The sequence below is a fragment of the Falco biarmicus genome, chromosome 5 (assembly GCF_023638135.1).
Source record: "Falco biarmicus isolate bFalBia1 chromosome 5, bFalBia1.pri, whole genome shotgun sequence".
NCBI lineage: Eukaryota > Metazoa > Chordata > Aves > Falconiformes > Falconidae > Falco > Falco biarmicus.
In genome coordinates this window covers 61,903,556-62,047,734 of record NC_079292.1, presented here as the reverse complement: position 1 = coordinate 62,047,734, position 144,179 = coordinate 61,903,556, and the positions used below count along the sequence as shown (strand labels likewise).

Genomic DNA, 144,179 nt, shown 5'->3' with positions numbered 1-144,179 from the left:
CTAGTTTGTTTTCCTGGTTTTTTTTTCCAGAAAGAATATTTCAGTTAATTCTTTGCCTACAATTCAAGATGCAAAGTATCAGGACAAGAAAACTAAGGAAACATCCTGGTTTATACAAGCAAAGGGCATCTGATATTTCTTTACTGCCTTACGCACAGATTTATGAAGGCATTTAGAAGACTCCATCCACTAAGAAATTATATCCTGAACACCTTTTCCAGTCTGAACCTTGGAATTCTAAACTTCAAGACCTCCTCTGCACAAGGGGAGTGAAGTGAACATTTCTGTGCGCTTGAGAAAATAAGCCATTCAGGTCAATTAATATCACCACAGAGTATGTTGCTAGCTAGAGTTCTACACACCTTTTTACTGCACAGGCTGTGTTGATACAGTGCATTTGAATTTATACAAGACATCTCTTTGCAAACCATGGCACCTTCAGGAAAACCAGCATTGTATGAATATGACATGCATTAGATAACAGGAACATGGATCTGTGGGCTCATTTCTTAAACCAGAGTTGTTAGTGATGAGATGCTTTGTCAAAGCAATGAAAGAGAGACTTCCTGAGGGAACTGTGCAATTTGGGGAAGTTTAGACCAATCATGAAAGAACTGAGTGCAGGAGGTGGGACTGGGAATTTTCTTACACCCACTTTCTGGACAGAGGCTGCATACAAGTGCTGAATTTCTTTCATGGATAGAGCTTGGTAAGAGCTATGCATTTTGACCAACACAGGCGCTCTATCCTATTTGAGAATTTCCATATATTATTGATTTTCTTTAGTCATTCAGTGACCTCTTGTCTGGGCTGTTATTTCCATTTGGAAAAAAGGGGAACACTACCATCATGTTGCCAGCTAGCCCCTGCAAGGCCCCCAGAAGTCCACTGCGAAACTGTGTCATCTTTCCTACCTAAGTAAACCTATCCAAGGAAAATAACATCAGCCTGACTGACCATGCTTTGGTATTTATGAGAATTAACTATGAGGTGGAAAACTACAGAACCAGAGCAATGGATACAGAAAAAATATTCTTGGAAATCATGCTCTCTGTAACAGTAGTGAAGATTAAAGATCTGCTCAAGTCTGTATCATACGTTAAAATTTTCAAGGATGGGAATGGGGAGGACTGCAGAATGGCTCTGTGGACTCCAGTATCCTGTGTGCAGCATGGAGAGACTGAAACTCAAAAAGGCAAGTAGGAGAGAGTGCCTAAATCAAGCTCTTCTAGAGGGTGATACAGAATAAGAGCAAATCTTTCTTCATTACCTAGAGCAGTAGTCTAAGAACACTAATCTCCAGCACTGACACAATTTAAGTATACCAGAAGTCCATGACAATATTGTTGACCCAATATTATGGCTCCCAGGCAGCCATATACAGAAGCAAATACACTGAATAAGACCCATACTGATAATGGCAGTGGCTGGTGTTGAAAAAAACCCCACTTTTAATGCATTAGACAAGGAGCTCTTATACTACAGTCAAATATTTTTTGTATAATATGCCATGATCTTTAAGCCTCCCTGCCTGGTGTATATATCTTGTACTTAGAAGTCTTCTTTTCCTCTTAGCCAGTACTAACCATGTTTCTGGCAGTAACAGTAATTTCTAGACTATCTGGACCCAACTGGAAATGCAGGCAGCTTTCTGCAGCACCTGGAGCACCAGTAGCACTTTTACCCTATGAATGACCTATGCGAATCTAGTTGAAGTTTTGTCTGAGTTTTGAAACCAGAATTAGACTTGCTCTGTGATGTAGTAGCTATAAAATAACAACAGTGATATTTAAAATAAAAGCCTAGCAACACAGTCAGATGTCAAAAAGGTGTTCAGACTTGCGGTTTCAAAAGAGCAAACTGCTTCCTTGTGCAGCTGAGGTGTTAATGACAATGAACAGGTACTGCAATAATGCAAATAGAGAGGCTTACATTTAGCCAAGAGGTTCATGCTGGAGGAGAGGAAAAATCAGGGGGTTTTGGAATGCAAAGCTACAACTCCCTTGTAAACCACACTGTTTCTCCTAAGCTCTGAACACAAAAGTAAGCCTGGATCCAGCCAAAGTGGCCAGACATGCCCCAAGGAATCCCCAGCTGCCTGGTAGGGGATGGGTGCTTCCAAAGAAAGAGCCAAGGCTGTATGTGCAGGTTGAAATGGCATCTGCTTTATGGCACTGCACCCAGAGTCCACAGGTTGCTATTCTCCTTAAAAATACTTGAAATTTAGTATGGATATTAACTCCAAAATACAGAGACCATTTTTTTGATTAAATAATTCAAAGTGAAATAAGCCCTTCAAATATTTTTTTTTTTTTGCAACTTTGAACAATTTTAATAAATGCAAAATTTTTGCACAGGGTAACTTTGATTTTATAGAACCTGACTATTTGCTTGGGAAACCATCTTGACAGAAAGTTCCTTGTTGGTCTCATAATCAGTTTGCTAATTCACTATTTCAACCGTAAGTCATCACAGAAGGGACCTTTCGAGATCACCTGATCCAACCTTCTGCTCGAGCAGGGTCCACTGAAGCAGGTCGCCCAGCATTGTGTGCAGATGGGGTTTGGGTCTCGCCACAGGCAAAGACTCCACAGCCTCTCTGGGCAGGCCCCGCAACAAAACAAAACAAAGTGCTTTCTTGTGTTCAGATGGAATTTCATGTGATTCAGTTTGTACCCATTGCCTCTAGTCCTGTCACCAGGATCAGCAGGACATCCTGCTGACAGCACCAGCTATCATACAGAAATTATCCCGTATTTCCTTCTGGAAATGTTTAGACTGCTCACACTTAACAGGAGTGTTACTGTTTCCATCTAAAACCAAGTCTCCCTTGGGTACTATTATCAGACAATCTCTTTAAAGAAGGACAACTTCTGGTCCAAACAAGTTTGTATTACTTAAGCCAGCATACCTTAAAAAAGACAAAATACTGAAATGATAAACAGAAACAGATGCAGGTAACATCAGTAAGAACTGTTAGTTGCACCGGCCAGCTGCATGCAGGCTGTCATGCATATGAATTATCTTAATGATCATTTGCTCTCAGCTAGCATTTTCAACAAATAAAAGGTGGAGGGCAGAGCTAGAAAAAGAAGCAGCAGTAAAAAAAGTGTATCTGAGGACAGACAAGCCATTTGTCACGATCAATATCACTGAATAATACTAAGGGGACATAGGGTGTTTCTTAAAATGAGCCTAGATACAGGAAATAGGGATGTTGCAGAGGACAAAGTGAAAATAATCAAAATCAAGGTGTGGAAATATGGAGAAATTTGCAGAAATTACTCCTAGACGATGACAATATTCTCCATGCGGTGCAAAAGAAAGACCTAGGCAGGTACACTGGACAGGGCAGGTACTTGGGAATCTATAGAAGTTGAATTAATCTGGAGGTAGAGACCTGGGTGACACTTTCCACAGTGTGAACTGAAAAAAGCAGCCTATCTTAATGAGACGTAACAGAGAAGCACAGATGGATTTAGATATACCACCAAGGAGAAGATAAAGGGAAGACAAGTTAAAGCCTGAAGATAGGTTTTGGCAGGATATTTTGTTAAACCACTCTAGTCATGGTCAAAAACACTCCTCATAAGAAGGTGTGCTCAGCTCTGGGTCTGAGCGGAAGAGATCTGGCTGTGATAAACCCATGTGCAGGGTAAAAAGTTTCCCTTGAAATTTGGTTTCCTTTTCTCTGGAGGAAAAGGAGCTTCTCTTGTGTTGGTCCTGGTAGCTGCACAGGTTTGAAGGAATCCCTTCCAGCTCAGATTCACTGACCTATAAATATCACCATTTTTTAGACTATCTTCATTTTTTTTTCTGACCCACAGCATTCAAAAGCCATATTCTACGCATGTGATGCAAGACAGCAAATTCTATTGAGATCTCTAAAGATGAGGCAGTAGTAACAGTATACCCTTCATTCCTCTATTAGTTGGATCCTGGGTGAGCAGAGACTCAAAAAAATCCATCTTAGGATACATTAGGATCAAAAACCACTTTATACTGTGTTGTGACCAGTCTCCAGACAGGATAAACTCTCTTCTATCCATCTTCAGTGTTTTCCACTCTTCTGCCAGGCATGGTGCTATTTACAAGCAAACCCAAAGAACAACACATTTCAGGGATATATTTGGCCATTTTACATTTTCATCTATTTTCCAAACAATACCTATGATGTGGATGTTTATGTAGATTAACGGTCTCAATTTTCTCTGTTCCATGACAATTAGATGGTTTATTGTGAACTGACAAATACACTGTATTTGCAATGTGAGTAATCTGAAGTTTCATATTGTCAGTCATTCCCTTGATTTTTTCAATTCATGTGTCAACTCACTGTTTTTGGTGAGAACAGACAAGCCCAATTCACTATTGCTTGTTTGTGTGTGTGTCCACGCATGTGTGTGTGAACATGGATAAGGACTGCAACACTAAGGTTTCAGATGCATCAAAACACTGTTAGGACCCAGTATGTCCCAGAATTCTGTGGATTTATTTGATAGTGTCTCCTGTATTTAAGAGAAGAGAGGTGAAGGTGTAGCCTAGCTGGTCCACAATTCCTCCAAAAGTAATGTCTGAAAGATGTAGGGGCAGAGTTGATACAAGCATGTCTTGTATGTCCTATGTCCCATTTCAATAGCAAATAAAGCATTTAACAAATGCAAATGTCAATAATTCCTCTGAGATTTAGGACCCTACATTTCTAAGCTGCTTTAAATATTTTAGCCACTGGCAGGGGGGGAACAAGAACTAAAGAGATGTCATGGATGCAATGGATGTGACAAGAAGATGAGGGCTGTCTCCTAAGCCAACATTGAGTACCACCTGTCTTCCATTTGCAGAGAAGAAATACAAATGCAGGTGAGCATGTAAGTGAAATTACAATTAGTTGTCCAAATTTTGGCACAAGTTCTGAAGGGCTAGATGGTCATGGCTGTGGATGAAGCCAGGAGCTCTTTTTCGAAGGCCCTTGAGTCACAGCGCTTCAGTTCAAGAGACTGTCATGAGGAGTGAGGGGTGTAGTGATGTCATGTGTACGCTCATTTCATCATGGGGGAAGAGCAAAACCGGAATAGCAAACAAACACTGACCTTTACCAATAAATAGTTTTTTTCCCTTTACGATACATTTTGTTAAAAGCATCTTCTAGACACCTAAACACATAGGTGTTATCTTGTTACTGCAGTCTATTAGCAAGGCTTTTTTTTTTTTTTTTTTTTAATGTTCTGCCTCCCATGGTCACAGACTCAATAACAGTGCCAGTGCTTCATTAACTAACCCTCAGGGTTTTTTATTCTCTAATAAATGATATTATTTGAAAACAGGCTTTCCATTGCATTGATCGATACTAGTGGGAAAAATAACAGTAGCCTCTTAAGAAAGACAAAGTAAAAATAGAAAACATGACTCCACACAGTGCATTTTTCACAAATACAAGTCAATTAATACATTTGCATTTGCAGGATTTGTCTTTTACCCCAGTTTATTTAGGATTTAATTTCAGACAGTCTTTGTCTCTCCATTAACTTGTTTTTCCTACCACTTTTCTCTTCCTTTGTACATCATTCTGCTCTGAAGTTTCCCCCACCTATCCTTTGTCTATTCATTATATGGGCTTTTCTTCTCCCCTGCATTGTCACAAATGTCACAGAAGTAACAAAAGCCTGTTTAATTTTTCTTTCCTATAGGAGAGATGTAACATCATGTAGAAAAATAAGCTGACAGCAAGGGAACCCTTTATTTGAAGGGGAGGTCTTCCTCTTAACTAGCGCTGCCAAAAGGGAAGACAAAAAAGGGAATGGCCACATTTTTCCATGTCTCCTCTTTTGTTCTTGGTACCAGAAATAAACTTTCTTAGTGTCTGATGCCAAAGAGGGCAAGGGCTGTCTTCTTTGCATCTCGCAAGCAAGGATGAAAACAAAGCTTGCAATAAGTATACCTACACTAGTATTTGTCTTCATAAACAGTTGCTTTGTATTTAAAGTCATCATTTTCTAAGGACCGTAGGCTTCTTTTGCTTTTTTCCCTGCCCATGACAATGCCTTGAGCAACTTTCTGTCAGGGTGCCCCATGATTAATAACCCGTCACAAGCAGGCTAAGATAAGTCCTGTGCTTCATTTCTCTGATGATGGAAATGTTTGTAAACATGGCAAAGGAAAAAAAAAAATCACATTGTGCTGTCACAAGTAGTTAGAGAACAGTAAAGTCAAAACCAGAAACACCCAGGAGCCAGGCATGCACCCATGGCAATGGTTTCCTCTGTTCGCTCAGCCAGTTGACAGCAGGAAAAAAAGACTCAAGCTATTTTTCAGTGCTTTTCTTCATGGAGAAATATGAATGTTAATCAGGGGGCTGATAAACAAATCAATAGACAATGTCTATCAGAGCTCTAATTAGCGTACATAACCCAGTATATTCTCTCCTTATAAGAGATGCTGTTACCACATTGTTTTGGGAATCATGCAGCGAGGAGACTCGATAGGTATTTTCAACCTTCTTTCAACCAGAAGGAGCTCTGATTTAACCTCTACCTTTTCTAAAACTTTAGTTTTATCAGCCAGAGCCCTGCCTCTGGAAACACACTGGTTTTGCACCGAGGTCCTCCTGCTCACCGGTGAGCAGTGTGGTATCCGCTGGGGCAGCACCCACAGGAGTGGTGGCAGTGGGCATCCACACTGGCCTCACCTCCCCCGGCTGTGCGTTTCTGCTCCTCACAAGCTGACCCCATCTACCCCAACTTTTGTACCTTTCCACCCTTGTCCTGCTTTTCACTTTCTGTGACAACTGTGCAGGTTTTATCTTCTTTGGGCTCTGACGCTGAGATTTCTTTTTCTGTCTCAGCCTTTCTTTTTTTTCTTGATGTCCTGACTGCAAATCCAACACAATCATGTTTCAGGAACGTGCTGACCCTTTAATATAAACTTTATCTTGGAAAGGGTAGTTTTTGTGGATTGTCAAAGTCTTGCTGTGCTTGTTTGTGATATTTCTGATCTGCTCAGTGATGTGAGGTTTCAACTCTGGGCTGCAGTCAGGACCCAACAATCAGAAAATCAGTTGCCTCCCATGAAGATGGAAGATTTAATCTCAGCTCACTCAAAAATGCTTCATCTTTCTTTTTGGTTTCTGTTACAGATTTAGTGCAACACTCCTCAGCACAGTTTCACACCTAGCCTACTCTGCCAGATTTAACTGAAACTAATAAAAAACACCAGAATATGGAGCTAAGTACTGCCTGCAGAAATAATGCAGCTTTTTCCACAGTCCTCTTTCACAAGCACATATTGTTTGCAAGCCCAAAATGGTGCACCATTTCAGGCTTCCCATACTTCTGGAGAATTCCACCACTGGCAAAGCATTTAATTGCTGTTTGCTTAATCATTTTTAGTCCTGGCACATTGTGGTGTTTGGGGACCTCACTGTGCCTGCAGGAGCTCTGTTTAGTCAGTCTGCCTCCTAATGTTCAGGCACACAATCATTGTAACACCTACTTTTTTCCCAAGAAACTGCATGCTCCAATTACTCCAAAATACCAGAACATCCATATGTTGTCCTCTTACCATAGTGGGCACTCTGAGCTAAAGGCCGTCCTTCCCTACATGCAATTTTTAAAACAGAGAGGGGATTTTCCCTAGGAAACTCCATTATCAACATCAAATTCAAGTCCAGTGGTGGACAGTGAGGCTGTTTCTACCCTGCAGGCAATGGTTGCAGGTCACCACAGAGTTTGCTGCTAACTTCCTACTTCAGGCACTAAAACCACCTGGGCTTCAGCAGCACAAAACACAATGCAAACTCCAAAGTTCACACAGAAGCTAGATAAATGATCATTTCTGGTGTCATACTGAGACCATGCTGCTACACTACATGGCAGTAGTGACCACTGCAGCCAGCTGAGAGGTAGCTCCTCTGTATGTCCATTCACATCGTTTCATCACAGTTTAGCCACACCAAACATCATATAAGCAAGGCTTCTACTTTACCTATTTATTAAATCTCTATTTCCAGCCTTTCAGAAAAAAATATATCTTAAAAGTGTTCTTAAAAAGCTTTTTTAAAATATCATGTTCACTTTTCAGTGGGATTCTGTTACAAATCAGTGTCATTCTTCAATTAAAAGCTGTAGGATAACATGTATACGTCAGGAGATTGTTGAAGCTGATTCAGTTTCAGTGTTTCTTGACTCTTACACATATTTTTCGTAATGTTAATGTTCTCAGCATAATTTGATGTGGCATTTTAAAACAGCTTACACAAAATTAGGAACAGAAGTATAAATCCCAGAGGCAGAGGTGCACTTACCTGAGGACCTATATCTCTGAGACAGTATCATGTACAATTTCTCCAATAAAATTTTATGGGCAAAATGCTGGATGTGAGATAGCACAAAGTAGAAAACCTCCTTTCATCACTGTCACACGTCAGTCTGAGAGCAGGACTCCACAAATCTTTGTTCACAGGGATCACATAATGAGTTGGAGGTCACAAAATCTAGCCTCAAGCCAATATATAGAATCATAGAATCATTTAGGTCAGAAAAGACCCTTAAGATAATAAAGTCCAACCAAAAACCCCACACTGCCAACTCCATCACTAAACCACATCCCTAAGCACCATATGTACATGTCTTTTGAATATCTCCACAGATTGTGACTCAACCACTTCCCTGGGCTGCCTGTTCCAATGCTTGATAACACTTTCAGCCAAGAAATATTTCTTAATATCCAATCTAAACCTTCCCTGGCACAACTTAAGGCCATTTCCTCTTGTCCTATCACTTGTCACTTGGGAAAGTTCTTCTCCCCCATTTCCCTCCTTCACTCTCTTCAGTCCCTCCACCTTCCCCAGTCCTTCCATCTTTCTCAACTGGTGTCCTGTCCTGTCTCTTCTCACCTCTCTATGTCCCTGGGGCCGAGGGCAGCTACCAGACAGCCTGACTCAGCATCACAGCACCTTTGAAAAAGACCTTGCAGATATGCCACCCAGCAGGCAATGGGGAGGCAGCAAGAGCACGAAGGAGGCAACTTCTAGTCTAGAAGCACTCGGCCCCATTTTGCTCCCACTAAAGTTAATCAGGGTTAAACCAGAGGACCGGTGGCTACCATATCAGGCTCCAACACATTCAATTAACAGAAACAATTCCATGTTATGGAAAGATATTTATCTACCCCTGTTTGACATTTAAAGAGGACTCTTCTCTGCTGACTTCATACCAGTCTTCATGTTCCAACACTTTACTTACTGACATGCTACCATGCTACCTTGGGCTCTTCATGTTAGCCAGTGCCACATACATCTACGTGTTCTCAGTTCCCTGTTGCTGGTATACCCAGTTTCATCAGCTCAGGGTATGAATACAAATGTGATATATATTATTTATAGTGCCATCTAATTTTAAGCCGTATCAGACTTTAGAGTAAGGGCCATATTCTACACTCGGTAGGGCCTACCCAGTCCCAGTGTCCACAGGGTGGTATGCAAGTGAGGACAGAAGTGAGGATACATTTCCCTAACCATACTAAAACTCAAAAAATCACCCAAGCTAAGCCAGCCTTGTTTTACACTCAGATTGCAAGCAATAAATTATCTTGTTTTCAAAAAGTTGCTCTTGACAAGAATAAACATAGTCAGGTGGGCTTTAGTAACAGCGCAATGTTCTGTTAAGTTAGGTACTCATGACAAGGTATAGAGCACTTCTGAAATCATTTTTCAGTTAGATGGGTCTTTCTTATGAAAAGTATAATCACAGTGTTTGCAACCAGTAAGATCTGTAGTTCACCTTAAAAATTCATCTTTTCATGTATGTTAATTACTGAAAAGCCAAGAATAGAAATATGTCTAACAATGTTTTGCTAATGACCTAGAACTATGTTTTTTCTTTAATTTTTCCATCTCTAATTCTAAATTCTGCATGAAATGGGCATGCAGATGGTTCTATACACCTTAAAAAAAAAAAAACAACAAAAAAAACCCACCACAACAAACAACTGAAGATATTTGAAATAACTCAGTTCTAGTCAGCTTCTCTGGATGACAGTATGGAAAACAAACATGTTTCTTCTAAACAATGGACTACCACACTTATATCTAATCCTGCTCTTGTCTGCGCTAACATAAATCAGGACAATAACTAAAGCCAATAGGATGTCATGGGGTCAAACCTGTTAGAAATCTGAATGAAGACCACACACTTTTCATCCTTTAGAAACACTCACAGCATTTTGCTGTTGCTTCTTCTAACTAGGCTTCGTTTTCTGGTTTTTACATGCCAACATAAGACTAACACAGATATTCATAGATTTTAATTGAAATGAAACAAAAGTAAATACAATTAAATGCTTCTCTCCAAGGGTAAGTCAGACAAGTTAAAAACTTTCTGATGCAACTTCCTCTAAAGATATACAGGACTATTAAATAGTAGTTCTGATGTAGCTTTCAAATTGAAAATAGCTATTATAAAAAATCCCAATCTGGTTATTTTTCACTGCATGATGAGCCTAGAGAGCTTTCTCAGCTTGACCAAGGCATCAGGGGAACAGTTCCTTCAGTTTCTGACAAGGAAAACAAGATAGTCATTGACTCAAGGGAAGGGACACCATCTAAAAGCTCACAGGATTCCATAAATCAATGGTGATTTGGATCTGGGGTGATCCAAAGGAGAAGAGTGATTCCAGTAATAATTCATCCTCCAGATAGGCAACAGAATCACAAGACAGGGAAAGCAGCTCTCCATCTGCACTCATTGACATCTAAGAATCACTGGATAATATTCTATTTAGGGTCATAAAGTGATGCATTAATACTACATAATGAAATATATTTCACATATTGTAACATATGCTTTGTTGCAGTGGCATTTTCTGCGCTGCCCCCCGCCCCCCCTTTTCTTTTTTCCCTCTATACTTTGCCCTTTGATGTCTAAATGCAGGTGAAACATGCAGTTGTGGTTCAATGTGTTTCCCAGTTTCATTCAAACTGCCATGGAGAACTTACTTACATTTTTTCCTTGTTACATTTTCTGAGTTTTTTCTAATTAGTTTTATGCTTTGTTTCAAATTTTCTTCCTTTTGTTTTAAAATCAGAGCTCACATCTTACTCTGTGGCACACGTTTCTTCTGCAGCCTCAGATGCAAATTTATCACCCTTCAACTGCTTGTAGTTCACTTTAAACAGTAGCTTTGTCCTCTTTGGTTTGAGATAAAAATCCTTAAAACCAAAGGCTACTAGTTAGAAGAGCCTACATTTGAAGTGCCTTGAAGTCTTGAGTTTTCCTTTCATTTCTGTGGGCCTCAGATCAGCCTGCACAGTCTTCTTTGTTCATTTATAACCACAAAGAACAGATTCCCTTTCATTTTTCAGAGCTGTAGACACTCAGATAAAAAAGATAATTTTTTTTCATAAGTGATGTTGCGGAGCTACAGTTATTTAATGATGTTATAAACTAAAGACTCCTTACGTGTCTCCTTTTAGACTGCAGCTAAGGACCTGAGCAGGACTAGCCTACACACAGAGACCAGGCTGGCCTAGCTAAGCTGAACCCACAGCTGCAGAAGACCCAGACTCATTAGAGCATGTCAGCAGAACGAAGCCAAGCACGAGCCTGAGGTGGCTTGCCAAAGCCAGTGGGGTAAACTGGGAGCCGGGCTTGGCCCCACACGCCTGTGTTGGAATCTGAGCTGTCACCGCCACATGGAGCTGGGATTGACTTATTAAGGGTTTGACGAGAGGCACTTGGTATTCTGCGAGGAAGGCAGCCTTTGCGTGTGCGTTGGGAATGAAGGAGTTATGGCGTTTCTATGGGTCCTGCGAGCCTTTTATTTCATTCAGCTCTCCACCGCTGCACAGCATGAACTGACTGAGCCCCAGAAGAGGTTAACGAGCACAACAGCCATCATTTGTGAGGAGTGGGAAAGAGCCATGTGCTGCACCAGCTTCTTTTCAAGGCTCCTGATTTTTTTTGTCTTCACACTGGCACAAGGGCAAGCACCCAGCATAGCTTGTCCTGAGGAGCTTGGCAGCAGTCTCCTCTCCTGGCAAATGTGATGAAGCCAAATAAAGTAATCTGTGCACTGGCTATTTCTTCGCTTGGGTGACTTTTAAGTTGCAGAAAAAAAAAGGAGCAGGGGGGAATAAGACTTTTGGATTTGGGGCGCTGTTACCATTCGTACCATAAGCATCCTGCATGGGACAAACTAACTGAAATTGTCCATTGAAATCCCACCTATTAAGGAGAAATTATTTTTTGAGACGGTTCCCTCTATCCCCATCTTCATCCTCTCTTTTCTGAAGCCATCATTGCATAGATTTATTCTTTTCAGCCCTCACATTAGCAGATGTGAATGAGGGAATCTGACTGAGCCTGTCAAGGCAAAGAAAGCCATGAAAGAAGAGAAAGAAGAAACATTACACAACTACAATGGCAGCATCAATAGAAATATGCTGGCATGAAAACAATTAATGCAATCAGTGCTCTAAGTTCACGGCTTACCCCGAAACCAAGCAGCTCCTGGAAGCATGAAGCTCATCTCAGCATAGGGAAAAACTCTGTGTCACCAAGGAAAGCACAAGTAAAAAGGCTTGGCTTTGCTGTGCGTACAAAGCTGCTCAGGGAAGGCTTTAGCAAGTGACTTCTCTGCCTTAAGATGCTGCAGTGCGATGGCTGCCACATGCTGGAGCCCTGCTCGGGGACCTGAAGGCAGTCGGAGTAATGTACCACAAGGCTTTCCTTCACCGATGTGTGTGAACCCTCACAAGTGTGCCACGGCTTGTGAGAGACAGTCTAAGCAGCTTTCCTCTCCTCTGCCCATCTGAGGATCCAAACTCTTCCCCTTCCCAATGGAACAAAAAGCCAAAACCCTGAAAAGGTTTGCAAACCAATAGCCCTGGGGAGAGAAGCAAGGGGAAGGTCAGCTGAAATGTTTTATTTTGATAATCTTAAGTTCTCCAAAGCAGAAAAATAAGTTTTCATCTAGAAAATGTTGAAATAGGCTGTTTCAAGAATTTGTCCTTTCCTGAAAACAGGCTTTGTTGTAACTAAATATCTTCTCACAGGAAAGAAGAAAGAACATTTTCTGGAGGTATCTAACCAGCTCCATTACAGGTACACCAACCTATGACTGCCTTCAGGTGTCCCTCATAGCACTTACGAGTCTCACAGGACTAGTAGTACAACATTTGCATGGCAAAAGTGCCAGTTTCCCACAGCTCATACCACATGGTAGCAGAAGCAATAATTGGACCAATAAAGTGAAGTATTACAGAGCATGCAACTCCTTACTAGCCTACATGGCAGCAGTTCTGAAACAGGAATACAATTCATTACCTAATTTGGATAGTTTTGCCTTCCAGGATTAATAGAAAAAAGACAAAGGAAGACAAGGGAGACAAGTGGAAATTTTCCCCTCTGAGGTGTTCATGAAATAGGAAGAGAGACCTTCTGCTGATGTCAGTGATCAGACGTGTGACTACCTAAATCACTCAGCATCTCCTGGGCCTGGAGGGCAGAGATCAGGCATGCTGGGGAAGGAGTTGCTAAGGCTCCCTCTGAGCACTACCAAAGACTTCGCCCACCCAGCTCCTCTGTTTCCAGGAGCACCCTGAGAGGGCAATGAATTTTACCCATTGAGGCAACCTGATTTAGTGTCTTCTCCACAGCCCCAAATTTAGGGGCTTTCTTCAACCTGCTGCACAGTTACAGCAGCACTTTGACACAATTGTCACTAGATCTCCCATCTGGTATGGACATGTGTCTAATAGCTCATGAGGGCATCCAACAAACATAGCTAGTCCCTGCTCCCTTTGCTCGTGTCAGGATTTACTTTTAAAATAATTTTGCAATCTGAATTACAGGCTGAATAGATTAAAATACATTTTTTAATATTTTTTTATTTGTTATTTACAAAGGACTACTTTTTCTTTTCTAAAATCATATTTACATATATTATGCAACAGATTCATAACTGTCTCCCCGCATTGAACAATCTCATTTGCATCTTGTTTCCTTTTAATGCAGCAATAAAAGAATGGCATACATATTGTGGTTCTATGCACAACTTATCGCCTTGTATAAATAGAAATGAACCCTGAACATGCAAAGGAGATTCAGCAGGGTCTTTTTCCTTTCTTTCTTTTTTTTAAAATCACCTCTTTCCTTTGTAGTTATAAATAAGGTTTCTTTTCTTCCTTTTGTGAAGTCTAGGGTAGCTATCAGTCACTGTTGTAGGTCACAAACTTGTTACACACTGTGGTGATAAATCACTGTCAGGAGGTAGCTACTGTAGAAACAGGGCTCTGTCCCAAATCAATGCAGCAACACATACAAGTGGACCTGCAGTATCCCATTTCACCTGAAAATCCTCAAACAGGTTTTTTTTTCCAGAAGATCCCCAGCAAGCCTTTTCTCCTTTCCATTTTCCAAGGGAGACGCATGTTTCCATTGACCTCAGTAGGAGTCCGGGTGCCCCATGGCAGCCACTGTCAGAGCACTGAGTTGGGAGACCTTTGGGGACTTTGCTGATTTGCCATTCCAGGTCTGGCCCAAGAAACAACTAGTGAACCAGAAGGATAGGGAAGGAGGAAGCAGGAGGGGTGGTAGGTGATACCAAAAATCTGGCCCTAAAGAGAAAGGGCTGAACAATAGTTTTACTGTTACAGAAAATAAAGTGAGTTTAGAGCCAGTTCAAACATACAGCACTATCAAAAAACTCAGCTTGTTAGGAGAAGGGTTGCTGAATGCCAAAAAATAAGCCAGGTATCAAGTGTCCTACATCAACTTTCAAATTGAAGTCCGAGCCTCAGATTTCGTACGCTATGGAATTAGTTTACATCTCAAACTTTTATTTCAAAATGACAAAACTATGTATACATTATCCAGTTACCTTATTGCTTCGCGTCATATGCAGTCCCTAAGGCAGTACTTAAGCTATCCAAAGGACCATATTTTCTCCACTCCTTTTTGTTCAAAATAGAGTAGACAACATAAACAAGATGTTATAAGCCCACTATGCTAATTAGATTATTATTAGAACATGCAACTTCTAACTATTTGACAAAAAAGCAGGGAAAATGAGGAGAGCAGGAGCAAGCGGCGGTGTTTGCCAGCTCCCTATTATGACAGGGTGTAAATAGAGGTTAGGCTCATGCCTCCGTCTGTGAGGAGGTCACATCAAACCGCTTTCACCCCACAGGCAAGGTGAAAACAAGACCACACAGACAAAGAGGAATTGAGCTTCAGCTGGCATGACTGGAACCAATGCCAGTCAAAGAGTTCATTGAACAGTTCAATCATTTATCTTGACAGGATATGATTCTTTTCAAGCTCCTTCTAGTACTCAGGCACAGCCAGCTCCTTAAATACTGACACAGTATTTAATAGCTCTAATGATCCAAATGAATATTTAGCCTAGAAAATTAACTTTTGATAACAGTGGCTGATATACCCTCTTATGGCATACTGTGTTTATTAAATGTTACGGTAATTTATCACTGGGGAAAACAGAATGTTAGCTTTTATGGACAGACCCCAGTACTTCTTTTTAAACCAAAGTTTAGAGAGGGATTTACAGTGGTCCGTGCCACACAGGTTGCCAGAGTATGAATTTGTCATCCTTAATGCCAAAACACATACCTCTGCCACTCGAGAGGAAGCAGTAATGCTGCTGGACCTCCCATTCGGCAAGGTGTAAACCATGTTTTATACATTCATCCTGCTTGGTCTGGGTTCCAAACCTGTAACCATCAGAGAATTTTCACATTCTCATGAATCTCAATGTGTATTGGTATCTCCACACAGGAAAATCAGAATTTTAATAAAGAAGATTTAACCAAGGCTGAAATTAGACAGTAGCAGGTCCCGGTTTTCTTGTAGCTTTGGTCTGGCTGAGGAATTTTCAGGTTTCACAAGAGTCTTGCTGCAAAAGGGGCCATATAGGGATAAAAGCATGTTAAGTTTGCAATAGGATTTCTTCCCGGATCCATCCTGTGCTGCATCACAGCACTGTGCAGCTTTCTGTGTTTTACCATTGATTTTAAGGGGAATGGATCCAACACTAATTATTTTTTTGGTCCCACCTACAACATCTCTAGGCCAACTGGACACAAAGCCAACAACTTGTTCTCCCTTTTTAAGCAGCTTTGGATGAATCTCTCCTTTTCTTACAACTAACTGGTCTTTTTCTAGCTGTTCTTGAATGGATTTTGGAAATACCTCCTTAAATCACAAATCACAGGGTTTTTTCCCTGCTTCTGAAAATGTTGCAATTACATTCAGGGGTAATTTCTCTACTATCTTCTGCCACAAAAGCACTTTTTGAGCTGCAATGAATACAGTATTAAACCTACCTGATAGATTCATTTTTGGCATCATTAACATATCTGATAACAACACAAAATCAGATTATTTAAGTAAAGTGTGCCATCTTGTCCAGTCATAATTCAAACGCGCACCTAAGCCCAAATCTCCAAAAGGGCTAATTCCCCAAAGTGCAACTTGGGCAGAAATTAAGTACCAGTCCTCACAATCCACCCTAAACTCTCAGGCAGAGCACCAAGTCCCACTCATAACTACTAGTACAACTATAGCATCTGCTTTTAAAAGTTATTTAATATCTTCACTCAGTGCTTGGAGAATCCGGCTCACACCAATAGGCTGTTATCGGGACTATCTGCCCCAACTATAAAAGATATGCAATATTTTACTCTTCTGAAATTGTCTAGCTATACTTTTTTTCTACATTACTGCTTTTATTATAGAGGTACTAGCTAGTATTTGTGTCTATAGCTACCTCTTGGTTTTGTGCAATTAAACTGCTTAGCTTCATTAACCTCTTACAGAAAACCAGATTTTCCAGGAGCTTCATTTTAATACTAACACATTGACATTAGTGCATTGTGACAATTTTTAATACCAATAAGAGTTAAATTTATGTTATTGTCTTCTTGTTCATGTCAGAATTCATAATTGCCAGTGTTCATAATAGAAACAGACAAAGTATTTGAACTGATATTTTGGACCAACAGCATCAATATGAAAGTTTTCATGAAAAAGCTTAATTATGCTTTATATTACTAAAACAAAAAAAAATATTTCATTAAAAATGTTCTGTTTCCTATAGATTTTACATAGCATTTAGAAAAGGAAGTGCTTTCCACCAAACAATTACAGTGATAACCCCTTTAGGAACAGTTTTTCGGCACAGCATAATGCCCTGTCCCAGGGTTGGTGACACATCTTGCAGTGAAAAGATGATGGAAACATAACCAGAGAGAGATCAAATCCCCCATCTCCTGAATGACTGCTCTAACAACTAAGTTGTTTAAGAGAAGACAAGTGGTACCAGCAACACCCCTGGCATGTGCAAATGAAAATATGTATGGCACCCGTGAACCATGTACATCATGAACTTGGCACAGCCCATGCTGCCCACACTGCATTGCACTATAGGTGGGGAAGAGTTGTCGTACTCTGGTGTCAGACATGGGCTACAATATCATTAACACCAAAAATTAATAACACAACACGTACACTAATAAGGACCTGGCAAGTATTTATGAAGAACAGAGAACTGTTCACTTCTCTATCAGGTTACTCAAGCCAGTTAAGTGCAACCAGTTCATAAAAGGATGCTTCACCCCTTTTCAGGCTTTGCTCTGCTCCTGCCAGGCTGGCAGTTTTTCCTGGCACCCACAGCCCAAGAGAGCAAGGGGATCCCCAGGCCTCAGGACAAAATGTGGGTGCATGCAGGAACGGAGGTGTCCAGGCATGTGTGGTGCTGCTGGGGCTCTCACTGTTTCTGCTGCATAAAAAGCAGGGCAAAGAGGCACCCAAATGCTTTGTGATCCCAGGCATCCATGTCTTCAGCTGCGCTCAGCTGAGTTTTTAATTGATATGGCCATACAGCCAAGCACTTCCTAAGCTTTAACTCAGCAAAGAGAACAAACCCCAAAACCCCTCTGAATTCAGCAATAACTATAGAATGAGAGAGATTTCTGAATACTTCTGTAAAGGACTCTGCATGGGCAAGAGTCTCAGAGACAAAACATCTCGGTGCCTTTACCACATGGAAGGCAATTCCACAAAAGCAATCTGTAGCACTTGCTGACAAATAATAATTTAGGAAATAGAGAATAAAATACACCCTCACCAAGGGATTTTCATGGTGTTATTAAGTTTGAGAGACAAGTTCAAGTGGCTTAAATAATAAAAAGAAGAAAATACAACTTCCACAACACTATGTCTCAAAGCACACTTCCTTGTACGTAATATATAGGGCAGCCTCACTCCAAATACTCTTGAGATTTTCTATTTCATGTTCTGCAGATGATGTTTGTAGCTCTGTGCAGGTAACTAATTTCCAACCAAATACGTTACACCAGGGGCAGCATGAGGTTATAGCAACAAGGCAGTCAAAAAACAAATTTTTCAAAGACTGCCCAAAATAATACTGTAATTCTATCTATTGTGCAACCTATGCTTTCAAAGGATAGAGCAATATGCTGCTTACTAGACAGACTTTTCCTAAAAGCCAATCTAATATAGTTTAGATATTCATACCCACCTTTAAGCAAAAATAATAAATATTTCACTTAACAATATCACTACCATATTATTCTTAGTTCTGCATGAGTCCCAAATAAACAAACACTTTTAATTCCCTACCTGAGAGGGTAAAAATAAGTGGGTGTATAAGTCTACACCAACACCTTGCTTTTGGATAAAGAAATGATAGATGAAATATGAAGTTTTTATGGCAAGATGATGACACATCTGAGCACCTTTGCCAAGAAACTGAGATAATAGATTTTCTTATGCAGCACTTGCAAGAATAGGAATGGATGAATAAAGATTTGTGAATTCTTTTAGACAGACAGACAGTCTGTTCTTCCAAGGAGTGTAGATTCCCAACTCCATCAGAGCTATACCCATTTATATGACCTAGCCATTTAGGTCCCAGAATGTAACAGTCCTTTACAAAAGCCTCTGAAAGAAATCAAGCAATTATGGAATAAAATTCCTCAAATGGATTATTAACTGACTGAAACATGGGAAACAAAGGGAAGGAATGGATTGTTAATTTTTCACATTAGAGAGAAAATATTGGCCAGGAAGTAAGATGCATGACTATGCTGAAAGCACAAGTGAAAATGGAATTAATAAAGAGGCAACAAAATATATCACATTACAAAAATATTTGGAGAGGTCAATTGTAAGGCAAATTGAGTCAAGGGCTGCAAGAGCATTTCACAGCAAGTCCAGGGGGGACAAGCAGCAAATTAAATCCTGCATTAATACACACACACACAATAAAATAACCATGACCCAAGGATAGTCTTTAAATCAGTAGAACTCCATAAAAAGATCTGAGAGCTTTGTTGCTCCCTCTCTGAAACATCATCTCAATGTTCAAGAGTTGACAGAAAAACATATAAAATGCTAAGAATTTTAAGGAGAATTGAGAATGAAACAGAAAAAATACTGTTATAAAGCAACAGAAATCTATGAGGCACAAACATCTTGAATGCTGTAGGCAGCTTGGCTCAGCCCATTTCCAAAACAGAGGTGAACTAGAAAAAGCTTTAGCTCAGAGCAGGGCAAAACTCAGGTCAGAGGTCCAGAAAGACTCCTATATGAGGAGAAACTAGATAAACTACAACCCTTGTACCTGGAAAAGAAATAAGCAGGGCAGAGGGTGGAGGGATATGACACAATTCCACAAAGAGTCACAAAAAGAGAATTAGCTATTTCTCACACCCCAGCACAAAGGGACATGCAAGCACAGTATCTGACGGGAGGTTTGAGATAAAAAAGATGGGCTTTTTCTCACAGCGTACAACTACATTGTGGGAGTCACTGCCACAAGGTGGTACGGAGGCAGAAGAAGGAATATAAACCGGGTAAAAATAGCTGGTTACAGGTGGAATCCTGAAGAAGTACTTTAAAAACGTTATTCTATATTTGTCCTTTTCTTATACTCTTTTGCTGGACACCCAGTACTGGGCACTGTCAGCAAGAGGATACCAGACTAAATGGGCCTTTGATTTTATGTGGTATTGTTGCTATGCTCTTGCATTTTCACATACATTAAGGGTTAAATTCAGAATAATGTCTGTGCTAGGGAGTTTTGCCAAGAATACAAATTTTGGCATTTTACCTCTTAAGCACTGTGACAGGAATTGGTTAAATCCAACTTTGTAACTGACACAGTGGTTAAAACCTTCACTCAGTCCTCGGCGCTGCTGTCCTTGGGTGCAAGACTGTCATCAGCACAATTTCTCTTCCCCTTAGTCTTTGGTCCTGAGGAATAACACTAACTGAAGAATTCACCCTCGCTGTTCTACCATATCTCCTCATGTTACTTATCAATCTGGATACTTTGCTCAATAATAGCATAGAAGTTTTAATGTGATAGATTCATCCATGGAAAAAGGTTGTGTTGCATTGATCCTGAATATACAGTAGTACATCCAAGTGCAACCTATAGCTGCTTTACTATTCCATTCTTGCGGAAATCATATTTCAAACAGCTCAAACACTGAGAACATATAAAGGCAAATCACATACAGGGAACATGAAAATTTAAGGTTGATAATATACATCACTTTGTGGTAAGAATTTCCAGAAAAATCTTTTACAACCAGACTCAGATGCTATTTACACACCTAAATAATTATTAGGGGGTTTTCAAAGGAGCTCAGTGCTCAATGTGCTGAAATCTTTTGAAAACCTGGTCATAATAGTCACAATGGGAACTGTGCTCTTTTGAAAACTAGTCACAGCTGAAAGTGCCAAGCCAGCAAGAGCCGGAGCTCAGACAGAGAACTTGCATCGTAACATCTCTTGAAATACTCAGCGGTGGATGATGGGAATAGGTGAGTATCTACTCTACCCTCTGATCGCAGCCTGCATCAGATGAACAACCAGTTGTGATTTTTCCATTATATTGATTTCCCAACAGGAAACCTGGCTTCCAAAAAAAAACTTTCCTGAGAGAAAATATTGATTTTGAGGCATCAGTTTGATTTTCCCTCAGAACATTGTTTCCATGCTCTGCAGCTCCCACTTCCTCCAGGCAGCCTGCGCTTCCCAACTTGTGGATCCACAGAAGCCGAACTAGTCAGTAAGAAGGAAATCTGTGCCTTAAAACTTGTGATTCCATACAATTTGGCCTAATGGGGACTTGAAAAGGAGATATCTGTGGCTGTCCTAGGCTCAACACTCTGTAGTCCCATAAGCTCTGCAGCTCTTCGTGCTTTCAGGTTCCTAGTTCCTTGGAGTCCTTATGCCCCATAGGGTGTGGTTTAGTGGTCTAGGACTGCTTTAGGTGACTCGTGGCATCCCATGTGGCTGCCAGGTGCTACTCCAGAAAGCCACAGCACTCACTAGCCCTGAACATCCAAAGGCATCTAAAGAGGCACAGGATGCCTGTGTTTAGGCACCTGAATTGCTCCAAGCCTTTCTGCACCTCGGCAGAGTTTGAGACAAGCTACATCTCTGAGGAGCCCAGTGTGCCAAGCAGATGCTTTACCCAGCAAGCGAGGCAGAAAAAGGTAAACATTTTCTTTTTTTCTGCAATAAAATTTCTTCAACTCAATAAGAATACTCATATCCTAGGCTGGAACAAAACGAAGTTATTCAAAACAAAAATATTTTCTACAAGAAAGAAGAGTTCGCCTCTTTCACAGATTCTAGGTAAATGCTGCCCAGGAAGTCTGTGAAACAAAGTTTTGTGCCTTGTTCCTCCCAACTACAAACTTCTAAGACATGCGAAGACTTACCTACCTACAATTAGACAATAAGAAAACAAGAAGTCGCGCTAGCAGAAAAGACTAAAAGGGTTTTTAACCTGTTAATTACAAAGAAATACTTTTCGTTTTTAAATGTAATTCTTGTAAACATTCTCTGATTGTAGAATTACAATAAAAGGAAATTTTTTAGTTTCCCATTTACTCTCTCTATACGCTTCATAATACCTCTATTCAATTTGTCTCTTTTTAGTCTTCTGTCTAGTCCACACAGGTGTTCACCACTTTTTATTTTTCTAATAATTGCCATGTTCATTCTCCAGATCCTTCCAAGACCTTCTATAGCCTTCATGGAATGGGATGATCAGAACTGGACAATACAGTCAGAAGAAGGCTGAAGAGAATTTTTGTCATTAAAATATTCAGGCCACATCTTTATCTATTTAGTCTTCTCCTAGGAAGGAGAGGTGTTTTCCCTTCAAGAGGTCTAACCAGAAGCTAACATTTAGTTCACCTTAGCATATTAATCCTATTGAACAAGGTGATGAGGTTCATGAGCTTATGCCATAGCGTCCTTCCACGATAATGTTATTTCCCCAATTGATACCTGAAGTTTTTACATAATTTCACATCTGCAGGTCAAAAATTTAAAACAAACAAAAAAAGCTGAAGTTTGAATTGCATCATCCTACAGTGTTATTCCTTATCCCTAAATACCTGCACCCAGCCAGTCAGCGTTTGCCATGTATGTACACTTACACGGTATAACTCATTGGGACTGCAGGGACTTCCAGACTTTGGCTGGTCTAATGTTGTTGATGATGCAAAGAGAGGATGCTAAAGAGGATGTGAATGTGGAATAGTCTGTCTTGACACTGCTATAATATCGCTTATGTTAAATGATATTAAAATATATTCTGTGGTCACAGAGATGAAGATATAGTGCTGGGTGAGGGTCCTGCAAGACTATCTGACAAGATAGGGCCAACTGCAAAGACAAGTGATGTTACCATGGGCAGAGTTAACACGGATCCTTATTAAGAGTTTCACACCATCAGACCTTGTTTCTGTTGCTTATAAGCCCAGTGAATTTTAAATAATTACATTGAAGCTCCACTTACAGGTGGTTTTGGTCTTTTTTATGTTAATATAAGTTACTTGATTACATCTCCAAAAGCTTAAAAGAAAAAACTCACATTTCCATTTTTAAAATTTGAAAACAAGTCAGGCACTCAAAATTTAGAAAGTTCCTAATTTATAACCCTTACATAACCTTGTTTTTCCTCTCTTCAGGTGAATACTTCATCTAATTGATAAACTAAATAATGCTCTTGGGGAAAGCATTTAATTCTGGACTCTTCATGCTTCTAAATAATTGACTTCTCCATCAAAACTTTCAAAACTACAGTTATTTTTTTAAAAATTAGACATATTCAAAACTTACCTACTTATGTAGATGAGGACTTGGCACTGTTCTTCACAAGTGCCTTCTGTACAGAGCCTTGCTATACATACGTGAGCCTTTGAAGAGATTTTTCTGCATGTATGCTCAGCCTAATCTCATTGCCAGTAATAGTGACTTCACATTTTTATGCTTATTTGGACTTTCCAGTGCGTTTAACACAAAATGCAGTCTTTTTACCGTACTTTTGGTATAATTGGAAAGAATCCCTGATTTTTTATTTCATCATAGTAAGAAAACAGTAAACTTTCTAACAACATCTAGCCTTCAACAGAAAAGGCACAGATTCTTTTAGAGGGAACTTCAGTAGATGCTCCTGTGTCTTTGAACTCACTCACACTTTTTATTCATAGTGCACGTACAACTCAGTGGGAGCCAGGGAAAGGGAATAGTTCGACAGCTGCTCAGTTTTGAGGTGCAGCATATGTTTAAGCAGGTATCTGGATGTATCCCCTACCCTACATACTCTCTGCAGCTAGAGGAAGGCTTCCAAACTTCTCTGTTACAGAAAAACCACCCACCTTTTTAATATTGACATAATCTCATTGTTATATATTTAATTTCTGTATTTGACATACTTATTTTATATACTTATTAATACCCATATACTCTCAGGCTGTTTTGAGGAAGGTGGTACACCTCAGTCTTAGGAAATCGTTACACCTCCACCCTGTAAACGTGATCACACTGTCACAAGCCGACGTGTCCCCCCGGGGAGCGGTGGGGTGACCCGCGCAGGGAGTCGCCTCCCGCACGGCTCTCGCAGGGGGCCTGGGGACCGAGAAGCCCCTTGCAGGTGCCGCTGCCTGCGGGCCCGGGGCTGGGGACTGGGGACGGGGGGCTGTTGAGGCCGTGCCTTGGGCTCTGCTGCCCTCCGGTGGTCCCGCGGGGAGGGTCCGGCCTGGGGGGCGGGAGGGTGTTCCGGGAAGGGCGCTCTCCCCCGGGTCACCTGTCCCCAACCCCCCGCTCCGAGCCCGCTGCAGAACAACCGCAGGACAGGGCAAGCCGGACCCCTGGGATGCCAGGTAGAAAGCCCACCCTCGCCTCCCCCCTCCCCAGCAGGCTGCGGCAGGAAAGATTTAAGAAAAACCCAAGAAATGCGTGCGCGGAACTGAAGAGGGATGGAGGGTGCTGGTGGAGAAACTGCGGTTTATTCTTCAGCGTCAACTTGCGCTGGAGCCACCCTCGCCCCAGGCGTCACTTTGGGAGGTGCTGACACACACCCATAGCAAAAGGCAGAAAGGAGAGAAGATACAGCCAAGGCAGAAGGTAGAGCAGCTTGTCCGTGTCTATAAGCAATAGAACCAAAAACGCAGGCTGGGCATCCTTATCCCAAGCCCAGCTTTATTTCTTAGGGCAGTGGTTTGCAACCTTTGCCGGCCTGCAGCCAGCTAACACCCCAGCAGCACGGCACTTGGCTCTTGCCAGCCATATCAGATGTCCCCGTGGGGAATTTGTTGCCCTTGGGTCACAACTTAGGGATTACCATGCTGCACACTCACACTGGGTTACCCATCTAGCACAGCCCACAGCAGATCCCTGTAGCCTGATGTAAACCACAGCAAATTTACATATCATAAGGAGGAAGGCAACGAAAGGTAACATTGTGTTATTCTATTTGTGGAAATTACGCCAGCTTGTCTCCTGCATGTTTTTCTTTCTCAGACAAACACCATCTCAAAAGATGACTTTTCAATTGGCTGAAATCAATTCGCTATAGCTATAAACATGCACATTTGGGCAATGTTATAAAGGCTGCATTTAAAAGGAAGAAAAAAAAACCGAGCAAAAGTTGATTGCTTCACATCATTATTGGCAATTCAGTTCTATTACTAGTAAACTGTTAACTATATTAAGCAAACTTTCTTTGACTCTGACTAGTCAAAACAAAAGCATTGCTATGAAAGTATACAAGCTCTAAGTAGGCCAAAATTACAGCGAACTCTCTGCATTGTCCAAAGCAAGGAAGGAAGTTGGTAGCTAATAACAACACAGTAATAACACAGCCTCTGCTGCTTCCCATGACTCCACAAGCTCCCTTACCTTATGGTGTCTAGGGTTTCCAAACATCTCCAGCCCTACCACAGCCAGCTGCTAACATCTGAAACACTTGTGCTGCTCTCTTTCCTGCTCCTCTACCATGGGGTTGGAGGAATCAACGTAACATTTACAGCACCAGAAATCCATGCTCAACATCCCTCTGTCCGTCCCTAATTCTGGAATCTCAGGGTTTTCCTGGTATTTTGGCCTGATGCACTGCAACATTAACAGAACTGCAGAAATACAAGACACATACAAACAGCTGCAGTCTCCTTCCTGCCTGGATGTTTATAAACTGCAAAAAAGGTTGGCCTGAGAATTGCCACCAAGATCCATTTGAGCCACCTTCTCATCTTGTGAGACCATTGTCTGCTCCTAGTTTCCAATATCCTTTGATCGCATCTTAAAGCTGAAGCTTCTTACATGCTGACATTACACAAACAGGCAGATGTTAATTCAAACTACAGGTTTATTTTGGTGTATTTATCCAGCAGCTTCTAACTGTAATTCATTTTATTCCAAATCTGTGCAAGGAATATGTGTCTTATTTATACTCCATTAAATATGAGCTTTAACGATTCTGAAGAGTGTTATATCACCAGGAAGAGCCACAGTGCTCAAAAAAGTCAAGATTCTGTACCAGGGCAGTACCTTCTGCGTTTATCATGCTGTTAGCTGGCAGCAACGTGGGACCAGAGTCTATACATGGATCGAGAGCTACAATGCAGGACATGCAGAGCAGAGACAGGGACACAAAGATGGCTTTAAAATCCCTGTATGCCTCCTGCACTTCCAGGTCTGGGTTACCAAGTCCTTCCCTTCACCTCCATGGGATTGCTGCTGAGGACTCCCCATGTAGCTTCATTGCCCTGTACATCTTGGCCTGAATGTCTCACAGCTGAACATGGAGAATGCTTCCCACAAATCAGAGGGTTATTTCTAAGTCCCATATCCTGCTAGACCTACAAAGCGTGGAGCCTTCCTCATGGCTTGATCATGACTTTCGTTTTTTTAAGCAATGTGTTACTATAGCATGAAAGGGTAGCAGAAGTACCTGTGAGCAGCCCCTGATTTTGTGGTCATTCCCTTTAGAGCATGGTGCTGATTGTAAGTTCAGCCTTACAGCTTCCCCACATAGCACCCCCTTAAAATTTGTAGTAAATAACATTGTCCAAGTTAGTGCCACGTATGCTACGCTCCTCGTGTCTCGCTAGCAAAGCCCTCTCCGCCACAGCCTAAGCTAGAATGCCTTTTGTTTACAATTTCACCAGCTGAAAGACCCTTTTGAGAACAAAAAAAAAAGAAAAAAAAAAAAAGAGGGGAAAGAAAGAAAGCTGAAGAGGCCACTATGAGGATCTAATCTATGGCTAAGACCACCCCTTGACTGGCAGTCTGTATTGCCATCAGCTGTATGCATCATGAACGCATTCGAGTTTAGATCAGCTGTCTGTGCCTTCTCCCTCATTAACATTGATAAAAGCGATGGCCTCTGCCGGGCGCGCGGCATTCCTCAGCATACCAGCTGCAGCTCTATCTTAATGCATCCTGTGGGCTTGGAGAATTAATTAGTTCTGATAGTCACCATGTTTCAAAATGATGGCTGTCATAACCCCGCAGATAAAATTACACACCCCTAGAATTTTCCACATTGCCCATTCAGACTCTCCATAGGCCACCGTTGGCTTCCTCAGATGTATGGCACTGGAAAGATTTAACTTGCCAAACCTTTTTTTTAAATCTCTTTGTTACATTCCAATTAAGTCTGTGTTAATCAAAGGCAGTATTTCCCAAATATCCCCCCCTCCCCGCCCTCCTTTCCACAGGCCTCCTCCTAGGCAACTTGATGGTTTGTGCCCCCCTTCCTCCCGCCTACAATTAGCATTCAGACGTTTCTCTTGGCAGAGTCAAAGCCTCCCTCCCCCTAGGAAGCTTTCTTCTTCTGAGCACATTTTATCTTTTCCTACCCCTCTGCAAGGTGCTTTAGCCAGTTTCTAAACAAAGAGCGAAGTGACTTTTCTCAGACATGTGGAGCTTCAAACTGTATTCAAACACCCCTGTGACAGTTTTCCTGCTGTCACTGGCTCTAAAACAAAAGCCACATACAGTAGAAAAACAGTAATTCATTTATTTTCTGCTGCTTACTTTCAAATGATCAAGTAAAAATACCGAATTTAGCTCAAGACTGCCCTCACCCTTGACATTCTTTAAGACCTCACTAATGAGGCTGCTCCCTTGGGAGAGGAGATGAGCTGCACGTAGGGTGGGATGTACAGAAAAGCAGTACCAGCTTTTATTACACAGCACTCATGAGTATTTGGGCTGCAATGAGTGCTCTGCTTCAAAATGCTCATATTTCTTTTTTATTTCTTCCTCTAAAATGATGGTTTTATCATATGATGGTGAAATGGCTGAGCTTTGTATGAGCCTCTGAGAGCTCATCATATGCAGTTCAGCCATCCCTGTTAAGAGAGCTTCACATTCAGAAAGTTCAGGGCAATGATATACAATGTGAGTCATGTAGACAACAGTTAATTAGATTTTTTCTCTAATGCAAAAAATTATGTGGTTAACAAAACAGTGTAGAGGAAAGTGAGTGCTGCAGCCATCCTGTCTGTATCTCCACTGGTTTTTATTCACTTCTAAACTGCCCTCATGCACCAGAGGCCTGACTCTGAGAAAGAACATCTAGCTCATTGTGACACTGAAATGAGTTGTAGCACAAAACGTTGTTTTCAAAAACACCTACATAAATGAACCACTGCATTTTCTCTGGTTGGTTGACATTTTCAGCACAGAAATAGAAGCAGCAGTTTAGAGAGAGGCAGTAGGTGGATGAAGAAAATAAAAAGGCAACAAGCTCACATCTACTTAAAGTTGGAGCATCCAGTCCATGAATGCAATAGCAGAGCAGGCATAGAAGGAAGGCAGCGATACACACAAGTGTATGCCACAGCACATGGTATTTGCAGTATTACAGCACACAAAATGACTCTTACTAATCTTTTTGCCCACACTGCTTGCAATCTCAAAGTTTACAGAGGTACAAGGATGACTTGCAGCTAACACAGAGATCATCCAAGTGGCCGGGATATCCCCATGGAGGCTTGACTGGGCTCCTCCGTGTCAAATTGATCCCATCTTGCCCACGGTCACTGTCACTCCCACATTGCTTGCTGTCACTTCCCTCACACGTATCAACTTTATTTACAAAAAGGGGACCAACCCCACAGACACATTTGTATTTTTGGTATTTGTCGTCTAAGGCTTCCAAAATTTTCACCTTCTTGTAGGAACGAAAGAGGTCCAAGACCTCTCCACCACTCCAGCTGGACACAGAATGAAGCACAGCACAAAGTTAAAATAATATATCCTGCTAAAGCCAGAAAAAAAGTAAGAGTAGGAAAATGCAAGAGCACGAAGGTCTCAGCTGAGCTGTATAAGCAGCAAGATAACAAGAATGTGATACCCTGCCACCGTGACCCTGGAGGAGAACGGCCCCAGAGATACACAGGCTGGATGGCCAGGACAGGATACAAACACGTCAAGGGCAGGAGCCAAACGTTGGCACAGACGTGGCAATGCACAAGGTAGCACACTGACAAGTGAAACGCCCACTGGGGATCCTAGAGGTGTGTGGACCCCTCAGCACTCTGTGGCCCGGCACCACCAAGAAGAGGGGAGGAAGGACACAGGTCCCAGCCTGCAGGGACCACCACCTTCACAATTCTAAAAGCACAGGGCAAAACCTGGCAGACAGCGTGTCCTGCCCGTGCCAACAGCGTGCCAGCACCCAACACCCCCACGGACAACAGCGCTAGAGCCAGCAGCTGCCTGGTACCTCAGACACTGGCCAGGCCATCCAGGCAGCCTCCTCCCAAGCAAGGTGCTACACCAGCTCCCTGGCTGGCTGGTGGGTACACTGCCACACTGCACAGGCTGCTTCAAGCACTGGGGTGCCACCTCCCCACCCCTCAAGTCCTCGGGGAGCCATGTCCTATGTGTCTGCTGATGTATCAGCCTGTACTTCTGCCCAGAGTGGGGCAGGAGCTGGACAGACAGAGTCATAGTTAGAGCCTGGCACTATATTTAACCCTCAAACAAGGGGTCTGATCCCCATCACCAACATGAGGAAAGGGTGGCTGTTCCTCCAGAGCAGGGAAAGCAGCCGTCACAGCAGCTAGCAGGGAGGTGGTGCTTCCACATGAAGGGAGAGGAAGGAAAGGGAAAAAGGGTTTACTTCACACAAATGCCTATACGGGAGGTAAGAGCAGATAACAAGAGAGCTGATGTGTGTTGCTTGTTATCTCAATCTACAGGACAGGAAAGGGACGTGCTTGATTTACAGCTCCTTTCATCACTGTGCTGTCTGAAGGGGCAACAGGCAAGAAACCCAGCTGACCTCGAGCTGCTGCAGGAGTTGTCGGCTCCTGCCATCACACACACAGGGACCAGGCAAACACGTTATGCCCAGGCAGCACAGACCCTGCCCAGACAGTGACCCTGCCCACACTCCAATAAGGCACACCTGCAGAAGAGGGAGGATAAGTTTTACTCCCAAACATTCTGCAGAGAACAGGATGCGTCCATGGGCTATCATCACACAGAAGAAAAGATCCTCCAGGACTCTGCTCTTTTGGAGAAAAGTCTGAGCCATTCCTTCTGCCAGGCCAGATCATCCGTTGTAAGCAAAACTGAAGTAACATGAAAGGTCTTGACCTCAGAAAAGAGAAACGGCACTTCTCAGGGCCATACATACCGTCAGCACATACATCACAACCCCTGGCTCTATCTGCTCTGCATAAACAAGAAGTTATTTACTTTTCTTGTCCTATAGCAGAAAGGAACAGGATCTGATGAGCACGCAGGAAACATCTTGCCCTGCCAAATCCTACTAGCAATTTTGCAGTACTTAGTTAATCCGTACAACAAAAGCAGACAAGTTTGTGTATTATACGTGTATCACCACTGAGTTCTTTAGGAAAAAAACATGGAGTTCAAGATAACAGGCTACAACTGCATCAAACATTACATTTGTGGTCTAAAGGTGGATGCAGCATCTAGCCATGACTGCAGGTAAGAATTTGGGAGAAAGCACTACATTTGCAGCTGCTGTGGACTCTTCAAAAACTTAAGCTAGCTTCAAAGCACAACTTTGTATTAAGGCACCCTTATGGAGTGCCTTCAGGTGACTGAAAAATGATAACATCAGGGTGACAAAGCAAAGCTGGCAAACTGGAGGCAGCTAAATTATTAGGTATTTCAGACATGAGAGAGGCTGCTTTCACAAGACTGACCAGAGCAGCACTACAAAAGAGCTGAACAACTCTGAGAAGAAAGAGAAACAGTTTTGCTTTTGTCAAATCAAGACGTCTGTCTACTCATCCCTTCTAATCATATGCAGTAACATAGCTGAGTTAATTTTCCTCTGCTTAGCTCCAAGAAATCAGCCAAAACCATTTAATAAAAATAGCAAAAAAATTTTTTAGAAAAACCACCTTCTTATCCAGCTCACCAAAGCTGGAGGATGTTCTTTTGGCCTCCTCAAATAGTCAGTAGTATTTCTCCCAGAATCACATTCAGGAGACCCACCGTTATGTTATTAGGGCTGATAAGCCAACTTCCAGAGATCCTTTGCTCTGCCTTAGATCCGTTGAACAAGCATAACAATGACAAGCACAGCAGTTACTCCAGTCCCCTATCCATGCCCACCTAAAAGAAGAAAACATCTTCTGTCATACTAGTTCAGTGCCCTTGGTTTTGTACTGTCAACAAGCTTCAGAGAGAGGGATAAATGAACAGAGCCCTGTCAGGATATCCTGTCATTCAGTTAGGAAAGGTTTATTCAGCTTTGCAGTGAAAACTTTCAGCAAAATAACCTGCGTTTTGGAATTTTTCCTGCCCACAGGCAAGCTTCACATGCTGTATCTTCCACTCATTTTCCTTCAGGAAGACAAGAGTCCTGTTAAACTATTTGCCTAAGAATGCAGAAGAAATAGCAGCTCTAACAAAAGACCATTTTACGTCAGAATTTTAGTTCTCATGTCTGGAGGGCTTTGAAGGACAAAAATCAACTTCTTCACAATGGAAATAAATTCAGTTGTTTTATTCTTCTTGGGCTTTTTGGCTGCAGTGAAACTGTGTTTAACATCACAGGTCCCAGATGAGGTAAGAAGCAGCTTTTTATTTAAGTAATGAATTATTATATGTCTGTATTACAATATAGGGGTGGGGTTGTTTCACTGTTAGAGAGAGAACTGTTATCAGATACTGTCTCTTATAGAAGAAAAATCCACCTTAACAGTCACTGATGCATACGACACTGAATTATAAACTAAGAGCTCTGCAATTCTGTCATCTGAAATAACAGAAATGTATGTTTACTCCACATGAGAATTTAGTTCAAAGGATATGTCATAAGTGAAAAGTCTCTAAAAATGGCAAATGTGGCAAAAGACTGTAGCTGACACGTTTGTCAAAAACAATAGAAAACAGAATTTCTGCTAAGTCAGAAGATAAAAGCAGAATTTTTTCCATAGTGAAAATTATCCATTCCACTAACCGCAAGGAGGAAAAGGTATTTCAGATAGATAGGGGGAAAATTCTAAGGGATTAAGCTAATGGAAGTAATTGCATAAAGCCATAAATTTAAGTAAAAGGTTTGTAGACTTTTGGGGAAGTGGTGCATTTGTCACGTACAAATCCTGTGGATCTGTGGAATTTCACAAAATCTGTTTTCACCACCCTTGTAGAGAGGCAGAAAGTGTTGGGGTACATATCTGAACCAGGAGTTCAACAGCGAGACATTCACTCATCTAAACTGTCTCACAGCATGAGGCTTTAAATTACTGTGTTCTGGAGAACAAATACTTGTAGAAAAGGAAACAAAAGGACAGGGAGAAATTGTGGTGATGGGGTGGAAAGGGGAAGCCACTCAGGGGTTTTGTGGATTTTTTTGGTTGGGTGGGTTTTTTAAATGCTAAAATACTTTGAAAAGTACAAACAAGTGCTGGGAAATGCATTAAATGTACTCTGTCTCTAAAAAAAGAGCCACTAACAAATCACCTTTCTTCCATTTTCCCTACCAACAAAAAGGGAAAAGGAGGAAATGGGAGAAAGTGGAAATAACCCCACCATTCCAAAATAAATAGTGTTTTATAGCTGGTAGTAAGGAAAGGGTATAACTTATTTTCATTTTACCTTTTTGAAATCTCTTTGAATTTTCTCATTCCAAAAATGTAATTTTGTGGGGTGCCTTTTCGAGGACAACTTCTGCAATGAGATAATTTCAGCCACTCCTACCAACAGCTTTTTCACTTCTGAACCTGAATATCCTGCAAGTCCAGCCATTTGTCTGGCCTCAGGCTCTTAATGGCTTACACCGAGCACCTGCGAGGGGCACGAGTTGGTTCAGTAACATACTTCTCTAAAGGCTCAAAAAAATCAGCCAGCGCTCTGAGTTTATGATTCTTCCACATTAACAGTACTGATTTGACTCAGCAGTAATGCTCCAAGGATTAAAGGTGCCTGGCCTGTGTGCATTTGTGCTTTGTTGGTTCTTGCTCTGGTGCTCTCATTAAGGATGGGACATTGAGGTGGCTGCGCTGGTGCTGAACAACAGGGGTTTGAAAGGCTTGAAGCATTCAACCCCCCTCGTGTTGGTGCCTCGTGAGGTCGTTTTGGATGGGAAGCGAGGTGCAGAGATGCTCTAGTTTAAATGCTCTGCTGAGAGGGCAGGGAGGATGCTCAAGTCCTCCCAGCATGGCACTGCTCACCGATTTGGCCAGTGTCTGATCGAGCTATGTCCACATTATACCCACATCTGGAATAAGGTCTCAGTTTTATTTCAAAGATGCTTGAAATGCATCTATGCAACAGTAAGAGGCTTTACTAACCAAATACTTTAATGTTATCTAGATCAGATTTCAACAGTACATTTATAACGACTAAAATTTGACAACTAAATAGATGTTGCAATGAACTTATAACTGGGTGATGACTGTCAAGTGGAATCCCTCAGAACTCATGAAACTTAATCTCCTTATCAGTGTCTGTGTTACATCCCCACAATGTTCACTACTGAAACGTGCTGCTGTCACAAACACTGAAGGAAGGATAACTAACACGGGGAGAAACCGCTGGGGTGAGGGTTTCATCCAGGACTACTAGGCTGTAGCACATACAGAAATCCTGCACAAGGTGCCAGTGTACCCACCCAGGCCAACCACGAGCTTCTGCAAAAAGGCTGCAGCATCCCACACATGCCCAGAAGGTCCAGTACTACCTGGACGGCACAGGGCTGCATTTGCACATATCTTGTTTGGGAATCCCTGGACAGAAATACTGGAGGATTTCCATTAAGCAACACTGCCATGGGGTCCATCCTTGGAAGTGGTGGCTTGGAACACGCCCTGCATAGCAAATGACCTGAAGCTCCTGCAGCGATGCTGCTGCACAAATGGTTAACAGTCAATCTGCCAAGGCAGGGGACAAAGACGACCTTGCAGGGGGAGCATGCAGGTCCCATTCATGCCCACAGGAATTGCCCAGACTGGGTCTGACACTCCCTATCCAGGTGGGCTATTGGCAAACTGGGCAGGCTCAGGAAGAGAGCTGGGGGGTGACTCAAGGATTGGGAAAGAGGAGTTACAGCAAGGGATTCAAGAAATTATATTTATTTAGGTGCACCATAAAAATGTACTTTGATCTCAGACTCTAAGTATTCATAGGAAGGGAGTAGTACACTGTAACAGAATAGATTTCTACCTGTCACACAACTACAGAAAAGCAACAACTGGAGACTGAAGCAAAACCATCACAGACAAATCATAACAGAAGTAACACACCATGGTTTGTTTCTCCACAACTGACTATTTCCAAATTCAATGAATACTTCCTAAAAGGTCTTCTTGTTCAAACTAAATTTGATACAAGAAGCTCCATTATCCTGTATTGTGCTCCTCTGGTATAATTGTCCTTCTGGCTTTATGATCTGGGAAATTACTTAAAATATCCACAGACAACTATTAACATAATATTTTGAAATGGATGATGCTGCTAGAAGTGGCCCTTACATACACACATGCACGCAGGCACACACACAGTGGACAGGCACAGTTTTTCAAGATAAATGTTAAGCATTTCCTCACGTTGCCCTGGTAATGATTCAGACATTGCCTTAATTGACTACTCGACTGCTTAATTGAAATCCCATTTAGAGAGTTAATTTCAGCTCTATTGTGTCAGATAGGAAGTTTCTCGTGGTCGATATTGCTTGAGTGAGTTAAGACCACCTAAATGGGTTCATACTTAGAGGTAAATGGTTATCTTAGAATAGAAAATGGAGCACTTCACAGTACTTCCTCTCCAATAATTATTTCATTTATTACTTTTTGTTGGTCTTTAAGATTATATTTTGCATTAGATTATTTCTCGCCATTTGTGGATTATGAACTCACTTCTACGAATACTCACCAGGAAGTAAGAAGATGAAGCCAATGTTAGACGGAATTCATCAAAGACTGTTTCCTTTAAAATAGGTTGACTGTTTTACTAATAGGAAACAGATACTGGTTTGGTACATAGACATTTTCAAATCTATGATTTCTGTAACGACAAAATACTGTTGTCACAATACCCCTTTGCCACCTTCTCAAGTATTTTGTCAGATTTTCATTCTTGAAACTGGGACCTCCACAGCAAGGGGAGTGAGCCCTTGGAGGCTAGAGGGCTATGGACAGGTTTCCCAAGCTGGGCTGGTTCCTTCTGTGGCTTACTCTAGATCCAAAAAGAGGAGGCTGATCTTCTCAGATCTCAAATCTCAAATCTACCAGATCTGACTGCAAAGCTAGGTGTCATTCTTTTAAACCAATTTGGAAATACTGTCTGTAGTCTTTTAATTCACTGTGGTGGTGCTGATAATATGAAACAGCTTTTGAGAGGAACAAAGGCTTGTGCTGTGCTCTGTGTGCAAAGAGCCACAAGCAACTTCCTCCTCACCTTGCATTTAGTTTTGCCATTGAATGGAGAAGGCATTTGCCAGCACTTGTCTTTCTCCATCCTGCTCTGGGTTTGCACGGTAACTTCAGAACTGATGCGCTGTAGGCTGATGCTGTCTCAGTAACTGGACTTTTAAGTCTGCTGAACTTAGTATTTATTGATAAAGCATTCTTAGGAGAAATAAGACACTCAGAATGGTTTATCCTGCAGTGGTTGGACATACGTTGTGCAGACAAGACTACTGCAAAGTCCTAATATGTGGTCTATTACCTAGTTCGGCTCCAGAGCAGGGAGCTCCTGCTGAAATGCATAGAGCTTATGGCTGTGAGTGAGAACAAAGCAGAATTACATTTGACATTTTTCAGCAGTACCACTGCAGGCAGAGTTAAAGCAACTCAGAGAAGTTTTTCCTTCTTTTTAATTAATCTTCTCATATTACAGATGAAGAAGCAATGTGACCAAAAGCTTCTCATACGAATGAAAACTCAATGTGTACCTTGCTCTTTAAACCTCGAAACCCAGTGCCCTGCTGGTTACACCAAAATCACCAACGGAACTGGGATACCAGACTGCAGGTATCTCTTCTGTCAGAGCTTTTCTGCATGAATGTTGTTCTCCATGAATTAGAAGATGTTAGTTCATGTTACAAATGCTGTATTCTATGCTATTTCCTTAAGGAACATTTACTGTTGGCTTCATTAGCTCCAGAACTCAAGCTTCACTCAGAGTACCTCAAGCCTAACATTAATCAGCAAATGGTATAAGAGGAAAATGAACATTGCTATCAATGGCCTGTCAGATGTTCTTTTAATTGATACCATAAAATCACTTCCTTGTTCATTCTGAATAATTGATATGAATTATATATAAATATTATACAATAAATATATATTATCATATAAACTATATTTAAACATAGTTTATATCATATATTCTCATATAAATAACATTTTTTAAATTGCCACATTGGGGAGGGGTGGGGGTTGAAGGGCAGGAAGATATATATCAAAACAAATCTGAAATCTTGCCTTTCAGGTTAAAAAAAAAAAAAAGAAAAGCAGTATTTTAGGGAAAATGTAACTATTTTGAGCTTACTTAGCATTTAAAGAACCTTGATATTAAATAATTTTTAAAATACTATTTCAAATCAAAAGTAAGCAAAAACTGCTGTGATTAGGTTGCAGAAATAAAAAAAAAAGATAAATATACTATGCAAATGAAACAGCTGCAAGGATTTTTGTAGACTCTGATGTTCAATGTATGTTTAAATGAAGAAAAAAAGGCAGATCAACGCAACTAAGCTTCAAGTACTTTGGTCTGACACTGAAAGGAGGAGAGGAGGTTAAGAATTTCATTTTTCCCCATAGGAGACTTTTAAGTACTTTACAGCAGCTCCAACTTCTTTTCCTCAGGTATTATCTAGAAATGAAAACGCACACACTCTCTTTCCTGGGATGTCGGCATCATTGTACGAAGGAATTTGAACAACCTGAGTGCTGCCAGGGACACTGGGGCCCAGACTGCATGCGTAAGCTTTTTTTTTTTTTTTTTAAAAAATAGAATCTGAGTTGAAGCAAAGCAGTGATTTATCTTCTTTTCAGAAACTATTCCTGTGAGAACTTTGGTCCTCAGAGCTTATTAGAGGAGTAGTAATAACAAGCAGTTTTCAGCTAAAACTTAGAGGATTTGGAGAAACACATATTCCAAGCCTAATCTAACAAGAAAAATTCATAGAAAAATTCAAAAGACTCAGGGAAATCCCTTGGTTTTGAGATTTTTAGAACAAATCATTTCATTCAATGCCTCCAAAATGATTTTTCATTTAGGAGTATCTTCACAAGGGATTTTTAAAACTGAGATTTTAAAACTGCAAGTTTAAATGTTTCATTTTATGTCAAAAAAACCCTCAACTGCATCCAAATCATTCACAGATCTCTTCTTTAATTCTTTTTTTTTTTTTTTTTTTTTTGGATGCAGGGAGGGTCTTTTCTTTCAGCTCAACTTGGAACAGTTTTTCCCTCCAAGTTTTCTGAACTGCCCACGTATGCTGAAGGCCATCATGAAGCAGGGGTAATCAGAAGTGCCTCTCCTCCCACTGCCCCTTCCTCAGGAAAAGCCTTTCAGCATCCCCACAAGTGCATCACCCCACAGGCTACTGAGAGGGGCACCAAGACCTGCAGAGGAAGTTTTTCCCTGCCCAGACAGAGAATTTCCTTCTTTAGTTAATGGGGTCAAGGTCTGGTTCAATGTCCATGAAGTCCTTTTGTCCACAAAATAGATTAAAAAAAAAAATAATTTTAGCCCAAGCTATGATTTGAATTCCAGCCATTTATCTACTAAAGCAAAATAGCCAAATCCCAGCTTCAAGCTGCTTCTGTAGAAAAGACAGGCAAATAGCTGAGTATGTAGCATGTGGTCATGTCTTCTTCTGAAGATAACTACTTGTGTGGTGATTTACCGTCTTCCTACCAAATGCAGTCTAAGTGCCTGGTACGAGGAAGGTAACTCTACATGTGATCATCACCCCATTTCAGGGTGCTCTGGGCGCCACGCAAGGGGCATTGGTGTTTCCAGAGAGGGGCAGAGCTCTCTGCCCCTGAGCCAGAGCCCTGCCTGCACCACCCCGGGCAGGAGGCTGCAGAGGCAAGGAAGCCCTCTTTTCCTTTGAACAAACTTCCTGGTCCCAAAAAGCAAATAATCAAGGTCTCAGCATTGTTTCTGCTGTCATTTGGAGGAGGAAAATAGCTCTTTGCATTATCACAGTCTCTCCAAGAACATACGACGTGCCTTGAAATGTTTGGAGGAAAGCCAGTCCTTCCTGAGGCCAGAGAAAAATCCCTGACTAGGGGTTTAATTCACATTTAGCATCTGACGGTAATGACAAAACTGGCTTTTAAATAGCACTCTGACTTCCTCAACAGATAGCTCATTCTGAAACACACAGTGCTAATGAAAGATGTTTTGTCCCATTCCCTCCCCACAAAGTGCCCCAAGCCAACCAGCCACAGAGGAATCCCTTTGGTAAAAAGTGTAAAGGAAAAAGGGAAAGGTATGGTGGGGGAAAGGTCCAGGGGGAAAAAGCACAGCCTTTTAACACTGCCAGTATCATCCAGCCACAGATACCACTGCTAGGGGAGCTCAGATGTCCCATATGTGTAACAGATGAGCTTCAGCAGGAGCCTAGCTCAGGTTCCCACTCTGGGCAAATATTTCCATGGCTCCAAAGCAAAGCCTGGGGACCAACTGAATGGTGCATGGTATGAGCAACTGAGTAAAAAACACTGTAAGAATAAAGGAAAAAAGGAGGAAAAAAAAAAGGCCAAGAGGAAAGATAATAAATTTAATTCTATCAAATTATATGCTCCAAACTACATCTCTACAAGTTCTACCCACCACTTCAGCCTGCAGGGAGACAGATGAAAAGAAATAATCCCAGAGGCTGCATTTGAAAACACTTGGGAATTAAACTAAATTAAACTATGAGGCAAAAAATCTAGTAGATTTAAGCTCTTTTGGCCTAGATATAAAGATGTGGCCTTCATACTCTGATGGTTGTAAGAGCTAAGCAGAAGCATCTCTTCCTTACTACTTTTTGGAAAACGTCCTCAAGAAAAGCAAAGGTCTCACTTCTCCCCAGTACCAGGGTGGCAGCAGGGGGCTGTGCCACTGTCACTCCAGTGTCGCGGCACTGCCTCCTGCAGCCCCACCAGCCAGGGGGAAGTGCTTTATCTGCCTGACCAAACTCATACAATATGGTAATTTGCTAAACTTCGGATAAAGCTGTCCCTTGGTGCTGGTATCAAAACAAGAGGCAACAGTAGTGAAGACAAGGGGAAGTGTAATGAATGCCAACTGCAAAAAAACCTGTTTCATCAGCAATTTTAAAGTATCCTGTCCTAGAAATTATACCATAAACTCTGAGGTTTTGCTTTCTTTGCACATCAATTAAAACATCATTGCAGGTAAAATTGTTTCAATTCAGATCACGCATTAAACAGTTTGCATCTGTGTCAGTGCTAAAGATGAAATTTACTTATCACATGGTAGCCAGAAAACAAGATTAACTAAAAGTCACTTTTTAAAGATTAAAGTATTTATTACTTTACCTCATTTCTGCTTATTCCATCTCAATTCTTAATAAGTATTTTTATTTCAACATGCATGAGACAAACTGCACTAAAATTTTCAGCTTTAAATATATTGTTTTTTCACGAGAAGTTTACTCAGATCCAGGGGACCTCACAGACTCATCATTAAGGAATAAAATAAGAAATACTAAAAGATTGGTATAAAGCCAAAGTCATCACTAAAATTAGGTGTATACATATACACACCGATTTATCTGCTCATCACTGTCCAAAACAAACTCATTTTCATGAAAACCGCCACATCACTTAAACGCTTTAAATCAGGATTAAGTTACTCAGTGGGAGCATAAATCCAGTGATGCTTATTTCCACTCACACAGAACAGAGACTCTTTATAAGCAATAAATCTACCAGTAAGGCACAGCAGAGAACCTATGAGGGCAGTAGGAGTTTGACACATTTAGATAACAACCTGCATCAGGATTATGGTACCTAACCAGAACTCCAATTGCGGGAAGGAAGGGCTTATAAAAGGGAGTTAAATCATTTCCACAGAGAGGCTGACAACTATAAAAAATGAGGATATCCCTACTAGTGAAAAAAACTGAAAGAACAATCTGACTAAAAATTACTGTAACATGCATTTCCTATAGGTGACCTTTCAGTAAAAATTTGAATATTGAAAAATTTTGGCCAAAAATTAAACTATTCTGATTCAGAAATATGTACCTTATCCTCTCCTGCTGGCTAGGGTTTGGGGTCAGATCCTGTCTCACCTGATATATCACTGCCTGTAGTCATGGTTTTAGCACCAGAAGATCTAACAAGCATAGTACATCTTCAGCACAGCAGTTTTACTAGTGACCACAGCCCACTGGACAGAAGTGGGTTATGGGATACCCAAATTTCAATTTCCAAGATCGTTTGAATCACGTATCATAGTCTTATGGGAGGTAGCAGGGAAAAGGAAAAACTTTCCACATAAAGCAAATACAATTTGTGGGGAAAAGAAAAAGGCTTATTTAAACTCTAACTTAGCATCAAATATAATTCTAACAGAAAATTTTCAATCAATCAGAGCTGTATTAACACAGAGAAGCAGCAGTCAGGCAAACTCCACCTGTATCAAAAAAGCTGACCGTTTAGAGTGGCTGCAGATAGAGGGGGATCAACGGGGACAAAATCAATGTGGTACTAGAAAAAAAACTATTTTTGGTGCAATCCTTTGATTACCATCACTAGCTTAAGTTCCCAGACTAGAGAGGGTGATGCTCTCTCTGCTGAAGCTGAGATTCTAGTGAAGAGAAGAGATTCAGACAGCTGCAAAACAGCAGCCATCACTCGAGGTCCCTGCCTGGCCCTAAACCCTGCAGCCTCTGCGGTTGTCACCCGCAATGTGCAAGGGAAGCGTAAGGGTCAGAGCAAGCTGGCTGGTGAGTTAAACACTGTCATTTCCAGCATGTCCAGGAGGAGCTGCGTCACCATGCAACAGGAGAGGACATTGCTCCCAGGGTATAAATGGGGATGGAACATGCACTTGTCAGGTATGTCCTTTCTTTTAAGCGAAAAAATGCAGCAATAGCATGTAAGCTTTGCTAAGAAATAATGCGCATTCCACTGTGTAGATACATTAAAGGAAAGCATTTCAGAAAGAGCAGAGGTGATCTGCTTGGAGTTAATTTTTTGCTTGGATCACACTAATCTTCACACTATTATTTCTACAGATTTGAGCATGTTCGGGTTAAATTATTAAAAAGTTCTTCCATCTTGCCTTCCTGAAACAGGTGTTTTGAGTTCCTCTAATTTTTGGAGTGTGCTATTACCTATGGCTTTTTGCCCTAATTAGAAAGCACTTATACTTGGGACTATAGTCTCAACACAATGTTCCTTTGCATATGTGTTTATGCAGTGCTTCATAACTTCAGTCAAAAAGATTTAAAAAAAAAACCAAACAACTTGATTTTTTTCTGCTTCCCCCTCTACTGGTTAATCTTTCCATTACATCAAAAGCACACCTCCTGGGGACACATGAAAAAGAGACAGTGAGAAGTAGTCAGAAAATCCAACCTAACAATTGTAAGAATGATTTGGGCGTTAGGCTTGATTATGGTTCTTTATTGTGAACCTGATATTCACAACATCTGATTTGAAGTGTAAGATCTAAAAATTATTTTTTAAAAAGGCAGAGAGAGGGGAAAGAAAATCATTCAAAAGACATCTTCTAGATTGAAGTAGTTATTTCTGATTTGCTGATTGAGCCTTTTGTGTTCTTTTGGCACCTAAGGATGCTGTTTTCAGGCTGCTAAGCATATATCTATCTGTATAGAGGTAAATGAGAAACTTAAGGTTTTATCTCTGTTCTGTAATTCACAGAAAGGGTTTGGTGGGACAGCCTGTGAAAAATGTGCTGAAGACAATTTATTTGGTCCTCACTGCGCATCAGGTAAGTTTGAGCTTTCTTTATTGAAGTGGGGAAAAGAAGGTGAGTGAAAGCTGTGCTCAGACACTAAGAAATCACAGTGAAATGGGTAAAGGGTCTAAGGGTTTCTCATCAAGAGCTGCTGTCTGCTTCAGGGAACACAATGGGAAAAGAAAATAGGCAGCTACTCATTCATGGTGGGGCTGGATTCAAGTCAGGACCATACAAACCCTCTCAGTGTAGCGCTACAAAAATATCTTAATCTGGTCTTGAATACCTTTGTCAAATAAATTGGGGATTAGAATCATCTGTGTGTTCCTGCAGCTCTGCCTCCCTGTTAACAGATTTGTATAATATCTTTCAGTTCTGCCTGTTTCTTAAAGTTTTCTAGTATTTTATTTACCTTCCTGACCTCCACTGAACATTAAACTGACAAATTGGAAATCTGCCTGAAAAAATAATATTAAGAAATATCTCCTTCTTTAGTGGTAATATTTGTTTATCTCTAAGTAAAACTCTTTTTGTTCCCTCAAGATCTACATAAAGTTACTTCTAAAAAGAGTCATGAATGGCCTCAATTTAAATAGTCTGTATTGGTCTTTCTACACTAATCCTACACCGTAGCAGTCTCAAAAGCCCTTTTTCCAGCTGTCCACTGGATGCCAGTGTTGATACACAGAAATATAACTGAGTCAACATTTTCATGAAAATAGGGCACTTGAATGAATTCAATATCCTAAATGTAATTATTTTCCAAGAAGCTACCAGAGGACTCAACTGCATATTAATTTAAGCAATATTTTACACATCAGCTTTCTGATATTCGAGCTTCTCCAAGTTTTCTAAGCATCTATAAATACCGTGCATTTGTGACTAACTGTTTTTCAGCAATATCTTAGCCATTCCTGGTTTTTATATTAGGACTATTAACAGAGGTAAAATGCTACTAATTAATTAGTGTAATTGATTTCCATGAACACAGAATACATTTGTAAAGGGAAAAGGATACACCACATCACCACAGCTTAAACATGAAGTCAACAATACAACTCTGTACATCTTAAAGGCCTTTCCAAGCATAACTGTAAAGGGCCTTTTTAAACAGTATAATTATCATAATTGAAACAGTTATAACTATGAAGCTTTTTAAGTATACTTAAGGCTTAAAAAAACACTTATAAAAGGATCTCATAGTTGCTTGGGCTCTGAATACAGCATCTTGTGTGCATATTGTGACAAGGTTTATAACCAGAAATGACAGAATATAGGAACAGGACCAGAACAAAGCCTGAGACCTACACTATGATTAATTATCCTTTCAACCAAATAAATTCTGTTTAGTGGGGGAAAAAGGTTACAAAACTCATCTCTTCTGGAGGTGTTTGAGACAAACAGAATTAAAGCAAAAATTAGCAATTTGTTAACAGTTATAAAAATGGTCTGTTACGTGTTATATGCAATTTTGGCTCAAGACTGCATGTCAGATTTTACAAGTTTTATGGCATTGGCAACTAGTCAGTTTGGTGTTTATAGTGTGTGTCCTGAAGATTTTCAGATAGTATTAACAGCCTGCAGAAATCAGTATGTTATTTCCTGATGTATGCAACTGTGAGTATTGATCTTCTTATTAGTGGAAACCTATAAATTCAGGAACTCAGATCAAAGCTTGGTTTGGCCGGAGCTGTTGGCCAGGACACCATTTGCTATGGGTAACCACTAACAACGTCTTTCCAAACACCATTATTCTTCAGTAAATCCAATCCCTTTCTCCATACAGTTTGCAACTGCGTTCATGGAGTATGTGACAGTGGAATTACAGGGGATGGAAGATGCACTTGCCTGTCTGGATACAAAGGGCTCAGCTGTGATCAGCGTAAGTAGACTTTTTTCTATATAAGATATATTCAACAGCTCTGATACAGTTAGAATTGGTAGGACAAATGTCAAATTAGTCTCAGGTTAGTGACAGTTAGTCTCAAGTTAGTCACTCTAGGGAGTCAAACATAACACTGAACCTCAAGCCCTGCATGTGAGCTCCCATAACTATCATCACCTCTTCAGTTGCCAGAAAAATGATGACAGCAATAGGATTGATGGTCCCTAGATCAGGCATACTTTGAACCAGTATACTGCAGAACGCAATGCCTCTTGCCACAGTGCACAGACACAGCTTAACCTGTCACACTCTGTCCCTCAGCAATAGCTGAATGTGAGGCCTTGCAGTGTCCTGCGAACTCCAGATGTACTGCCTCAGGCGAGGATGGAGGACAGCTGCAGTGCACATGTCTGCCCAACTACCATGGGGATGGTACACAATGTGAACGTGAGTAATTTTCATGTCCACGGAGATCTTTGTATATAACATCATTAGCATTACACAGTTCAGATATTGAGTGCGCTTTTGAACCAGATCTCACCATCTAATTGTTCTTGGGTTCATATTCCAAAGCGGCCTCACGCACAAACTAGATTCCTTCAGGATGAGACTAAACCCTAAAATGTGCTTCAAAAGCACATCGGTCCAATGCTAACAAGCTTCAGTCCATGCAATCAGACTAGTAAACCCTCTTGAAATACATAGTGTGGATACTGGGTCATCAGTGCTTACAAATCCATTCCTATCATGATCCTCTACTTGCTAAAGGTCAAACTCATAGTTTGCTTCCACAAAAATCAACAGCAGCAACCAAGGGCTTATATTTATTGAATATCTATCATGTGGCGGCTCAGCTTCATCACTAAGCATAAACTCTACAGACAAGTAAAGCTCATTTCAGCTTTCCTGGTTTTCATAAAACAAAGGTAGTATCGCTCCAGCTAGAGGTAAAAATCTACCTAAAAGTTGTCTTTATGGACTCCTTAACTTGCCATTGAATGCTCAAATTAACTGTATTACAAGAGTCCAGATTTTCTTTCCCGTAGTTACACTATGTCTTACTGCACCAGCTCTTCTTCTAGACCAATTGCAATGAAGAAAATGGTTGTATCTGATGCTGAAAGCACTATTTAGCAAATGTTGGCTTGGATCAGGCCACAAATAAAATACTTCTTATCCTGTCTGGGAATATTTACATTCAGTCCTCTTGGTCCTAACTACAGTGCCGTCCTCTCTGAATAGGCTTGAACACCATTCAAAAGCAAGACATCAGACAGTCACTCCTCAGGGAATGTGATGTTCTTCTAGTAGGCAGAGTAGACAAGTGAGATACAAAGAAATTGCAGCAACTAGGAGGATGCATGGATGTTGGTGCTCTGTCCCAGAGCCTTTAGATACTAGGGTCACCTGTGGCTTAAGCCAGTGACTTTTATATTTGACTGTCTGGGAAGCAGAGGACAAGCAGCTCCAGGCACAGCTAAGCACATAAGTGAAAGTAGCAGTGGCTGCCCCAGACTCAGCTTGGAGGCGGCATTGCTTATGGTCAGTTTGAGCATGTGAATATGTGTGCATGCATGATTCCACACTGCAACAGAAAAGGCGGCTTGGAAGAGCAAAGCTGAGCATTGCCAATTCTCTCAGTCCCAGCTGAGGGGGAAGAAAAGGGGGAAGAAAAGGGGGAAGAGAGGGGAAGAAAAGGGGGAAGAGAGGGGAAGACTGTGAGCAGCACCACCTTCTAGGTGAGTCTAGGGCCTGCCACCTTCTAGCTACATGTGCTTGACCATAACCTAAACTGTACACAAAGGTGTGAAAAGATGCTCTCCAATCACCACTGGATTTTGAACAACAGTATCCCAGCCTTGAAAAAAATTGCTTATGAAAATAACTAGTGAGCTTCCAGTTCAGTCCTGAAACTACAGCAGTGTGGAAGACTTGACTAAAGTACTTGCTGGCCAGTTTTCCACATAGCTGAATGGATGACATTATATTGTTTAATTACCGGAAAGAAAACAGTGAAGGCCTATTGTATTGAGAAATATTTTCCAACTGATCTAACTCATGTTTAAAGCTTGTACAGACCTCGTATCACGTTCCTGACCTTCTCTAGTTAAAATCCACCAGAGAACAAGGAAATAGTTGTGATCTTTTAATGAGCACATTACATGTTTTAATCTGTTTATAATTCAACTTGCCAGGTTAAGAGATCATTTCTGTTCAAAAGCAAACAGCTGGTTGCTATGTTAGCATAAACAGATTCCTCCCTTCTGCCTTCATGCCTCCACGATACTTTGGACTTGGCTGTTATGAGAAGTTTAGTCTACCCAGGCTTTGTTTGGCATGGAGGTGCTCTGGCAAATCCTTGTCTTCAATTTGAGTACTGCAGGCAACAATTCATTTACTTCACTTCTTTTTTTCACAAGCTATCAACCCATGCTCCCAAAAGGTCTGCAGTCCTAATGCCAACTGTGTTTACCTTGGACCAAATCGGCACAAATGTACCTGTCAAGATGGTTACAGAGGAGATGGTCAAGTCTGCTTACCTGTAGACCCTTGCCAGGCAATATATGGGAATTGCCCTGCACAGTCCACCATTTGCATCTACGACGGTCCAGGAAAGGTTAGTGTTATATGACATTTCTTACATCCACTACCTAAGAAATAATGGTTTCTGTCCAAAAAGAAGCCATGAGTGTATTGGGAACAAGGGAGACCAAGCTCAGCTCCTAGTTTTGACATAAACCCTGCCATTGACCTGGAGTAAGCCCCTTTACCTCCCTTCTCAATGTATGTATACCATGCTTCCCACTCTGAAAATGGGAATGGCAATAGTGTTCTTCTTCCTAGAATATTTTGACTCAGATTTGCCTCCCCAAAATCAAGGCACTGAAACAAAGCTTCTCCCAGTTAAATTTTGTCTCTCTGACCACAGGGGGCTTTATGGGACTGGTAGGTCCTTACACAGGTACCAGATACGTGCCTAAAGTTATTGTATTTAGGAAAGAAGTAATCTGTGTCTTTGAGGACAACTGATAAAAGGCACTGTATAAAGGCCGCATATTATTCATGCTGTTGGGAACCGGCTCAGATTTCTGTGTGTAAAACTCCCACCATCAAGAAAGGGAGACTTCAGAGGACTATGCCTTATTTGTCTAGACACCCTGAAGAGCCAAAAAGGGACTCAGTCATCCAGAGTCATCCTGCAGTTCATGGTCATATAAGTTTCTTCTCTCAGGGGTGTCTCAGTGAGCTGCATGTGGCCAGCACACACAGGCTGGTGTGTACAACAGCAGTGCTATACACCTCATTCATTTATAGTATGTTTTGGTACTCATTCTGGGAGGTAGAGAGGGCTGTAGGAACAGAGGTAAAAAAATTGACCTACCCACAGTGATTTTAAATGTTCTCTGGTTACAGCAGTGAATGTACCGGGCTTTATCTGAAGGAAATTTACCTGAGAGTCCATAGTTTTCTGGAGTGGATAAAACCTAGAAGGCAGTTGTATAAATATGGATAATCTTTACCTTGCACCTAACCTACCAGGTGATTAACTAAGGCTCAGTGTCTTTAAAGCCTAGTTCCAGAAAGTATGCTGAAATCCACAATCCGTGCATGTCTAATTTTTCTCTACCCTCTCCCATCCTGATTTAGTCCCACTGTGAATGCAAGGAGCATTATACAAACTTTGTACCTGGGAAAGGATGCAGCATGATGGACATCTGTGAAACAAACAACACCTGCCATAAAAAAGCTAAATGCTCGACAGTTGCACCAGGACGGATTACGTGAGTCTTTTTGCTTGTTGAAGCTTACACTCAGTCTCTCCCTCCTCTCCCTTGTAAACAGGCTGCTAAAAGAACTTGAGTGGATGAACACATCCTGAAGTTATCATTAAGGGTTTCTTTATCAAGGACAAATCCCAAGATTTAATGGGGTCAGGGTCAGGCAATTAGCATAGTGATTGATTTCATCAGACCAATTGCTAATACCTATTAAGTTTTATTTTCGTAGCACTCAGAGGTCATTTCTACACTTGTAAATAAAAAGAACCAAGACCTCTTTTCTGTTTCTCAGGGCAAGCAGCATCGTCTGGCTCACAGCTAAAGCCTCCTCTTCTTCCTAAACAGAGTAACTGCCTCTTGGCAGCAGTCCCTGGCACACACTATACCTTTAACTGTGCCTGGGTACTGCCTGGGAAAACGCTGCATGATGTGGGACAGAAACATGCCAGGCAGCATGCTAAAAATTAATCAGCATTAATTATCATGGGATGGTGCTGGAACCCTGGCTCTTTTTAGTATAGTATTGCAGATACAACTAGGGAATCTGAACCCCACGTTGTAAAAGCAAAACCGACCTCGGCAGATTCCTCAAAGCCTCGAGACAAGCAGATGGAAAAATGCAAAACCTCTGGCAGAGTTTCTTTTCCTGTACAGAAATTTGCTACACAGATGTTAGGAGGAAGGTCCATTTTAACACTAAACTTAAGAAAGCTATCTAAACCAAAGAATGTGGACAACAGGTTTCTATAGCCCAGTGATGGCTAGTACTGGGTTTAAAGAGATGTCCCTGAAATGCTAGTTTTCAGGAGCTGAGAGTTTGAATGTGAAAGACAAAACAGGCCATTAGCTGTACGCTGGGAACAAATTATTTATCTTATAGATCTATAGACAGAGGCATTCACTCAGGACAGTATTCTTATTGCCAGTTCTCGCTTCATCATGCAGCTTTCTCTTACAGTGTAATATCAACATCACTTTTGTGTAAGCTATTGTGCATTTCAAAGAGTGTAGTGTACTACTTCATGTGCACTTAGTATATACTTACACTCTACTTAGTATAGTATAGTACTACACTGCATAACACGAGCTGAAAACCTAAAATAAAATTCCACATTGCATCAGGACCCTTCTTTCCTAATTTGTCACCGGTTCACTGTTGCAACTCAAATTTCAACAGCTGGGGAAGTTTTGAGAATTTTAGAATGGTTAAATTAAGAATTTATGAATGGGGAGAGAAACAAGCAATCCAAATGCTTTGCACTTTGTTCATTCAATGACCTTTAATGTCAAAAACAAAAACAGAAGAAAGGAGTGGGATTCAAATCAAACCAAGACTATCTATTTGGCAAAAAATCAAAACTATGCTGAATAGTTTCCAACTAAAGAAAATCTATTTATGAAAAAGGAACTTTTCAAAGAAAAACACTGATCGGTAAATGTGGGCACAGTGAATTGTTTCTGGTAAATGACAGACACTTACTGTATTTTGGCTGCATCCCAGATTTTAAAAATATTTTGGAGAGCTTGTTTTGGTAGGGGTTTTTTTACTTGTTTTAAAACACAAAGGTGTAACAGAGGCCACAAAACTGTGTCGCTTCCTTTATTTTGTTTTTGGTCTTGTTTTTTACTAAAGATGCTGTTGTGCTGTTAGGTTCCCCCATATGGTCGCTTCTACTTTCTCCATAATCAAATTATTTCTACAGGAATAACTCTCTCATACAGACAGAGATTTAGAAAAGACAAACATTTAGTTTGTGAACATAACACAGCAACCTCCTGGAAAATCAAGATTGTCTCTGTTATCTGTTCCCATATAGATCTTTCTTGAGTGAGTGCTAACACTTCTTTTTTTTTTTTCCTTTTTTTGCTTCAGCACAGTAATTACGTTCAGCCTTACCCAGAAGCTACAAAGCTTCAACTGGTGCAGAATTACACAGCAAATTAGACCATAACCTCACTGATTTCCAAGCAGACCTGGCCTTCCCCCAGCTAAACTTGATTATTTTCTTTTTTAATCCCACTTTTATTTTGACTCTGACTAGTTTTCGATGTAGAAATTAGTAGCTTCCTAAACCAAAAATCTATTATACAAGTTTCAGGTAAAATGGAGACAGAAAACTAAGCTCCCCTCTTGCAGAGCGATACAATTCTCTTCCCCCTCCTGAGTCAGCTGAAGTAGTGACAATTCCCATCTTTTTGAGTTCCGCCTAACTGTCCATGCAGCGTATAGTGAAAACACCAAACAACTAAGTTTAAGTAGTCCAGTAAGGTTTGCCGTAAAGTTGTTCCTCTTACAGACACCCAGCCTGCACAGCATGCAGTGCATTCAAAGCAAAACCTGTAGAGCCATGTGCAGTATGAGCTGCAAACCAGATACTCCAGACAAAGCTGAGACAAAACTGATCTAGTCAGTCACCCAGTTGGTCCTTCCTGAGTCTGGCCGCACAGAATAAATAACTTCATCAGAAGGGGTGAGGGGACAGACAGGCTGAAGTGTTCAATCCCATGCAATAGGTACTAATCTGTAGATGCTAAATGGTTTCCTTTGGCAGTCAAATCCAAACTGTGTTACTGGACACCCACTCAGTTTAAGCAATATTGTCCTCAGAAAAGAAGTTTCAAATTATGTAAGTTCTTCTGCAGTTCACTGTGCCCCTGAAAACGATAGCCAAAAAAATTGCTATGTTTAGCCACCTGCTTCTTTATGACCATTTGCTGAAAAAGAGAGAAGAGGTTTATTTTGAAACATTGACCTGATTTGTGCAGTATTTTAAGGGTAGCTCCTTTTTTCTGCTATACTATTTCTAGTATATATAGATATATATACACCATATATTTCTACTATACTATACTGCTCCTTTTCAGCCTCAGTTTTCTTCTTTTCTGCTCAGAAGTGAAGGTGGCTATGTGCATTAATACTGCAATATTTACTTCATCAGAAGAAAGGGTCAGTTCCCAAGGAGGAGCTGCTCCATTCTCCCAGCCCTAACCCCTTCATCTGTGCTCCACAGTCATACCATCTGCCCAAGAGATCTGCTTACAAACAAGAGCACTCACCATCGGAATTACATCCTAAAAATTTAAGATGCTTTTAGACTGCTGTGTTCACCCAGGACCGGAAGGAGTCAAACTTGAGCCTCTCGGCCAATATCCCACCACCCCTCTGAGTCCCTGTGCAGCCCCCAGACTGCAGGGGCTGTGGGGATTTTCAAATGACATTGCTATCACCAGAGAAACAGCTATGGTAGACACCCTACATGGGAAACAGGAGATGATTTGGCATCAGGTTGATGCTACCGTGGGGCGTGAGTAAAGATGTGTGTTTGTAACAACCAGCACATGAAAACAATTAGGTCATCTTTTTGGTGTGTGGAGTAATGTTCCTCCTCTAATGATGCCTCTTTTAGAAAAAGTATCCAGAGATGAATCACTGTGGATAGGGTTTACAGGAATACTGAACATGCTGGAGACTTAATTAGCGAAGGCACTATTAAAAGCCAATGTTTGACAACACATACCATAGCCTCCTAAATATAGTTAGGGTTTCTTTCTATGCATGCTACAAGTTCACAAGAGCCTGCTTTAATTTTAGCACTGAAGATAAGTAAAGGACTGAGCTGACACCTTCAGCCAGTCTTCCAAGCGCAGATGGGCCCTAACGTTGAGGCAGGTTTGAAGAATCCAGACGGTTTAGGAAGTACTAACCACCTCTCCCAGTAGACAGTCAGGCTGACACAAGGTCAAGGCACACACAAGTCCTAGCTGCTCTCTGAAACACATGACCATTTGTACCCATCAGTACCTAACAGCACACATGGTCAATCACATTGATGACCAACAATTCCTTCCCCACCCCTCTCATGACACTGAGGTCTTTCATGGCCATAAGATTCCCTCAGTCATAAAACAGAAAATGTCAGACTGACACTTGTGGTGGTTCTTCCATAAACTGTCTTCAGATTTTGCCTCGACTGCAACACACTAGTGCAAATGCAGCCCATCCCAAGGCAGGGAGGACACTGAGCCCATCTTGAGGCATTGCCTGTCCCTCCTATGGGCACCATGACCCGAGTCTGCTTTGGACATATGTAGGACTGGGTCAGCTGTGTATCACTGACACCTCTCACAGGCTGGAGTCCCCAGGAGACAGCCAGGGTTTTACAGATGAGATGCTATTTCCAGTAGGGGCAGCACCAGCATAGAGCATACACCTGAAAACACATGAGATGTCTTGTTTCAGCAGCTTCAGAAGAAAAGATAATGTTAAATTACGGATATCATTGCCCAGAATGGTTGTATTACTTAAAGGGCAGGGTAACAAACCACCACTTTGCTTTGTTGAAAGGACTGACATGTCTGCCCGCCTTTTTCTACCAGTCCCATACAGCTTTGCAAGGACTGATGAGCTGCTATGATCCCCTTCGTACATAGCCACCGTTAATCCTGCCAGGTCCCATGTAGTGAGTGGGGGGCTTCACACAACTTCCTCCCTGCCTCAGGGGCTGCACCCCACACATTTATGCCATAGCCTCTCCTTGCCCACAGGCAGGCAGGTTCAGTGGCTTTCTGGGCTCCAGCAACAACTTTTGGGGACCAGAGGCTGCACTGCAGCCAGGGGCATTCCATAGCCCCCATTCAGAAAGGTCCTGCAAGACAGACACTGGTGCCTCCTGTCCCACTCCTGTCCCAGCTGGCAGAAGGACATCACATCAGGCAAGCAGCCACAAGGCTGCCCTACACACTGGCACACTTCACAGCATGCAGAAGCAAAGATTAAACTAAAATACATCGATGCTTCCTGAAAATGCCTTCAGAGAAGCAATAGGTAACACCTGATGCAGGTTTTAGCAAAAGCCTCAACGACACCACAGGACATCAATGCACAATGACAATCCCTTCACAGGTGCACGTGCCAGAGGGGATCCGTGGGAAACGGGTTTGTGTGCTATGGAAATGTCATGGAGCGCCTCCGAGACCTGAACTCAGAAGTGGGAGGACGATGGCAAGGCAAGCTGACGTCTGCCTTATTGCTCATAGGTAAGTGACCACACACAAGCAGAGTCAGCTCCTGCTGGGTGGGTTGATCTTGCCCTGTCTTCCCCCAGCACTCCCTGCTATACAGGAGGGTGCTGCTAATGGCATGACACAGCCCACGCTACTCACTGCAGACTCCCTCTGACCACCTAAAGTTGCCTTTGCTCAGCATGCTGTGCAGTCTGCAAGAATTTCCAAGTAGTAGTGCTAAACATGGTCCCAGAACCCCTCACACATCACCTAGTATCACCACTGGGTTTTGCCCCATAGTGGAGTGAGGGGGATCATCCCATTTCTTCTTCCTCCCTGCCCCTGTCGAATTGGATAATTGAGATTTGATCTAGCATGATGCACGTTAGTCCACCAAAAACATCAGGATTCCCAGCTGAGTCTCTCCCCTAGACCCCAGCCATCAGCAGTGGCATTGCTTTCACCAGCAAAGAGGAGAGAGGCAAGGGGCAGAGACTGAACCCTTTCATGGTCTCCATCACCCTCAGAACACCCCACCAGAACACTTCAGCCATAGCCTCAGCCATAGCTGGGTGGTCTCCACATTTCCAAACTCTCTGCAGACATCAGATGGAGCCCCTGTTAAGGGCCCACAGCTTCCAGCCTTTCACAATTATTGCAACCGCCTTGTGAAGAGAATAGCATAACTGTCTTCGACACCTTCTGTTGCATGGCCACAGATTTGAGCTATGAACACACACTGTTAGAATCCAGCTGGATCTTTGAGTTAAATTTGTAAATATGAAAAATTTTCTCCTGATTAATGTAATTTGCTTGGTACTTTTCATTAAGTCCAGAAATTAAAACAAAGATCCTGAATTCCTGACCAGAAAGGAACCAAGGACAAAATCTGGCAGTGTCCATCACATTCAGCACTGAAGACCAAAATCCATTGCCTCAGCACTGAGAGCTCGATTGCAATTTTGCTGTGTATTTCTCCTTATGTATCTGAAAAGTGCCTGACTTGCTGAACACCACCATTTCTTAACACAATCCAGACTTAATTTTTTCATTAAGTTTTGGACATAAATATGCCATTTGATTTACTAGCCAGAAGCTACAAAGACACATTAACCACACAGGTTATCTTACAGTACATTCACTTTGTGTTAATGTCTTTCAAAAGCCAAGAATATACAGCAGAATAGTCCACATTGTATTGTAAGACAGCATTATTAATTTTGAGATATATTCTTTGGTGCAACATACCTATAATGACTGTAAAGATTTTTTCAGCTCTTATTTTAAACCTCTGGAAAAAGAGCTGAATATTAGAAATATCTAATGCCTTCAGCTGCAGAATCAGTGGTCTCATACTGCTATCTTGGAAATAGAAATACCATCTGGGTAGCAAATGAACTTTAATTAACCTTCAGTGCATCAGTTTTTACTACCAGCTATGTGTTCACTGGTATTTGCACTACCAGCAGGTTTCCAACAGCATATCCCTCACCCCATGAAGACCAAACTGATTTAAAGCAGAAGGCCATCTTCCCATAAAGACACATCTCCAAAGAAATATTGGTTTCATGTCCATCGCCCTGGTCTGCATACCAACAGAATCCGGGCTGCCAGGAGCATTCTGAACATTTTGCCTCACTGTGCCAAATATGCAGCAGCACCTGGATTTCACCTCCCATCTGCCTCTCATCTTTTAATGACCTGGACTTTAGAATCTTAAATTAACATTTAATAATCACAGATAGTATTCTTGCTTAGTCTGTCCTTCCATATCTCTCACACAGTGCCTTTCTCCAATGAGCTTTTCGATAGGCATTTAAACTTTTTTTTGCTCCCCTCTTCTTATAAGAAAATATCTACGAATGGCCACTGAGTACCCTGGGACCATTTACTGTACTTGTACCGACAAATAAGGGACTGAAAGGTACAAATGTAAGTAAACAATAGAATGGGTTTTACATTGATGGGGGTTTAGCTCCTTCAGAAATGTCATCTCTGTTAAAAGTGTTTTGATTCAGCAGATTCAGAAGAACTCTTTGCTGTAGCGTGTTTCTGGATACACTTAAATCTAGGGGCCAGAGACTGTCTTTTTCCTACTTGAAAGAAAAGCAAAATAATTTTGTGAGTCAGGGTAGAACAGAGTCATGCTTCAAAGTAAGTTTTGGATTGGGTTACATGGATATACTCAAGGGTTTTTCACTTGGTTGAGACAAGGACCGAACTAAGATCTGAATTTTCAGCAGGGAAGCCAACAGGTCACCTTTTACATAAGGGTGATAAAAAAAGCAATGGGTTTAGTTTTTTTAAGGGGGGGGGTGGGGGTGGCGGGGGGCTGGTATGTAAGCAGTCACTGAAGCCAGGACAACTCTGGAGGCACCTATTTCTCACACAGGGACATAAGGGTATAATCTAACCTGAACTGAAGCCAAGAGAGGCCTCCACTTGGTTCAGACCCTATCACCCCACTTCAGAGGAAAATATGTAATTTCAGAATTTAACAGCTAGAGCGGGAAAAAAGCATTCACCATGAGATTATGAGATTTAATTTTTTTTTTAGATGAGGCCTGCATTGAAATAAATCTCTGTTGTTCTGCTCTTCTAGATAAAGGATCTTCTGAATAATAAACAGAAAGCACAGTACTTTGTGAAACTCCATGTAATTGCTGGTCAACTGAATACCAGTACCTTGAATAACACTGATGTAATATATACCTTGACTGGCAAGTCAGCAGAGATATCAAAGGGAGAAAAGGTAAGAGGTCTTCCAGCCCACCTCAGCAAGAATACCACTCTCTAGTCACTCAACAAGGTGCGAAAGGTCTTTCTGCAGCAAGACATCAGGTTGCGGAGAGCTGCTGGATTATGAAAACCCACAGCTGTAGTCATGTGTTACGAGAAGTTCAACTGAAACTTGAAACCTCACCAGCATCAAAGTTCTCACTAAAATCAGTGAAAACAAAAATTACCTTTAGATATGCATCACCACTGAGTGGTCTAACACAGACTGCTCTTAAAATGTTTGCTGAAATTAACTCATCTTAAATCTGCAAGCACGACTAACAGAGCTGGGGAGGGGTGGCCATTAAGAGAGTCTAGGTGAATTAACAGGGGGGTGGGGAGGGAAAAGCCCAGAGCTTATGCTGGAAACTTGTGTGTACCGCTCACAGAGCGAGCACTGACTGCACTGCAGGTCCCACCTCTCACAGAGCATCAGCATCCTTCGAATGATGCAGCAAATAGGTTTCTTCAGCATAAATAAAATGCAATTGGCAATTTATCATGAAAAATATGAATTTCATCACTAGCCAGTTTATTTGATGTCAATAAACATCGGGGCAGTCTGATCCCACAGTTTAAAACATTTGTTCTCTACAGCTGATATACTAGATTTTGTAATCTAGAATTACTGTTGTTGGTCCACTAAATGTCTCTTAAAGACTCAGACCTATCTGAAGGCTGAAATCAAGTACTTCTCATGTTTTGCAGTAGAACAGTGGCATCTGGGAGATCTATTTTTATTTCTTTAATGAGTACGCGCTCCATGTGTAACAGGAAAATATCATTGCTGTCTGAGGCCTGTTAGCTTCCTGCAGGCTTCAGTACAGTGCAGGATCAGCAACATTTTGTTGTTTTAAATATAGATATAATATAAGGAAATGGGTTGTAGTCCCATAAGATTACAGGAGTTGGCCATTTGAGTACAATCACATTTTAAATCATTTCCTAGCTGACTTTTATTACTAGCAGTCATCAGAGCCCTTTCAGGTACTCTGTTCTCCCCACAGGGCCTGTCCCTGCTTCTCCTCTGAACTTTGCTGTCCTGGAACAAAATAACATGGTCCTGATCCAAAGTCAAAGGAATTTTTACCATTTCCTTGATAAACATTGGAAGCAACCACAACCTTTAGCCTCCCCAGACCTAAACAGCCCAGGTGCTGGCCATGGAAGGAGGTGTTAGACTTTCAACATGCATACTCCCTCTATCGCCATACCATAATAAAAAGCTCACAATGCATTGCCTGGCTTCTTTCAGGATAATCAATTAAGAATTAGAATCCAAGGAGGAAGGAGGAAAGGAAAACTTTTGCAGGGAAATATTATTGCTTCCAATGGGATTTTGCACATTATTGACAAATCCATGGACAACGTGGAACCAACATTTGAAAGCAGAAAAGAGGTGAGCCATAAGCTATACACATGCAATGTCAGACTTCTTTTAAAAAAAATAGTTTCGCATTAATTGAATGCAAAGAACGACTAACAGCAGGTAGACTTTCAAAGTCTACCAAGCCATTGTACGTCAATTCAGAGAAGCAACATTCAAAGTGAAAGGTAATGACAGTTCCCACAGCAAAGACGATCGCTCTTCTGCCAGGCTGGTCCATGGAGGATTTGGTTGTACTCGCTGCCTCTGGGTGGTTCCTTGGGAAACTGGCAGTAATGATCAGTGCATCTCACTGAATTCCACAACAACATACTAAAAGGAGGGACATCTGGACAAGTATTATCAGGCAAGACCTGTATTCAAAGCAACAATCCTTCCCCTTAAAAGGCTAAAATTATAAATACTGGTAATTTCAGGTGCTTTGGGTTTTTTGGTGCCCTGCTTAGTTTATTTTCTTAAGAGTTCAGTTCTTTGTATGGTGTTCTTTCAAATATTCTGTTTCTCTGCCCTTGCTCATTGGGAACGAAGAGAAAACAACCCATTCCTCATTACACATACTGTATGTTCTATGACTACACAGTGTTTCAGGACAATGATGAAGTTTACCTATAAGCCAGCATAGCACCAGGACAAGAGCACTACCATCACAGCCACTTCCAAGCACCACCAGCCACCCAAACAATAAGGAAGACCAAATGCATAGAATCTGTAATAACTGAAACTCATACAGTAATTAAAAAAAATGTCTTACGAGAATTGGTATTTATTCCATGTTCCCAACTAAAATAAATTTTACTTCCATCTTATTTCAGGAAACCATAATGTCAGTACTTCAAGATAATGGAAGATACAGCCAGTTTACATCTTTGATAGAGGTAAAGATCCAGAAAAACAATTCCATAAGGCTGCTTTCAGATGTTCTTCAATACTAATATGTAATTTCACTTTTATTCTTACACCAAAACAGAAAACTGGCCTGGGAATGGATTTACAGCAGGACAACAGGCCTTACACAGTCTTTGTTCCAAGTAATGAGGCTTTGAGTAACATGAAAGCTGAGGCTCTGGATTACCTGCTTTCTGCAGAGGTATAGTCTTTCTATAATGTGTATCCTTCTCAGATAGTAGATATATATGTAGATATATAGCAGGTGTATACACATATTTTCCAGTGTTCGTCTAAGCTAAGTTCCTGCGATTGAGGTTTAAGCCATCTCTAACAGTTAAAGATTAAGACGACACCTAGAAAGGAACAGGATTTTGGGTCTCCCATTGTATAAAGCAATGACAATCCTCCACACCAGGCCCCCACTCCCCTGCTCTTAGCCAGACCACACAGCCTGGACAGCCCCATGGCAAAGCACCAAACCCTCTCCTGGAAGGTGTCACCCTTGGTGGGACCAGACCACACAGCCTGGACAGCCACATAGCCAAGCCCCAAATCCTCTCCTGGAAGGTGTCACCCTTGGTGGGAACAGCCAAGGGGAGCAGATGCTGCAGGGGCCCCGCTGGCTGGGACACACTGCTGGTGAGGTCCCAGGAGACACATGTTGGCATCCTGTACCCTGGATGCCTCCTGCCTCTCCCAACACACACACACAAGTTATAAAAGGCCCGTGCTGAAATAAAGTGATGTAGGGGTGAGGACACAGATTTGCAGGGTGCATGCCACAAGCTGAGCACCACCACTGACCCAGATGTTTCTGGTGCACCAGCCGGTGATGCCATTCTCATCCCCATGTCCTTTCAGCAGGCCAGGTTGGGTTTATGTGACTCATTTGGAGCTAAAACGGCCTCTCTTCTGCTCTGGCAGGGTTCATGGAAGTTGCTGGAGCTGGTCCGATACCACATTGTCTCCAACACTGAGGTAAGCATGGCTGCTTTCCTGACCTAGAGTGTCAGAGCATTTGCAAATCTTTTGCTACTCTGAAGGCAGAGGTTTTCCAAGAACAACCACCACCCTGTGCTGCACAAGAATGCAAAGGACAAATTTGCCTCTGCCCTTACTAAGTGTAGTCACGTAAAGGTCACTAACAGAGAACACGAACCTTTCACCTCAGTGTCACTAATCGAAATAAAACCTTGCTAAGAGGCACTGGGTAGCCCTTGAATCATGGCAAAATAAAAGTGCATGGTGTCACACTACTTTGTTACATGCAATTAACTATTCACTTTAAAATATACCTTTTGGTGATGGGGACTTAGCCCAAGGGAGGGGTGGGTGGGGGAATTATATATACAGTCACCCTGAACATGAGACCCACTGCCATAGACTGCTGTGGAACAAGAACCACTGTCAGGGGGTACTGTCAGTTTGGCAGGGCTGCAGGAATGAGTAGCAGGAAAAGTGCTTTTTGCTATCAAAATCAAGCGCTCTCTAACCCTATTCTACTAAGATTAGTCTTCTTTTTATCAGAGAGAGGTGATTTTGTCATCCTCTAAGTAAGCCCCCTGTTCTTCCCTCCTTTTTCTGCTGGAAACAAAGAGCAGAACCCAGCAACACCAGCTGCTACTAAGGCTAGAGGAGACTCAAGCTCATCGCCACCCCAGCCCCTGCTGTGGGGAAGGAAGGAAGCCTTCGCATCCTTAGCAAAAGGGCCTGCTCAGAACATCCAAGGCGGAGGTCACCCCCAGCACAGAGCAGTGTCACAGGGAGCAGAGGCATGAGATCCACGTGTCCCTTCATGGGATATCAGCACTGCCGTTCCTATAATGGTCTAAGGATGCAAACAGGGCTATTTTCAGGGAGAGGTGATAACTTTACTTAGATTGAGTGCTATAATTAGGAGAAAAATTAATATTCTTTTTGGCAACAAGCTCTTCACATGCAACAACCAGGAAGCTCAGTAAAAATTTAATCATCTGACTTTGGTACACAGGCAGGTTAGTCAATGCGAGGCTGCCCACTTAGCGAATAGGGTCATTGGCTCATCCTAAAAAGAAAGGCAGTCTTGTTTGTGAAATCCATCTGGATTTGAAAAGTATAATGATATTACAGTTCTTTCAATTGATTTATATTCATTTCAGCTAGATATTGCCAGCCTCATCTCGATAGAGCACATCAGAAGCATGGCGAAGCAGTTCATTTACTTTAACAGGACCAGCACTGTAAGTCAAAGGCGGCTTTCACCTGTAAACAGCTCTCCCTGATCCAAACAGCTGTTTGCAGGCAGGGGGAGCAAAAAAGGAGTGGGTACATTACCAGAGGAATTGCTTGCTATAACGAGGCAGAAATTTTCAACTTGCCATTCCTACCCACTGTTAGAAATTAGTATTATAAAGGACAAGAACAAGTGATTGGTATATAAGGACAGCCTGCAGTTTCTTTTTTCTTAATAGCCTCAGTCCAGGAATGATCCTCATCTATGCTCTGCCTAGTTTAAAAAAAAAAAAAAACCAAAAAAAAAACCCCAATGTAAAATGTTTTCAATCCTTCTGTTATATATTTCTATTATAAACACAGTGCACACATAGGTAATTATTTATTTTCTTTCATATTGCAGTCTCTGATTCTGATGAACCTAGCGAACACATTTAAAGGTGTTAATTTGTCAGTACTTTTGTGAAAGCAAACTCATCTGTTATGTTAACTCCCTTCTGTTCTGGAGAAGAGATGCACCTATGAAAATATTTGTAAAGGCAGAGCAGTTGCAGAACTAAATGCAGAAAAATTTTTTTTCTTTTTTTCCTCCTGTGAATTTAGACAGATCCCAGATTTTCTCTTGCTTCCCCCACCTTTGCCAGAGAGAGGACCAAAGCATGATTATGCCCACAGAAATCAGTGCCTGAAGTCATCAGTAGTCTTCTCATTTTGTCCAGTTTTTTATCACCAGTTCCACAGGCTAACGATGCAGATCAAGAGGAAAACTTTAGATACCACTGTTGTAGAGCAATATCCACAAAAATGTACAACATGTGTGCTTCTTGCACAAAACAAGTGTAATAAAAAATAGATAGCCAACTTTTAAAAAGTATGACTAGAAATTCTTGAAATGAATTATCCAAAATTAAGAAGCTATGGCAATTTTATTATTAATAATAATTTATTGCTTCATAGGGACAAGTCTTGGTGAGTGGAGAAGAAATGGAAGAAACAGATATTGTTGCAAAAAATGGTCGCATTCATACCCTTGCAGGAGTTCTTATCCCACCCACAATCATTCCAATTCTACCACATCGGTGTGATGAGACAAGAAGTCAAGTTGCAATGGTAAGAGAATCACCACAAATCAATAGCAATTAACTGCTCCATACAAGGCACTCTAGCTTCCTCTTTACTACTTTCTCTGATGTCCGTAAAAAAAGGGGATATTTTTTTGAAATTAATATATCAGTGACATACAGCCACCCAGCTAGCAGTACTGCATGGATACAAATAATTTGCAAGCACATCCTATGCCACTCTAATGCATCTAATTCTTGCAGTAGCCCTTTTAAATACATTGCCCCTCTAGTCAAACTTTTTCTTTCAGTTCCTGAATCTCATCTGTGAATACAGGTACCTGGTAAGCAATGCCAAGTTCCCAGGGAAACTACTCTGGATCAGTACTTCCATTTCTACTTAATGTGCACGGGAAGGAGCAAGCAAATTAAAATTTTAACATAATAATTGATTTTGATATTAATACACTAGAAATATGTTATTTTCAGAAGCCGCAGCTTCCCATAGCCCTGTTTTCTTCCAGTTTTGTGCAAATTAGGAATTACAAAGGTTTCATACCTTGAAGGGTGGATTTCAACATAGCTTATTCAGTTTAGTAACACAGAACAGGCCTTTCCACTTGGTAGCATTCAGATACTATTTCTGGTAAGAACACAAAGTATCAGACCAAGCTTTTGGTTTGCAGTAAGCGTGGCTCCACGGAGCTGTTACTGGACCGTGTTCAAGCATGTATCCGGGCCAGTAACAGTTCTGTTGCAGTAATGCAAAACATTTACTATTTTAACTTAGAACAGTCCAGAAGTACAGCCCTGAAAGAGGTTCCCAGCAGAGCTGGACAGCATTGAAATTTAATGAAGGAAACACAAGAGCTGGCAGTAAAGAACTATTACCTCTGACAGTAACTACAAAGTGTTATATGTGCAACACAATCATAAACCAGGTAGAGGGCTGAGCAGCAATCTCCAAAACAAAAAGCAATCAACACTCAGAACACTTCAATAATCTGAATTCCTTACCAGGAGCCTACCTACAATCTATGTCTGACATCAATCAATCCTAAAGCAACACTGAGAAAAATTATTTCAAGACAAAGCAAACAGTGTCTGTCACAAAAATAATTCCCCAAACTGAAGTTAGGCACTTTTGTCAGCTTTGAAAACTTCACACATAGTTTAAAATATAATTTAATATCCAAGGCTTTAAGCAGAGCACTGCTACCAAGGAGAACACCAAAACTGAGTAATGGCATTGCTGCTCTTACCTGTCATTTTGCATCTTCATTACTCTCAGAAAACAGGAATAATGCCACCTCCTAAATATTACTTGCAGTACCAGTTAAAAGAGACAAACCTTACAGGAGCTGGCAGGTGCACACACCGTTTTGCTTACACACACACATCTGTGTAACCATACCCGAATGCTGAAAGCTGTACCCAAGCCTCACTGAACGACAGCAGTGCTTACTCAGAATTGTCACAAAAAGCACATGAGGGGCAACAAGTCCCCAGAACCTGCTGGATGCGTGGGCTGTGGCCAGCTTTGATGACCTCTGACAAGAAGTGCTCTGAGCACTGAAGCAGTAGCTGTCTCCAGCTGCCTGCTCCACCTCTCTCAGAGGTCATCACTCCCATTGCAGATGACATACAGGAGTATGCGTCTGTGCTTTAGTTACCTCACTGCAGACAGTATCTTACTCTACCGCTGAAAATGGGCAGATCTGACCTTGTGTGGAAATGCAGATGCTTTTATCTGCCCCCACCCTGTGCCATGGCAGAGGGAAGAGAGAGGGCTCTCATCCTCAGGAAAAGGAGGGAGCAGGTAGACATCAATGGCTGACACCATCCCAGGTGGAGAAAGGGAGCAAGCAGGGAGAACAACACCCACAGAGGGAAATGTTTTCCACAGCAATCAGCCAGATTTTTAAGTTCTAAAGAAGAAAAGAGGCACTTGCAGGGATTTGCAGAAACACGAAGACAGGTAAGAGCCTAAGTCTGCTTCAGCCACGACTGCACAGCTTATCAAAGAGCTTTTATAATGCCCAAATGTATTTGCCAAAATACACCCAACACACAGACCTTTAGAACATAGTAGTGGCATTGGTACCTCAAGTATTTGATGCCCAAACACTTTTGTAAGTCTGGTCCTTTATTCCTTTAAGTGTTGTTCAACATGAAAAACTACTAAATCCAAACCAGTACCTGATTCTTTCCCCACAGCTCTGGTAATAAATCTATGGGGAAAATGCTGTAATTCAGGTTCATGGTCACTTGTCCAATGACTATGACAGACAGTGAAGTAATACATTGGATGCCAGCTGTACGATTTATTCTGATTTGATTGAAGCACAAGACATTAGCCGTCATGAGCAACATGGATTTGTCAAACTCCGTATCTACGGTCTGAAAGGCTCAACCTCTCTGAACATGTTGAGCTTGTCGAGAACTCACCTTTAAAACTACCACTGGAGTTTATATCTCCTCAGTGCTGCAATTGTCACTCTGTCACCACCACATGGTCATAAATTAGCTAGTGGGGAAAGGTTACCAAAAGGTGAAGGCATAAAGATAGCTATATGCCACTGGATCATAGTGGAGTACAAAATCTATGACATGAAGCAAAGAATATTTTTCTTTTCACTACCTATACACAAGAAAAATTTCTGTTCACACTGTCTATATATGAGACTCAACTCATCTGTATTCTTCCTAGGAAGAAATAAAAAATTCTCATAGAAGTTAAGTGTGCAGACTGCACTAGACCCTTAGACAATATTAGTTAATATATTATACTGGACTGAGCAAAGGATGCCAATGTATTCGTGCCATGTTTATCTTCTGTTTAGGAAACTTCTAGTTCTTTAAAAGAAGGGAGTGGAGGAAAGAAAAAAGAAGATAAAAAGGGGAAGTTGGAAATGAACAACACCGCAAAGATCAGAGCCAGCAGATATAGCCCTGGTGCTGATGTTCCGTTCCAGGCCCGTGCTGTAACAGTTAAAAGACACAGAACACATGTATTTAAAACTTACAGGGTATATCACCCATAAGTATGCATCTCAGTAGTTGGTATAAAGCCTTTTCAAATGACTGTTCTTACTGCTTCCATCTAGGGTGTCTGTGCGAGTTGTTTATTGTGTGAATTGGCTCCCTGTCCACAGGATTCAAAGCCCATCTTAACGGGTGTTTCCTGACAGATTCCCCAGCTGCACAAAACACAGAGAGAGAAAGGGTCCCCACATGTTAATTACTACTCTCCCAATGCAGTGAGCAAAAGAACCAGACATGAATACAGGAAACTGCATAAAAATGCGGATATAGATTGTACTTTAGTCTCTTTTTGGCAATGATTGAATCATCAGGTAATTTAAGCATTATTTTGTTCGCTGTTGCAAGATCCCTTGTTGACTTCCTAGAAGGTCTGACTTTTTTCTTAGGTAAAAAAAAAAGGTCTGTTTAGGATAGGCTTAGGCAGGAGAGGTGAGGAATGAGAATTACTGCAATTATGCTTTGAGAGTTAGTAAACCAAAAATGGAGGAGGGATACATTTAAAATAGACCTTATGTTTGTTAAAAATTACTTTTTGATTAAGCGTCCTTCCAGAAGTAACTGTCTGCAGAAGTAGCTTTAGAAAGGATTGAAAATCTTCCACTTGCTTTGCATCCGAGAGATGCAAATCTGGCTGCATGTTTCTCTGCATACAAAACTCGAGCCTAGCTGCCACAGGAATTTTATTGCCTCATTGTAAAAATTGACTGGTATTTAGTCCTATACACCATATTCAGTAATAACCTAAATGCCACTGTTCAGTAATAATGAAAATAAAGTACGCATTGTTAAAAAGTACATAGCTTAATACCTTTTTGCAATACAACACCATAGTAAGGTGCTTCCTGTTCTCCAGTTAAATGATGTTGCGATATAAGACTGTATCACAGAACTCTAGGTTGCTTTGAAATACTAATGCTTCCAATTTGTGCATGTTCCAGTCTTTCTTAAAATGGAGATGCATTATTGAAGGCCTAGCTTTTCAACGAACTGGCTGTGCTAGAGCCTGCAATATAACAATAAACATATAGAGTTATGGTTCCTTAAGGTGAAATGTATAGAAAAGTTTTCAAAAATATTGTCTTTTGTGTTGTGAACTTTCATTTTTGGAGAGAAGAGGTGTTTTGGAGATGTCCACGTAATTTCCATACCTTTCCACAGGGGTCTGGGCTGAGAGGAGCTACTGTAAAACTTAGAGCAAAACAGCCAAATTCCAGTGAGAGTTTCTTAGCTGCCACACGTTACTGACAGAAACACTCTCATACCCTGTAATGCAGGAGTTTTCACGTAAAGCTCCAAGCCCAGGTGCTGTTGTTGTCCCATACAGCTTCACACAAAAAGAACAGGACATCTTGGTCCTCCCTGGTCCCAGCTGCTCCTGTCCCAGGACTTCATATGGTACAGGGTAACAATGAATGGGAAATGCTCCAGAGAACTGTGCTCCACTTCATCTGCTTGGCAAGCCCAGTCCTTGCAGAAGTCATTAGCCCCTGGGAAGTACTTCCACCTTTCTGGCTTCTAAATAGGCTTCTGCACTTCACGACGACCATTAAGGAACAAGCAGCAAAGTCTATGAATCCCTGAGCTTTGGGAGCCTTTTGCTAATTCCTCTTTCCCTCGAATCACACATGTAAATGTGGGGTTTTTCTAATACTTTCTGTGCTCTTGATAAGTAAATGGATCAAGCAGTCAATTCATGAATAAAACGAAAGATGCAGCCAAGAAAACATTTAGGGCTGTGAGTGGCTAATCCCACACTGGTGCAGAGGGGAAGGAGGCAGACCAAAGCAGCACGCCTAGCTTTCACAGGGTCGCCCTGGGGTAAAATATATCTTTGAGTTCCTCATTTCAGACAAAAAGGAGACTGCAAACTGCACCACGCTCCCGCTGGCAGGGTGAAGGTGCATGCAGTGCAGGCAGACACAGGCAGGCACGTTCCTAAGTGGTGACAGGACAGGGATTTCTAACATTAATGAGTCTGATAAGAGCAAGGGAAGGATGTGGTGGTCTGGGCATCCCCTTCCTGGGCTGCCAGCAGCCCTCCTGGTTTGACCCAGGCCATTGCAGAGGTGGCTCTGGCTCAGCACAGACCTTTTAAGGGGCAGCTACCCACAGGCCTTTGCCAGAGGGCCAAAACACAATGGAGAGTTGTCTTTAGTGTGCTGTCTCCGCACTAAGGCACTGGAAAAGAGGATATTTGCTTTATTTCACAGGAACCAAGATGCTGCAAAGGCTTCTTTGGCCCTGACTGCCGTCCGTGTCCAGGAGGTTTCTCCAAACCCTGCTCAGGAAACGGACAGGTAAGCAGAGCATCCAGCAGCACCCTGCACTCCCATGGGGGCAGGGACAGGCTGTGTCCCAAAAGTCCCTGAAGCACTTCTGCACAACAGGAATTCTGAGCTCCACAGGAGCTGCACCCTCCATTTATGCCCAGTGGTGGCTGTGAATTTCGGGATCAATTATACAGAAGAAAGAAAATGAATCTGTGTCCTCTTGGATCTCCAAACTGCAGGTTTCTGTGGTTCTAACACACAGCACGCAGGCAAGGCTGGGGCTGGGTGACCCACTTTGACGCTTTTACTTTGCACAGCACAGGGTGATGTCCCAGCTCACTATTTTCACTTTAAAATTGCAAAGGAAGGTAGAATACAGAGCAGCAAAGTATGAACAGAAGGAAAGTTTTTGCTTTGAAACACCTTTTTCGTCAAAGTTGAGGTTCTTCCTAGTAGTCTACCACAGTCACTATACAGACAGGCAGATAGTCTCTTCTCTGGAGGAAGGATAAAGATTTATTTTAAGAAATCACCTTTCTTCTGTATCACAGTGCATGGATGGCCTGGATGGAAATGGAACCTGCGTTTGTGCTGAGGCATTTCAAGGCTCATGCTGTCAATTTTGCTCAGACCCTGGCAAATATGGACCTCAGTGCAACAAAGGTAAGTACAGCCCTACTTCCTCAGCCTAAGAGCACAGGCTATTTCTGTTGGTAACATTAAGGTAGGAGTTAACTGTTCTCTAAACAGTCTCTGTGGTGGACGAGCGAGATGTCTCTGGGGTACTTTTATTTCTTATTTCAAAGGGATAAATCTAAGCCCAGAGTCAGTGTAAATCTTCTCACTGACTTAATTGGGCTTTCTGCAGGGGCCATAGCTTACTTTACACTAATTTATTGTTCTTTTCATTTCTGTCTCCCTCACATAAGTAACTGAAAAGAAAGCCTTTGCTATTCCGTTCCCATCTGGTATTGCCCGCAACAGATCAGATTCTGCCTGCAATGACAAGTATATGTAATCTAAGAACAACTAGATCTATAAACAGATTGAGTTTAGGGCTACTTACTAATTATCGTTACTGAATAATTTCAATTTAATAGCTTATAGTTCTAGCAGACATCTTCTATATACTGACAGGTTAAATCCTGCTATGTAAAACCATATTACATTGAAGAGTCTACAGAATGTACAACTTCAAATATAGATACAAAATAATTTCTAGTCTTTTTTGCTATGAAACAACCTGTCATTCATGAAACATAGCTCACTTGAAGGTTCAGAGACAAAAAAAAAACAAGAGAGAAATTCCATAAGAAAAGGTAGTATTGCCTAAGTTCCAGTCCCGGCAAAGCAGGACACGTTGGCTTAACTAGTCACCACTGGCACTTCTTGGGATTGCAGGTGGCTTACCTACTATGTCCTTTGGGCACACTGCTCTGCCTCCCAGCACAAAGTGCTGGTAGGTCTGTGCTGCTGCTCTGTGTACTATTAGCCCAGCACTGTACAATTTATAAGATTGTGGACTAGGTACTATATCATGATATAGTTCCATATCACTGAAAATATGTCAGAAGTTGTGCAATGAAATAACTTCAGTCTTAATACCCTAAGACGTAGTATTTTGCTCCTACTTCTCTGAAGTACTTTGACATTCATGGATAGTTAAATGCACTATAAAGATACAGTAGATTTTTAAATACTTTCCCATAAAGCTCACCTAAAGAGACATGGATATGATAAATAAACAGTAAGTCCTCCAACAAACTGAGACTAAGAATACAAAAGTTTAGATTCTAGAAAAAAAAGGAGAACCTAATTAATAAGAAATGCTGTGTAAAGATAGATGCCTTTTACCACTATGGAATTGCACACTGTAATTTATGTCTGGTAGAATGCCTCTGCATTTATGGGACGTGCGATAGCAGAATAGACAGCGATGGGATCTGTCTTCCTGGGTCATGCAGAAGTGGATACACAGGGAAACTCTGCGATAAGCAGATTGTTCCCTGCGAGCCCTCCCTACAGCTCTGCCATGCACATGCAGACTGTCAGCTTAGTGATGGTGCAGTGAGGTAAGTCAGTAACTTGCATCTAATTAATATTAACTATGCTGCAACTCTTTCCCATTTGCTTAATCAAAACAGCGCCTTGTAACAGCACACATCAGCCACTGAAATACTGCTATGCAGCAAACAAGCATAAACAAGCACCGCATTGACCTTGAGTTGCAAGATAGTAATTAAGAGTTCTCAATGCCCTACCCTGTACCTTACTTTTAACACCAGTAAGATAGATGCATACTGATCTGACCGTTGTTCAGAAGACTGCCCTCCTACCAACACCTACAAATGCTCTTAGGAACCTCTTATTTCTAACCATCCCTTAGTGAATTAGGAGTTTGAGCCTTGCTGAAAAACAATGAAATTCTCAAGCAGCCTGGGGATAGATAGCTCACTCCGGTTAGCTCAAGTAAGATTTGCATACCATAACACTGTAGACTGTAGCACAGGCTCTCCAGTCAGTCATGACAAGACTGGTCACAAAACTCTGTTACTACTACAGATGCCTTGCACTTGCCTCATGCTCACCTTCACACGCAGCAAGTTTGCCTCTTGCTGCAGTGTATTCATAACGAGTCACCACAGAAAGCAGGATGGGGGATGCTGCGTAAATTGAGCGCTTAAGAAATTCCCTCCAATATAGGCTAATCTTGTGGGAATAAGCTAGGGAAGCAGGGGAGCTCATTGTCTTGCATACATTTCAGGGAGAGAGCTATCTTCTGTGTCATGAAAGAAAGAGCAACCCCAGCTCATAATTAATTTAGAGCTGTTAGCTCACCTTTGCAAAGATCACATCAGTGCAGAATTCATTTCACTCCCCACCTCATACATAGAGAATGGATCCCTGATTTGACTTAATTAACCTGGTCAATATTTTGGGGAGAAAACATAATGAATGCACCTGCGCTATTTGCATCATGAATCCAAGGTTATCAATTTTAAGCTGCCTATAAATAACATGTTATAGAGGAAAACAATTGCTTCACTTTACAGCTGTCCTATGATGTTTAATGCCTGCCTCCCTCCTCCTCTTGTCTTTGTAGCTGTGTTTGCAAACCTGGCTATGAGGGAGATGGCATGAGCTGCAGCAAAGTTGATCCTTGTGCTGCTTTAAAGCCGGGTGGCTGCAATATCAATGTAAGTACATGCTTTTCCCACAGAGCCTGGCACCACAGAAAAGTAGGCAGTAAGGAAGGTTTGGCCAGAAACCTTTGCAGAAGGAAGAGTCACAATTTTCACTGCAGTTTCAAGCTCGCTCCACAGATAGCAGCATCGCTATTGCTTAGACAAACTGCTTAGACAAGCCTTACACCTAAAGCCCAGATGCCATTTAACTGCCCTGAACGAGTACCTCTGCATCCCTCCCAGGCCGAGTGCATTCAGACGGGTCCAGGAGAGCACACATGCATTTGCCAGGCAGGATGGACAGGTGATGGAAGGGAGTGCTCAGCCATCAACAACTGCCTGCTGCCCACCACAGCAGGGTGCCACGAAAATGCCACCTGCATATACGTTGGGCCGGGTCAGGTACGTCCTCCCACATTTATTGCCACCTTAGGCACTAGCCCTCAGATTTTGCTCTGCTGATGCTTCCTGTCCTGTTGTCTTCCCCAAATTCTCTTCTCCCTCTCAGCCACAAGGTTATTTCCCCATGGTGCTCTCCACCCAAAGCAGTCTCCTTCAGTTCCTATCCTAGTGCTCCCTCCCTCCTACGTGGTAGTGTCCTGGCAGCAAATACTTTTCAGTAAGTACGTTGGTAGATGTCAGGTATAAAAGGTCTTCTGGAGATATTAATCAGTGTCATTCCACTGAAGTCAATGGAGTTACACAGAAACAGAGACTAAATCACCACATCTAGAATCTGCACACTATTTTAATCATTTTAATGAATTGTTGTGTTTTACTGAAATGACAGAATGACTGCAAGTGTAAGGATGGATTTCGGGGGAATGGAATTGAATGCACACCCATAAACTCATGCCTGGAACAAAATGGAAAATGCCATCATCTGGTGAGTAATTAATCATTCCCTGAACCAAGTATTCAGATACATATCACATCTTGCCTCCTGTGCACATCCTAGAATTTCCCTGCCATTTCAAGCCTGCAATTTCTGTTTGAGTTGGAACAAAGCTTTCCAAGCAGCTCCACAAGCACCAAAAATGCTGTGAACCGCGCCTGTCAGTATGGTACATGCACTGAGGACTGACTGCAAGGACTGCTCCCAGTTCTGCCTGTATAGAAGGACTGTCTCAAACCTGGAATAAATAAATGCTGCTTTTCTACCAGCAATTACAATTTGGATGCACTAGCCTGTTAGGATGTTTATCCAGCTCACATCTATCAGCTGTATCAGTAGCTCCATGTGTCCAGCAGACCTGCAGGCTCTACTGCACTCTGCAGAGCCTGCAAGAGCCACACCAGCCTCAGGCAGGACACAGGGACAGAGCTGAAGTGAAGAGCATTGAGAAGCAGAAGATGGATCTGCCATAGCTGGGTGAAGAAACAGGGCCCAGTTTATGGAGGGAGGAACTAAGAAAGGGTGGAGCAAGGGTTTAGATTCCTATAGACTTAGTGCATGGTGAGCAGGTGAGGGAGTTAGTGCCCCTCACCTGGTGGAGTTTGTCCTGTAGGGGCATGAGGATGTCCATGAAAGTTCTTATGAAGATTCTTTGTTAAGTTTATGTTTGTGTATGAATGAGTTCCAGGAAGAGGCTTTACAGACCATCCTTGCTCTTGAACGGTCTCCTGATCTTCTCTCTTTCTGGTTCAAAGGCAACTTGTCAGTTTGAGTCTTCTCATGGCTGGGAGTGTGTGTGCCCAAAAGGCTACAAAGGAGACGGTAGAATATGCTATGGAAATGCCGCAGATGTAAGTAAGATGGTCATCTTTGAGCACAGGACCTACAGCCCAGTTCTCACACTGGATCTTAACCAGAGAGATAGCAAAGCCATTATAAACAGAAAAATACGATGCCCATCAGCGCTATCTGCAGGGTTTTAGCTGGAGACACTTGCCAGGTATAGAAATGATCTGGTGTGTCTAGAAACAGAGCTTGAAAAGGGGCCTAAAGTATCCAAGCACATTACTTTCTTAATGTAAATTGAAAAATGCCAGCCCCAGAGGCCTAACCTGCAGAAGTGCTAAGCCCTCACCTCCCAGCTGGGAGCAGTGAGCACCCAGCTCTTCTGAAGTTCTGCCTTGAGGTCTATCTCAGTGGAAACAGTCAATTTATCGTGTTAACACAAACCATGCCGACCGCCAGGAAAATAAAACCAAAACAAGTAAATTGGTGAAATAAATCTGCATTTAACAGCATAGGAAAAATGAAAGCATCAGCTGTCCCAGCCACTGGCAATAATCTTACATGGTTCTTAGCACTATCTGCCATCCTTGCTCATACCATCATCTATCTCTGCTCTAAGCACTGTGGCAGAATAAAGGCTCTCCACTTGCTGGATGATGCATAAGTTGCTGTACAAATACCAACAAAAACGACATACCTTCTTTCAATTAATGCTGCATGGAGTTAAGAAAAAGTTTAGGTTTAGATTCCCAGAAAACTAACACTTAGTCCAGGATCAGTACACATTGTGTACAGAGGTCAGGTACACTTAATACACCTAATAGGTGGCCTGATTTTTGAAAGAGTTGGTAACTCACCATTCCCGTTACCAGAAAGTATCAGTACTAGAAAAACATGAGTATCTTCCCTTTTCACAAATACTGAAAACCTCCTCCCCCATGGCACATCAGCCAGGCCAGGCACCACAAGCTACAGCAAGGGTACTTTAGCACAACTAATTATATCTTACATATTCATTGCTCTGTCTCTCTCTTTCTAATCAGGAGTTATCTACCCTGTCAGAAGCAGCTGCATTTAACCAATGGGTTAATGTAAGTACACTTCACGGTTGTTTTTTTTAGTACGTTCAGTTTGCAGAAATACACAAGCCTTGTAACCTTTAGAAATGGGGACCTCACAGCAATATTCCCATCACAGAGCAGAGGCCCTAGCACTGGAGAGGCATCAGAGTGCCTCTCCCACCAGTCATGGCAGGGATGATCATCTAGTTCCCTACTTCTGCTCAAAAACCAAATTCTGATCCCAAATTCATGCAAGTAAGGAAGCTCCACAAGCAGAAGAGCTAATTACAAGCCCATTCTCTGAAGCAGGGGGCTACATAAACCATGACTGCATCCATACATAAGTACATTGTAGTCCAGGTGACCAGCAGCAGGGTACAAGCAGACCCTGAATATACCCCCAGGTGGGCTCCTTCCAACTTCTCTCATGCAATATAACTACAATTAAGTGGAGAGGGAAGCCAATGCTTTACCCTCCCCATTTTCACTGTGCCCCATGGCAGGAAAATGCAACTGTATGGCTGGTCAGTGTGCTGCTGCCACAGCAAGCGAGGGGGGAAAAAAATCTCAGTCTGTGCAGGCTTGACTGAGGTGCAGGAAATCAAGGAAGAGATTAGCTTGTTTGGCTCTAGATTATGGAAGAAACACTAATTTTGATTTTTAAAAAAAGCCCCAAAGTTCTAGATAGATTGACTGTCACAATCTACTTTTTATTTTCACATGCTGTCATCTATGGCCAGGGCAGCAGTAACATTAGAGGTCCTACCCCACTGTGGCTGGCACTGTACGAATAAAGATCAAAACCAGTTTCTCCCACAAAGACCTTAAAACATAAATATAGGAAGTGTACAGCAAACACGTGGCAAACAGAAAGGAACAGTAATATGGTAATGAATAGCATGAGAAGCAGAAGTCACAGCATAGTAGCTGCTTTCACGCTTTTCAAGGTTAGATGGCTTGGGGCTCATTAAAGCATGCAATTGCAACAGGGACCTCAGGGAGCCGCTTAAAAGAGAGCCCGATATGGCTAATTTAAATCAATTACCTGCCTGGCCCTGGGCTCAGATTGCAGCACTGGACACTGTATAGAGAAACTAACAAAGTTAAAGAAATGAGCACAAATAAGAAAGGCCGTTCACCTGCTAATGTGCTCTTTAGATAATGAAGGAGGGGGGAAAAATCAGGGTACGGATTCCGTAAAATCTATTGAAACAGGGATGTGGAAATTTCTGCTACACTTTAAAGAAGTGGTATCCCTTAAACTAAATAATGGTAACTACAAACATGAGCAAAATAGAGAGGTATATCCATCTATGGGGGTTTTAACTTCATAACTTGAGCAGGAATGTGATGTTTACCACTTTTCATGACTAAATATTTTTCTTGCTGCTCAGGAAGGATGAGAAGGGGAAGTCTGATGCTATTTATATATTTAAATACTTGTAAGGTGACAGTGATGATGGCTAAGAAAGATTATCTTAACAGAGACAAAATTCCCAGCTATTTAAGGGAACCAATTATTCTTCTTGACTTAAAACCCACTATGGTCATTGAAGGACTATCCAAAACAAGCCAGCTTCCAGGCAGCATACCAGCTGCGAAAAGGTAGAACCCAAGGTCATATTGCTCCCTCAAGTTTTGTGGTATCAAAAATGGCAAGTTGTGGAACCTGTGAAAAGTTTGCAGAACCCCATCTTCAGCAAGATGACATTCAAATCTTTAGCTCTCCTTTTTCTACCCCACAAACAAATCCACACAACTGGAAAAATCCTCTCCAGTGGAGTGGAGGTTCTCTCCATCCTCAAGGCAGATACAAACATATGGAAGATGAGTCAGTCCATGCACACTACAGAGCCCACATCACCCTTCTAAAATTAGAGCCATCAGCAGCAAGCTCCGATGCAGTGCTACTGGGCACCAATATCCCTTAGGCATCTTGAAAAATTCCAACCATGTTAAATGGTCTTATTCCAAATGGGAACATTGTGTCACGTGGGTTTCATATTTCATGGTTCATAATCTTTCTATCTATTAAATAGCGTGGAGTGCTCTGTAAGAGCAGGTTACTTGAAATTATCAGTAAACCACTAGTATTTATCACCACGATTATTCTTTTTTTTAACATTCAAGTGCATAAAATAGAATCCACGAGACAGACTAGTGTTTGTGGGAGGCAGCTTACGTGTTTCATAATAAAAAACAATTCTGACCTAAACGTTGCTTCTGCCTTTTAAATGCTGGCAATCTATTCTGTAAAAAAATAGACATTCATTTACCATTTTTGTACAGCTCTAAGTACCTTTGTTCAAGTCATTGCTCAGTATAATAGTTTTTCCTCTCCTGGCTGGTCACAAAGCACGTCACATACTCCACCTTGCTTAAAAGTCACCAGCTGCTATTTATAGATCATCCTTAGGATGAAATATTTTACCCTCTTTACCTTCATCTAGGAGGCTGAGATAAACTCAGTGCTGTCCACCACCTCAAACCTAACTGTCCTCGTGCCTTCTCTGCAAGCAATTGAAAACATGGATGAAGATGAGAAAGCCTTTTGGATGTCAAAGAGTAACATCCCAACTCTATTGAAGTACGTTAATGGTTTGGGGGGTTGGGTTTTTTAATGAATTGCTTTTTATGCCAAGCAAGCCTTCAGTTTGAAGCCACTAGAGCAAGACAGCTATTATAGTTTTAATGGAGGGACACAGGATTCTCCTTCTAGTTACAGTGGTATAAATCTCTGTAACAACTCCACTGAAAACAAAGGTATTATTTGGTTTACGTCAGAAATGTTTAAAGGCCAAACTGAGATCAGAACATAGCTGAACTAGGTGTTGTACAAACATTTCCTGCTTCAAACCACAGGTTTAGACACTAAGCATATGTATCATTTAAAAAAAAAAAAAAAAGAAAATACAAAACATTCAAATCCAGTTAATTTCCTTTAGGTATCACGTACTGACAGGAGCTTACAGCTTTGCTGATTTCCAGAATTTATCATCCTCTGACATGCTGCCAACATCTCTACAAAGCAACTTCCTACACTTGGCTAAAGAAAATGGGGTGAGATAACCACTGTGGTATCATATACCAAACCCTGACCATCGCTGCCACTGATTTCTTGTATTATGAAACCACACAGATGTTATGTCCCTGTATTTTAAAAAAGTGTTATAAAATTAAAGGAATAGATCAATTATACTGGGCCCTATGGGAGAAACATTACCTTGATTTTCTCCACCACTTTACCTAGCTGAAATTTGTCCACAATACTCTTTATTTCGAATGTCCCAGTAGCTGCTGCAAATGCTGGACGGTCTTGTAGTAAGTGGAAGCACAGTCCTTACCTGGAACAGCGTGTGTGAACTGATTTAAGACAAAGAGCATCAAGGAAACCCAGTAATTTATCTTAGGGAGCTGGGAGGGTAGAGGGAAGCAGTGACACTGCACACATGTCCACATGGGCAACCTGACAGTCCCAAACCATCCGAAAGTATTCTTACGGGTAAATAACCACAACTGACAGGCCTTCCTCCCCAGCCTTTTGATTTAGTGCTCCACGTTCTGAGGAGGTTTTTCTGGAAATACATATGGTGTATTTAAGCACTTCATCCCCGTTAAGAAAGGGAAAAGTTCTCCCCACTTCCATGCCCCGAGGGAAAAATCATGAATGGGGTCTTTCAAGGCTGCACAGAGATGGGAGGGTGTGAATCGGCACAGGAGCCCCTACCCCAAGGAACCACCCCAGTGCAAGCAACCCCACAGCTTTGCCAGTCAGCGTTCAGGGAACAGCACAGAGTCCCAAAGTCACCCCTCTGGCGCATGGTTCCCCGAGGGTAACCCAGCCTCGGGAGCAGGCTGGCATGAGCAGAGCTGTGGTGGAGCCCCAGGCAAGCATTTGGGAAGGTGTGGAAATCCACAGCACAAACCACTGGGAAAATGCCACCACTGTGATGCGAAAGCAAACCCTCTCTCCTCTCCTCTCCCTCTTTCAGAGCCTCACCCTCGAGGGTGCTCACATCGTGGCTGGTGACATCGCATCCACAAACGGGATCATACACGTTATTGATAAGGTATAGAGCTGCATAAGGAGGATTTGCTTCTCTGCACCACAAGCAGTGTTAAATAATTAATAGCTCCTGGAAAAAAGCATTTGCACAGAACAGCATTTCGTCCTGCATCTGATCCTTGCAGGTGCAGCCACAACATGTGCACGTGTGCTGACGTGGGATATGTGCTCCCTTTTCAGGTTCTGACCCCGCTCCACAGCTCTGTCATGCCAAGGCTGCTGGCCCGCCTGGAGCAAATGCCAGATTACTCCATTTTCAGGGGCTACATTGTTGTAAGCTTTCACATCATTTTAATAACAGAAGCAGTTCTCTGCTTTGCTTGCATTTGGACTGGTATCAGACTATCGGTTGTCATTCTAATTTGGTTTTGTGTGTTTCACAACAGCAATATGGCCTGGCAAATGAAATCGAAGTTGCAAACACATACACAGTCTTTGCCCCAGATAATGATGCCATAGAAAATTACCTAAGGAATAAAAAGTCTGCTACTCTGGTACGTATTATTCACAAGACTTGTCTTAACAACTCAGTATCCCACCTCAGTTTCAAGTGAATGGATTGAGAGGACACAGAAATAGGAAGAAGGATTTATTTTCCAGAAATCCAGTAAGTTTAGTTTTGTTTTTAACACCAGAGGAGGTAAGGATGGATAGATCCACCTATGTTTTCCTGGCTTGCTGGAAGAGCCTAGCTATTTGTTCTGGGGTTTACCATTCTCTAGATTAAAACCATGCAGATTACATCCAAGACATTTCATCAGTAGACTTTTTTGTTTAGATGTTTTTTTGCAAAGAAGATCAGTACAGGAATGACCAGGAATAACACTGAAATGAGTTTCCTAGGTGAACAAATCCAGTCCCCTGTAATCACCGGTAACCTCATCATTAATAATGCCACAAAGTATTCTGACTCTTTCCTAAAACTATCCAGATGCTTACCCTGTCACTGCTGCAGGAACGCGACTGCCCAGCCACTTTCTGCAGACCGTTGCTAACCCCAGTTTACAAGCACCATTGGCTAGCCCCAGGGCTCAGAAAAATTTCTGACATTTTCCAGATTAGAAAAATTTCCTTGGGCAAGCCCCACTGATGTTGCCCACTCCCAGGACCCCCATGTCAGGCTCATGCCTGATCTGGCCACCAGCTCCTCCCACTGACATGGACATGTCCATCCCACCTCCCCTGCCAACACCAAACCCCGTGCCCAGAACTAGTTTACAATATTTTGACAGCACACCTCTGGCCAATTTATATCCCTTTATTCTTACGCCAGGAATATGCTTTAGCTGAAACAACTTTCTCCCTCTGGCATTTATGCCATGACATATTTACAAGGCCAAACAGCCTTCTCAATCCTGTTGGTCTCCTCCTAAGGTAAGTTATCTGTTTCCTGCACATCATCTCAGTGCCTTTCAAACTGGAGCAAATACGAAGAAACAGCTTTATCAAACGTGTATCAAGAGCCACACCTTTCAGAGCAAGCTTTGCCCATGACATGCTAAATGACATTAATTCTCCCCTGCCTTTTCCATAAATATTTACCCTGATGCACTCTGTCCCTACTTTCATGGTCTCCATTTACAGCCAGGAAGCTGAGGGACACAAGGTTCAAACGACTCATCCCAAAACATGTACCACCAAGCAGCAGACCCACAGCAAAAGTCCTACTTGCTGCCTCACCAGAAAAATTCATGTATGATCAAGCTACCTCTACTTAAATGACTTCTGAATGCTGTTTTAATTGTTTCATGATACAACATCACCACTTCCACATCACTGAAAGAAACATTTATAACAAACTGAGACATCAGGCCTGTTTGATTTGGGTTACACACACACTTGAATCCTTTTCATTTCCAGTGCTTATCAATGTTTCGTCTGTTGTTCCTCCATCCTCCCAGCCTTGGCTAGTGTGGCAATCTGACAAAGGAACGCAGAAAACAACCATAAGGTTAAGCCTGCCTAAGCCTTATCCTCTTGATGAGACACCTTGGGAGAACCCTGCCATAGAGGGACCAGCTCGGCACGGGGAAGAGACCGCACTTCTTGGCCTTGATGAAGCACAGGTTTGTTCTCACTCTGCAGGTGATTAAAGACAGAAATGAAGATGGATGAGAGTTGACTTTTCTCCCAAAGCATCCAAGCCAGGAGGATTAAATACAGTTGGACACCAGTGGAGATTAATTAGCCCTACTTTAGTTCCCACCTTCTTGCCTGCAAATATTTCTTCGTCAAATCTGTGGAAATCAAAACAGAATACATCCCAGCGTAAGAGATGTAAAGATCACTGTTTCACCCTATGAGCAAAGCCAGACATCACAATCTTGCAAACGGGGGTTGCTTCATGTTTTCACGTGTTTTGAAGAAGCAGAACAGCGAGGAGCAGTACAAACATTCAGAACAAGGAGACAGCAGGCAACAGAATTTCCCACAAGCACTTTTTATTGCAAAGACACAGAGCTGTAGCAGCGCTATAATCTGTTGGCTAGGCAGCTCCTAAACCCTCCAAATGCTGCAGCTTCTCTCACATCTACAAATCTCTCACCAACACATCCTACTTCTGCTTCCTCCTCCAAGTCAGGGAGAGCTCTGGGAGTCCTTCGCTTTGGAACAAGATGCAGAAGTATCAGGAAGCCCTCACAAGATTTTAATGTACAGAGAATAATTTCACCACATCCATGAAAAATGAATGCACTCTAGCAAAGAGGCATAGAAAACTTCACAATTAACAGGTGTGGCTCTAACATTTTATTGACTGAAGATGACCTTAAAGATTGAAAATAAAACCCAACTATAAATTACTGTAAATGTTCATCTGTAAGTGATGTAGGGATTCCCAAAGGAAAAAGGCATGGGTATGGAGAAGATTATAAAAGCACTCATGAATATGCAGCTTCTGATGTCAAATGAAATCATGAAGTTCAGAGTCCTAAAAAGTCATCTGACTAACTTTTGCCTGAATGTCAGCCAACCCTATACACAGAAAGAGATGCTACCAGGCTCAAGCAAACCTTGGTCCCACCAGTTCAATAGGCTTTCACCCCCCATGGTCAACAGAAGTTTCATTATGACAGGAATGCAGGCTTTCCACAGTAGGAAAAATGAAACAGCCTGCCAGCTGGAAAAGCTTCTCCTTAAATTCAGACAACCTATGTTTGACTTACACCCTCTGGGAAAAGCTTTCCCTAATAACTTTTCATGCTTCGTTACGAAACTCTGAAATTGTGTGTTTGCAGGGTGAAGACCAAATACGCTATCATGTTGTGCTGGATGAGAAGCTCCTGAAGAACAACCTCCACAATGGCATGCACAGGGAGACCATGCTAGGGTTCTCCTACCAGGTCGGGTTCTTCCTCCACAACGGCCAGGTACTGCTGTCTGCACTTCCTTGGAGAAACAGCTTTCCTGCTTTTTACAAATCCAGCTTCAACTTCAAATTAACGTGCAGTCAAAAGAAGCTGTGCATCCCCCATCCACCCACATCTGTGTCCTAATAGCACAAAAGTTGTTATTCAAATGCAATGCCTGTCTCAGACCTGCTTAATTCAAAGTCACCCTTGAGGGGATCTTTGATTGAATTTGATTTCAGTTGTGCTGTTCACTTTTAGCATAGCCTTTTAGAAGCTACCGTGGTGGGCATCTGCCTTTAGCAGATACAAGCCTGCATTGCAAAGCAGTCATTAACCTGACTTCCAAGAGCTATTAGAAACCTGCCTTCAATTATAAAAGATTAATTCCATTTTCAGTGGATTTACTCCACTTTCAATCTGAAGAGCTCAAAGCACTGGGCAACAAATATGAATTGCCATTCAGCACCACTCATGGGAAAATCAAGCACAGCAAGTTTAGGTGACAGACCTGGTTCTGTGGCCCAGCCAGGAGGGGAACTTGGTCCTCCTCCTTCTTCTCCATCCCAGAGCTCCCTCTGGGCACAGGCAAAGGGAGACAGAAAGCTTCTCACCAGACCAGGTTCGGCCCTGCTGTTTGCTCTGCCCACAGCAGAGCCTCAGAAAAGCATCTGCTCGTGGGGCTGTTGCTGGTGAGGGCACGATGGGAGTGTGGGGTAGCAGTGGGATGACAAAAGTCCTCCTTGAAGGACAGCTTCTGGGAGGGCTTCCCTGAAGCCCCTCATCTTCCAGAAACAGCAAACCCAGCTCTTGGCTTGCTTTAGGCTCCTCCTTCAAACCCTTTACACCCCACAGTGGAAAAGGCTGTTCTGCCAAATCCTGTTGCTGAGATACTTCAACAGGCTGCAAGTCATCTCAGGCCCTCCAGTGAAGCTCTTAAATGCAGCAACTGGGATGTGAGCAAGTGCTCGAAGTTAACTACGTTTATCAATTTTCCTGAAGTGAGACTTTTACATCGCTCCTTCTTTCACCTGCTACAGCTCTAGTTACCATCTAGCCACCAAACAGCCCTGCTGCATTCTAACTGGTTGCATTTCTTTTGCAGCTATTCATAAACGATGCACCTATAAGCTATACAAATGTTGCAACAGACATAGGAATTATTCATGGATTGGGAAAAGTCCTGGATATCCAGAAGAACAGATGTGACATCAATGATACCGTAATCATTGTAAGTGGTTCTGTTTGTATAGATGCTTAAAGGCCCATCAGAGAGATCTATAGTCAAAGACAGCTCAACTGTACAGGATATGTGACACAGTATTTTCCAGTAAAGAATACATGCATTTTCCACAAAAGGTTTAGCATCTATTAAGGCAGCTTTGATCCTGCAATCGGTATACTGACAGCCTGGATTAAATATAATCAGAGAATCACAAGAATAAGCAATTCCTGAGTTTTAGTTTTCAGAAAATAATAATAATTATAATTATTATAATACATCTTCTTAGCCAAGCCACTTGTTGATAAAGTAAACAATGGGCAAAAATTGAAAATAAAGTATCTTTAATAAGGAAAAAGATTTCATTCCAAGTATAATTACCACTGCACATACACATGAATTCCTTGTATCCTCTGACTAAAGCATTCTCCCTTTTTTGTTCCTTTTACATATGAAATACAAATGGGTTTACATTCCTTTAAAGAATAGGCTGTGATTTCCTCAAACTGGCAGAGAAAGGTTTCCTTTGTCTTTTCTCATGAGCAAGTCAAGCAGGACACCAAACAGGCAGCTTACCTCCTTTTTTATGGAGCATGCAATGAACTAGACAAGGAAGAAAAAATGAGACTTGTGCTTCAGTTAAAGCAAATTTTACAGGCATGAACTTCTGCAGCTTAATTCCTTTCATTGGGATACAGGCCCATATTTGATTATATCTCACTCAAGGCTTTTCCCCAGCTTTGCCCTGTCAGGTTCTTTGCGCATAGTCCTTTGTTTTCCCATGGAAAATTATTTTCCTTGCTGTGTTCAAATGCAGCAACATACCTAAACATTCATTTAAGCCTTGCTAGAAGTAAGGATATACTTAGCTAAACAGGAATAACATTAAACATTGCATACTAGGTGCAGCATGTATCTCAACTTTTTTTTGCAGAAACTGACCTCATGTGTGCAAATGATTTACATGCACAAATAGCACAGGACATACACCCGAGTTTTCCATTTCCAAGCTGCCCTTGTGCCACAGGCAGCCTGTGTCCAAACTCAGGATTTGCCTCTTGCTGTGCTTTAGGTGGAGAGGCCTTTGGGAAGCATTGCTTTAGATTAGAAGAACAAAGAGAAATACCTAAAGGAGCTTTCCTTCTCTTTCCCCATGGCAGAAGGCTTCCGTGCACGGGGTGTCCCTACAGAGCCACTGGTGGGGATGTTCTTCTTACTGAGCAGTGCAGCTACCTCACCACCTTTACCAAAGGTGTTATCCTGACTAGGCACCCTGAGGGCTATGTTTAGAAATGTAGCTGGAAATTATGCATTTTCTATTAAACAACCTGCCTGCAGCTCTATACAGTCTGTTAACCACCTCCCATTTGTGTTGCTTAAGGAAAAGTGCAGAATTTGTTCACAGCCATCAAGTTGTCCCCCAGGAACAAAAGAAATAGTAAGTATTTTATTATTAACATTGTTTATTATCTTTTTTAATCATTACATGCATTCAATCCTAGTTTTAATATAATGGCCTCAGGTTCAGCTAAAGTTACTGTAGCTACTTCAGCCCGCTACATACATTGCTTATAGTCAACAGACTCAATGCACCCTGAGAGCAAGGCAGCAGAATCAAAGGCAGCTTAAAGACAGTTTTATCTTGAAAGACCAGTTTCTAGCGTGCGTTGGGACAACCGAAGACTCCTCAAATTGCAAAGGTTACCCCTACCATGCAAAATTGAGGGAGCCAAACATGGTCTTGGAGTATGCTTGCTGCAGGAGGAATTACAGAAGCAGCTCTGAGCCCTTCAAATCAGGGATGGACAGAAGGACAAATGCAACCTGTCCCTGGCAAGATGCTGCGAGTTACGGTCACAAGGAGACTTGGAGGCTATAGAGACTTCAGACGCCCAGGTCCAACATATGAGAACTGCAGATATTTAGCAGATCCCTGTCAGTCATGGTATGACCTAGAGTTCCTTGGCATCTAAATTTCTCTGGGAAAGCCCCTCTGTTTCGGTTATATAAGTATATTTTCCTTTATTATTTTTAATTACTTATGCTAGTGGTAGGATTACAAAGCATATCAAGTCCCATCCACCCCATTAAAGTAACTGACTGGCAAGGTCAAACTGAAGAACGTTTCATGGTAAAACCAAAAAACATTAACTTTTCCTTTACAATGAACAGCTGGATGGATGCTTATCTCAACCTCCTAATGAGTGTACAATGAAACCCGCAAATCTTCAGCAATCTATCCCAGCTGTGTCCCGACCTGGAAGATAATGTTTCACAGCAGCTGTTCTTGCAGAACTTTGGCACTCAGTTTTCCAAGAAGAATTGGAAAGAGCAAGAAATGTGTCAGAAAAAATAAAAAAGTTTGTCAAACTTCAGGGGGAAAAAAAAATGTGTTCAATTCTGAGAAAAGCTAGTATTAGACACATCTTTAAAATGCCACAGGGCACTGAGTTAAATTGATCATACTTCCACTAGAAAAAATCATTTAGCTAATGCAATTTTATTTCTACAAGTGTTTCCTTCATTTTCGTTGCGAACGTGTGAGTCAGTGCACAGCATGCATAAAGTTAATGTCCCATTTTTTAAAACATTTAAAAGTAGCTGATCAATATTACTTAGAAGTGCAGCTGTTTCTCCAATTTCTGTTCAGGCAGGGGAGAAGAAATACTGCGTCCTCTCAGAAAACATCAGAATGTACACCATCCAGATCGGCTGCCAGCCAAAGTGCGCCAAAACCGTCATTGTGAGTACACCACTTTTGCTGCGGTAAAAGCCAGGAACCCCCACCCCTTAACTTCACCCTCCTCCTAATACCCACTAACGTACACAACACTTCAAGGAAGTCCCTGACAATATATTTATTGACCTTTTTTCTGGATGAAGCAGAGAATGGAAGGTTAAAGGCTGCTGATGGCTGCAGCATGGGAAGGGCTGGGAGCCGATGTGGTGCAGAGGGAGCGCAGGGAAGGGTAACCTTATGCTTGTCCCTAGCAACCCCATCCACTTTTCCCTGGGGTGATGGAGGCCACCTGGGTCCTACCAAGGACTTGGGGTGGCAGACTGAGCCCCGGCACAGTAAGACCGGAGACCAGCAGAGCTGAAGTGCTGCTAAAAATCCAGATCTCCAGTTCAGCCTCCACCCAGAGACGATACCCGGCAGCCCCGTCCTTGCTGCCACGCTTCTCTACCCTGGCCCTGACCCTCAAGCATGGCATTTCTGGGTTTCCAGACAAGGGAGTGCTGCGCGGGTTTCTTCGGACAGCAGTGCCAGCCCTGCCCAGGGAAGGCAGGGAACGCATGCTTCGGAAACGGCGTCTGCCTGGACGGCATCAACGGCACGGGCACCTGCGAGTGCGGAGATGGGTTTGTCGGTACAGCATGCGAGAGCTGCGTCGAAGGCAAATACGGCCGCAACTGTGATCAAGGTACTGAGCATCCCCAAACCACACAGGCACCTTCGCTAGCCTTGTCAAGATGTCAAAACCTTGCCCCTAGATCTTCTAGCCATGTCCATTCTGTATCCTGGAAAGGTACCTCACTTTCAGGGGAATAGGCCAGTCTCAAAAACATCATTAACCCCTTTTCTTTCCCCAGTATGGTATTTTCTCTCTACTCCCTCTTTTGGAGACAGCGCTTCCTACTCCGGCATGCTACAGACTTAGAACAACATGCAGCAAGAATAATCCTCTTCAGCACTTCTTTTTCACCAGCACTTTCCCATTAAAACACAGTTTCAGTCCCTGTATTTGGGAATAGGGTAAAGATAAGCACATTCTGAATTCAGATTTATTCTCTAGTCAGAAGCCAATAGGCACAAACTAAAGCATTTCTTGAAATAGCCTAGAACAGAAGGTGCCATCAGCAGAAGACGTCTGGGTTATCCCTTGTGCCCTTCGTATCCCTCACTGTCCTGCCATGCACACTGCTACCTTACCCCAGTACAGTGGTTTTCTCCTGTCTCTCCCCGCAGCATGCACTTGTGTCCACGGGAGATGCAGCAGCGGGATTGATGGGGACGGCTCCTGTGAATGCGACGTTGGCTGGAGAGGGGTGACGTGTGAGACTGGTGAGTGCCCCCTCCTTTTTCTGGGGTGAGAAGGGAGCATTTCAGGAAATGCCAGAACTACAGTTACAATCAGATGCCAGAGCACTACCAGATAATGCAGCCGCTTCCCACATGCAGTGAAATACAGGTGACTTTCCTGTGCTATGGCAATTAATTACTGTATTAATAGAGAGCCAGCCAAAATACTGCTCATGAGACTTAAATGCCTTACTTAGCTAATTCTCTACCTATGTCACACTGTAATTGTCCCAAAAGAACATCCCATTTGCCAAGGCTATATGTTTTGCAGAGCAGAGTCACCTAGCATATTTTGATCCTCAGCTCAAAAGCCTCTCAAATGCTCCAAGTTGGTTTAGCTACACAACACTGGATACTAAATTACGTTCTTACTAATACCATAAAATTAATTAGCAAATAAAGAATTTTATGTTTAATACAGCTCCTACATCCAATAAAATTGAATTTTATTTAGACAAAATTAAAATGTATTAAATAACTCTTTCAGAACTATAGGTGCAATAGTATAAAATAAAAAATAGTATGAACATGTTAATAATAGCATTCAGTATCAGTTTTAAATTTGCTTTGGGAAAAAAACGGGAATGAAATTAACTTCATGGTTAGAAATTCTATAATTGCTATAACTGATCACATTTCAGTTCCTTTAGAAAACCTACACTTACATAATTAAACTAATAACATGCAAAACTCACTGGACTAAATACAGGTAAATAACAGCAGGTGAAATAAATTCAGTTTCAGCACATCACCAGGAAAATAAGTGGTACCCACCGATCTATACAGATGCAGTCTCTAAAAAGGCTAAAGGCACAGTTGTCTGGTGCAGAACCCATACCAGACTCCAGCTGTGCATGATGGTGACAAAAGATTGGGAAAGTAGAAGAATGTTGATCCAGAAGGTTCTGATCCCCGTTTCTTTTTTTCTTTTTTTTTTTTTTTTCCTCTTGCAGAAATCAAAGAGGACGCATGTAACACCTCATGCCATACCAGTGCTAAGTAAGTATGAAATCCACTTATTTGGAGGAGAGGGGAGAAAAAGGGATCGCTTGCAAGGCAGAAAGAACAGTCCATCTTAGTCTTTTTGAAGATTTCTCAGCAGCATAGATAATACTCATGTTTTCCATCACAGAGATAAAGAACAATGTTAATATAACATACTCTGTGATGAGACCAAAAGTTCAAAATGTGCATGTTAAAAGCAGAAAGAAATGGGATTGGGGGGGGGAAGAAAAGAAAAAGAAAAGAAGAAAAAAAAAAAAAGTGAGACACCCTACCATACAGTATACAAAGAAATGGAGCCTGCAGCACTAAAGCAAACAGGAGGCCAGGGCAAGACAGATCACAAAGCCGGGTTTCTGAGGTGGGCTTTATCTGCTCCTCCTGTTTGCTCTATCCACCACCACACACAGGACTGAGAAATGCCATCAACACTAGGGACTTCACTAGAGGGCAAAAAAAAAAAAAAATAAAGCTCTCAGCAGCCCGGCACCCATACTGGGGCAGTAACTAGTTTTCAAAGGAGCAAGTGGTCTTCATTGAGCTATTTACTGAAGTGCACCTGCCCCCCATCATTGATGAAACAGCAAGATTTACATTACCCCAAGACATTAAAGAAACAAGGAAAGGTAGCTGGAAAGACTCCACATTTTCAGTCACAGCTCTTCTCCGGGAGCAGAGAAACCAGAGGGGCAGATGTAGATCCCACAGGGTAGAGAACCCTGTGTATTTGTGAACTGCAGTTCACAGCAGCAATATTTTACCAGGCGTTTTTGGCAAAACTCCACCCTCAAATTTGCTCAGGGGGATCCCAAACATGCTGGCATCAAGACTGTGCTTCTGACAGGAGAAGCAAACTGTTCTTCTCTTAAGCCTCATTCATCCGCTGCTGTACCCCTGTAGGTACACGGATAGGTGCAGGCATGGCAGGAGTGCCGGGGCAGGACAGGACTGTGCTGGCTGTGTTGTGAAGCTGTCCCTGGGTGACACCAGGGAGCAATCCCTGTACTACACAGAGCTCATAAGGCAGTAAACCCACGCTTGCATACAGAAGGCCAAACCGTTCAAAAACACAGAACTTGAACCCAGAGGGCTCAGACACCTGGCTCCCACCCCTGCACATCAGTTCTGCTGCATCCCTCCATAAATTGTGGGCACACAAAAATTTCTGTGTTCTATTTGGGTGAGCGGGCATGCAGCTTCTGGAGTTCTGCAAGAGAAACTAAGATGCCTGATGACCGAAGCGTGCATTTTTAATACTTAAAATAATGCATCCAAGATGAATTTGGAAAGCTTGGTCCAACTAGGTTTATTTTTATGGTTGTAACCACATCATGCTGTGTGGTTAAATGCCTTGTTATTTCTATGCGACATTACCCTCAGAATAATGCACAAAAACAAGGGCTGTACAGAAGACCTAACTACTTTTTTTCATTTCTGTTCTTCTTTACATGCCATCTCCCTCCTTTTACTTCTTTAGCTGCCTTCTCCTATCAAATGGCACTGCCTATTGCAAGTGTGCAGCTGGGTTTGAGGGGAATGGCACGTTCTGCACAGGCAAGTGAACTTTTTTCTTCCCTTTTGAAAAAAAAAAAAAAAAAGAAACCAAAAAAAACCAACTAATATGGTTGAAGCACTCTGTGGTCACGCTGGAGCTGGTGAGAGATGAGCACTTCCCTAGACATACCTAAAATCCAGGAACTGCTGCCAGTTTGCTCAAAATAAGTAAGAACCCAACAGGTGTGGACCCATAGCAAACAAAGGGCTCAAAATCCCCAAGCTGAGAGGCATTGTGCTAGGGGAGACCAGAGAAAAGGGAACACGCCGTGCACAACCCAGGCTCTGTTGTTTGCACAGTAATGAAACCCGGATTATGACTTTTACTCCTTTTCCCAACAAAGGCCAGCAAAGACAGGCCAATTCAGGATACAATAACACCTCCAGCTATTGGAAGCTGTATAGCCCTACAATTTCCTCAGCTTTCTGAACTTGCACAGATTTCTGGGGAGGTAAAATCAGTTTCTTCAGACCAGAGAGATCAGAGAGACCCTCGGAAAGGGGCAGTTGCAGCTTGTCCTAGGTGTCCCTCCAAGAGTCTGGCATATCCAGACTTATGAAATAGACTGTTTCTGGCTACAGTAATTGTAATTAATTTTACAGTTGCTTTACTTAATCCTTAACTGATTAAAGTAAGGCTTCTGGGAACAGAAGCATATTTGTCTACTCACAATGGCTGGCAAGGTCCTAGTCCAAGATTTTAGCACTCTTACTCTGGCTGCTTTCATTTTCTCTTTTGGCACAAATCAATCAAATTCATTTTACTCTACTGCTGGGAAATTCCCCGTGTGCAGGAAGAGCTGGGTGACACAGCTCACACATAGTGGCTCTGAACTCACACTTATTCCCCTGTAGAGGATTCCTGGGGGAAACTAGTCACAGGACAAGTCATGTCCCCAGTCTGGCTGTTACAGCTGCTGAAACAGCAATTTGAGGTCATTTGAGACAAAACCTAAAGCAACGTCTGGGCTGATTTGATTCACACTGAAGATCAGAAAAGGCTCTGTCCCTGCTCTCAGGGTAGCCCAAGCAAACTCGATTTGCAAGCCTCTGACTCATCCAGAGTTGGAGAAATGGCACAAGCATCCAGCTGAGTAACAACCAGGACTTTTTGTCACAGGAGAGCCAGGTGGTATTACACTCTAGACCTTCTGCAAGAGAAGGCGTATGATCTGTGTGCAGAAAAAGGCAAGCTAAGGTAAAGCTCCAAATAGCCATTTAGAGAAGAATGTGAAGGTCCCTTTTCTGGTGCTTGGTTGGAACAGGGAGAATCAGAAGATGGGAAGTTATTGAAAGTCAGTCCTGGATGAATTCTTATGTTCTAGAGTAGAAGCATCTTCTCAGGTTTCCCTCTTGTAATCAGATGTATTAAATATCTGGCACTAATGAAGTTTACGGCCTCTTAAATCAGAAAGATTCTATGTTCAGAAAATGTTAGCAAATCCTTTTAAAACACAGAGACAGCTTAACCTAAAAAGTGAAAAGCCATTTAAGCACGCTGGTTTAATCTGGGCTGTTGTCACTGTTCAGCTATTGATGCTTGCAAGACCAGCAACGGTGGCTGTTCTGCCAAGGCAGAATGCAGAAGAACAACACCTGGCAACAGAGTGTGCATCTGCAATGCTGGCTACACCGGGGATGGAATAGTCTGCATCGGTAAGCATGTGCAATGTCTCATGTATCACAGAGGAAATTACAGGAGTGAGTTTTCCTGTAGATGGAAGATCCCTCTTCCGCAATGACGCAGAAGTGCAGTTTCCTGATACTATAGACCCTGATGCCAGAGGCATCTGTACCAGCTACGTGGTTGATACTACTTGGCAAACCATGCAGCTACAGCAGCGTGGTGTGACACCAAAGCTTACTAAAGATCTACCTCTCGACAAGGATAGCCCCATCTTCAGCAGCTTGATACACTCACACTCCTCTGATCATTGCAAACTTTTAAGACTTTTGGACATTGATGTGCCATGCCTCCCTAGGTATGGTTTTAGAAGTGCTGGTGGCAGTTTTAGCCTTTACCAAAGACAACTATGAGACCTAGACTAAAGTATTAAGTAGCTAAGGGAATGAGTTCCATTGATTCGCAGTTGGCATACATCTGCATTCCTAGTATGCTTTACTTAAAATTCTCCCTTCTTGGGTTTCCAGAAGCCCCTTTTTATTATAATGTTTCTGTTTTACAAAGAAATCAACCCTTGTCTGGAGAACAACGGTGGATGCGATAGAAATGCAGAATGCACACAGACTGGGCCAAATCAAGTGAGTACTTTTTCAGTGCAGAAAAATAAGACTGGCCAAGTGTTTAGAGTTGCGTAAAGAAACATTTCCCCATCTCAGCTTTATTTTTAAATGGAAAAGTGGATTTCATAACAGAAATTCTGAAAAAGTATATGCTTCCCTCAAAAAGGTATTTGAAGGGGAATATGGACAAAAATGAAAAAGTTAATTTCAGTAAAAGAGATCCAAAACTGCAGAGGAAAGCAGTGTTTTGCTATTTCAAGTGGTTGATTTTCTCCTTTGGGAGGCTTTGATGTGTAAACATGTCAGTTTGAAAGTATTGCCAGATAGTGTTTCTTTTATTGTTATAGAAACTGTCCATGGAAAAAATCTGTTACAGACTAGCCCTTCTCCCAGCATAGCTCAAATGTATTCACAAGGAAACAAAACGTCCTGAGTCATAGCCCTCCTACAGGGCTTACAGCGCATCGGCATCCATGCGCTCCTCTGCTGCTCAGCACCTCCAGTGCAGAAGCACCGCATACTCTCTAAGGAGAAAGAAGCATGAAAGGACAAGGGGGGCAAAGGAGAAGCAAATTGGCCAGGGCAATGAAGCAGCACAGATTAGTGTTTCTATTTTTCTAACAGTTTCAGAAGAAGCTGAACTCCCTGGTTGAAGCACTTCTTACCATCCCCTTATAGTTTCATATTAGCTATTGGGAGCACTGTAATCCTGCAACTGCACAACAGTTTTTCTTCAGGAACAACACAGGAAACAGAGCAGGAGTCAGAGGCCACCTCCTGCCTTCCAGATGTCCAGGGACAGGAGGGGCAATAACCCCATCAGCCCTTTTTGCCAGTATTGATCAATTAACTCTTTGCCTTGACTCATTTGCAAGTCAGTACATTTCTGGGGGGAGCACAGAGCCACTTACCTCTTTTCCCATCCCTCCAGACAAGACAGATGATGGCTATTTTCTTCCATGCACCCTCACTGGGGATAGAACTAGTAGCTACGACATGATTATTTATCCTTCCTTACCCACTTCCTCACCCATCGGAGCAATAAGAACCTCCACTACAAAATCTCAGCGCTGCAGAGGGAAACTTACAGGACAGAAATGTGTCTGCTTTCTGTAGGGCTTTCAATCATCCAGGTACATAAAAAACTGCTATTACACTGCCTAACAGTTTTATTTCTGCTGCAGAAATCTCCTTGAATTTTCAGTCTCCTACCTATTAAATGTGAATTCTAAATTGAGAAACATTAAGCAGTGAATTGGAGAGGAAGATAAGTCATTTCCTTGCAAGCATGTTAATTTTTCATCTTTGTGATAACTGCAAGTGCAAAACAGAGTAATTGTGACCAAAGTGTCAAGTATATTACTGCAAGTGCAAAACAGAGTAATTGTGACCAAAGTGTCAAGTATATTACTGCTGCATGGGAATCTGTCAGTAAAATCAGGACACAATTCCAAGCATGTTTTGGAGATATGTTTCATAAAAAAAAAAAAAAACCCAAAACATAAAAAAAAACCAAAAAAACCAGGAGAAAGGAAGAGAAGAGCAGGGTCACCAACATATGCAAATAAAATGGTGGAAACAAATCAGGTGTTTAGCCTGCTTTGCTAGCAAAATGAACATGTGCAGATATCAAAGGGGTCACTTCAAATGACCAGCACAGCAGAGGAGAGGTGAGAGATGGATAGATAGGGAAAGAGCAGAGAGAGCCTCTTGGAATTCCCCAGTCATTCCCCAGTCTCGCTCTATGGTTGCTCATGCTAGCTAAAAAACTGCTGCAGGAGACAAGATGTACTTTTAGCTTAATAAACTGTATACCACATCACTATGAAATAATCTGGAAAATACATAAATTAAATATAACTGTGCTGAAAAAAAATCAAACATCTTTCCATGCATTAATGTTTTCTGGGTTTGCTTTGTAGGCAGTATGCAATTGCTTGAAGGGATACTCTGGAGATGGTAAAAAATGCACATACATTAGTCTGTGCTCACAAGTAAGTATCTGTTTAAGGTCTTGTTATAATCATTATACTTTTGGGGGTTTTAGGCATTCAAAACTAAGTCAGATATGCCCAGAATCAACTCCTGTTAACTTAGCTAGCTTTTAAATATGTTTCAATTAGTACATGTTTTAGTGCTGTCACTGTTTTAGAAACTTAAGTATGCAATAAGGGTTTTTCCTGGACCACAGCCTGGACATGACATAAGTGAGAGCCTGGACTCATCACTGAGTCTTAAAAAACCCACTTGAGATCTAGAGAAACCGACGCTAGTCTGTAGTGGTAAAATGTAAATCATATCTTCTGAGCAAATCTTTTGTCACTGCTAGAGTTCATACAAAAAGCCACTGTCTGAATTTGTGTTTGGGACACAGAGGGCTTACCAGTATTTCAATTACTATTAAAAAATAATAAAAAACACAGTTTCTAGGTAAGACAACTTAAGAGCTTAGTTCAAATGACAAGAAAGAGAAGAGTGATCTACTGCATATTACTGTAATGACCAAAAAACCAAAAAAAAATCCTATAGTTCAGGTTGTCGATGCTCAGGGTCCACTTCTAGCTCTTCTAGGAGCCAGGTGATTGGGAACAAAAGATAATAGTCTATGGTAGATCAAAACACCTGTTTATTTTTCACATTCTTCTGTCATTAAGCCCTCTGGTGTGATTTGGGACCTTACCTGTGCAGTTTGAACAAGAGAAATGATCAAGTGTCAGCATACACATCCCCTTCTCAGTCAGAAATTTTTCTAGCCTAATCAGACTATCAACCCTCACATTGCTGGGTCATTACACCACTGAAATCCATGTTGGGACAAAGTTACTCAGGAGCCTGGGCATCCCTGGAGTAGATGTTTCCAGCAAAGGCCCCAGCCTACAGGCTCACCTATGGCAGAGCTCCCACAGAGCAAAGAGCAGAGCCTCACAGACTCTACAGCCACACGTAGGCTGCATCCCAAACACACCCCTGCAAGATGCATCATACAGGACAGCAACACCTAAAGCTGCAGCAGAGGCAGGTTAGTGAACAGTGAAACAGAGGAGATGGGTGGGAGGATGAAAACCTATCACCTTTTCTTGATGGAGAGGTTAAAAAAACCCAAAACAACTAAAACCGAACTAAAACTCATTCTTCATGTAAACTATTTCCTTCCACAACACACAACCCAGGACTTCCCGTGGCATTCCTCATTCTGTCCCTCACTTATCACTGCAGGCCAAGAATTAGCCACATCTCTGGTGTGTGAGCTAGGTGATGCAAAACTAGCCACATATTTGCAATCAGCAAATGGTTCTCTGCACCAGCCACATTGCTCTGCTTCCTGGCAAGCAGCAGCAGGGACACAGCCACCCTCCTGTGTGCATGAGTCCTTTCTGCTTCATGCACAGTGACAATAACTCTCACCTTTCCAGCCTGGCCTGTCAACAGACTTTCTCTAAGCTTGAATGATTGCAGACATGAAAGAGCAAGGGCAAAACCAGAAGCTGGAGGAAGGGGAGCTCAAAGCTATGAGCCACTGCTTCCCATAATTTTGTATGCTTTTGCTTTTTTCTGTGCCTTGTTCCAGCAGTTCTGCTTCCACTTTGACTAATTATGCCAGGCTAATTATATATAAAAAAATAAAAAAAATAGTCTTGAGAAGTGTAAATGTCAGGACAGAGGCTAATCGAGATTCACAGTAGCCAAACATCTGGGCAGCAAAGCTTCACAAGAAGTCATGATAAAGCTAAGATTGCCAACAGTCCACCAAAAGTAGCCAAATAAATAGCAAGTGCACCGCAACCCACCACTTACAGCCAGGGCTCCCTGTGGTCTGTCAAGGCAGGCCCCGCTGGTAGCTCCCAAAGGAGCTGTGGTCCCACTCATGGCCCATGGGAAAGAACCCCCGAGATGACCAGCAACAGAAAGGACACCATGAAACAAGCACAGGGAAAGAAAACAAGACCACTTCTTAGTTTTTCCAGGTTTGCCCTCAAATCCAGGATAGAAACTTATTTGCAAACTGAGGTGCTAAATGAGGAGCACCCACCTGTGTCTGAGTAGAGCTCTGAATCCCAGCACACTGCTCCTGGATGAGGAACACCTCCCCTTAGGGAGCTTCCTGGAGGCAGGCAGCTGGGCGAGGTACATCTGCTGCTCCAAGCCTAATGTTGTGCTGGTGGTAGGCTCAGGGGCAGATAGGAGATGTTTTAGGGGAAAGCACATGTGGTAGGTCACCATTCCAGCTGGCCTGGGCCATCAGACAGACAAAGAACAATAGACAGTCCTTTGCTGGCACCACAGAAGTGATTCACAGCTGTAACTAGTTCCCTTCCTTCAGTTTCAGTCAATGCTGCTTCAGCGGAGCAGCGAAGACTTATCACTAGAGTCTAGAGTGAAACTTGCATGGAAATATTTTGGATCCTTATAGCACCATGAACAGAAAATATAAGGAGAGAATCAAAACTACATCCTCTGCATAAAAGGAGAATTATTTCTTAGATACCTTAAATGTTCTTTAGTGTTTGCAAGAAAGTATATATCGTCAGGAGTTCCAGTAAGATGTGGTTTGAAAAAGCTGTTGGGATGAAGTCTTTCTAAGCTATATCCATGGGAAAAAAGTGATGAACTAGAAATGGTTTGTACACCTAGCAATGAAGAAATTAAATATTCTAAATGTTGATCTTACAAGAATAATGGAGGCTGCAGTGAATTTGCCATCTGTAATGACACCGAGCTGACAGAAAGGACCTGCACCTGCAAACATAACTACATTGGGGATGGATTTAAGTGCCGGGGAAATATCTTCCAGGTAAAGTGCTGCATGTGTTTGCTGTCGCTTATTTTTGTTCAGATAGTTATTTAATATAGTGATCATGTCTTGAAAAATGCCAGGCAGGTTTTTTGGACAAATTGGTAAGTCTACCTCAAGATCTGAAGTAATCCCAATCCAAGAAACCAGGAACAGGAATAGGATGCCACAAGATAACCTTACCTGCCTTCAAAAAAACCCAAACCAAACAAAAATCCCCCATCACTCAACTGATAGACAATCATTACTGCAGTGCTAGGGAGTTAATACTGGTATTTTTAGGTTTCAAAGCAGCCTGTTCTTTGATAAAGCAATGCAAGAATAGAACAGAAGCAATGCAGATGGGCAGCATTTATTCCAAACCAAGAATTCCCTACCTTGTCTGAGTGCTGCATTTGTTTGCACTCCACCGATATTGGCCTCACATTTGCAGCACCATTACAAAGTCTTGTTCTTGATTGCAGGAACTTCTTAGAGACTCCAACACATCTAGGTTTTATTTCCACTTAGAGGTAAGAAAAGGTTAAGTGGGTTGATCTGGGGTGGAGGGGGGGGGGGGTCCCCTCTTTTTTTTTTTTTCTTTTTTCTTTTTTTTCCTCAAGGACATAGTGGGACAAGAAGCATCTGGCATGTACCAACAACCATCAACTTAATTGGGACTGAATTTAGATTACCTGTCACTAATACTGGAGACACTAATTTAAACTATTAACTGCCATTAAAACCTCCAGAGTATTAATGATCACGTCCAAGATCCCAGGGAAATGTAGGGCCTCCAGACAAGGCATAAAACTGAGGCGCTCACCCATTCAGTCCGAGATCTGCCCACACACCTCACATGAAGCCGGATGTGAGCAAATACCACTCTTCTGCTAGCCTTGATGCATTTCCAAACTGTGATGCTGTTTTCAGTCGCCTCTCTGAAGCACTGCGGGATGCTGTGTGTGTTGCTAGATGGCCAGTGCGCGCCACCGGTTCCCACCACCTTTTTGGAGACTGGCGATAGTAATTCTCAGCTTACCGCGAGCCTCAGGACAGCACGAATCTGTACACTGGTTTGCTAGTTCAAAGACTCCTATTCTAGCTTCCATTCTGCTACATGGTAGGTGGATGGCTTCCTCTCGCTTGAGCAGAGCTCTCTTCTTATTTCAGTTTGTCCATGGTCACTGCAAAGTGCCAGCAATACCCAGGGTCCATTTGTACCTCTAATAGTAACTAATGTACTCATAGACACAAGCAACCACGTAACAGCTAAATACCTGTACAAACACATGCATATTATCCACTCTTGCCTTTCTAGAGATGAAAGTTTGTTCATCCTCACTAGCCCAGGAGGGAATAGCCCTCCCCATCTCCCTATGCTTAACGTTTGTTGCAAGCTTTCCCTCTTCTCTTCATTACTGCAGAAGAAACCGAGATTTGGCTACAAGCTGAGAAGAGAGAAAAATCTCCCGGTTCATACCTGTAGGCAGAGGTGACAGACAGGGCTAGGAAGAAACCTCTACACCATACAAGAGGGTTTCTCTCACCCTTGCACTGCACGGAAGGGAACCCAATGCACCGCAGCGACAGGGCTGCAAGCGCCACCACCCCACACAGCAGGGCTGTCCCCACTGCTGGGTGGCAGACATTAACAACTAATTGCTGCTTTGTCCTCTTAAATTTGGCAGGCCTTGTCTATCAGAGATATTGCAGGCCCTGGGCCCTTCACACTGTTCGTACCTCGCACGGACGTACTAAACAGTGACCCACGAGTAAGTAAGAAGGGCAGAAGTTCTTGGTAAGCTGACCGTGAGGTTTGGGATTCAGTTGCCTTGGTCAACTGCTTCTCAACTCCTCCTCTTTCTGCTGCAGGTCAAGGACTGGATTGCCAAAGGAATGATGGCTCAGGTCCTCCGGTACCATATGGTGGGTTGTGCCAGTCTATTGTACAACGACCTGACGGCGATCACCAACATCACCTCTCTCCAGGGGGACCCAATACACATCAGCTACTCCCAGGTAACAGAGCATGAGGCAGCAGGGGACAGAATAATAACACAGTCTGCTCTCATTCAGCTTCTTTTAAAAGCTGAATGGTTCCCACACCTCCTCCAATGCACAAAAAGAAATAAATAGCATTAAAAGAAGGTTGCCCGTTCAGCTGAACGGCATTTATCTACTATGCCAGGAGTGGAGTTGTACAGCCCTTGCTTTGACATACTGTTTTCTGCTCAGACTGGTTTCATGAGCATGATGAGAGTTTGGAAAAGCAAAGAACAACTTACTAAAACTGAAGCTACTGTTCGCTGCAAAGAAAGGGTGATCCAGGCTCACCATGTCAAGGAAATTTGGCATCCGCCTCACCCTCCCACAAGGTTCCACAGGAAAAGTGTTTTTGTTGCCTTTCCAGAACTCACTGATCTTGAACAACAAAGCTGAAATTCTACTCAGAGATGCTGTGGGCACAAATGGTGTGATCCATGTCATAAATCAAATTCTGGTCCCATCACATATGCAGGATTTCCCACTTAAGAAGGTATGTGCAGCTCATTGCCTTTCTCAGCCCAGGGGCTTTTCCACAGTTACTCTTAGATATATAAATTATGAAAGTCACAAAAAAAAAAGTGATACTAAAAAGACCTTATACAAACAACATGTGACACTGCATAACAATATAACATATTATATATGCATATATATGCATAATATAACATAATAATGTTATATTTAAAGTTCATTCAGGAATTACAATTATAGTAAAAACAGCATAAGAGGACTTCTGCACAGGGCTTTTACAGTGGCTTTGATTTCATAACAAGAAGTGACTTTCAGGGGAAAGCAAGCTAATATCTGCTTTTTAAATACCCATGTAATGTATTTATTAGATAAATTACTGAAATTCTTTTCTTTGTAGGAAAGCCTTAAAATGGTTGCAGCCAAACACGGATACATACTGTTTAGCAGTTTGCTAGAGGTAAGAACACAAGAGACAGCAGCCATTGGGCAAAGGATTTAAACCCTTTTTTGAAAGACGAAAGCACAGACATGGCACACAGCATCACTGGCAGAATGGTGTTCAGTGGAGCCAAAGGGCTCGCAACACAGTACCCAACAGCCCTGGTCACCGCGTGGTCCCTCTCCCAGAGGTGGGAGGATGTCAAGCAGACTCACAGCCACCTTTCCTCTCACCACTCAGCGCCATCCTACTGTATATCATATTACATGGCCAAGGTTTAACCCAAGTATGACTTTTTGAGCCCAAAGCTGGGCCATCAGCCTGGGTTTCAGTGGGAAGCCCTAGGTGATAAAGAACTACTGAGAATTCAGTCACACAGCTCAGCTTGGGCAACTCAAGTCAGGCACCTGGTTTTTGAAGTCATGGTATTTTCAGGCCGGTGGCCGGGCAGCCCACAGGCCACTGCATCCCAGTTACACCACACATCCACCCCGTGAGGCCAACATCATTTTAGATGGAGCATTAATCTTCCACTGCAATTTTTGGTACGTTACAGAAAAACAACCTGCTTGGGCTGATCAACGATCCTATTCACAAACCTGTCACGCTCTTCTGGCCGACAGATGCAGCCATCCGTGGGCTGCCACAGGAGCAGCAGGACTTCCTCTTCAAGAAGTCCAACACTGACAAACTGGTGCAGTACCTCAAATTCCACATTGTCCGTGATGCTGCGGTAAGCCCTCACTTTTTAGGAGCATTGCCATGTCCAAGGCACACAAGCCCAGACATGTGCATCTCCCGTTTCCTTCCCAGGTGCTAGCCTATGAGCTCCCCCGCTCCACCTCATTGAAGACTCTGCAAGGCTCCAACCTCAGCGTTAGCTGTGGGGATAACAGAGAGATTGTAAGTGTTCACTCTGCCAGCACACATACCCCTTGCCCTAGCTACGAGATCCACTCGTGCAGACCCCAGAAAGGGTCACTGGCACCAAAACTCAGCCAGTTTTCACCAGTCCATGCCAACAGCCACAAAAGCAGGGAAGCCAGCCCAACAAATTCAGCAAACTAGATGGTTTGCAGGACTATGGAGCTGTCATTTTCTCTGTTGTAAGATGCTATTTGTTCAAAACAGCTCTCAGTTACTTCAAACCTGAAATACCAGCACATTTTAACTTCTCCTGCAATGAAATACACAATGGAAAACCGTTAAGATGAACCTGGATTTGGCAGAAGCCTCAGGAACACAGCACCTGCTTGCAAACTCTGGTTTGTGAGAACTTAGAAGCTAAGATTGCAGGCATGCACACAGCCTGTTAAGCCAGAACAATGGCACATTTTCCTTTGCAAATATATCAGGTCATACCTGGAGAGCATCTGCCTCTGAAAACATGACTAAGCCTAAATGTGCATAAGGTAAACCTGTGGACATAGGGCTGGCATACTCTGTCCCTCGCAGGAAAAAGGTCTGCCCATCTGCAAGGTTATAGCATTCAGCTATAGCAAGAGAGCTCCCCAAACTGGATTTCAGCCCCACAGCCGTCAACATTACTTACAGGATAGTTTGACACACCATATTGCACCAAGAGCATTCCTACAGGGGGAGGATTGTGCCCAGCTCCCATTCCAGCCCTGGATTCAGCCTGGCCCCAAGGAAGAGCGGCTCATGACTTGTCATAAACACCTCTCCCCATCCCATCCCTTAGGGCGCCCTTTTCCTGAACGACAGACAGTGCAAGATAGTGGAGCGGCAGCTGGAGTTTGACGGGGGCATCGCCTACGGCATCAACTGCCTGCTGACAGACCCCAGCCTGGGGGGACGCTGTGACAGCTTTTTCACTGTGGATTTCATGGTCAGTCTCCTTTTTCATTCCCCCACCCTGACAAAGACACAGCCCGAGGGCCAAACCCTGCTCTCACGGAGTCCAGGGCAACACTTACAGCAGCTTTAGCACTATTGAGATTGAGTCTCACCACTTCAAGCTGGCTTCATCTGCCGCCCTGGGCAGAGCTAAGGTTAAGACGCACAGCACAACACCCGAAAGACATGCAGCAGACACCCTGAATCCACTCTAAGCAACACATGGGATAAGCAGTTTCAGTTAGACCAGCTCAGCCAGCCCTGCCCTGTTTGCAGTGAGAACAGTACCTTACAAATGCAAGCATAAATCTGAGCAAGGACAGATCTTCCTATCGTGCTTTTAAATTAGTACAAATTCACACTATGAATTTGGTCATACAGATTGCATTTGCGCAGCTCCCAGTTACAAAGGAACAGTGTTGTTGTCCCAGTGGCACAGGGTATTAAGGACACAAGACAGAGAACTGCATGGTCTGGTAGCCAGGCTCTCAGTCTCTCACATCTCTCGCTTTCACAGAAAAATCCTTTAACAGGCCTGAACAAGCACTGGTAGTGCAGAAGAAGTTTCTCCATTAACTTTGAAGGGTCCTACAAACAGGAGGCTTTGGAACTCATTTTGAAGTGGTTTCAAGACTAAATGTACTTCAGGTTTTTTCAGATATATGAAAAAATTACCTAGAAGTAAAAAAAACCTTCATGTAGTCTGTCTAAAAAAAGGTTATTGGAATTTATATTTCAATTATAAAACCAACACTTATGTGTATCCCATCTGCTCAAGTTACCTTTTGTTTCATGATTTTATTAAATGAAATTAAATAGAAATAATTTCCTTAGATCTGGTCAGCACTTCCCGAGAAGTAACCATTTCCCTCTACTTCAAATTAGACGTCCAGATCTGATGTAGCCCATGTCAATATTCATTTGAAGAATATTCACAATCTCTTCCCTGCTTGTTTAAATCCAGAGCAAAGTTTCTTCGTCCAGAACTTGTATTCTGGTATCAAAACTATTTTCTTGCATTTCGTGGCACTAAATAATGTAACTAATCGTCTCTTCTTTCCCCCAAGTTTTTTATAATCTTTTTCAAGTGTCATAAGCCTACACTTTTCTCTGTTCATACTTGCTGCTCTCATAAAACAGACCTTTTGTACATGTTAAATAGCCTTTTGTTGCCATTGTTTTAATATACTTTTTTTTCTTTTCCATTTTGTACAACAGGGGCATTGTGTTAGCTGTTTCAGTAATTCTAAATGCCCGCCGGGGACAAAACCAAAGGTAATGTATTAAAATCTTGCATTTAAGCCATCTAACCTGCTCTTTGTACTCCACACAAGCAAACTAGAATAAGCTGCTTTGAAAAAATGTAGAGAGAACCCTCAACAGTGAAAACACACAGGTGATGCTATAAAGGACAAAGCTGACGCTGGGCATCGTGGCAGGGGATGTTTGTTGGGCTCGCACAGCAATCCACTGTAGTGAGTGCTTCGGCTGGCGTTGGAGCAGCCCCTCCATCCTCATTAACGGTGCTTGGCAAGTCAGGAATCAAAGAGAAGGTGGGGGCCTCACACTTGCACTCTTCGTTTTGTGTACGTCACATTTTGATTCGATGTACATCGGAGACTGTGATTCAATGGGGGAAAAACCCAAACCTCCACATAGCACTCATCTCCCTGTGTTTTCCTCCCTCTCTGTGCTGGCACATGCAATGTCCAGGAAGGGATCCACTGGTGCACGTACGAGTCCTACGGGCTGCGGAGGGGCGGCTGTCGTAGGAACTGCTCTGTGGTCATCCACACGGCCAAGTGCTGCAAGGGCTACTTTGGGCCAGACTGCCAAGGTAGGACCACCCCCCTCCCCACCACCAGCCCATGGCCACCCAAGCATGCTGCGTAGGGCCCAGCTGGCTGAACTGGGAGAGCTGGGAAAGGGGGCATCAGGAGACACCAGCTGCAGGACAGGGGAACTCGGCTGCAAAAGCTGAAGTACACAGAAAGTGTTACTGCTTTTACTCTCCAAATAATCTCTTTTTCACATTTATAGCAAGTTTTAAACTCGGTGCTAGCAGCAAACTAGGTGAATGTTATAGAGGGTAAAGACTGCCCTGCTATCACCAAGCCTAGCAAGTCAATCCATCACCAGCTAAAAGTCCTTTCAACACAGGCATCAGGTTCACACCAGTGATACCAGGACACACCAGAGACACAGCATGTGGTTCCGCAGCCACTTGCAAGTGCACATACCTGCAGAATGAGCTCAGAAATGGTAGCTCTGAACAGCTGTGAGACAGCTTAAGCAGCTTTATCTCCAGCTGTTTGTTAGCAGACACTAACAAACTGTGTGTTCCTTCACCTGCCAGCCCCACGGGGAACAGGACTGAGGCTCTCACCAGGGCAGGGTCAGGATCTATGCTGGCAGACAGGTCCAGGAGGGACATGTACCCCTGCCAGCTTGCACAGACACATGCAGGTTGCATGCAATTTTGGCCAGCCCAGCCTGAGCCACCCTTTGGGCTCACCCCGGCAGCATGCAGGCGCATGGAGATGCACAAGCAAGGCTGGGCTTGGGCAGGGGCTGGGCAGTGCCGTTCACTGACGGGTCCGAATGAGCAAGCAGCCAGGTAACAGCACTCACAAGCCAGGGCTGGAAGGGTCCGCGACACCTTTCTGAGAGGAGCTGTAACAGCGTATCAAGGAATTTGGAGCCCAAAGCTTGCAGTCACAAGGGTCACAGCTGCTTTTACATGTCCCAGCAGGGATGCACTTACAGGCATTTCTGAGTTCAAGGATTTTCATAGAAAAATAAATAATAAACCATGACAATAAATAAAGATGCTCTTGAGCTAAAAAGCCACTTTTTTTTCTCTTTAAACCTTTCAGCTTGCCCAGGGGGGGCAGAGACCCCATGCAATAACCACGGCTCCTGCGATGATGGGTACACTGGGACAGGAGAGTGCCACTGCAACAGCGGCTTCAACGGGACTTCGTGTGAGCTGTGTTTGCCAGGCAGATATGGCTCCAGCTGCAGGCGTATGTTTGTTTCCTTTCCATACTGATGCCTATGTCAAGCCTAAACTATTTTGTCAGCATTGAGGTTTTAAGTAAACCAAGAAATACTTCCCACTTGCAACACCAGTATTCCTCCTTGGTGCCTCCTCACACAGAGGGACAGCAGAAGGTCTCAGAAGGGAGGAGAAGGCAGGGGGCAGAGGCTTACATAGCTTTCTCTGCAGGGCTCCTCCTAGTCTTATATGGTACATAAGTAACAGGGAACAGAGGCAGAGCCTCCGTCAACAAGTGTTTTTGGCTACAGCATAGCTTTCTCCCCTATCTCCATAAATTTTAAGACAACATTTTAGCAATGTGGTTCCTCAAGGACTGCAGGAAGACAAGGCCGTGCACTACTGCAGAAAAGAAAAAGGATGCTAAGATGAAGACAGCTTGTGAAAAGGGACAGCAGCCAAGAATCTGCTCACATAATCCACTTCACTGTAGTTTTAAATAGCAACTAGGCAGAAGCAGGATCAATATCACCCTTTAAACCTAAATGTTTTCCCAACTTAAAGCCTTCAGATGGGAAGCTACAACGTTAACCCTTCCATCCTAACTGTGTGCAGCTGTAGCGCCCATGAGGCACATGATGAGGGATTATAGGCTAGGTACCCTTGGAGTGTAGGCAAAACAAGCCTAGACATCAATGCTCAGGATTACACCTACGTACAATTTATCCATTTCATAGCACACCATAGCATAAACTGTGTCAGCTGCTAGTTTGAAACCCACATCATGGTATCTAACAGGAAAATAGTTTAACAGTCCCTTCTTTTTGATGTATGTCAGCCAAAAATTAGATAACAAGGTTAAATGAAATAAAGCCATCAGGTGAAGCTCCTTTTCACCAGGACAGGTTTTCACAGAACCAGTTCCACCAATCCCACATCATTTTCCTCTTTAAACAGCAATATTTCAGGAGTAGAGACAGAGTAAGAAAGGATACTACCTCATTACATTAAAAACAGAAAGCCATCGATAATTCCTTAGAAAGAACTAATCATGAAACTCATTGCATGGTCCAGAGGCGGGGGAATCACACACAGATTAAATCAGACCCTCATGCCTCAGCTTGCAGGGCACAATATGTAACACCCCATATATAAAATGAATCCTGAAGGTTTTAACCATAAAAATACCTAAAAGCTTAAAAAAAAAACATTACAGATAACTTACCCATGTTTTACAGCAAAGCTCAGCTCACTAACCTCTTATGTGGCTTCCTTACTCAGATCTTCTTCCACACACCCTACTTGTCCCTGGCTTCCCCACACCTAGCAGCTGCTGCACATTAGGACAGGATCAGGCTGGGTCTTCAGCTCAGCCATTAACCCCTTCCTGCCACAGTCCTTTGTGAAGTTTGCTACTCTACCACAATGCAGATCAATACTCATTTTCATTTTCAGAGACACATTGAACTAATGCCAGTTATAAAATCATAGGACCACAGGATAATTGAGGCTGGAAGGGGCTTCAGGATGTGCCTAGTGCAACCCCCTGCTCAAAGCAGGGTCAGCCCTGAGCTCAAACCGGGTTATTCAGGATTTATCCTGCCAGGGCTTGCACATCTCCAAGGATGGAGGCTGCCCAACCACTTTAGACAGTCTGGTCATCTGCTTGGCTGGCCTCATGGTGAAACCCCATGTGGTTAGACTTATTTAAAATATTGCTGGGTAATACTGTGTCTAAACTGATGGTCTAGGTGATGTTTCAGTAGAGAAAGATTTTCCCCTTCCCCAAGAGCAGCTCTGTAAGTGATCCTTTTGCATTCCTTTTGCAGCCTGTGAGTGCAAGACCAATGGGCAGTGTGATGAAGGATATTCGGGAACGGGACGATGTTTCTGTGAAACAGGATGGACTGGCCGGCTGTGTGAAACCAAGCTAGGTCTCTGCCTCCTCTCACTGCACTCTGTCACTTGGAGCCATGGGTTGAAAGCACTTGCAAGCCAACAGGGGGGTTGCATAGAGAAGAAAGAGAAAGGGTTAATAACACCAGAAACCCTCAAAGGATACTAAAGGACTTTGCTCTGGACTGAGAACAAGTCCCATTACACACCTCCTCCATCTCCTCCTTCGTGAAATGGGGACATGAGTGCCTACCTCCCCTGTGGAGGGGCTTCGGGCTATGTGAGGGAAGATGTCATGCAAGAGTTAAGCAGTCAACAAAATATTCTCACAGGTTTTCCAGATAGCAAGACTGATACGAGGGCTTTTCTTTCTGCACAAAACAAGGGCGTTGCAATATAAATAGCACCTTCATCCCAGCTGTTCTGCCTTCCCCACAGCTCTGCCACCCGCGTGTTCCCCGAGCTGCTCCGCCAACGCTGTCTGCACTGAGAACAACACGTGTCAGTGCAAGCCATTTTACAACGGGGATGGGATCATGTGCACAGGTGGGTTCCCCCTCCCCCCACAGCCTGCCACCAGAAAGCAGGTTGTCGCCTCTTGCGCATGCACACGCATGCAGCTTCTGTCCCATATGAAACGCTGGCTATCAAACCGAAACGCTTCCACAGAGCAGCAAAAGAAACAACTTTAGGATATGTACGGATCAGGTGCTTTGAAGCCAGTGGCTGACTTCACCAGGCTTCACAGAGCAGGAGTAGCAGCAAGAAAGGCGCTTCTGTTCAGCAGCTGGTTTGGAGGCAGCAGGGTTTTAAGCAAGGTTTCCCTGACAGGATTTTCTTTGATGATCTTAGGCAAGGCAGTTCCCTGGAGCACCCCTGCAGAAACATTCTTTCTCAGCCAGGTCTCTTGTGTCCTCCAAAGTCACCCTGGCCAGAAGCCTGCAGGGTGGTGCCCTATCTCTTAAATTAAAGGCATCCTGACAAGGGCTTTAAAGCCCTAAAGGATAGCCTCCACACAAGGTCAGGAATGCCTCAGGAAACTGAAACAGGTTTTTGTCCCAAACAAATTTTCTAGCATTTTTAGCGTGCCTTAACGTAGAGGAATTATAGAGGACTGTATGAAAAGGTTATTTGTAAAAAGTTTGTGATGATTGGTAAAAACATGAGGTATGACATGTTAAAAAGAAAAAAAAAAAAAGGAGGGGAATTGTAGAGGAATGAAGCTGGGTTAATTAATATTGATAACATACAGCTGTGGGCTGGCTTCAGGGGCGGAGGGTTGGCTGATGTAGACAAGGTGCAGCTGTTGCTGGTTCTGTTAAGGGGTTGGGCAGCCAACGACAAGAGAGCAGCCGAGGGAGAAGCAGAGAGAAGAGTAAGTGAGGGTGTCCTAGATGAGGAGAGACTAGGAGAAGGCAGCAGAGGGACTGGCATGAAGACTATGCTGGTATGTGACGGTAAAAGATCTTGTTGCAGCTGGTAGTTTGGAGAGTGCTGTGACAATTGGAGTAAGTACCGAGTCGGATGGAGGGGGAGCAGTGTGGTCTGGCCTCTGGAGGAAGGAGATACAGCACAGACAGTAGAATATGACCAACGGTAAAGCCTTATTGCAGCCTACTTGTTTGATTGTGCTGCAACACCTTGAAAACACTGGAGATTGTTTGTCCCTCTATGAAGAACATCCTCTGTAAGAGCAGACTTTACTCACCTGTTTTCTTTTCCCCGTACAGCTGCAGACCTTTGCAAACAAAACAATGGGGGGTGCCACAAGGCAGCCGAATGCACGCAACTTGAGGTGAAAGTCTTCTGTAGCTGCCAGAAAGGATACAAAGGAGATGGCTTTACATGCCTTCCAATAAATCCTTGTGCTGATGGGTTCAACGGAGGCTGCCACGAGCATGCCATTTGCACTGTCGTAGGACCCGTAAGTTGAATGATTTCAGTCACCAGCAGGGAAGTCCAAGGTATTTCTTCCTGGTGCCAGCAAAAGTCTTTTCTCTGGCTGGATCACATTCCATGCCTCTCAAAGTCCCAGTTTTACAAAACAATCTTTACATAGCTCTAGCCTTCATTCCACATCAGTTTGGTATCCTGAGGGGTGACAGTTTGACATCTGTTCTCTAGGGAAAGGGGTACTACAGCAGGTGGGATATCTTACACCTGTAGTTTTTCTGTCCCTTTCTTAGCTCTCCCTGAGTGGATATCCATATTTGCAAGAGGAGTTTGTTGGACCAAAACTAAACATATTTTGGTCACTAAACCTAGGGACAGCTGGGAGAATAGTGTCACTTGTTGGTTGGCCAGACTCGGCTTAAAAAGCTCTGCAGCCACGTAATACAAAATCCTTGGCCCACACGATCTAGCATTTGTCCTAGTGCTTTCAGGATCACCTGTCTGTTCCATTTTGGTGGCTTGCCTGATGTGTCTTCCAGGGGCTATCCAGAAAAGCCTTGCTGCTAATTTGTTCCAGCTACCAACCATCACAATCCCTGGATGTCACCAGCTCCAGCTGGGTTTACAGTTCTCATTTTATTACTATCAGTGGGCTGTTAAATTCTTTTCATGCTTCCATGCTCAGTCATTTAAATATAATTTTGATAAGTTTGCCATCCATTTTTGTTAATTAAGTGTCATATAATTCTCCAGTGCATGTTATTAGCTTTGTGGATGGAATTATGCTTTGGTATTAATTCAGCAAAGCACCCAAGTGCATGTGTAAATGTTTTGCTTAGAGGAATAAATGTCAGTGCCAGTTTGTGGTCTGTTGAATCACAGTTGTCAGTAGCAACTTTCCTGTTTGTGCGTTCCTGGCTATATCAACCAAAATTTTTCCAATAGTTCAGAATGTTGCTCAAAATACCACTTTTATGTCAGCTAAGTACTCGGCCTGGCCTTTTTTATTCTCTTTCTGACCAGGACAAACGCAAGTGCGAATGTAAAAATAACTACATTGGTGATGGGCTGAACTGCTCAGTGATGCAGCTCCCTCTCGACCGCTGCTTGCAAGACAACGGGCAGTGCCACCCCGACGCTGACTGCGCCGATCTCCACTTCCAAGGTGAGGATGGCACACCCATGCACGCCATGGGACAGGGACATCCTCATCCCTGTGCCGCTGCGCTGAAGCCAGTGGCCAGGATCCCTGTCTGTAAGCTCACTCAGTCTTCTACCTATGTCCCCTCGAAACAAGGAAACAAGAAGATTAAAGTTAGACCGTGTGCTTACATGCTTTGCAACACCAGACTTGTGAAGCAACAGATGAGGGCATTCCAGGTGGGAATGTTACCCCTAAGGGATCAATCTGTCCTAACTATCTTTCATAAAATTCATGAGTTTTTGTACGGCACAGTTGACTCTGCATCCAGACATGGAAACCTCTTCAAGAAGAGCTGGCTCTTCTCTCTCTTTGCAGATACCACGGTTGGGGTTTTCCACTTACGGTCCCCACAAGGACAGTACAAAATGAGTTATGAGAAGGCAAAGGAGGCCTGTGCCAACGAGTCAGCCACCATCGCTACGTATAACCAGCTGCTGTATGCGCAGAAGGTGAGGCAGCTTCACGGTGGGAGGAGATCCCCAGAGCTGGCCTAGCCGCGGCGTAAATGGGGAGGGAGGAGCAAGGGGGCTGCTCTGTGCTAATAAGGTTCCTTTTCCTTCCTTTCCTCCCCCATGACACAGGGTATATTTCGCTGGGAACAGTTTTCAGACTGTATTTGTTTCATGCCTGCTCATACAGCACTGAAAACAGTGGCCGAGTTCTTGTTTCCAGTAATAGTGGCATGAGATGGTAGAGTCAGACTTAGAGTGTTTCAATGGGGGTTTTACTTATTAGCACTTCTTAAAGAAATGTAAACTTCTGAATTATAGATATATATATATTTTAGTGTAAGGTTCCAGGAATCTTTTCCCTAAATGTTGTTAAGTTAGAATACCCATTTCCATATTCTTTTCCTTGAGGGTGTTACAGACAATGTATGGCTGGTGCCAGTGGGATGAGCATCGCTCCTTGGGTTTGTAAAACTTGTTTTAGAAGAGTTGGTCAGACTGACTGTGCCTCTCTGGCTCCTTCCATCGGTGAAAGGAAGAAAGATGCCCACCATTTAGAGACACCTTTAGCAAAATGTGAGGGATGGGCTACAGCCAGCACATAAGGCTCCTTCTGCTGCCCAAGGAGATACAGATTGCAGCCAGAGCTGCATGTCCCCTGTGCTTTGTAGTCTAAATATTTCACCCGAATCATAGAATTGTAGAATCATTTAGGTTAGAAAAGATCTTAAAGATCAAGTCCAACCGTTAACCCAAGACTGCTAAGTCCACCACTAAACCACGCTTCTAAGCACCACTTCTACAAGTTTTTTGAATGCTTCCAGGGATGGTGACTCCACCATGTGCCTGGGCAGCCTGTTCCAATGCTTGATAACCGTTTCGGTGAAAAAATTTTTCCTAATATCCTAAACCTGCCCTGGTGCAACCTGAAGCCACTTCCTCTTGTCTTATTGCTTGTTACCTGGGAGAAGACACCTACCCCCACCTTGTCTACAACCTCCCTTCAGGCAGTTGTAGAAAGCAGTAAGGTCTCCCCTGAACATCCTTTTCTCCAGGCTAAACAACCCCAGTTCCCACAGCTGCTCCTCATAACGCTTGTGTTCTAGATCCTTCACCAGCTCCCTTGCTCTTCTCTGGACATGCTCCAGCACCTCAGTGTTTGTCCTGTAGTGAGGGGCCCAAAACTGGACACGGTATTCAAGGTGCAGCCTCACCAGAGCCAAGTACAGGGGGACAATCACTTCCCTAGTCCTTCTGGCCACACTAGTTCTGATACCAGCCAGGATGCTGTTGGCCTTTTTGACCACCTGGGCACACTGCTGGCTCACGTTCAGCCGGCTGTTGGCTGGCACCCCCAGGTCCTTTTCCTCCAGACAGCAAAGTCAAGCAGTGGGGCTGCCTCCAGCACGCCTGGGGACTTATTTTCTGTGTTGAGCTGCTTTGTCAACCCTTCCCACACTGACAAAAGGTGAGCTGGCACACAATGATATTGTACATCCCTTTTGGCTTTCACGCTCACCTCCGATCCTGCCTGGTTTGGGGTCAGGGAAGCTTTTCCCAGGAAAGGCTCCTTTGGTCCATACGAGGAGCCGCTGACTTTCAGAGCAGCCCCTGCCTCCCCATCCCCTTGGCGCAGAGCTCCACCCAGGGCAGGCTGCAGGACTGACAGACGGACAGAGCCCCCTCAGCAAGCGTGCTGGCAGGTTGGGTGCTGCCTGAGCACCCAGGGGGGTTGTTCATTTCATCTGCAGCACATCAGCCCCACCACGCAGCTCTTCACCCTGTGTTTTTCCCCTTACGGCTGTGCTGACTGCAGGCGAGGTACCACCTGTGCGCTGCCGGCTGGCTAGATGGTGAGAGAGTGGGCTACCCGACTGCCTTCTCCTCCCCAAACTGCGGCTCCGGGTATGTCGGCATTGTGGACTATGGGAGAAGAGTCAACCTGAGTGAAACCTGGGATGTCTTCTGCTACAGGGAGAAAGGTAAGAGGGTCCTTTGCTGCATCCCTCTACGCAAAGGGGAGCAGCATCCCTGATATTGGTTCCTTTGGTCAGCCACAGGCTCCTAGATAAAACCTGCAAGAGACTCTGTCCCTCTTAACTTTAAAAAAATAATAACCTGTTGCCTGCAAGTTGTTTTTCAGCAGCCTAAAGCCTTCTCAAAAAGGGCATCTGTCCATGAAACTGTCTGTGTTTGTACCTTCCAGAGGTGAACTGCACCTGCAAGCCAGGCTACGTGGGGGACGGCTTCTCCTGCAGCGGGAACTTGCTGCAAGTGCTGATGTCCTTCCCAACGCTGACAAACTTCTTGTCGGTACGGCCCACGGCTGGCACGATGCTGGGGCGAGTGAGCAGAGCAAAGCAAGTTCTGCCGCTGGGGTGTATCTCAGTGTTTGCTTTATTAGCACAGCAAGCACAGGTAACAACAACACACTAGCAAAGCGAGGTGGAGTGATCTAAATGTGCACCGTCAAAATCAGAACATAGGTGGTTTTTTTTTGTTGGTGGTGCTTTTAATTATTGGCTCCAAAGAGGTTGCAGATTTCTAAAATTCATTTGGAAATAAAATGCTGCTGCAGGTTTAGCTTAAAGGAGATTCTGTGCACAACTGCTCCCAGCTTTTTAAGCATCACAAGAATGCGGTGCTTTGTAACTTTATAGAATTGCTGCTGGGGAAAGGCAAAACATTAAAACGGTCCTTTTCTTGCCACGACTCAGAAAGGCATTATATGTATAAGCAGCCTCACAGACAACAAGGGCCCACCTCCTGAAAGTCAATTTAAGATATGCTCATCAAATCAGCAGCTAAAACTGGGTTTTGAATATGAACTTCTTCTGTAATGTCACTCCAGAGCTGCTTCATGGCTAATAACAGAAAGCTTCTTTGTCATTATTCATATAGTGTCAACTTTTCAGCTCCCCATACAGGAGCACACAACTGTTCTTTATTAAAAGCTGGATTTTGTTTCTGCCTAGGACATCATGGCTTACTCCAACAGCTCTAGGAAGGGGAGAGATTTCCTGCGGTACCTCATGGACCTGTCAGTGCATGCCACTCTCTTTGCTCCAAATGATAGCGGGTTAAGGGAAAATGAGGTCCGGCTTTTTTTTTCTTTTTCCTTTCGTCATTTTAATAACACCTTTTAAACAGACATTATGGGTTTCTGTATCCTTGTGAAATTTAGGTTTAAAAAAGAATAATCTTAGTATTACATGACTTCTGTGTAACCCCGCATAGTTTAAACTGTTCTTCTGAAAGAGGCGAGTTCATCGCTTCCATCTCACTTCCACAGCTGCGAGTGCAAGGTTATCGAGTGTACAAAGCACTACAGAGTTTTCCATCGGGGATTTTAGTTATGCAGTTACAAAGGAGTCTGCCTGAGATGAAGTCTGTTCTGGCTTATTAACATCAAGCACAGTTATTTGAAGAAAGCTGTGCACAGCTTTGGTATTTCCCACAAATACATTAAAGGCATCTGTTCCTAGCTTCGCTTCTATGCTCATCCCTTTTTTCTTTCCTTCAATCAAATATTGACTCCAACAATTTGCATGGGTTTATGCCCTGGCTTGCATCATCAAGCTGTTTGGAGAATCTCTGAGGCTCATCACTTCAGGTCATCATACAAAAATGTAAAGTCCTTTGTCCCACCAGAAAGAAAGTACTGCCTGCTGTGGGCAGCCATCAGAGGCCAGCAGGGACAGAAGATCCCACTGTCTGCATCCACCTCTATGGGGTAGCCTCTACCCCATATTGCACTTGCTGCAGCATTAATAGCAAAGGGGGAAGAAGTTTACAGGCACTTATACTACTGATAAAGCCAGAGGATTAATAAGATCAGCTAACATTCCATGCATTTTGCTCTCATTTGCAGACACTTTCTGGGCGAGACATCGAGTATCATTTATCTAATGCCAGCATAATGTTTTATGAGGACTTGACCAATGGAACCACTCTTCTAACTCGTCTAGGGGAAAAACTCCTCATTACAAACACCAAGGGCCAGGAACATCAGGCCCCCACCTCTGAACAGGTACCTTTTTAACAAACCTCTCATCTCTGCTTTTCCCTGCCTTATGCTATACCCTGTAACTGGGTGACACACTGATCTGGAGAGCAATTCGGTAAGGTTATAGCGGGCAGCAATGAGAGGCTGAATGCTGACTTCAGAAGGGTCCTTCCTGCCCAGAGGCTGCAGGATAGCAGCTGGCAAAATTCACATTTACACATTTGCAAATGGCCAAGATCTGACCTGCAGAACTCGAAGGAAGCTGTTCAGGTGGCCTGCAGGAAGGGTGGGATGGGGATACAGCCATCATTCAACCTTCTCCCAGCCTGGCAGGATTATGGGAGATGGCAGTGAAATAGGAGAAAAGGTGAGAGCAGCAGATTATCATTAAAGAAAGGTGCTGGAATTTGTAAAATTTCTTGTTAACTTTCTGGGAGAGGTAGGAGGTGCTAGCACAGCCTTTCTCAGAGCAAAAGCTGACAGAACAGTGGTTTGCAATTTTTATTACTATTTCAGTTGTTTTAAAATGCAAAAATTGGTATCCTTTTTGCAAATTGCAAGCATCCTTTGACATTTTAGGGGAATGTACCCTTTGAAAACACACCCAACCTCTCATTTTTCGTTAAGGAAATACTCACTGCCTAAGCCTTTCACATGACCTCTGTGACAGCAACACCTTGAGACTGAGGTTGGGACTCTGCTGCAGGTGATGTGGTGTAGTTGAATGCAAGAATAAGAAACCTGCATCTGTGGGCTTGCAGGACCCAAGGAAAGTTGAGTGCCCAACATGCCACCTGTGTGTGTGGAGGGGGCAGGGATTTTCACAGACACCAACAAGAAAATAGATGCTGCGGGAAGAAGCACACAAATGACTCATTTGCTGCCTTTGCTCCTTTCCTCCTTCCCCCTTCAGGTGAAACTCTTAACATGAAAACTACTTGTATATTTTTAAAACCACCCTATACTGCAAATCCAGTAATCACATTATTAAAGTATACCCTCATGAGAGATTGGGTGCATCAGCACAAGGCTTGCCTGTCTCACTCACCAGCATGCCAGGAGCTCTTTTGGATCACTTTGATATAATCTTTGAGTTAGAACACATTCTTTTTTTAAAAAATCCTGCTTGTTTCACAACTAGCAAGCCCTCTGTTCCCCTGGCTGCAGCAAAGCTTGGCAGGGTGTCAGGGTGGGAAGGAGAGGCGACAGCCATATCCCAGCACATCAGGTCAGAGAACACAGGGGTGAGGGAGAAGGGAGGACATGGGGTCACATCCACACCACTTTGTGGTGCACCACAGCTGAGCCCTTTCCTCCCTGGGCACAGAAATTCACTGAGTGCTCCAGCAGCAACAAACCACCTCATACCAGGGGCAAGAGCAGGCAGCAGCTCCTGGTTCTGCTCACAGAGGAGAAACCATTCTACTAGGATGCAACTTAAAGCAGAGTTTACAGTAGCATAGCTATCACAGAACCCATGCTCCCAAAACAAGACTCGGGACCAGCCCAAAGCAGTCAAGGACTCCCATTACCAGCAGAATTTAGAGAAGTGTTGTGGTGGCAATGATGGATTCTGTCCCTCTCCGTTCATGATAAGCTGCCAAATGGGACCATATCCCAGCTCACAGATGCTATGCCACCAAATAAACCATGGGCAGCAGCTCCTCATCAGTGCTGACCCAGCTCTCAAGCCAGCAAACAGTGCAAGTGGCATCCTCAGCACAGAAAGCAGCAGTGATGGAGACAGACTGCAGGCAGCCTGGCACTTGGGAGTAACAGCACTCCTGGGCAGAGCCTGGCAATGGCACAAACATCACAAATGCCTTTATTTTAAAATATATATTAAAAAAAAAGTATAAATAAATGCCTGAAGGCAATATGCAGGTAACAATGATGGCTTCTTCATGCACAGGAGAGCCATGAGCAGTCTGGGGCCATCTCAGGCTGATGTCCAGGGAGGCAGCAGTGTAAGCCCCCATGTGAATTCTCTCTGCGTCAGTAACTGAGGTGCAGAAATAGTCTCAAGGTTTATTTCAGTCCCAAAGGGAGGAGGGTCAAGGCTCAGTTCTTGTTGCTTTTTTTCCTGGTAGAGCGAGATCAGATATGTGGATGGGACTCCTATTGTTCAGTGGGATATAATTGCTTCCAATGGGATAATCCATGTCATTTCAGAGCCTTTAAAGGCTCCACCAGCACCTGTAAGTACACAGGGACTTGTTTGTTTGGTTTTGGGTGGTGGGAGGGGGCCATGACTTGTATCATCCCAAACTCATTGCTGGCATTCATATATTCCTCTAGTTTCTCTCACGCATATGCAATTTCAGTTTAAAAAGTTATGTTGAAGGAAAATTACAAGTTGAGAACAAGACACCAGTGAAGCTTGTTCAAAATGCTTCTGTCTGAACAAGTTCTTCCCACATTTTTTTTATATATATATTTATATAAATAAAATAAAACTCCATTTTATAAACAGAGCTCATTTTTGTAATGGAGGTTTTATAAAGCTCTGTTTCAGTTCTTCCAATAAAATCTTTCAAGCTTCTAAGGAAAATTTTTTACTCTTGGCTTTCTGTTCATTCCTATCCAAAAGGACAAGGTGTTTTGAAAATAGATATTTTTTGCCTGCGTGAATTCCTGCAATGATCCCAGTTATCCAATTATCTCTCCCATTAGAAAGACCAAAGCAAACAGTGCGTGGCAGAAGAAAGGATGCCATCCTTTCCTTGGGGGCAAGCCGAGTTAGCAGCTGCACTGCTTCAAGCTGCAATCAGAATGGTACAGGGCCCAGCAGCAGGGAGGCAGGAACATAATTCTGTTTAATTCCTACCAGCAAAGCTTACTGCATTGTATGAGAGGGAGGAAAAACATTTTGTCCACCTGCAGTGCAACCGCGATATTTCACAGAAGCGATCCCTGCTCCCCTGGGAGAGATGTGCACCAAGCACCTTTTTTGCCAGCACAAAATATTTTCTTTAACAAAGTTAAGTGTTCAGCTGTGTGGTGTTAGCACTCCCCAGCTCTGTTCCACGCAGGGTACTCTGTGACAGCCCAACACAGGCTCCAGCTGACCTTGCAAGACCACCTACTACTTCCTTAATCTGAAAAACCTCCCTTCCGTCAGGGTAACTCATTCTGATCCTTCCCTCTGTGCACGGGAGGGGCCTCATGTTCACAGCCCATCCACCCCAGCTCCAATTTTGGAAGTCGCTAACCTCCTCAGTCCACAAGATTAATCCTACTGATACCCCATTTCTCACCTTCATTTTGTTCTGAGCAATCCTTTCTCCTTTACAAACCAGCCTTCTCGTTCCTAGAAGCTTGGTAATACGCCTGCACAGTCTCGGTTCACAAAAATCCCTTGCAGCCTACAATTCTCAGAAGTAGGAAATGACACACTTGGGTAAAAGCATAATTACTGCCTGAAAATGATTCAAAATAATAGGCAGTATCTGTCAGTCTACAGCAGCGTGATATTATAATCTCTAAAATAGCTTTCACATGCTAGAGGACAACTAAATATTTTCTAATAATTAGCTGTCCAGCTGCACCCTGTAAATTACTTTGTTTTCTAAAAAAATAAGTGAAGAGAGCTTATCTATTAAGACAACAATGTGATTATTTTTGCCAATAATTAGTTTTCTAGGCAGGAGGCCACAGAGTTAAGCCATCACATGAAAAAGCAAGAATAGCAGCACCTTCTACCCATTTCCAGACTTCTCCTCACCTCCCAGACTGCCAACAAGAACCATGGGCTTTGGGATGCTGCAGCCCGAGTGGCTGCATGCCCTGGGATGCCAGAAATTTGTCACCCTCAAGCTGACAGTCACCTTTATATGACATCCATCTGTCAGGCCACCGACCTGCAGAAGGCAAGGCAAAGCAAAGCCAGAGTCTGGAGGCGTTTCTCCCCTTTAGATTAAATCCAGATCACATGAGAATTTCTTTCGGTCCTTTGCCTACGTATTTATTATTTAGAAAATATTGTATACAGTTACTTGGATTGGCACTTACCCGCTTGGCCGAAGAATGACTTCGGGTTCAAGGCATTGCATGTGCTGAGGCAAAAGGACCTGCAGCGGGCGGGCAGGCGCTGGGTGGCCGGCAGAGCCCAGCCCCGCACACCCTCCGCACGGGCTGGCAGCCCCTCTCCCCAGCGATGAGATGGGCCTCAGTGCAGATGCAGTTCGGTTCGAACCCTGGTAAGCTGAGCTCAGAGGATGGTATGGCTGCTGATGGCTGGCAATAACCAACACCCCCCGGGTGCACAAAGCAGAGGGGAATGAGCTGGAACCCCTGCAGAGCCCTCTGGGGTTCATACCACAGGTTTCCGAAGCTGCTTAAAGGCATTTGGTGCCCATTTCTCCTCCTCAGGCCAGTGAGGTTTCAGCCTCATCGTAGCCTCTATTGCTGCTTCGAAAAACCTGACCAGAAAAGATCATGCAGGCATGTTCCGTAATTTCAAAAACATAAGACAAACACTGTACTAGAAGCAGTGTCCAGTACCCACAATGTAGTCACTACCAAAAGGCCGCACTTGGCCGTCTCTAGGGTACACGTACAAGGAAACCGGAGCACAGAAACCGTTGAGGACTAGGGCGTATCTCAAAGGGGCGCTGCGTGTGCTCCAGCGCTGCAAGGTGACCAGTCACCACACGTAGGTCGCTCACCGTCTCTCTTGCTTCCAGGCTCCTCTCCACACCGGTGCCGGGACAGGAATATTCTTTGGCATCTGCCTAGTTACTGGAATTGTGGCTTTTATTGGATATTCTTACCTCAGGTTCAAGAAGAGAAACACAGGCTTCCAGCACTTCAAGGTAGGTGGCAAACAGGAATGCAAAGCATGGCGGCAGCGCTTCCCCAGACCCACCACACCTCCCAAACTCACAGCCTCCTGCTTCTCCTTGCATTTTAGTAAGCTAGAAACACTCCCAATCACTTCCCACTCAAACTGTTCACGCTGAGACACAGAAAAAGTGGAGATGGCTCACACGCTTCTCTTGGGCACAAGCTTACATTTGCCTGCTGCTCCCCCAGACCTCTCCCTCCAGGGCGCCCGATGGGCTCCTGCTCTCACAGATGCTTCCAAAACCAAGGACTGGCCAAAAGCCTGTTTAACTACATAGCATCAGTACAGAAGACTTTGCTCCCCCAGAAAGTTCACCTTTAGGGAAGCAGGTAATTAGCCACTGAAAGGACACCTGTTCTCTTCCTCCTCCTCCATTACATTGCTAATGATTTTGCTACTCCGGAGGTTGAAAAGTTTGATAGGGAAAAGGCCAGATTCCAAAGAGAAGCAAATTGAAATGACCGCAGAATTGAAAAGTGCAGATTTTTATACTGATGCACTCTCATGCTTGCTTTCTCTTCACTAACTCAGCTAGCCTCATGCAGCATCACGATGATGCGAAACCAGCCAGCAACAGCCAAGCTACTCAGAGGGGTGACAAAAAAAAAAAGTTACAAAGTACACAAGAATCAATCCAAAAGAAAGTCTACCTAGAAGTAATCAGAAATCCCTTCCTATTTGAGCCCCTGCATGTAATGGGAATCGTCTTCTAGAAACAAAACACAGGAGTCATGAGCCAGGGGGAACACTTGTATTTTTATGTAGTTGCAATGAACATCCTCAGGACAACCAAGTACCTTTCACCCCAGGCACAACACCATGGCAACACCTTCTCTCCCCATCTTTGCTGAGGCTTAAAAATAATAAGGGAGAGGGCGAAAAAAAGATACCAGTGTTAAGCAACCTGAGATAATACAACCACGCAGAACAGTTTATCCCCAAAGACACTGATTTAGAGGATAAAGCCAGTCCAGTCACAACACTGCAGCCGTTGGCAGTGAAGTTAAGTGCCCCACCTAATGCACCGTAGGAGGAGGATGGATTTTAAGCAGGTTTGTGTGATTTTATGTAGTCAAAAGATGACACTGACGTAACATCACTGGACAAGCCACAGTCTTCAAATATCACCAACCTCTCATACGAAAGTTCTGCACTGACTCCACCAGAACCTACTCATGATCTTTTCTCAGTAAGTGTGCATTTTGATTTGAGATTGAGACACAACTGAAATAATGGTAAGAGGGAATGACTTTATGAAAAGAAAAAGTCTAGCTGGAAGAAAAAAAAAAAAAGAAAAATTCAGGAAAATTCAAGTTCTAGCTTTCCTGTCTCACCACTGCTAGCAACTGGGTAGCCTCACTTGTAGAAAAATTGAGGCTGTGGTCTACAGCTGTATCTCAAATCTACCTTCAAAGCCAGCTGAATTAAACTGGACTTCAAATGCTACTGGATGCCAGTGATGTGTCTATACAAACTTAAGCAGCTTTCCAATTTTGTCTTCTCCTTGCTGCAAAGGCAGCCAAGTGCCACACTAGCACTCCAAAGAATCTGAAACGCAACAGGAAGGGGGCTGGGAATCAAGGGAAGGAAAGACTGAATAAAGCCAGAGTATCCAAATGGCTTCAATGGTCTAATTTAGCAAGACTCTCATGTACATATGGAGCCTAAAATCAAAATAAAATTTTGCATCCAGTAAGGACTTGTTTGGTGCAAAAATATCAGGTGTAAACTCTGCCATGTGTATAGACAAATTTACCAGAAAGTGATTTTAATTTCTGAACACAATTTCAAGTCTGTTTTTTACTTCTATTTTACAGGATTCAGATGACCAGCAGCTGGTGATGAGCGGTCCTCACGATCAGAATTAAAGCCTGCATTTGGCATTAGTCAATTACCAAACACATTTCTATTTACACTTACTGTGAAAAAACAGCACCTACACTTTTCTGGGAATAAAATCTTGCTACAAACTAAAACCCAAAAGACCACCACTTTGTTTAAGATGCACTCTATAGAGGCCATGGAGTTACCAGCCTCAAAAGTGTTGGCTGTATCTGAGCAATACCAACCATGGGTGCCAAAAGGAAAATGGAGTCTCAACTAACCTACCCAGAAGCAGACACCTCCCTGAAAACGAGAAGATTTTCACTAGCCTGCTCTTCAGCTGCTTTTATTCTTCACAGACCTTATAGCCTCTAACACACAGGACTGCTAACTTGGCAAATATCCTAAACCTGCTAGTACTCCAGCTCTACACTTTCCTTTTGGCTCAGTTACAACTACAACTGGCAAGTATGAAACAGAACATGTGTTAAAACTGTATTTTTAAACTGAGGGGATTTTTTGCGAGTATACTTTCTTGTAAGAATTTCAGCAGCAGGAAACACAACCATCCCATCTGCTTTGCTTGCTTCCTCCAGCTTTTCTATCTTTCCCCAAACTTGACTGTGTTTTGCTTACATCTCACCTCACTGTACAAAGGGACATAGTAACGGTAGGAGCTTTAGCCAGAAATACAGGTAATATGAGAGCGTTCAAACAGTAACCAGTTTTCACTCGAGCCATTTTTATGAAAAGTGGATGATGATCAGCATACCCTTGCCATGTCATGTCCACATCCAGTTTTGTAGGTCTGACAGGAGCAGAAGCTACTTGCTTGTTCACATACTGTATTTTACCAAGCACATTAACATCGCCTTTCAACAGATGCAAAGCAGTTAACAGCTGCAATTTTCACCATGCTGTAAGTGAAACAAACGAGTTTAATTTGCTGTCGTTTCCTTCCCTCAAAACATTTAATATCATATCAAATTGTGAGAACACTATACAAACCACACTGGCTGCAGTAACATTCCTCTGCGATGCGCTTTCTGGTGTTTACCAGGCATGGGGACAGGAGGGAACGTGTCGGTCCAGGAAAGCATTAAGCTGCCTCCAAGAGCATCCCCATCACAAGGTATGCAGGCAAATCCAGGGCTGTTCACACAGCCATCAAGCACAACCAAGGAAGTCTGATGTGTAAGTATGCCTAGACAGACTGAAGTAATTTCCCTAACTCCCTCCCTTGCCCCCCTACACATGCCTGCTCACATTTACCTGTAATCTTACAGGTACATCTAAGCAGGCATGTTCTTCTTTCTTCCCAATCACCCAAAATATTAAGGCTCACGGGGACCTGAAGATAAAGTCCAAGCATTTATTTCTGTAATAATTGTTAAATATTTTTATCACAAAATAAGTTCCACAGTTCATTAAACTCTTCTTTTACTGACAGACTATTCTCCTTCATGTTTTTCATAAAACAGAATGAAAATCTCTTCTTGGTGTTCAAATGAACTACAATCCCAAAATGAATATAAAGGGACACTGTTCTTTAAACGTGCTCAAAAATCTTTTTGAAGTCAGTAACATAACAAGGTTAAAATAAGTAATGCAAAGAGCGCCAAGGTGAAATCATTACAAAAATGCAAGGCATTTTTAGACTTTAAAGAGCAGCATTCTAGAACTGAAAAATAAGTAATACACTTAAAAATTCTCACTTAAAATTCATATATTATATAGTTGGCTTGTTTTAAAGGAACATAACCCTCCCATAATTTTTTTTCATGCAATGTCGTTTATTTCAATAATTCACGCAATATAAACAAGATTTTACTTCAGCTGGCTGTTGTAACATAGCTTTGTACAGAAGTTTGATTTTTAAGTTAAGAGAAAGAGGGCAAGGAGAAAATCAGCTTGAAACAAAATGTATATTATGTGGGTAACATCATCCAACCCAATTAAACTGTTCCTGCTTAACACAGGAAAATTAGGTAAACAAACTGACTCCTAGCCAGCCTTAAAAGAACAAACATCACAGAGCTATAACCAACAAAACATTATCAAATTCAGTAACGCAGAACCAAGTAACAATATTATTTGCTGGCAGTAAGATGGAAAATGTGCAGTGGTTTGGGGTTTGTTTTGTTTATTTTTTAAACAGTGCATTGAAATCTCTGGAGCGTGAGAGGTGTTACAGACATGTAACACCAAGTTCAGTTCTAGCTGAGCACTTGGATAAAGAACTGAAGGCAAATCAAGAATATTTCCATCCCCACAATTCATTATCAAGTTATGTTACATATTTCTCACATATACCCCCACAAAATGTCTCCTGATAAAGCCGAATTAAATTCCTGCAAAACATTATCTTTTACTTCCAGCAAAACAGCTGGGCTGTCAGATGAACTTATTTCAAGTACATTCACCTGTTTAAATACACACACACACTTCAGGGGTGTTGTATGTGAGGTTTGAAACAGGAACACAAGAACATAAACATAAATATATCAACCACCTCTAAGGACTTCAGACTGAGTTCAAGCATACAGGAAAACTACTTACGAAATTACGCAGGCTAGATTAGAATACATTCTTTACTTTGCAAACATGCTTTTAAAAATAGCAGGATGCTGCATATGAAATTCAATATAGGTATTTGCACATACTAGATTAAAAAAAAAAAAAACAAAAACACACACACCCCTTCAGTCACCAGAAGTTTGTTTACCTGACAATCATGGTAGGAAGCAAGTGATATAATTGATATCACAAAATGAAGAATACCAAATGCTATATAATTGTGAATTATATGCTTTTAAAAACAGAGTCTTTAACTAAAATTTGAAAAATATTAATCATATTATGTCTTCTAAAATGGCTGGGGTAGGAAGCACCAGTTAAAACAAACAAAGAAACAAAACACATTTCCTTTGGATGCAGAGAAAGGAAAGCATCCTTATTTAAAAACAACTATACAGCAGTTCTATAAAGTGCCTGTTTGAGAAAACACATCAATAGATGTTTTCCTTGTGCAAAACAGACATTTTTCAGCTCAAATCTTTGGAACATATAGGCTACCCAGAGTTTGCGTTCATGCATTACCATTATATCACCATATAATGCATTACCATTATATCATGCAATGTCAGTAATTCAATAACACTTCTAATCTGCACTGCTGGATGCAAACTGCCTACCACCCCCAATTTGGCTTTCGAGGCTTGAGCTAAAAAAATGTCATCAGGAAACTCTGGTTTTCAGATGTCATTTCTTAATTTTTCTTCTCACTCATTTGCCCATTGTGCGTGTTTATTTTGACTGTAAAAGTCCATTACTGAAGGCTATATGAAATACATTCTCTCCTAGGGAACAGCAAAACCACGCTTCATACCACTGTAAGACACTTTAAATTTTTAAAAGCAGCATTTAGGATCAATCTAAAGCCTGACAGATATGTCTCCACTTTGAAATGCAAAATGCAAGACCTCTTGAAATGGGTTTATTATTAGAGAGTGGATATTTGAAGTGTTTTGAAACTTAAAAAGAAATGTGCCTGGAAGTTAACAAAAGGAAGCTGAAGCAGCCCGAGTTACTGTCACTTTCAGTTTTGGGCTCAAGCCCACTTAGAGCCAAGCAGATGTTGCAAGACCAGAGACTGCAGAGACATGAGAAAAAGTCCATCAGCCTGAGCTGCTAGTACTGTAATCACTGCAATGCAGCAAAGCCACAACACTACTACAGCGATTAGTTCAGTTACAGGTAAGGCTCTAGCTGTGGCAGCAAGGAAAGCTAAAATGCATACATCATCCCCCTCAGTCTCACTGTAAACTGGCTACTAACTGCGTATCACTGATTTACTAACACTGGATTTAAGCCTTTCAGTGCCAAGATCCATCACAGTTTCCAGCTGGAGTGGCAAACGCTGCCAGAACAGAACGTACAGGTATTCCTTGGGAAACCACAGGGCTGCAGACTGAAATTTCCAATGAACAAACAAAAACAACCACCCCAGAACACCACCAGTCCTTCCCCTCAAATATGCCCTCCATCTCAGCCCACTACTATTTTGGCAATCCATCATTTCTTCTGTGTAAGAGAAGTGTGTAAGAGGAGTTTTCACATCTCTGAGCACAAGAGGAGAAAATAGGTACAATGCTTATAAGAACAAGTATGAATTATATCCAGATCAAGATAACAGATTTAAGTGACAAATAAAATACATGTACATTCTAAAAAAAAATTATTTTTTTTTATATATATATATATATAATTTGCCCATTCAAGAGAGAAGCCATGAAGTGTTTACTTGATCTGAACTGTCTCTTGTAGGAAAGGTATTCTGAATGTACCAGTGCACAGCTGGTCTGACCAGCCAGGAAGTTCATGCTGCAAAGGAGTCCTTCTTGGGTAAAACGTGTAATCAGGCTCATAGTTCAAGAGGCAACTCAATGATGCCATGTAGATATCCGCAAATCTAGAGAGACGTCTTAGGAAATAAGTTGGATTCTCATCAGTTCTAAATAAGCTTCCAAACTGTGCATTGAAGAAGTTCCTATTCATCTCCCTGTCCCCCAAAAAAAGAAAACAAAAGAGAATAAAGTGAACATACCTGCACACATTACCAGCTAGCATCCAGAACCTGAAGCATGCAGTTCCTGTAACATTCCATGTATTATTCCCTTGCCATTGCACTTCAAAACACTTAAAATACACCACATAAGAAATTTTTGCATGTCTTGCACATATGTAGCCCAGATCTAGCAATAACAGTGGTGAACAGAAGAGTTTCACATTTCTCCCACTAAAACCAGTGATAAGCTGCTTCTGACTTCAGAAACATGACATCTCAAGCTTTCCTTTCTAGACACTGCAGAAGACTTTCGTCTTCATCTAAATCCTAATGGCATCCACTTATCCCAAAGATAAAAGACTTTAAAAAAAAATACACAAAGATTTGGCTTAACGTACACAAAAAGCTCACACACATCTTGGAACTAACTTCTATTATTAGTCACCACCGAGTATCGTTCCCATTTCATTTACTTCCATGTTTCTAGGGAAGCCTGATGGTATCATTGCTGGCCTGGCCAACTGTGGGCTTCACACACCCTGCATTTAGTGACTGCTCTTTCACAATAGTAGATTTTTAGGAGTTTTAGCCTCTATACCCATCTTTGTGATGAGTCCACTGCTAAATCCAGTCTACTGCAAAGCTTGGTTTCTGCATATTCTAAAATGTATTTCTGTAATCTGAAGAAATCATCTAAAAACCAATTAAGTGACCTAAGCCTTCATACAGAAACACATTTTTAAATCATGCAGAAGTAAAGCTGTGGAATCAATAGCAACAGTGAAAGCTGAACACAGAGGGACAGGAGAAATGAGATGAGAAGGAAAAACTTATTTGATATGATGTTAGCCTTTCATGCAGAAAACTAACAGCTGTTCCAGAGAAGGGGAACAGGGAGAAGAGGTTCATATGCACAAAGGGTCAGAGGGGAGAAGAGCTGCAGAAGAGACAGGTAGAATATTGCTTTACACAGTTAATTTTACAAGGTCTGTAACTACCAGGGAATATAAATCATGGATGGAGAGAAATTCTGAAGAAACCTGTGGAAGACATCACGTAGAACACCTGGATATCATGAAACTTCTTGTAAATTCTTCATCTCCTATGTCTTACCTCATTTCCTTTCTTTCCTTCTTCCATTCTTCTAAGATCATCTGTGAATCAGGATCACGGTGAACCTGGAATGTAAAGTATGGATAACAGCTTAACTAAGGATGCCTTCATAAATGAGCCTTTCCCTTAATAAACACTTGTCAGCTAACAGGACAAGAGCAATGCTTCAGAGAACAGTATACAGAAGTCATCCACACGCATTTTAAACAGCTGGAAGCAGGAATCAATCCAGGCTGACCCAGTGGAGGAAGAGGACAAGATTTTGAGAAAACTTGTTAACTAGCCATACAAATAATTGCATTCATTTACCTACAGTCAAACCTGTGAACTTTAATGACACAGAAAGCACTCGCAATGTCAATCTCTAGCATTTAGAAACTTGGCTGAATCCCTCCTGGTATACAGAGCTGATTACACACACAGAGAACAAACCTGCATGTGTTCCAGTAATCCTGTCAAGGTTTGCAGCCAGGTCATGGTTTGAATGTACTTCTCTGTGTTCATGATTTTAATCTCTGACCGTAACTCTGGAATAATTGCACCAGTACGCCAGCCATGCTTCAGGGTCAAATCCTATTTACCAAGAATTACAAAATGCAAGTATTAGTCTTAAAAATAACTACTTAAAAGAACTGAAGAATCTGACCATTGTTTATTCCAATGGGGCACTGATTTAACTGTTCTTACGTATAAGCAGAATTATTAAACAGCAGGACTTAACTATGCCAACAGGCAACAGAATTTAGTTTCAGAATAAGCTTCAAATCCCACATTTTTAAAGAGAGAGAGAAAGAACACGTAAGCACTTCCAAATAAACACTAATTAGGTTTAAAACAAATAGTAGGAAACTCCTCTTGTAGAGGAGACCTCTGCTGCCGTCAGAAGTATCTGGAGGAAACCAAGCGTTGGGCTCATAGTATTTACCCATACACTCAGCCAACAGAACAGTCCTATCAGGACCCTCAGCTATTCAAGCTCCTCCTGACAAGTACAGGATGAGGTAGCTGCCACCTCTGCTCTCTCCTCCGTTGCACCAGAGAACAGAGCTGTTTCCTCCTTCCTTTGGCCCTCAGCCTTCTGAAGCACCCAAACTTGGTTTTCTTCTTAAAAGCAGACTGGGGCAGAAACATTAATATCTGCTGCTGCTGAAACACATTACCACAGACTGGCAATGGAAGGCCACATTCAGGTATTCATAAGCAATTGACTATAGAGGAGTTAGGTGGTGCTCACTTACTCTAGAGAGTAACAGTTAACAGTACATTTTTTTGTAAGTTAGTAAGAAAATGCCTGGACAGTGGGGCTATAAACCATAGCAAGATCTCCGGGAAGAAAGTTAGTTTACCATCAGTGACAGGAAGATTGCCTCCTGCATTCAAAACAGAAGTTCCTTCAGCTCTTATTACACTTGGTAGTAAGTATCATCCAGATTAGTCATATCCTGTATGTTTGGATATCTGTGTTTACTCCCTGTTACATCTGACACAATCAGTATCTGGATCAGGGATACAAACTCACACATTCCTGAGCACAGTTTGTAAACAAGTTAAATGCTGCAAGTCATGTGGAAAATATGGTCGGCCTTTTACAGCACCCGTTTTCTTCGCTGCAAGAGAAGCAATATAATTGAACTACCAACTCAAATTTCGTTGTATTCGGAAATCTCAAATGAAAGTGTGTTACACTGAATAACTGGGGAGGAAGAGAGAAAAACTAACAAAAAGCCTCGCCTTATCCCATTTTGTGAAAGTAAACTACTTACTGCCAAGTCACTGTAAATGTGATCACCAAAGTAGAGAACCCTTGAGCCCCTCCAGCCAGTAAGCTTCAGAAATTCATACAAGTTACCCTGTGGAAACAATGACACATATATTGTAGCAGCATGCAACTTGCACCTTCAGAGTCATGAAAGGCATTTAGTACACCCCTAAAAATATTTTAATGTCAAGAATATTGCCCACAGTTGTATATATATTATGAATCCCAAATTTTACAGGCAATTTCAGCAGTAGTATCAGTTCAAGAGGCAAGTAAACCGGAGACATACAACACCAACAGTGAATTTGTACCATTTTGTCATTAGTCATTAAAGTAACTCTCTTTGCAAAAAGAACATACCTACTTTTTAGAAGCCTTTATAGTATCTAAAGAAGCTTGGCATTCTGGGAAATGGTATTAAATTTGAACAGAAAGAGTTTATTGAAAGCATACCTGTTTGTAAATCTGACCTTTCTGCAGCTTGTGAATTTTGTCCCAAAGCAACACTCCCCTTTCATTCACCTTCCGAAACGGTCTAGAATAGAATTATATACAATCGTTACATTGCTGTAGAAATTCTGTCACTTTTTAGGAGGAGATGAAAATTTTAATACTGAAAAGGACTGAGGGCAAGATGTACCACAAAGTTCTTTTTAAAATTAAATAAAAAATGGGGGGTGGGGGGGAGTGGAATCCCACCTCCCTCTATCTCACTTGTAAATCATAAGCACACAAAAAGAAATAGGTCTTTTTCAAGTATAAGAGCAGTGCATACACATGACAAATGTGTGTATTTAATTAAACAACTCCAAATATTCCTGTCCATCAGCCACTCTACCCTTTAAATAGCATATGTGACTAATAAAAAAAAAAAAAAAAAAATCAAAAAACACAGAAGTAATTAAAGATATTTCCAGGTAAGGGGCTGAAGCTGAAAAGCATCACACCAAAAATTCTCAGGTTTATTAGGAAAGGAACACACTTCAACTTACAAGCCAAGATATTAAAAACAGCTTTTGTGATCCTAACTCAATCCAGCAGACCTGTAATAGCTACTGAAACTTTCTTAGGTGAGAAATGGTAAATATTTGGACTCAGAATTGGGCATTGCTGCATTCCCTGATGACCTTAAACAGGATTTCACCAAATACAATTTCATTTTACACTGCATCTGAATTAAAATATTTCATAACACACACTATAGCCTTATATGGAATAAGCTGCTAGAATCATTCTTTACTAAGTACCCACCTTCGTTTATCATTGAAGAAGTTTGGCTTCTCAGCCTGTACAATGACTACATCAAAGAGATCCCTCCAGTCCTTGCCGACTATGAACTTCATGCCTTTGTCCCTAAAAAGGCCAGAACAGTGGAGCATAATAAGAAGTGCTGTATCCTTTAAAAATGTATAGCTGAAAAGTAAACAACTGTTCACTTACACAAAGCTGCTGGGACTGTTTGTGATGAGAAACATCTTCTTGCCATGATCAGCCAGCTTTGCTAACACCGCACGAGTTTGTTCAGCATAGCAGATATATTTCTCTGTGAGGATTGGGGAAAACAGTATTAATCAAAAGAGGTTTCCACGAGAATTTTTTCTGCATTCAACCAAGGATTCAGAACATGAGGTTATACTTGGCAAAGGCACCTCAGACAAGCGGAAATAACTCTTTGATGCTTTTAGAATTTGTAATTTGTAATCTTAAATAAGGAAGCCAGAAAGATTATTATTATACCATCAGTGAAAAGACCTTTGATAGATGATCTCAGTAGTACTTACCAATATCTGCTTCAATTGCTCTGTACATTATTCCTTTGATGTGGACATCCCTGATTGAATCCTGTTAGGAAAGCAACAGAGCACTGGAAAACTAAAAAATCTTTTCAAGTATAAAGACCATGCTCACTGCACAGCAGTAGTAATTTTTTGTTTAAAACAATTCTTTTCTCTGAATTACACTTTCAACTTTACAGAAATGCCACACAAAGTTCATTATACATACATGTCACCACTAGAAAAAGAGCAAGCCTGTCCTCCAAGAAACTAACTTCATACTTTTGGGAAGTATAAAACCCTATAGCACAGGAGCTGGTTTACATAACTGTGAAAGGGCACTCAAAAGGGTGAAGTGGGGTGAAAGCCCTCTACAGAAGCAGAGTCCTCACAGATTTCCAATGACCTTTGGAGCAGAACACATTCCTTTCCTCTTAAAAAAAAAAAAAAAAAAAGCTTCAAGTCAGATTTTAGATTATGATCACTCTCAAATGCCTTGGTTATTTAAAAAAGAAAATTATGAACAAACGAAAGAACCTAGATGCTTAAGCAAAGTACTCTGTAAGGTGCTCTGAAGGCATTTGGTATCTCTCTTGAGCCAGCTCTGCACCAGCTTTGTTTAGGACAACAGTCCTACCATTTTGGTACTTACATGGGATATGTCCTAAAAAAAAAAAAGTCACTATAGGACTTCCGAGCAGTACAGAATTTTCTACAAACACTTCAGCAGAAAACACAAGAACTAGCCTTCTGACTCTATGTAACCATAGGCAGAAGGGAAAATTATTCTAGAGATCAAAAAAAAGTTTCTTAAAACCACCTGATCTACTCAGGAAAGCAAGAAATTCAATATTCAGGTGCACCACATATGCTGAACAACAACACAAGTTTAATACGTGTCAGCAATGGCCAGGAAAGGTTCTGGATGGAAAGCCTGTGAAGACAAATACCATCAATGTGGGCATGACCTCTACTACCCTTAAATAACCATGACAATATTATGTCCTCTGCAGATTATATCCTGAGGAGTCAAGAGGGTTAAATTATACTAGTCATTATTACTAGATTGTTTTGGAGGATGAAGAGAGGGAAACAGGCAAAATAGATATGCCAAAAGCAAGAGACAGCAAATGATCATATGCTAGCAAAGACAGAGAGGCAGTACAACTGAAAGCTCCAAACTGGAATTCCCTATAGCCTCTTACAGAAAAGTATATATTTAATAACAATCAAAAGAAGCTTTATCAACATTCAAGAGCTTCTTCACTTTCCTCCTATCTATCCCTCAAACCTACAAAAAGAACAACAGCCCTATATCATCAGATTTAAAACAACTTTCTAATTATTCTACATTTCCAAGGTCTACCTTCATTTTACTTGTTTTTATGGTTATATAGCAATAATTACTCCATACAAAACCTGAAGTTCAGGTATTTTGCTGGAGCTGACACAGCAGGCTGAAGCTTCCTGAAGTTCCTAGACAGAAGACATACAAACGTAGAGATTTACCTAAATCTTCAAAGCTAGTACCTTGACATCTTTGTACAGATGAACAGGCTCATAGTCTATGTTGTTTTTCAGAAAATATTCATTCACACAAGAAAGGAGCGTCATTTCTGGCAAGGAAAATATATCCATGAATTGCTTCATTGTATTTCCTTGTGAGCTCTACATGAGTGGGAAGAAAATAAGAAAGAAAAAAAAAGGTCAGGCATTTCTCAGATTATAACACTTTCATTCATTCAGTATGAACACTTCAGCTTAGCTGCAAATATTCAGCTTTTGCCATCACTGTTCACACTGCTTTAGACTCTTTTTGAGCTAACAGACTTTCAATAAAATAACTCCAACAAAAATGTCAGATTTTAAGAATTAATTATGACTCATTACTCTTAAGAGCAGTATTTTAATTCACAAACACCTAATAGACAGCACTCAGCTGTAAGGCAAGAGAAGGACTTAGAGGCCTTCACTGGAAGTCTGTAATTCTGTAATTAGGAGGCATTGAGTACTGTGATGGGGGTGAAGGTTTTATTTAAACAACCCAGAACAAATAACAAGTGGAATACTGATTAGGACTGCAAAACAATTAAGCTCCTTGAAAACAGATAATAAAAAGTTGTAACAATTTACTAATGGAGTAACAGAGGAAAAGATTTCTAGTCTGCAGAAGCTGTAATTATAGTTTCCACAAAAAGTAGAGAATGTCATTATATGACAACAAATACAAACCAAATACTTCAAGAAGAAGAGAAGTAAAGCAACCAGCTCAAGACAGCATGCTGCTCACAATCACAGAAACACAGAATAGTTGAGGTTGCAAGGGACCTCTGGAGGTCATCTTGTCCAACCCCCCCTGCTCAAGCTTGGCCACTTAAAGCCAGTTGCCCAGGACCTTGTCTAGATGGCTTCTGAATCTCCAAGGATGGAGACTCCACCACCTCCCTGGGCAACCAAACTGTGCCAGTGCCTGGTCACCCTCACAGTAAAAGGAAGCATTTCCTGATGTTCAGAGAAAACCTCCTGTTTCAGTTTGCACCCATGGCCTCTTGTCCTGTCACTGACTCTTCCAAGATCAAAGAAAGTACAGGCCTACAGAGACTAAGGCACCTCACAGGGAATGCCAGGGCAATATTCGGAACTGCTGCAGAGACCAGATTTGAGAATTCCAATTCAGCTCTTTAAAATAAGAACAAGTGCGAAAAGAACAAAATGCTCCACAGCACACAGAAAGGCCTTTCATGTCAACACGGACTTAACTTCTGTAAGTAAAAGAGGTAAAATAGACTTGGTCTTACTAAAAAGACAGCACCATTCTTTATTTGGGAAAAAAGGAAGGAATCTGCCAGCAAGAAGACCAACTTTCCCCACAAAACAAAATCCTAAACTTAAAAGATAAATCTTTTATCATTCATCTTTTTTCAAGTCTTCTACCCCTCTGCCAGCCTGTACGCAAGCGTTGCCTCCATATATTTACTTGCTACTACCTCAGCTAAGCCATTAGACCACTGGGAAGTAGTACGTCGGCCAGGGTAAGGCACCAGATACGGTTCATTTCCCAGCCTTTAATCAGACTTGCTGTGCAACACTGAGCAAGTCACTTGATTTTTCTATTTTCTGTTTCTCTCTGTATGACTGGGCAAGGGAACAGTGAAAGAAGAAACTAAAGCAAGCAGGAGAAAGACAAGATATTTGCCACTTTAGAGAGCAAACTTCACATCTAGCACCACAAGTGAATCATGTATTGAGAAAATACAATTGCTAGTAAGAATAAGAACAAAATGCAAACACCCTACCCCAACACCCACCCCACCCCCCCAGAAAAATACCATTTTTAAACAGCAGTTTGTATGGTTTTACCTTTCCATAGAAGTCACTCATTTGTTCTAAAGGGACATGGGAACCATCATACATTGCAATGACTTCTTCATCTGGGACAACACTAAGGCCTCTGGAAAACCACATCAGCTTTAGTTCAAATGTCAAATTAGAATTTTCAAGTAATTATTGAATGAAAGTCTGATAGATTAACACTTATATCTGAAGCTTATTAAAACACTGATAATGTCACAGGAACACTTTAGCCTGTAAGTTAAAATAGCATCTTTTCCTACAGAACAAGTAATACTTTAACAGGCTGACGCACACAGAACACATTCCAATTTTAAGTCCTTTTTACTTTCTTACAGGAAAAGAGGTAATTAGTCTCCATTGAAACTATGCCTCAAGGGTTTGTAAGAAGTAGTTAGAGCTTCCAGTTTCTTAACTCAAAGTAATACCTTACCCTGCCTTTGTTTCATACAGCACTGATGATGTGATAGTGTTTAAACCAGATTATTCTGCAGCATGACCTTGAAGATTCAAGTGAAAGAAAAACATATACAACCTTTAACTAAATAAGAACTTCTCTTAAACTGTATCAACAGTTCAGTCTCCCAAAATTTCAGATTACTTGAAGGATCTGTTGACAAGTAATTAAAATATTGAAATGTAACAACAAATGGGGAAGAAGGAGACATTAACTCTCCAGTTTCTTTAACAACTGTGAAAGAGATTAAAAGCTTTGTTTTGGTTTGGTTTTGAATGTTTGCAGTATCAAGCATCTTGCACTAAATTATCTAAAAAACCCCAAGCATGCAGACATCCTCACCAGAGGACACAGAAGTGTTGAGATTTTGCTTAAGATTAAAGAACACAAATGAAAACCTTTTATCTGGTCCCTTTTTTCCAAGCCTATTTATGGTGCTTTACAGCCTTATGAGACCGTTATTTCAGTGCCTCCCTTTCTTTATCTTATCCAGAAGTGTTGCGAGCCATTAAAAAAAATAATTGATTAATTAATAAGCCTAATACTTTCAGTGTTTATCATCCACACCAGGCTTTCCAGTAGAAGGGCATGACACATGAGTTTCCTCAGGGCTGCTACGGTAGCAGAGTCCCACATTAACTATATCCTTTACTACAATTCTCAATGGTACATCAACTTGTACATAGCCTTATGCTATTACTGGTAGAACTCTGGCATTCGAATTAGTATTGTGCACAAACAGGGCAGGTAATACTTCAGTTTTGTAACAGAGAGAGTTCAGTGTCACCCACTCCACAACAGTAAGCACAAAGAAATGCAACCAAAATGTTAAACATCTATCAAGTAATACGATCAGAACCGAGACCTAGCCTGCAGAGGGCTACGCCAAGTGGTATTTGAACACTGCTGAAGAAAATGCTTTTGGATCAAGAGCTACTTAAGCACAAATCAAGAGAGAACAGACATACGTGAAATCCAGAGAGGAGAGATGACTGTGTAGGCAAAGCTGTAGATCAGTTTTACCAAGAGACTCATAGTCTTGACACAGTTCACAGTCCAGCTGTGTTACTACAAAGTCTATTTTATCCCACTGGCAGCACGGACAGCCATCACTGAGAGCATCACAGTTCACCTACAGCAATGCTCCTACTGCTGCCCTTGGAGACATGCATTGTCAGAGGGACACCAGAATGGCTTAAACCTCCCACTGCAAACGAGGCTGCACGCTTAGGCCAGTCCTGCTACCTTCAGCTCTACAACTGACCTACACACATGCAGAACGCAGAGAAGTTTAAAATTAAGAACACAGATATGTAGCAACTGATGGCAAAGCTCAGTGTTGGTACAGACGAGAAAGGTAATGTTACTTTAAACAAAATTAAGAGAAAGTATTGAGTGAAAAGGTAGCTTTGACTCTCACCCTCACACACACTCAAAACTACCAAGATGTGTGGCCTAGCAATCTGTCCAGAATTACACTGGGTGACCAGAGAACACCACCAGCTCTTCAACAAATCTCAACATCTCTCTAGAGTTTCCTTGTCTGGTCATCATGTTCTGCCCTCACCCATCCCCATATGGGTGTCTGGAGAAACAGCATGCAGATGCCATGACTTCCAGACACCACCAACACATGCCATCCTTTTGTCCTTTCTATCGGCATTTCTTCTGGTGCTCTCACACACACATTTCCATTCATACCAATCTTAGTATTTCTATTATATACCTCTACTGATAATTGTAGCTTTGATTACTTCACCTAACCTTTAATGTAGCAAACTAGTGCTGTTTGCAGTAAAAAATGTAAAACATGACAGCCTTTTTTAATGGATCTTACAATCAGTACACTGAGTCCTCTGACTCCCTCTGAGCCCTGCATAAACAATTCCTTTGAAAAAACAAAAGGAACAGGTTTTGTCAGTTGAAACACATCATAATTATTCTACATCAGCATGTATAAAACACAAAAGTAAATGGCATAAAGCCTCATCCAGACTCTGATGACACATACAGAACACACCGTTTCGGCAGTTTTGACAGCCACTATGGTGACAGTATGAGCCTAATGCTGGACCATACCATCTTGTTTCCTCTTTCATTTTCCTTCCCTTCCTCTCCCCTCTCCCAGGGGGCATTTCAAACTAACTCATAAAAGAGCAAGTCAACCACTACGGCTGAATCATCTTCTTACTTGCCCAACTGGCAAACAGAAAGAGATAATGAGCACATGATCATCATTTCATACTACCACATACAGTCCCACATAGTAAATCACTTGTCTAAAAACGAGGTTGTGTTGTCTTTTGGCCCCAAATGAAAACTTTTTGTCCAATGACATTAAAAAAGGTGCTCAGGCTTCTTTAAATTAAAATCTGGTACCAAGTGTGGTGCTCATGTCAGTCAATTGGGTACTGCTTTGTATCAGCAAACTGAGCCATACTAAAAACTCTCCTGTCAAAGATCACATACAGTAAGTCTGTATCGCGTAACAAAACACAGCACAGAGACTGGCAATTTTACATCAATTCAGTAAACTCAAAAGCGTCAGGCTGTGCAGACACAAAGCAGTTGTGCTGCATTCTGCAAGTTTGATGTGTTTGATGCGCCCAAACTTAAAAGCGCTTTGCCAACACAGCAAGACCTCTCAACTGTCTACAACCATACCACAGTCATGCTAACAGGCACTCTGTGACAATTATTTACATAGAAAGCAACAGCAGAGAAGTCATCAGCGTATTTTTAGATGTCTTTCGGCACAATTTAATAGCCGGAAACAAAGTGAGTCAGCACTATGTGACTAACCAGTTTGCCAACTTCCCCAGCTCTGAACTGGGGAATCAGCTGTACTGTATCAGTCAGTAAATGCGTGCATGTCTGCGTACACACACGTGCAAAGAAAACCCCCTTCCAATAGGACTGCAATGTTCATTCATGTCTGTGCTTGTCAGGGTACTGTTCCTGATACAAACCTAACGTGCACTAGTAAATGCAACTAAGATTCAAAGAACAAAAGTATACATTTTCATTATAAATAGGAAATAAATTTTACCCACCTGTAAACTGTTCCCAGCTGAATATAATGAAAAGCATCAATCTTCATTAATAACGCCTTGCAGGGGAGAAAAAAAATATCAGGTTTTATCACATCAACTATCTGACAAATTTTATCTATAACCTTTCTATCTCTACAATGCCTAAGCATCTTCACTTCAACTTCCTTCATCAGTTCCAGAATACTTTTATCAATGGTTTTTACCTAGGCCTTGCCAAATCACCAAGGAAGCTCAGGTGTGGACAATGTTAAGTCACAAAGAAATAACTTTTCCTATTAGCACATACCCACTTAGGTTTCTTCTGTTGCACTCCTTAGCTGCCTTCCCACACCCACCATGCAAACAAAATGCCCAAAGCACTAGCTATTTAAAAAAAAAAAAAAAAAAAAGAAAAAAAGAAATCCAGCTTGCTACGAAAAACATGAAACAAAATCCCAACACATCAATGCAGACTGAAAACCTGGAAGACTTAAAAACCCCATTTAATTTCTTTGGCTCGGTTCTCAGCACCACATAGCTTAGCACAAATTTATTTATACATACCCGGTGCACATCATAATGAAGTCCTCTGATTGCAAAATTGGGATCATAATCATATTTTCTTATTTCTGCAGGATACTAAGAAAAAAGAGCAATGATTTGATTTTAAATCCATAAAAAAAACAAAAAAGCTGTTTCTGCAGAATTTTAAAAGCCTAAGTTTTCTATACTTCCCATTTTCACTAGCAGGAACATATGTACAGCGCAAGACAAGTCAAACATTTTCCCAAAATCCAAGGTTTTAAGCCTAAGTCAAGCACAGTTGGACATCCAGGTGTGATGATCAACTTTGAACATTAGCCTCTTGTCAAAAGGTTATTTTCATTTATGCACCTTTGAAAACTAAATTTTACTAACTTCCTAAAATTTAACAGCTGAATTACCTTGCATTGTGAAGTCTCTCCATGAAATAGACTATACCAACATAGTTTTCAATTCAACCTTTCAGCGAGAAACCCAAGAACATGCCCTAAATTACACAGATACCTCAACTTTACTGCTCACTTTTATTGAAAGAAAAAGCAATACATCATCACCAACAGGAGGGGAAAAAAAAAAATCTTTGGCATTTTCAAGAAATAAAAGCACAGCTATCTGTTTGGCTTCCTTGGTGCGGATCATACTCCTTAGATCGCCAAGTCTGGAATGTACACCCCAGAGATGTTTAAAGATACAGTGGACTGCAAATAAACAGAGATGGAGAGGTAAGAAGAGAATTCACAATGGCTAATGTTACCTGGAGAAGCCAGGCTCCCCTAATAGGGACTTTCCCCAAGGCACAGTGTATCACAAAGACCAGATCCTGAAAGCAAGTCAGGCATTAAACGCCATCAGGGTGGGTCACTTCAGGAAAACACCACAGTGACCCAACTATATTTACCCTGGACAGCAGCTGTTAACCCTCCTTGTTTAGAGATCACATGACTTGCATGTCCGTGTTGTACTCTTTCCTCAGGTTCCTTATAGGTAGCACAGGTATTCGAGTTTTCTAACGTTTTTAAGTACAAGCCCATTGTCAGTCGACTGTAATTTCGCCCTGCTTTAAGCACAGGTTAGCCATGAAAAAAAAATACACACTAACTACATGCCTTGGGCTAAGGGTTTTGTTCATTTGTTTTCGAAAGCTGAGATGATTCAGTCATTTCTGACAAGGCCTAAGAAAACCATCATTTATTTGGTTAAGCAACTGAAAAGTAATCCTTCATTTCCCTCCCACAGGCTACGGCAGTCTTAGAACTTGACAAATGCATCTCAGGCACATTCTCCACCTCTCCCTACGACAGGCTCCATACATATACGGCTAATTTCCAAGCTTTCAGGGAGAAAAAGTAGAATACACAGCTTCAACAGAGGCTCTAGATACTTTTACAAAAAATAAATCACAATTTCTCCACAGTTTTTACCTATGCTGAAGAGGGCTTGCCATGCAACTGTTGTTGATGGTGCTTGTGCCGAGCACAGGCATCTACAGTTAAACAGTTCTTTCTCCTAATTTTTGAACTAACATCTCTACTACCAACTCCAGAAAACATGGCAGAGGCTACTGATTTGAGTAACAGCACAAAAAGCCTACACACAGATTGGGAAGATGTGTAGATTTGGCCAGGGAACATGAAGCAAAAGCAACAGCGGAAAACATCACGGGAGGATATAGAATGTGATCAGCTGAAAACAACAATGTAGCTCACAGGCCCCAAAGCAGCCACATCAAACATGAACAAGAAAATTTATTTCTGAATTTTTCATTTTTGCATGCTTGACTTTCCTACTTTAATTTATTCTACTAAAAGGCTGTCTTTTTGCACACATAGCCAGTTCATATGAGAAACAGACTGAGCCTACCTTGGCACACAAACCAGAGCTTCCTTACAAGCCAAACGAAACAAAACACAAACACATTTGCATTGTTTGCTTACCCCGCTTTTGGTAGGGATACATATATCTGGACTGAAACAGCAGTCCAGATAAGGTGGCACAAGGCCCATAAATCAGGAAAGAAATAAACCCAAGAGTAAGGATTTACATTCAACACCTGCTGTCACCTCCAAGATTAGCATTAAATTGATGTTTATTCTCTTGGACACACTTCAAAATTCCTTGCTTCCTACACTGCATTTTGCAAATTTCTGATGAATTACCTTACACTGCCATGACCAAAACTGGCCATCTTTTAGGTTAACTGTGACAATCATAATGCCTAGAAGGTTTTCGTAATGTTAAAGACAAGAAAAATATAAACAGTATAAAGAGCTAGAGAGACAACATTAATAAAAACTGTTGTCCCTCAATACATTTCACAAGGGGATGATATATTTCAATAAGCTGTCTCAAAGTAATTTCAGCTTCATTTATTAGAAGTCAAAAAATTTGTCAAGACAAACTGGAAAGTTATTACTACCTGAATTCATTCAAACAGTAAAGGAGCACTGTGAATTTTTGTCTACAAGAATTAAACTTTACTGTTACAGTAACATTGTTTTTTGCAAGAACTACGTAGCTTTAATAAAGTGTATTTACCCATCCTACAAAAATTGCTACCAAGACATGCCAGTATCTTAGGGGGATCAAGTTGTGTATGCTCAGGCGCCCATGAAGTTTTGTTTGGTCTTCCAGGGATATTTATAGACGTTTATATATAGCTCTTAACCTTTAGATTCAAACACGAAAGTAGAGTAACACCACCCATTCAGATTTAGGTTCTATAAAACACAACAGCAGTTTTATTAAGTTACTCTGTGGACTTTTTGTCTTTTCCTGCAACTCCTACAGTTCAACAAACTTTGTCTCTTTCAGTCCATGTTTTCTTCAGTCTTTTTCCCTGCAATACCTTCAGCTTCCCAAGTCACCCATCTCCCCCCCCCACACACTTCCTGACACGGTAACTTCTCCCATCCCCAAACTGCACCACCAGCTCCAAGCTGCTTGGATGTCAACTGGTCACCAGCGCAAACAGGTAGCAAGGCAACCGGGCAGTGCTCCCTCTTAGCGGACACTTACTTGTGTCAGTGACAGCATTACTGCACATGCTGCCCCTTCAGCTAACTCCACTGAAATGCCAGGTAAATACAGAACACCTCGCAAGCACACAGTGCAATCACAGACCTCCTAAGAAGTCAGGCTAAAAATATTTCATATGCAAATTCCTCACTGCACTCACAGCAATAATGTGCAAAAAAAGTAACGATAACTTTTAAGCTTCCTATGTATTAGGGTGACTCCAATAATTGACAGGAAAAAAAATAAGAGAAACACACCACTACCAAATTAAACCCTATTCCATAAACTACCAAAATAAACTCTATTCCATAACCGTTGTCACATTCTGCTCTGCTCAAAACTACAGCCGAGAACAAAGCAGGATTTCTGTGGCTCATAAATAGCTGTTATAAAAGGGAGCCAAGCTAGGACGAAGGCATGAGATGAGTTATGTCCCTCTCAGTCAGAAATTATTATAATCTTTATTCCTAAGTTTATTTTTATTCCATTAATTTTACTTACCCGATGCTCATTAATAAGAAGATCTCGAGCAGCATTGAAGATCAGTGTGTGCAGATGTTTAGAATAAAAGACCAATGTGTAGTCATAATCAAAACCATAAATTTCAATGTCTGACAGGCTCATTTCATTATTTGAAAAAATAGCATCCGGATTCAGCATGTTACTCATAATCGTAGGAACCAACTCTGGGAACAGGGGAGAGGGGAAAAAAAAATTATACCAGTCTTGTAGTTTTATTTAAATAAATACATAGAAAACCATTACCAATCTCTAAATATAGATAAATGAAGATGGAAAATATCAAACTAATTCACACTAACCAGCTTATCCTTAACAATACAATGCTATTGAAAATGCTGTCCCTAACTTGTCTTGGTGACCCATAGCTTTTATTTGAAGCACACTTTTCTGTACAGTTCAAGTAGGAGAGCAGATGCATACCGGCATCTTGCTCATCAGAGAACCCCAGACTCAACATGCGTAATTTTTTTTGCTAACTCCATTAACACATGTATCACTGCTTTTGAAAGTGAACTTTGGAGTTGGAGGAGGATATTATCACTATTATTCTAGGAGCCTTGTCTTCTCCTCCCATTATTTGTTCCAGCTTCTGCCCCAGAAGCAGAACCCAACACTCTTTGAATTTGACGTTGCTTTAATTTCTTTTGCTTCACCATTTCAAGGTTACCACATTACTCGATTTCAACTCAAGTAAACTTTATGTGATTGCCATACTTCCCAAACAACAGTTACAAACACATTGCTATGCTTATTAAACTTCTAGCAAATCTGGAAGCCAAAAATATTCTGATTATTCTCTACATACATGCACCTAGTGTGTGTAAATCACTTCCATTTTTAAGGCTATGTTTCTCAATATTATTATTTTTTTCAAGTATACTGAGAAGTTCAGACCACTTACATAGTGCCATACCATAGTAAGTAACTTTAGAATCAACACAACTCTGGTATTAAGCATGTTTGTGTTTCTTGTTTACAAAACTCAAAAGAGCAACATTAGAAGGCTAAATGTTACCCTCCTGGAAGCATAATAATGATCATGTTTTCCTTTCTTCCCTTCCCATATACTATCTTTATAATCCAGCCTTCCCTACTAGTGGAAAAAGGGGGAGCTTTCACCTTAAATCTGTGCTTGGAAGGATGAGTTTAAAGGGAATACGCTTTGTTTGGTTACTTTCTACATGTAAGTGCAGAAGCAATTGGTCAAACCTATCTCAAACAAGAAACCATCTCAACAAGGCACATAGGCATGGGGACTCCAGATTTGTTTGAAAGACAGTGCTCCATTTTGAAAACCCTCGCCAGCTTGCAGAAAGGGAAATAACATTTCTTTTGTAAGAGCACTGCCTTGGACTGCCACACAGTTAATGGGCAGATACAGTGAGAAACTTATACAGATACCCAGTAATAGGCAGCAATCTGAAACTATTCAATTTTATCAGATGCAGATACCTAAGTCTTTTAAGAGAAAGAACAGCAATTTCACTAGCTTAATTCCAAGCTTCAATTAAAGACCAGCATGTCTCTCACCAAAAAAGATGCCAGAAGTTGCCCATGCTTAAACTGACATGAAAAGCTCTATCTTTCATTTCAGTCAATTTAACAAAGTAAGCCTGAATGAAAACATTAGCTCCTACTATCTCCAGTTACTGCTTACAGTAATACAGGAGACAAAAGTTATGCTCGGTTGAGGTAACAAAATAATCAGATGCAACCTGACACACTGCTATTAAAGCAGATACTCTTACTCTATAAAAAAAGCCACAAATCATTTAATTAACGAAGTCATAACCACAGTTTTGAGTGAACTTCCAAAATCACATTACAACAGCCATATTTGTTGTATAGTTAAAAGTATTTTCTCAAATGTCAATTCTGCAGCCTGGTGAGTCAACATTTGTTTTAAAAATAAAATATATTTATAGAACTATATATAAAGATATTTCATATTAAAAAAAAACCCTTGACTAGCGCCTGTCTGAAAACAGACAGTATGAAGGCTTTGTAGCTATTAGACATTCTGGCTGGCAGACAGCATCCCAAGTCCTATAAACCTTGGGTCAAAAATCAGGACAGCTTTGTCACCTTAACACTGTAACTAAGTGAAATGTCACATACTTGAAGCCATTGGGTGACTTAGGCTGTAATAAATCTGAATTATTCTAGAAGCACTTGCCTCATCTTTTGCCAGCGCACACCCACCAACTGACTTGTTTTCTCTTAACGTTATTATACTTTCTAATCTCAGCTCTGAAGTATTACTTGGGTGTGGTTTAGAATAAGGAAAAGTTAATTGCAAAAACGGAAAAAAAAAAAATCAAAATAAAAAGACTTTTACCATCTCCTTCCTATTCCTTATCCCATCCTCCAAAGTCCATAGCATTCTTCCAAAATCTCTAACACTGCTTCTTTATTTCACTTGTGAAATGCTGCCACTATTTTATGTTTGCAAATGCTGCATCTGCACTTGAGCGAAGCCCCAGATCGTGCTCAAGGCTCTTTCCTTAGGGGCAAAACATGCAAGACTAAAACATGATTATCCACTGCCACTGCCGGACAAGCTCTCCCCTTTCCCACTCGATGCTGTGGAGCGCACGCCGCCTCTTCCTCTTTTGGCTCTCTACAAAGATCACATATTCAAGCACCCTGGTGATGCTCTTCCCACCAGAGCAAGGGCAGAAGCAAGCAAGCTTTGAGCAAGCACTGGCGGTAACTGTGCCCAGCTGGGCCGGGGGACAAGGCCTTCCCGAGTCTACACACATGCTGGCCTCAATGCCTCACATGGGCAAAACGAAAAAAGTCACCCAAAACTTTGGTGTGTTAACTTTCTGGAAGAGGAGCACACCGCAGAAAGCCCCTCAGACAGACGACCGACTTCCCGATTTCTTTTTTACTGCTTTTCTCCACACGCGACCCCCCGACAGCAGCCCCCGGCCCAGGCTGCGCGGCAGGCCAGGCTGCCCCTCCCTCGGGGCGCCCCCAAGGGCCGCGGGCGGGCGGGCGCGGGGGTCTCGCCCCTTCCCCAGGCCGGGGCCAGGCGCCGGCAGGTGTCCGGCGGGTGTCCGGCCCTCAGGACCTACCGAGGTGCCGGGTCTTACCCGCGCTCCCGGCCTGACACTGGCAGCGCACTGGCGACCGCACAAGGGCCACCACGCTGACACCTGAGCCGCGCCGACTCCAGGCGCGGACGGCGGCGGGACGGGCCCACGGCTGCTCCCCACGGCGACCCGCGAGGGGCGGGGGGAAGCGCGCCGCGGCTGGCGCGACCCCCCGAGCCCTTCACGCTGCAGCAGCGGCGCCCCCCGGGCCGGCCGTGCCTCCCCCCGAGCCGCCCCGGCGCGCCCCGAGGCCGGCTGCGCTCCGGCCGGCAGCGGCAGGGCTGGCGCGGCGGGGGAGCCGTGCGGCTGCCGCCCGCGGGCCCCGCGCCCCGGCCCGCCGCTCACCCTTGGTGACTCTCTTGGCCTCCCTGTAGCGCGACCATAGGTAGCTCTTCATGTCGGGCGGCGGCTGCTGCTGCGGCGCCACAGTGCAGTAGGGAGCGGCCCCCGCAGCGGGCAGAGCCCGGCACCGCCGCCCGCCCGCCCGCCCCGCCGCCAGCAGGGACCGCGCCGCCGCCGCTGCCATGCTCCGCTCCGCCGCTCAGCCCCACCGCCGCCGCCGGCTGAAGTCACTTCCTCGGGCCCCGCCCCGGGGCCGCGCCGAGGCGAGAGGCGGGAGGCGGGCCCGGCCCGGCAGGTAGCGCCGCGCCACCGCCCGCGGGATGAGCGCTAGGGCCGGCCGCCGCGCCTCCGCAGGGCCCGGGGGGCTTCAACAACAGCCACAGCAGCAGCAGGTGGGTACTTCTCCAGCCAGCGTGCCCTTCAGCGATGCTACATACACCTGCTTACATCTGTGAACAAAACAAGCTCAAAACATAAGCTGGATATACAATGAGTAATACAAAGAGTACCATGAAACCCACAGAAGTCCTGCTGCTGTTCAGAGGCCCCATCTGCTTGTGAAAGACTTGCCACTGATAGCTGTAGACCCTGGCAGTCTGAGAACTTGAATCATACCTGTTAATAACTTGTAAAAAAAAAAAAAAAAAAAAGGAGAGGGATTATGCATAGAAGGACAAAGTCCAGACCACTTCCACAGCGGAGAGGTTACAGCTCCACATACTGAATGCCTAACATGCTCAGAAACTTTCTTTACAAGAAAAGGAACATACTCTTTCCCCACTACGGTAAACATCAAACACAGCCTGTTCTTACACTGAGGACATCCACGTAACCCATTGTCACGTCTAGAAGTTACTCAGCCATTTCTCCCTATACATCTCTAAAGCACTAAGCCTGTACAAATCTGAAGGGTTTCAAGCTAAATAGTACTCTGAGCATTCTTTTTTTTACAGAGAATGACACCCACCTTATTTTCACAGGCAAAACCACAGCAAACTGAAAGAAAAACAATCAACCCTGGGTTTCAAAGAGTTCATCAGTGGATAGCTGCATGCTTTATCCTTCCCACCGAGGCAGAGTTCTTGGCTGACATTACAATTGTGATTGCCAAAAGCCCGATACCCTACGGACTTCCCAGACTTGGTTACTTGTGGAGACCAGATACGCTTTCTTCAGATAACGATTTCTTCAAAGTTCCTATGTTATCATCTACGTTACATTGTCACTTCATTTCTGCAGTATGTGATTCTGATACATATTACTGCAAACCCATCATGATAAATTTTGGGAACAAGGCAAGAAGAAGATGGTCAACATTTAGAAAACAGACAAGGCAAGAAGAAATACAACTTTGTAGAGAATTTCCAATCCGGTACTTGCTTTCTCTGACCTTTCTAGTCAGAGATTTTTACAGAACACTTTGCTGCAACACCATGGGCCAGAGAAAATGAAAACTACCACTTACCTTTCAGCATCAGACTTCCCATGTACAACTAGAATAAAAATATTAAGTCATCTACAAAATTAGGAGACTCTGCGAAATTCATTCTGAATTCATGGTATAGTTCTAGGGCATTGTAAGTTTTCTAGTCACCCCAACTCCTAATTAATCAATCACCTTCAACAAAGCAAAAATGCAGTAGAATTGGAGAGTTTTTTCACTCCAGCCTATGGGCTAATTAATCCCATGTGCAATTCAATTGACATTAATAGAAAAAAGGCACATTATTATTCCCCTGACCACAGCCTAACCTGGTCTCCAAGTCCTGAGACTATAAATATTGTGAACAATAACCACATTTAGTGAGGCATTCTCAAGGAAGATTTACAAGAACTGCTCTGAACAATACAAGAAGGAGCAGTAACGGAGAAGCTACTTCCAGCAGTCAATGGAAGTGTTGCAGTTCTGGCACAAGCAGCAAGAAAATACTGCGGAGCTAAGGATTTATGTTCCGTTACTGTGACACCAACATTAAGGTCAGAAAACTTATCTGTAATAGAAGACTGGAAAAAGACAATACAGTGCTCGATAGCACTGTCACTCACTCCTCAAAACCTGAATGCTTTGAACTTTCACATGAATGTTAATGTTTATTTTTCATACTACCGGTTTACTTCTTATACTGTCAAACTAGAATGGTAATACTTCTATTTCTTCTTGCAGGCATGTGCAAGACAGGGCCTTGAATGTGAAAACCACTATTGTGAACCCCTGGTTTTGCTGCCCACAGTCTGTGTTTAGCTCCCACTGTAGCTGGGACTAACCTATGAAGAGAAATGTGTGCTTGAATGCCTAGTCCTAGTGCTTTCAAAGATCATTCTCCCTGCATGTAATTTGGTTAGCTAGAGCAACTTTCATGGGATGTTTGCTTTTGTATGAAGGGCTGTTAGGCCAGTGGGTTATTCACACAAATCA

General features: G+C 42.4%; 2 protein-coding genes across 3 annotated transcripts; one reads left to right on the top strand and one right to left on the bottom strand.

The window, feature by feature from the left end:
• The first annotated feature begins 30,186 nt into the window (after positions 1-30,186).
• On the top strand, positions 30,187-118,341 carry STAB2 (stabilin 2). Of its 2 annotated transcripts, XM_056338952.1 has the most exons (68): positions 30,187-30,311; positions 31,144-31,403; positions 35,676-35,809; positions 36,647-36,762; positions 40,781-40,866; positions 41,696-41,765; positions 43,519-43,614; positions 43,939-44,064; positions 46,038-46,234; positions 47,266-47,399; positions 52,300-52,433; positions 54,250-54,332; positions 55,003-55,152; positions 56,434-56,577; positions 57,378-57,440; positions 57,533-57,652; positions 58,378-58,431; positions 59,592-59,672; positions 60,622-60,774; positions 65,981-66,067; positions 66,592-66,703; positions 67,932-68,112; positions 69,144-69,237; positions 69,469-69,627; positions 70,016-70,111; positions 70,876-70,971; positions 71,950-71,997; positions 74,418-74,554; positions 74,913-75,027; positions 75,960-76,037; positions 76,214-76,306; positions 76,420-76,527; positions 79,270-79,401; positions 80,486-80,611; positions 81,984-82,040; positions 83,253-83,345; positions 83,832-84,027; positions 84,573-84,668; positions 85,640-85,685; positions 87,166-87,242; positions 88,773-88,898; positions 89,431-89,504; positions 91,409-91,480; positions 94,159-94,278; positions 94,743-94,790; positions 95,949-96,032; positions 96,133-96,279; positions 96,671-96,796; positions 97,175-97,234; positions 97,773-97,949; positions 98,030-98,119; positions 98,919-99,065; positions 100,292-100,348; positions 100,787-100,910; positions 101,950-102,099; positions 103,901-104,005; positions 104,406-104,513; positions 105,698-105,891; positions 106,884-107,025; positions 107,380-107,513; positions 109,330-109,495; positions 109,720-109,826; positions 110,489-110,608; positions 111,385-111,543; positions 113,610-113,717; positions 116,205-116,333; positions 117,438-117,554; positions 118,183-118,341. In XM_056338952.1, the coding sequence occupies exons 2-68, from the start codon at positions 31,320-31,322 to the stop codon at positions 118,231-118,233; spliced, it is 7,494 nt and encodes a 2,497-aa protein (XP_056194927.1). In that variant the 5' UTR covers positions 30,187-30,311; positions 31,144-31,319; the 3' UTR covers positions 118,234-118,341. The 2 variants fall into 2 exon arrangements, with proteins under 2 accessions (XP_056194927.1, XP_056194929.1); XM_056338954.1 differs by lacking the exons at positions 30,187-30,311; positions 117,438-117,554 and having other exon boundaries at positions 30,931-31,403.
• Positions 118,342-119,547: 1,206 nt separating this feature from the next.
• Positions 119,548-141,994, bottom strand: NT5DC3 (5'-nucleotidase domain containing 3). The gene is made up of 14 exons (XM_056338955.1): positions 141,767-141,994; positions 138,303-138,487; positions 134,808-134,882; positions 134,265-134,320; positions 130,764-130,854; positions 128,934-129,071; positions 127,410-127,470; positions 127,069-127,171; positions 126,880-126,981; positions 126,082-126,163; positions 125,633-125,719; positions 124,302-124,442; positions 123,870-123,934; positions 119,548-122,750 (listed from the first exon to the last, which is right to left on the bottom strand). The coding sequence occupies exons 1-14, from the start codon at positions 141,945-141,947 to the stop codon at positions 122,489-122,491; spliced, it is 1,629 nt and encodes a 542-aa protein (XP_056194930.1). The 5' UTR covers positions 141,948-141,994; the 3' UTR covers positions 119,548-122,488.
• Between the last annotated feature and the right edge of the window lie 2,185 nt (positions 141,995-144,179).

Bases quoted from the DNA above. Each gene is read 5' to 3' on its own strand.
- STAB2 (XM_056338952.1), top strand. From the start codon at position 31,320: ATGGAAATAAATTCAGTTGTTTTATTCTTCTTGGGCTTTTTGGCTGCA. The intron at 43,615-43,938 runs GTAAGTAGACTT...TCTGTCCCTCAG, and splicing joins AGGGCTCAGCTGTGATCAGC to CAATAGCTGAATGTGAGGCC. The intron at 47,400-52,299 runs GTGAGTCTTTTT...ATCCCTTCACAG, and splicing joins GTTGCACCAGGACGGATTAC to GTGCACGTGCCAGAGGGGAT.
- NT5DC3 (XM_056338955.1), bottom strand. From the start codon at position 141,947: ATGGCAGCGGCGGCGGCGCGGTCCCTGCTGGCGGCGGGGCGGGCGGGC. The intron at 134,883-138,302 runs GTAAGTAAAATT...CTTTTTTCTTAG, and splicing joins TTCTTATTAATGAGCATCGG to TATCCTGCAGAAATAAGAAA. The intron at 127,471-128,933 runs GTACTAGCTTTG...CTTTCCTAACAG, and splicing joins ATCTGTACAAAGATGTCAAG to GATTCAATCAGGGATGTCCA.